General features: G+C 40.2%; 3 protein-coding genes across 3 annotated transcripts; 1 reads left to right on the top strand and 2 right to left on the bottom strand.

Annotated features, from left to right (window-relative positions):
• Positions 1-17956: 17956 nt before the first annotated feature.
• Positions 17957-79938, bottom strand: STXBP4 (syntaxin binding protein 4). The gene is made up of 21 exons (XM_041409380.1): positions 79871-79938; positions 76393-76466; positions 76105-76200; positions 75038-75107; positions 74230-74304; positions 72179-72264; positions 71429-71555; positions 70684-70816; positions 68221-68327; positions 67696-67844; positions 64865-64947; positions 64275-64371; positions 62828-62940; positions 62041-62127; positions 60919-60984; positions 55109-55285; positions 52433-52549; positions 51860-51909; positions 50611-50741; positions 33955-34012; positions 17957-21066 (listed from the first exon to the last, which is right to left on the bottom strand). The coding sequence occupies exons 1-21, from the start codon at positions 79936-79938 to the stop codon at positions 20958-20960; spliced, it is 2073 nt and encodes a 690-aa protein (XP_041265314.1). The 3' UTR covers positions 17957-20957.
• A 5352-nt stretch (positions 79939-85290) lies between these two features.
• On the top strand, positions 85291-87918 carry LOC121338360 (cytochrome c oxidase assembly protein COX11, mitochondrial). The gene is made up of 4 exons (XM_041409245.1): positions 85291-85644; positions 85711-85866; positions 86968-87093; positions 87593-87918. Exons 1-4 carry the CDS (start codon positions 85291-85293, stop codon positions 87773-87775), a joined length of 819 nt encoding a protein of 272 aa, XP_041265179.1. The 3' UTR covers positions 87776-87918.
• A 2086-nt stretch (positions 87919-90004) lies between these two features.
• TOM1L1 (target of myb1 like 1 membrane trafficking protein) lies at positions 90005-113045 on the bottom strand. The gene is made up of 15 exons (XM_041409216.1): positions 112928-113045; positions 112763-112847; positions 110536-110614; positions 104412-104561; positions 104025-104144; positions 102301-102408; positions 101608-101724; positions 98606-98739; positions 96193-96253; positions 94681-94795; positions 93848-93944; positions 93314-93392; positions 92423-92510; positions 92073-92145; positions 90005-91111 (listed from the first exon to the last, which is right to left on the bottom strand). The coding sequence occupies exons 1-15, from the start codon at positions 112983-112985 to the stop codon at positions 91051-91053; spliced, it is 1425 nt and encodes a 474-aa protein (XP_041265150.1). The 5' UTR covers positions 112986-113045; the 3' UTR covers positions 90005-91050.
• Positions 113046-135918: the final 22873 nt, after the last annotated feature.

Raw genomic sequence — 135918 nt, 5'->3', positions numbered from 1 at the left:
GCCGCCGCCGCTGACGTCACGCCCGAGAGCGGCCCCGCCATTGGCGCGCCGGCCACGCCCCTCCCCGGTATCGGTCACGCCCCCCCGCGCGCCCCGCCCCGGCACGCGCGCGGATGGTACCGGGGGGGGGCACCCCGGGACACCCGGCCCAAACCCCCCCGCGGGGCCGCAGCGCCTCCCCGGTAACCGGGAGGAATGTGTTAATGAGATGTTAATGAGCCTGAACGTTTGACCCCGCTCGGGGCATCCGAGCGCGGCCGCTCCCCAGGGCAGCGGGAGCCGGCGTTGCCGCGGTGTGAGGGGTCCAGGCTGCGGGGCACGGCGGACGGGGGATCCCACCCGTGTCTAAGGAAACCAGCCGTGGGCTCTGCGAGCGCTTCCCACCGAGCTCGCCCTGCCTCTGTGCCAGGTGTCACCCTGGGGTGACAGCACCGTTACCAGCACGAGCAGGCTCTCATCATCTCACAGAGTCCTTCGGGCTCCTCTGGAGATCACCCAGTCCCACCCCCCTGCCCAGGCAGGGTCACCCGGGGCAGGTGGCACAGGAACATGTCCAGGTGGGTTTGGAACATCTCCACAGCCTCCCTGAGCAGCTGTTCCAGGGCTCTGCCACCCTCCATGGAAAGAAGCTTTTCCTCACATTGAGGTGGAACAGTTTATGGCCATTTTTCCTCATCCTGTCACTGGACGTCACCAAGAAGAGTCTGGACCCATCCTCCTGGCACCTGCCTTAGAGATACTTACGTGCATTGATGGGATCCCCTCTCAGTCTTCTCTTCTCCAGACCAAAGAGGCCCGGCTCCCTTCAGACTCTTCTTGTAAGAGATGCTCCAGACCCCACATCATCTTTGTGGCCTCTGCTGGAGCAGCTCCTTGTCTCTCTTGTCCCGAGCAGCCCAGGATGAGACTCAATACTGCAGATGTGCCTCATCAGGTGTGAGTAGAGGGAGAGGTCACACTCTTCCTAATGCACCCCAGGATCCCACTGCCCTCCTGGCTCCCGGGGCACATTGCCAGCTCATGTTAACTTGTCATCCACTAAGACTCCCAGGCTCCATTTTTGCTCAAATGGGACTTTCCTCCCCACTCACCGTGATCCTCATTCAAGCATGGTTGACTTTCCATCTGCTCTGGCCTTCAGCCCATGCAGGCTGTGCAAGAACTGCATTAGTCCCAGAGTAACTTCACCCTTGAGGTGCCTGTGGGCATCTGTACCTCCCTTATTCTCATTTGGGTTTTCTTTTAGATTGCATTTTGCAAAGTTTTACCATCTGTGTTTATTTGTGACTTTCTTCAAAAGTCAGCTTTTAACCATCAACAAATACAAATAATCATAAATATTCACTAGAAGCAAATAAAGATATGTGCATAAACTGCCCAGTATTTAGAAATATAAGCTGCCTGAGGAACAGTTATGTTCTCCCCTTGTGTATCTACTGTATCTATTACATGTGTGACCAGGAACAGGAGTCAGGAACGGCTGGAGCTGTGTCAGGGAGGGTTAGGCTGGATATCAGGAAAAGATTCTTCCCCAGAGGGTGCTGCCCAGGGAACTGGCACGGCCCCAAGGCTGCCAGAGCTCCAGGAGCCTTTGGACAATTCTCTCAGGGAGGCACAGGGTGGGATTGTTGGGGTGTCTGTGCAGAGCCAGGGGCTGGACTCAATGATCCTTGTCAGTCCCTTCCAACTCAGGATATTCTGTAATTCTATCATCTATTATTAGGTGTCTTGTTAAATGAACTGCCTAAAACAAGCAACTGATGAAAGTCCAAAGTACACTCAAATCAATAAAACTGCACTGGCACAACCAAAAACATGAAGACTGGAGATTGTGGCCATCAGGCTCCACAGAACCAGACAAGTGACAGGAACAGACTCAGGGCATGGCTGAGCAGGGCTTGGGAGAACCTTGGGATGCCACAGATGCCACATGGTTCACAACTGGAGCAGGGGTGTGATAGCAGCAGCACAGGAGTTTTTAAGTGTCACCTAAGCAGGGAAAAAGCCGTGGATTATTAAATGACTGTACACATACCAACGTTGCCTCAGACGGCCAAATTGCTGGTTAGTGGAAACCTTTAATTACAGAGGTGCAGATGAGTGACACAAAGATTAGGGTGATTGCCAATCCATATGCAGATGTGGTACAGAATGTTTCTTCTGTGCTGTCTAAAGAAAAATAGATGCATTTAGGAGATACGATAAGCACCAAAGAAGAGTAAATAGAACAGAAGATTTAAAAGTAATGGGGATACTGGGAAACACCAGTAACAAGATTAGTTTCTGATAGAAGCTCAACTTGAGCACAACTACTTGTGTTTTTATAATTATTGACCCAACTCAACAGAAAGAAACAGCATTTTCAACACCACAGAAGCACAGGAAACCTGCACTGCTTCACTGCTTGACACAGAATGGAGTAAATTGTAGGTAGATCAGTGCAAGTGTGGAACTAAAGGAAGCCTCTCTGAGCACTGCTGTGTGTAGTTACAGACCCTGCATTCCCAACACACAGGAGCTGGGAATTTCCTGCAGGCGAAAGCCAAAATAACTCTTCCTGATTTATACACCAGCCAGCAAAGCTGAGCAGAGTACCTGAGCAGGGTGCTGGAGCTGTTATTTTCGGTCTCACACAACAGGAACAGTAATTTAACTCCAGCCATGCTACACAGGCAGATTTCATCCCAATTAACCTAAATTCCAGGCTGTCAGGACACCACGTTGTTGTCTGTACATACAAATTACTGATTTTTACTTGCTACACTTTGCCAAAGGTGGCCCCTAATTCCTTTGTGCTATTTTGACCACTGGCTGACCCCACATGGTGCACGCCAGGTAAAGCCAACCAAGACAAAACAGAGCTAATGATACACTACCTGAATTTCTCCATTTTCCAACTGCAATACAGTTTCTAGCATGTGTTCTTAGCTTAGCATTCATCCATAAAATGTCTATTTTATGGCTTATGAAAGACTATTCAGCTGCTTAGTTTTTGTATTGAAAATATCTTGATGGGTGCCCTATTAAAAAAAATTATCTCAACCAATATTTATATTTCTGCTCATGGTTGTTTCGATCACTGGGATCAGTTTATGAAAAATCCGATTCTTTTCAAACCAAGTTCTTTTAACCAGTGGTTAATGTACCATAAGAATTTTTTTTAAGATTATTTTCTTTAGCAAAGACAATCTACAAGGCCATTTTAAAGTCGAAAAAATATTTTATACTTTTCAGGGGTCCTTCTACCAAGGTGCACATGGTGATCACTGCCCTGGACCATCCCACCTGGGGTCCCCGCGCCCTCACGGACAGCGATGGCTGCTGCGGGCCGGGGTCGGGGGCTCCTCAGCCAGAGCCCCACGGACACAGGCCGGGTTTGGACCGCGTCCCGAGCACCGCGGGGCGGCCACCGGGGGGGCCCGAGCACCCCGACACCTGCAGAGCGCTGGCCGCGGTGCCGGAGCCTCGGCGGGGGAGGCACCGAGGGAAGGATAGGGAAGGGGACAGCGACAAGGACAAGGACACGACCCCGGTCCCCTCACGGCGCCCCCGGCCCCGCCCGCTTGGTCACGCGGCGCGGGGGGCAGCGCGCGGGGCCGTCACGTGAGCGCACGCGCGCGGGCCGTGACCTACTTTGGGCCAGCGGCGGGGTCGCGGGCGGGCGCGCGCACAGCGCCCTCAGCGCCCCCCCTGCCCCCCGGCCAAATAGGGGTGTCCGTGTGGGAAGAGGGGTGTCCGTGTGGGAAGAGGGGTGTCCGTGTGGGAAAAGGGGGTGTCCCGGTGGGAAAAGCGGGTGTCCGTGTGGGAAAAGGGTGTCCGTGTGGGAAAAGGGGGTGTCCCGGTGGGAAAAGGGGTGTCCCGGTGGGAAAAGGGGGTGTCCGTGTGGGAAAACGGGTGTCCTTGTGGAAAAAGGAGGTGTCCCGGTGGGAAAAGCGGGTGTCCGTGTGGGAAAAGGGGTGTCCGTGTGGGAAAAGGGGTGTCCGTGTGGGAAAAGGGGTGTCCCGGTGGGAAAAGGGGGTGTCCGTGTGGGAAAAGTGGTTTCCCGGTGGGAAAAAGGGTGTCCCGGTGGGAAAAGGGGTGTCCCGGTGGCACGGGTCCTGCTGAGGGGTGTTGTCCTGCCGAGGGATGGGGATCCGGCCGTGAGCCGTGTCCTGCAGGAGGAAGGGAATGTCCAGGCTGGAGGTTGCCCTGCCGGGGCTGCTGCCCTGCCGGGAGATGCGCTCCTGCCGCCGAGGTGAGCGGCGGCTCCGTCACCGATCCCCCTGTCCCCCACCTCCCGCCCGCCGCCTTGTCCCGTGTCCCTGTGTGCGGCCCCGGGCACCGTGCGGGACGAGCCCTGGCTGGAGCAGAAGCTCCCCTGGGCCCCCGGGAGCTCCCGCTGGAGCAGCGCACGGAGCGCTGCGGGTCATACCGGGCTCGGGTCCTGACTACGGGGACAGCGAGGACCGCGGATGTCGCGTTTGGGTAACCCTCGGCCTGGCCTGCACTCGTTCCTGCCCTTAGGTCAGAATCTGTTCGTGCCCCTTTGCTGAAGACTCAATAACCACCCCCCGCCCCATTCCAAGTTATTTTATACTCGTTTTACAAAGGAGGGACTGAAGGCTTTAGGTAAAAATCTCCAGCACGGTTCATGAAATTCATTTTCTCCACTGTTTTGCAGCAGTTCCCATTCTCTTATACATTGCCGTGGCATAGCCTGTAATGGAAATTGGGAATTCTGTTCTGAAATATCTCCTGGAAACATGACTGCAGGGTTTTTTTCGGCACAGAGAAAGCTGGAGTGAAAGTGGGTTTTTTAGGGATCCAGCTGACCAGTATGTTCCAAGGCACCCACCTGTACTTTCTCCATAAACATGGATAAAAGTGGGGCAGGAAGACAATGCAGTTATCATGGCTCAGCAGAATTATGGTCACTGATAGATGGAGAGACACCCACTCCCATGCTGGGAGACAGGTATTGCACAGTCAAGCTTGTGATCTAGAACTCTGTGTGTATTTAAATATATACTGTTCTGAAGAATCCAGGCTTTTCTCTTTCTGTCTCAGGGTTAAATGGGAACCAGTACTGTATGTGCAGTGAGAGATCTCTTAAATCTGAGATCAAAGCTTCTAGTCAGGTATCTGTATGGTCACAGCTGAACTGCTACTGTCACTTCATTCCTCTGTTAAATATGTTCTGTCTGGAGAAAAGAGTTGCAAAAGTAGGCAGGCAGAGAACAAGCTGCAAGATGGAGAGGATAAATAATGCAGAACAAGTGTTCGGGTCAAGGCACAGGACAGACTGAAAAAGCAAATGGTTTACAGTACCTTAAATACCCACTGGTTCATCCACTGAGTGGATCTCCACTTCAGCCCTTTGGGAGCCAAAACAATGGATGAAAGGATTGAGTGAGATGCTCAGGAAAAACCTCAAAACCAACAGAAAACAAACCAAACAACAACAACAGCAACAAAAAAAACCTACAAAACAAAACAAAAATTAAAAAAAACCCCAAAACAAAAAACACCCAAAACAAAACAAACAAAACCAAAAACACCCCAAAAATCAACCCCCCAAAAAACTAAACAGGAGAGAATTGGAAAAGGCTCACGGTTCAGCCTTTGTTTTAGTTCTGATTTGTCCCAAAGCAGTGCAAGTTCCCAGGCTGGCCTCACAGGGCAGTGCATTTCCAGCTGTGTGACGCAGAACATGGAGGACCATGAAAAGTCACATAAGAATGCTCAGATACCCACACCCAACTGAGCTGAAAAGCAGCAGCTTTTGAAGACACCGAGGAGCAATGCCTGCCCCCCGCCTCCCTCCCCTCCACAGAGGGTCTGGCGAGAGTCCCCACTTGGCTTTCCAAGTGAAAGCCACTACCCACAGCACTGAATTACTGAAAAATGGATATTTATTGTCCCCGTGGGGTGCAGCTGAGCGAGATGCTGGGGCTCCTCACTAGACGAAAAATGCCTGTTGAATGAACCATGTTCCCACCCTTTTTTTCATTATTTTTTAATTAATTTTTTTTAAAGTTTAATTGAATGTGGGAGAGACAGGTTTGGAACTGCTTTTGGGTGATGGCAGAGGAACTTCTCTTAAGTAATCTGGGGTGGTTCCAAAAGGCATTCCAGTTCTCAGAAAAATAGGTATTACTAGTCATTGCTTATATGCTGTGAGTTGAAAGATTAATAATTTTCTCTGCCAAAGTTTACAGGCAGCCTTTACCATGACAGGGTAGATCAAATACATGTTCTTGCCTGGGCAGCTGACCTGGTTTGAACTCAGTAAGTGTGGCTCTCAGTGGTGACTGCAGTTTTGGAACAAATACTCCGCTCTGCTTTTTAAAGCAACCTTCCCCCTGTAAAGCATTAACCAGACTCTCAAGGCCATTCCAGGCACCTCGTGCCTTTGGTGCCTCGGCGAATTATTCAGACCCAGTAGGTGTGAGCAGCCAGATGACAGGACTGGATTGAGACGAGAGATAAGGGAGTAGCTGGCCCGTTTTTCAGTCAGACCTTCCCCTCAATAAGGACAACTCCCAGCTGGTGCCAATGGGAAAAACAACTTGATCCTTTCGTTTATTCCTCTGCACTCCATTCCTCTTCCTTTTTCACTCTTGGCTTGCGTGCTGCAAAAAGAGAGTTTAGAAATAGCTGTTCTTACATGCTCAGGCTGTTTGATTTTGGAATTTGGCATTGGTTTTACTGGAGACAGAAGAGCACCCACGAACACAGAATAAAACAGCCCATCCCCAGGCAGAGCTGCAGCAGAAGGGAGGAGTGAAAGGTACAGGAGCTGAGCATCATCCCCTCCTTAATCAGAGTTTCTATTGAAGTCAATGACCCAGATTTCTCCGACTTCAAATGGCTGCTTTCAGAGAGCTTGCCGGAGGCATGGTGCTAGGGAAGGTCAGGCAGAATTTTGCCTGAAGAATTCCACATGCATAGGCTTATCAGCTCGGGATCTGTACAGCTTGAGACTGCAAACCCGTGCTCTGCAGCGAGCTGTCTCAGAGTCACTGAAGTGATTGCTGCCCTGGGCTTCAGGCTTGCTAGGCTGCCCTAAGCTTGGGATTTCTTTCTGCGATTAGTTCTGTGACATCCACCTTGCTCCCAGGTTTCCCTCTCGAAAAAGCAAAATGCAGAAAGCACAAACCAGTTCTTAATCGTATGGGTTTAAATTATTAAGAACCCAGAAATGTGATAAACCTTTCTTATCTTTGGCAGGAAAGCCTGACCTTCTGTGGAAGACTGGGAAAATTCCTACAGACAAAAATCAGGCTTCTAAACAAAGGCAATAAAAGTCATGGTATGTCTTTTAATGAAAGAATTACTGTAACAGCAGCAAATAGTGCAGAAATGCACATTATTAACTGTATGCAGTTTGTCCTGCAGGTTTATATTAATTAAATGTTGTTTCTGAGACTGGGGGTGTTCTTTTTCCCCTCTTTTTTAGTGCACTCCCCCTCTCAGTTCCATGCAGTACCTGAGCAGATTCCTGACACTGCTGCCAGCCCACAGTGCCCTTCCTGGGTACCCCAGGTACACCCAGCCAGAGCATTCTGCTAAATTACCACTTCTCTTATGGCCCATTTTGTTCTATTTAAATCTCTCATCAGGAATTTCAGCTGGTAACTAGTTGCCATATCATATCAGAATATGTTAAATATCAGCCTACCAGGCTTCCCAGGTTTTTGAAAACCTGCTTATGCAAATATCAATGCAACACAGAGACTGAGCACTGCCTTAAGAGGCAAATGCACCCTGGATTCTGTGTGTATCTCCCTACTTTGTTTGATATAGAAAGGTCTAATCAGACCTCTAAAGATTACAGTTTAAAAAGGCTTGGAAAAATAGAGTAAGTTGGACTTTTTTTAAAATTTATATTCCAACCCAGACGCAGCTTTACTGATAGAAAGCATCCCAAGGCTGGATTTCAGTGGCATGGCTGGGTGTTTATCAGGAAAAGGAAAAGGTGTCATTTTCCCATAATCATATGTTGGCTTTGTCCTAGCAGCATCCAGGGCGACGCAGGACGGAGCAGCTGCACACTGCAGGCTGTGCTCCGAGGGACAGGGACAGAGCCCAGCCCTCCTCCCTCTCCTCTGCTGGAGTAAGCAGCTCCTCTGCGAGCCCAGCCTCATTGCTTGGGTCTCCTGCAAGGACAGATGTGCACAGCGACTGCACACTGAAAGAGACACCTCGTGTTTGCCATTTCAAGTAGCACTCAGCTGTGTAAAGTTTTTCTGCATTAAAGTGAAATGTTTAAGTTAACTGAGATGAATACAATGATAGCTGGCAGCTGTATCTTAACAACCTCTCAACATACACAGGCACAAGGAAGGAGAGCAGCCCTGCTATTATTTGTTGCTTTGTTCTGCCTTCGACTTTTTTTTATGCCATGATTTCTTTTAAAGTTATCTGCTCTGATCTGCAGCAATGTGGGAGCATAATTGACTGTATTTGGACTAAAGATATTCTTGTCTGTATGTTTTCCTGGCCAGGCATTTAGACTACAAGCTGTATGGAAAGCATCAGGCAGTAAGTTATGCAGAAAACATCAGACAGAACTGTTTTAATATTAAACCAGCTTTGTAATATTTTTATTCCCATTAATTTTTAAAGCCTTTTAAAAAAGCCTTTACTTAATTGGCTTGCAGAGTAAGTTAGTTTTGAAGGCTTAAAACTGGCTTTTTCATAACAAGTTTCTTGGGTTTGGGGTTTTTTGTTTGGTTGGTTTTTTTAACTGCCAAAGGGCATAAACATATAATTTTCTATAGCCACCTGACAGCATCCATGCAGGGAGATAAAGATGTTCTCCTCCTGTGTTTTCCCTTAAATGACTTTGACCTGGAGAATACATTATGTTGATTGGCATGAGAAAGAAGGCTGTGATCTTATTTTTACTGTTTGTTATAGCAGCTTCAAACTTATCAAAGAAAGAAATAGAGGCTTTTTAGATGGCTGCTTGCCAACAGCACTAATCAGAATTTTAATGAGATTTTTTGAGGTCTAAATTAGGTCTAATTAACAATGTATAAAGCTAATGTATAATGCGATAGAAGGATGTAGCCTACTGCATATAGAATGGGTTCTGATCTCTTTACAAATAGAAATGTTGAACAAAGTGCACACTTTTATGCAGGTCTACATATATGTAGCACCCTAGTATTTCTACTGCTATGCCTTATTAACAAATTGCCTTTGGAAAATGTGGCCCTCAACTTCACAACAACTTTGTTATCCCTTCAAGGGAATATAATGCAGGTTCTTATGGCTGAACCCCCTGTGTGGTTCCCATGACTGACACAGACTCCTGGGTCCTGCAGTGCTCCCTTTGCTATCCTCCTGTCTCCCTACGGCCCAGTGTTCCCATTGTTTGTGAGAGAGAACTGGCCTGGGACTCCCATTTCCCAACCAGCATTAAAGGCAGGGTTATATTTAGTCCACACACACTGTTTTTCTCCAAGCATTTAAGACAGAAAATTATTAACAACTCCAAAACGTCATCCTCAAAGCATGGCCTTGTTTCTGCCCCCAAAGGGTATTTTGGGCAAGGAGGGATGAACTAACAGGATTTTTCTCTATACAGGAGTTTGTAGTTATTTATGGTACCACAATTCAGTTTTCTCTTTGTCTGGCTGTTACATATAAACTATTAAAAAAAATAAATCTTGTATCCCAGTTGCTCATATGAAGATTAATGCAATTAAACACCTCAAAGTATGGAATTGCTGCTTCTGCCTAAGTAAATATTTTTATTCACATACTCAGACCATTAACTGGGAACCTTCTTGTAAAGCCTCTTTCCAAATTTCATGTTTAGTAAACAAATCTCATTTCTTTATGCCAGAAAAATCAATACCTCTTCTGATTCATTTAGCTCATGACAGATGACCAGCAGCAGTAACAATGGGGGCAAAGAGCCCACTGAAACAGGCCAGAACAGAATGAATACAAACCCCAAAATAAACTCTGCCCCTCTCACAAACTCAGGCTCATCACTACTGTGCTGTTGGGCTGAAGTGTTCAGAACATTTGAATGGGACTTTAGGTGCTGCTCCAGAACAGGTTTATCTGCAAGCTGCAACCAGAGCTTACACTAATTAATAGAATCTGTTGTTAATGAGGCAGTCTGTCAACTGACCATAAACGTTGAACCAACATCAGACACACTCCAAGGAAGCTTAAATAGCCGTTTCAGATGTGTATTTCTTGAAGTGTTTAAATAAATATATTCACATCAAGTTTAAGGAAAGAGCCAAACCACAGGGCAGAGGGAGCCAGAATCGTTTTGCATCTGTTACAACACTCAGAATAATGTTTGGGTTGATTTATAGGGGAAATATTTGTTTTTGAGTTGGAATTTTGGTAACTCGGAACAGATGTTCACAGTGTTGAAATAGTGTCTGCCCATGCAGCTCTGTTAAATCAAGTGCTGTTACACATTTAAACTAATCTAGGAAAAAAATTAATATACTGTGAGATTGCTAATCCTACAAAAGGTACATACTAATAGGATTCCAATTTTATTATCTTTCCATTTTATTGGAATCTCAAGCTATACAATAACACCTGCGAAAAATTACCAGAGCAGTGAGATTTCATCTGGTTTGTGACCCTGAATGGAGAGGAAGTGCTTGTCTATCACTATTTTTTTTTTCAAACCATTTTTCAAAGTGTTGAACCAAATCAGCTTTCTGACTTTTTTCGCCGAGCCAGGGGATGTTTAAACAATGCGGAGAGAAGGTTCTTGTAATGAGAGCGTTATTTGTGCCTCCTAAAAATCATTAAGAATTCGGTAGAGTATTTTTAAAGTCCTATTTCTATCTCTTAAAGACCTCTGACGGCAGAGCAGCCGTGAACGCAGCTGTGTTTCCCAGTGTTCACTCACAGCCATCCCCACTCAGCCGGAGCAGCGAGCGGCTCTCTCCACGCTCGTTCCCTGGGCCGGGGAGGAGCGCGGTCTGAAACCCCGAGACGGCTTTGCATCCGCCCCGGGGCTCTGAGCTCCTCCGCTCCCGAGCAAATGGCACTCCTCTCACTTTGGAGAGGCTGCCTTTCTGCCTTTCCCCTTTCTTCCTAGGCAGGCAAGTTGCAGTCTCCTCTGCAAGCGCAAACATCCCGAACTATTTGCTGATGCGAATTCCAGGTTGCCAGCAGAGCTCTGCCGGATGTCTTTACGAGGGCTGCGATTCCTTCTAGGAACTTTCAAATATTCTAGTGCTGTGTTCTTCCTTCCCGGGAGAGATCCAGGTGAGGCGGTGTGCAGCTGTTTAATGGCTATCCCATTAGCAGCCACCTCTTCCTCCTGTGCCATCACTCTGTTCTTAGTGACCGATGGCACTGCCCTTGCCGGGGACTTGTTCCTGAGCGAAGCAAACATTTTGAATTACTGCAAGCTGAGCTCTTGCAGTTGTACCCAGCCACGTTCCCTCCCTGCTTTGGTGCCCTCGTGGCGTGGCATGGCACGATCCCTCCCTCAGCCCGGGATGTGCTGCCACTGCCGGCGTGCGATGAGTAGGAGGGCTGTGGGGTCTCTCCTGTTCCACACCACTATCTCGTCCTGAGGGATGCGCTGGGAGCACTGGGAGAAGTGGTGTCTCAAGCTTGTTGTGCAAACACAGTACAAATGCAGTTTTTACTCGTGTGCTCTCTGCAGGCAAGTTTGTGTTTATAGTGGTGCCATGAGTCACCTCCTCAGCTGCCATGGATACCGAGTCCCATCCGCTGGCTCCATTCAGCACATTCAGCCCCTCACAATACTCTGCATTTGTGCTTGTACAACTCGGGGATTGTTTTTCTCCTTGGGGAACTCCTTCCTCTTTGTCCTGGAGCCATCGGGCAGGGCAATCCCTCCATGGCCAAGAAGCTTCCATGCAACAGAAACAAAACGTCAGCTGCTGCAGACTTTTAGACAAGATTTTGGGAACATTTCTCTGATGCTTTGCTCAGATATCCAACATCATTATTTTGTCTTGGTCATTATCTAACTGACTTGTCAACTATTCTATTGTGTGAATTCTTTCCTGGAAAACCTGTCCTTTCTGCTAGAAGCTCATATCATCTTATTATTTTTATTTTCTTGAGCAGGAGACAAAAAAGTTATGAGAACCTTTTTTTTTTTTACTACAGTTTTTGAAGAATAAAATTTTCTTGTAATTTAAACCTTTACACTTGATCCGGAGCCTTCACTTATTGAGACAGTTCAGTGCAGGGGTGAAAGCACCAGGCTGGTGACCTTGGCTCTCCAACCCCTGCCACCACTTGCTGCATGATCTTGGAAAAGTCACTGAGTTTTCATCAGTGTTGTCTCTCTCTCTTTGTCCCTGTTTCCCATAGGATCAGGTAGGGGGATCTTAAGAGGGTAGCTCCTCTATGCCAGGTGAGTATTTGCCAGAGTTACTGTGGGATTTCTTAGATATGTAAGGTAACAAGGTCTTTTACGACACTGACAGGTTGCAAAGCTCTTGTACACAGCAACCAGGTACTTGTTTCCAGTAGGAAGTCTTAGAGCAGTACATTAGATATCTCTGAACCTCACAGAAACATCCTTTTTGGATGAAGATCCTCCATCTCTCAAGCCCCTTCACTGAGCTGCTCAGCAGTGTCTGCTCGGTAACAGTGTCAGCATCGACCTCAGTCACTGCAGATTTCTGCACAAACCCTCTTATAATGCTCCTCATAGGAAAACTGCTCAGACCCCAGTTGGATTTGGGGGTTTTGATCCTGACAGGTGCTGGGGGTTGTTGAGAGCTGAGCCACCCTCAGCCCCTCGGAGCAGCCTGGACGTGGCTGTTGGGGGTCCGGGGACACTGTGAGATGCTGTCCTGCAAGAAAACACCTTGATTGGTCTGTGTTGTGAGCAGGTGAGACGGATTTACTTAAGAGTGCACTGAGGTCCTTTGGAAGTCAGTCAAAGGCTTTGTGATGCTAAGATTAGTTGCTCTTGATCTCTACTACAACAATTCACTCTCACTGTTAAAAGGCAGCTGCTACAGCTCCTTGCCACAGCGACCGGGCTTGAAATTCAAAGAATTTGTGGACATGTCTTATTTCTGGCAAAAGGGTCAGACAAGGGTCTAAGGTGGTCCATACCACTGGCTTTTCTGTAAAGGGAATACTGGCTTTATAATAAACATAGGATTTGCTGTCGTCTGAGTGTGCTTGTAAATTTGAATAAAAAGTAAAACATGCATGAATCCATGGGAGAGGACCATGTAACTAACACCCACTGTGATTGCAGACATAAAATGCTGTGGTTTTGCTTTATTTAGAGAACAAGCTTGTCAGCAGAGACCCCTTTGTGATGCAGCAGCAGCACCAACAGCACCAACAGATGGGAGTTTGAAATCAACTGAAAAACCCATTAGGCTTTCCTAGGAGATGTGATTTCTTTTTAATATTTTTAACACTTCCCCTCAAAATTACAAAAATCGGACTGATTTTTATTCCAGTTTGCAGGTTCTCCAGGCAGAGGACTTTGTCTACAAGAATTGAGAACCACGGCAGCCTCTCCCTGGCTCACGGAGTGAGGCTGTGACAGAGGATGGCAGGAGCTATTCTGAGCTCAGAAGTCCTCCCTAATGTCACTTCCATTCAGGCACGCATTTCTCTTTTCTGTTGCACTAGCTGCTATTCCCTTTTACAAAGAAAGATCTCAGCTGGGTTTTCTGTAGCAGAGCTTGCTCTGCTCGAGCCCTGTATGCCAGGAGTCCCCTGGTTTTTAGGTGCTGTTTTACAGATGTTCAAGTGGCTGCTGTAAAGACCAGAGGGACAGCCTGGCACCGCGCTAATCCATCAAAATATGGATTTTTCCATATGGGTTTTTCAAGAGTAGTAAAATCTCACTGCATCTCTGGCTCTCACCAAAGCAGATGAGATTTACTGAATTTGTGTGCCTCAGTGTATGGATGATAAAGATAATGTTTGCCTGCCTTGAGAGCTGCAGAGGAATGATGGTGTTCCCACGAGGATCAACCTTGCTGGGAGCACAAGTGAGGCTTCCCTGGAAATGTGGTACCATTCCAAGTGGAGACTCCGGGGAGAAGTCTGCCAGCAGCCTTTTCATCTTCCCTGCACCCTGATTCATGAATAAACATAGGCAGAGAGGGAGGAGATGAAAAGCAGCCAGGACGGCGTTGCTGTGGATCTTCCCGGGCAGTGCCTATAAATGGCTCCTCTCTTTCGGGGCAGCCCGGGGCTTTAGCAGGTGTTCCCGCGTCTCCCTGAAGGGAAGCAGAGCAGCCCATGGCACCCACGTGCTAAAGCAGCTCCCACTGATTTCAGGTCACATTAACAGCAGATCTGGGGATTTGCTCTGCTCCCTCTGCTGCCGCGGCTCCAAGCGTCAGCCGCGTCTGATCTGCCTTCAAGGGAGGCTGGAATCTGTTTCAATCCCACTGTTACCTACAATTTTAACGCGTACTCCACCTCCCAGAGTTGTGCGAACCGGCACAGGGCTATTGTGTGCAATAGTCTTAAGAATTTTGGCAAGTTAACTTTGAAGAAAATCTCTGGTTAGGCAGTAGTTCCTACTAGCAATTACCAGGCTTTTATCTGTAGCTGTCAGTGCACTGTAAAAAGTGGCAGTTACTCCCATTTTACAGAAGAAGCAGATGTTCTAGGGACATCTGAATAGATTTAATGCAGAAATTGCATGCCTAAAAGGTGTTCTAGAAAATCCCATCATTATCACATGACTGATTTTATTCAATGCACCCAGGAATTCAGATCTGCTGGCTGTGCTTTGCTTATTTGTTTTAAAGCAATAGTTCTGAAGTTTGAATTTTGTTCCCCTGCTGAGGCAGAAGAAGAGCTGGAATAAGACTTTTTTTTTTTTCTCTTTTTTTTTTTTTTCTTCTTTTTAGGCAAACTTTCAGGTATGGATTTATTCAGAATTTCTTGAAGTCTAATTTGGTTTTGTGATCAAGAGGCACAGAAGTCACATTTGTGAAATCCAATTAGGCTCCAGCCCTGGCAGAGACACGACATGAGGCACGTACATCCATCCGAGTCCCTGTGCCTCCCTGCTTCTAAAGCCTTCAGCCTCCATGGCAGAGCTGTGCTTCTTATCTCAGGTATTTGGGATTACTGCAAACTCAATTTACCCACTTGGGAGCTATTAGAGCTGCAGTCCTTCCCTGGGAAACATGGTAGTGACAGGAGAGTGAGCTGAGCACTGCTCTGCTCCAGAGGAGGGATCAGATCAGAATTGGGTAGGGCAGGAGAGGTGCAGATGGATGGATCCAAGAACAATTTCTGGGTGCAGTGGGCACAGAGGGAGGAGGCTGAGCCGTGGCCTTGGCTTTGGCCAGGAATTACAGCCTGCTCTGCCCATCTCTGCTCATTCACCTCCCTGCCTGCAGCTGCAGCTTGTTGGTGCCTTTGCAGAGCACACTGGTTTTTGGATTGAGGGCTTTCCACTACAATGAGCTAAAAGTTGTCAGAGCAAGGAAGAGCTCCCCTGGTGACACTCCCTAGGATCCAGCTCCTGAGCTCAGGGAGGTGGTGGTGCTCCTGGCAGGGTGCCCTTGTCCTCACTCCAGCCCCAGAGCCCTTTCCCTTCTGGCTACAGCAAAAAAAGGAACTTACCTGGAGAGCTGTAATTTCCCTCAGCCACATCAGAAGCTGAATTGCTAATTCCCCCCATGCTCCAGGCAAGTGTCCCGGGCCCAGAACAGCTCCCTGGGAGCAGCCATTGGTGCTGTTCAAAACGTCAGTCAGGATGACTACTGAGTTTTCTTATAAATGAGAACCTGCATTCTTATGAATGTGGTGAAATTACCAGGGCCTTTTCCTCCAGTTTCCTGTAGGTAGGTTAAATTGAGTATCCAAAACACTGGGACAAGCAAGGACAACAAACCTGGTCTGAAACAGACATCGGGGTTTTGCGCCAAACAACCTCTGAGCACAGCAGTAAAACATTTTTTCTGTTATTCTCAGCCAGCCACAGGAGTTTTCCTGTTAGTGAACATTTACTATTGATTTCATTTTTGCCTTTTGTATCATTCTCTGCAGGACTCTAAGTGGAGCAGAGCCTGCAGGACTGTGCTGCTTCAGCATCTGCAGCCAGAATGGGTTAAGCACAGCAGAGTTTAGGCTCAAGGGCTGGACTGCATGCCCAAAGCTGAGCAGAGAAAGGAGTAAGATATAATTGCATTTACACATTTCAGTTAGTACCAGAATTCCTTTTGGTTGCATCTTTCAATTAGCCAAGTAACAAGACAGCCATACTTCAACAGTTAGTGCCTATTTCCTGATCCTCTGTATTTTTATTATTTACAACAGTTCTGCATTTAATTGATGGTGTAATATGGTCTGAGAGTGCCAGGCAGTTCTTAGTGGGCCCCTCTGGTCCTGCTCATGCCATGCCATCAGTGATGAGCAGCTGTCTTTAGTTTGGAACATGTAAGCCCCACAGTGACTAATTACAGCCCCACAGTGACTAATTACAGCCCCTAACGATGGGTCCCCAGTGGCTCAGTCTGGAGATTAAAATGTGCAGCTCAGCCAGGGCCTGAGATCTCCCCTGCCCCTGGAGAACTCCATGCTCCTGCTGTTGTCAGAACAGTGGGGTTGGAAAGGAACAGGGATGCATTACCAGCCTTTGGAGTGAAAATGAAAACATCAGCAGGAACCCCAATACTTTGCTTTTCTTGGATCCTTTCTCTTTCCCATATAAGTGCTGTTATTGTTACATTTCTATTTCAGGCAAGAAACATAATTTTATTTCTTTTTCCATTTCAATCATTTTTAATGAATTCTCTTCACATACAAGAGCAAGGATAGTTCTTGATGATAATAATAATTGGACCACAGGGAAATACTGCCTTGTGGGTAGGTGACAGGCAGGGTACTTGAGAGGAGATGAAGACGTTTCTGATCAGAGTGTAGCTTTTGGAGGTCAAGGTGAAATAGTGACTTATGTGAAACAGCAGCAAAACTACTGATTTTTCATGGTTTGCTTTTAGTCAAGAAGCCTAACAATAAAACCAAAATTCCCCATAGTGTCTGGCTGGAGAAATTGCATTCCTCCTCATCAGGATGAGGGGTCGTTTCAGCAACCTCCCTCATTGGAGCCCTCAGTGAATAATAAGGATTGTGTAGCTGCAGTTCAATGTCTCTATCAACATCCTTCTTAAGGAAGAACACAGCTTATGTGTGCTTTGGAAAAATGCTGGACTAAATTCTCTGGAGTCTTGAGCACTGCTGTAAACAGCATATTATTTGCAATAAAATAACTAAAATAACAGCTGTATTATCTTGTAATAAAATAACTTATCTGAGTGTTGTGAAAGTACCAACCTATAAAATCCATGCCAACATCAGCACAGTTGGTGGAAAAAAATCTAGAATGAGCAATAAATAATCAAGCCACCAGAAAATATGAGCAGAGCCTGGATGGTACAACCTGTGAGCTAGCTGGTATTTTTAGTGTTATCTGAAAAGAATCCCCAGGGAAAGGCAAAGCTGGTTACAGAGGACAAAGGTGAGGCTTTAGTCACTGGTATTTGATTTTTGGTGCACTATCACTGCAAGCAGCCAGGGGAAAGATTTACTAAGGTATTTAGGTACCTAAACATGCCTAGCAGCATTTATAGCAGCATCTAAGTAGGTTAGGTGCCTAATTCCCATTAACTCCACGAACATGTTTAAGCTGCTGAACATCTCTGCAAAGCTGGCCCCAGTGCCTGGCCTGACAGGTGCAGTCTGAACTGGTGTGACTGGGCTCACTCCCCAGGAGTGGGGAGTGCTGGTAACACACAAGGACCAGGAGCACAGAACTCAACAAAGGCTCCCGAGCTGACTTAAATTTTTGCTGCTGGCTTAAAATAGAGCCACACCAAAGTCACTCAGAGCAGCACTTGCAAAAAGGCCACTGAATTTTGGAGCTTGGTTGGGAGTCCTTGAGCTGAGGGTTAAGAATCCCATCAGTTCCCAGAAAATGGAACATTTTACAAGCCAAGCCAGAGCAGCATTTCCTGAGCTCCTGGAGAGTCTTGCCCACAGTCAGCCCTGCACAGCCCAGCCTGTTCTACAACCACAAATATTTTTCTTGAAGGATTTTCCTTTCCTTACCTCAGTGGCACCAGGTACCTCCTGAGTGTCAGAAATGAACCAAACCATTCCTAAAGCAGTCTGTTACAAGAGGCTTTTCAACAGATGGAGAATGTTATGTGGGGCAGATTCATTATAATATAAAGGTGTAGTTTTATTAACTTAAAGGCTGTCACATGCACTTTAGTATCTTTTCTACTTAATTTTTAAAATTTAGGAATAAAAATGAAAATTTGCTGTTTACAGTGCTGCATATGTTGAAAGCTGCTCTTTACAAATTCTGTTCCAAGTTATACTAGAACCATTTTCTCAAATATACACAGTTCAGCCTAAGCAAAATAATTTTCACAAAACTATTTCACATAAAGGAAGAGATAAGGGGAGATCAAGAGAAATAACCTAGGAAACAAGTATACCAGTGTACAAAAATAGATTGGAACATTTGGAGATTGTAGGTAAGAAAATGTATTCTCAACCCCAGAGAATGTGAACGGGTGGATTATCTGAGGAGAGAAACGCTCACTGGAGCAGCTGAAGAGATGCAGAGATCTATTTCTAACATCTTTAATTTCTAGGCAAGTTTATAAGAGAGAGAGAGAGGAAGAGGCTCCAGGTTTGTGTCACACTGGGGTCTGTGGGAGGTGGCAGTGAGAGGAGCAGGCAGATTGTCCCCATGCACAGCAGGCTGCACACTCTGAGGGTGTGGGTAGGGAAGGGCAGCACGTGCAGAGCTGTCCCCCAGCACAAGGACAGCTCTAAGCTGCTCCCCGTGGAGCCCCTGCTCGTGCAGAGCCTGCCTGAGCCACAGTCCCCATCCCTAAAAAGCTGCTCCCCTCTGGAGCACCCAGCTGGCTGACACAGCCACCAGGCTGCAAGAGGCAAGTGGTGGCTCAAACCTCTCCTGAGCACAACTGGGGAGTGGAATCTGTGTGCAGGCTGGATACCCCTGAAGTATGAACAGAAAGTGCTGTCACAGAGCATCCAAGTTACTACTACAGCAAATACCACAAGGAATTCAGATGACATATCTTCTGTAGGTCATGAGTCTGTGCCAATCTGAGAAAAGGGATTTAAATAAAAATGATTCTGGAGTGTCCAAGTCTGAAACTGAAGCACATGCTCTGTCCCTTTGGCCTGAGCTCTCTGGAAGCACAAAGGAGTCTGTGGAGCATGCAGGAACCACTGGAGCAAATATGGCTAAACCATTCATGTGTTATTCCTAGGAGAAGTTTTCTTAGAAATGTAAGTTACTGTGGGTCTGCTGAGCAAGCTTTTTTCCCCTAATCCACACCACCTGTGTAGATTCACAGATAATTTGGGTCTGACCTAGTTGAAAGTACAAAACAAATTTTTCCTATTTGCTTATTCAATATATTCTGACATCTACTTCCTGCAAAGCCTGTAAAGGCCTCTTTTGTGAGCTTCAGGAAGAACAGTTGGTGATGTGCTCTCCAGATCTCTGGCCAAGTGCAGGAGATTACTGGGCTGCTATTCAGAGGCCTGACTTGGATTTCAAAAAAAGGTGAATTATTTTGGTTCAAAAGGATCAACTGTTCCAGTGAGCCTGACCTGGCACAGCTCTGCACTGCTGAGGACAGAGAGCATGGTCAAGGCACCAGAACTGAGAGTGAGTCTGGTTTTGATTGTCATTCCTCAGAGGACAAGGATTCTTGACTCCAGTGCCACACCTGCTGAATGCCAATGCCAGACCTCAAAAAATGTGACTGCAGCCTGTGCCTTCCTCACACTGCCACAATCCCCTTCTCCCTCCTGGACTGAAGCAGAGATAAAGATTTCCTTTGGCATACCATCCATCAGTGCTTCTGCAGGTTCAGGTGTGTCTCATTCATCAGTAACACCCACCATTATATACACAACACACATATAAAGAGCCTCCAGAAAAATGTAGCACAGAATCATACATTTGACAAAGCTGACATGAGACATTGTGCTGTGAATAATGAGATTTAAAATATCCTGTGCTATTGAGGTACACAGAAACCTGTTCATTTAACTTGCACTAGCACCCCCCATAATTTTCTTTATCCTCTTTAAAACATCACCGATGTGTACAAAATGATTTTGTTCTACTTAAAAGACCAGTTCTGAGGAGGTGACTGACTTCTGCTGATCCTGGAGGTGGTTTCACAGGTTTCATTGTACTTGAAACTTCACAGCTTCCACTGAAGTATTTGATGTGTGTTTGTATCAGTTTAGCAGAGTACAAAAGTAGAATAATTTTCATATTGCCTCATATTTTTGTCAGACTATGATGTCCTCTATGAAAACTTTCTTTTTACTTGACAACTTATCAAAGACACATTTTCTAAAGCTCAACAACCAATCTTAGTGAGTATTTGTTTAAAAAGTCATCAGGGCTCCAATATTTGTAATAAATCACTAAATTTCCAGTAGCAAAACTTATTTGAAGATTTCTCCCACAGAAATAAGAATTTTCAGTTCAGTCATCTCCATTATTCTCACTAGCACTGGCTCAAAAACCCCACCTCACTTTGCATCTCAGTCAACCATCAGCTGGAATCTACCACCAGTGGTCCCATCTTAAATCTCATGTTGCTCAGAGCTGTGAAAATTTCAGCTGACCTGGAAAATTCAGCTTCAGGTCAGGGAAATTATGCGTCTGTAGAGAAATCATGTAAAGATGGGACTGGGCCCTGAGGTGAGATCCCTGCCACACCAAAATGGGGCAAATCAAGGACTCCTGTGGCACCTGCATCCTTTGTAGCACACATCAACAAACCCATCTCAAAACCAGCAGAACTTTGTCCAGCTTGCTGAGGAGAAATGTCACCAGGTACTACTACATCACACTAGAAAGCAGGTAGACTAAAACCTGTGCATGTGCTCACTAAGGGACTAAAACCAGACAAACTACTCTCTGTCCACAGCTGTCCTCAGCTCCTGGGCCCGGGAAGGTCTCTGATGCCATCCTCCTCCTCGGAGCACAGCAAGCTCAGAGCGCTCGTGACAGGATGGATCCAGGACGTTGTCTGCGTCACGTGGCTAAAAACCAACAAGAAATGCCATCAGCAACCCAAAAGAGGCTTACCCATCCCAAAACAAGGAATTCCAGGTGGAGTCTGGAGTTGTAACAACCATTATGACACCTTCAAACACAGAACTGTCTTTTTCTTGCTAACTGCAAGATTTTTAAAAACAAAATGTGGAGTCTTCAGAGAGCCAGAACCTGGACTGGAGGTTCCAATTCCCAATGCAATAAAGAGAATTCTTTTGTATGAGACTCCTGACACAGACTGGTGACATTTCTTGTTAATTACTGGAGCTGCAGACAATTCACACAGCAGGATATTAACATGGCCATCTCACTGGTTACAGCCTGAGGGAGGCAGGGTGGTCAAGAGGAAGTTGAGCAAAGGTGGGATCACATTGTAAAACACACTCAGCTCTTCAGAACACGAACCCTGGAAGTGTCCAGGGTCAGGCTGGCTGGGGCTTGGAGCAGTCTGGGAGAGTGGAAGGAGCCCCTGTCCATGGCAGGGGGGGGAATGAGGGGGTATTTAAGATCATTTCTACCCAAACAACTCCTTGATTACTATTCTAGCATCATTAACTAATTTCTCTTCTTGCAGAAAGAATAAAAAATAAAAAAAATGTTTTTTACATGTCCTCTAGCCTAAATTCTGGACATGCTCCCACAGTCTTTACCCACACAATAAAAGGCCACCCATGCTGATTTTTAAGGTTTAAACCCTACACTTGACATGCAGGCTAAGCTGCTTTATAGCCTCTGGAAAGCTTCTGTGTGAATGGAAAGAGCCCAAGCAGGGCTCAGTAAGGACAGACACATGGACAGGTTTGGAGTGTGTGGTGAGAACACTGCACACCTTGTGAGTGGTGTGTGCATGTGAGCCATGCTGTGCGTGGGCAGCACACTGCCTCTTCTCCCTTCTGGAATAATGTGTTCTTGGGAAAGGAAATAGCTTCTTTTCACTTGGAAAAAAAAATCTTGCTAATAAATTCACAGCTTTTATAGTAAAGTCAGTGCAAAGATTAATTTTGTAATATAAGTTCACTACAAGAACAAGCTGAAAAATATTGTAGGTATAATAAATGCCACAAAGGACAAATGGCTCTTCTCACACGTCCTAACAGTGTCCCTAAAGCCCAGGTCTGTATTCACTTTCCAGGTGCATTGGTTTAATTAAATTTGAAGGAACTACTCTGGATTTACCTTTTCAAGTGAGAACAGGTTTTGTCTTTCTCAGTGTGAGAACACTCCCTTGAATAACTGATTGCAGGAACAGATACATTGAAGTAGGAATTTGAGTCAATGTTCCACCACACTGAGTGATGGGTTTGAGATCACTGTTCTCATCACCATGGTCATACTATTCACACCTTTCAGCTGAGTGCACTGAGCTTAGAATCAGCTGGGTGTGATGAGGATGATACTGTTCACCAAGAGGTAAATATAATCCTAATGTAAATCCCTGCTCTGAACAGGTAACCCGTGCATTCAGGCACTACTTCAGCTGAGGCAACGCCTGAGCAAGGACCACACAAGGAAGACAAAGGGGAACACAAAGGCCATACCCTCTATTCTCATACATAAAATAACAAAAAACCAAAAAAAAAAAACCAAAAAAACAAAACAAAAAAAAACCAAACCAAAACAAAAAAAAAATCAAACCCCAAAGCTCAAGTTAGATGTAAAACCAATTCAGAAATGTTCTTTTGGTGGGAGCAGGACTGGATGGACTCCATTCCTTCTTTTGTTACAAAAATAGGCATTACTGGGGTTGTAGGATCAGTTTCACAGGAGTTAAAACAAAAGGAAAAATGAAAAACACGTTCCGACAGAAAATACACTGATCAGACAATGATCACTCTTAAGGACAGTAATTCTTTCATTCTAAGAAAGCAAATGTACTTTTTTTACTAGGAATAAGAGCAACTTGCCAAACATTTCCAATGTTTACCTGTAGAAAGTCAGGTGACAGCCAACATGAAGAGTTGTTTTACAATGTTTCATGAGAGACTTGGTAATAAAGTCTGTGCAACCAAGAACACTGTTCCCATTATTCCACAACATAGGGAAATGTATGCATTCATATTTATATTATGAGTACATTTACATTTGTAAATATACTCAGAAAAATATCTTTGCTGCATATTTGTGCAATGTTTTCTACAATGTCAGGAAATGCCTTGTTTCCCAATTAATTGATTCAGTCAATAAGGTTTAGTTTTGGAGATATGCTCCAAACTGAAGTCCCAGCATGTGATTTATTGGTATAAAACACAGAACTTCTTCCAATACCTGCGGAATTATGGGAGCTGAATGAACTGGATTCCATCCATTCCACCTCTGCCAATGCAAGACTTCTGCCTCCAGCACTATTTTAAGTGTTTATATTGCCTACTTTCATCAAACCATTTCTGAGCAATCCACTGCTGAATTTAAACAAGAACAAAATGATTTTAGAATATTTTTCTTTTTCCCATTTTGTTTCCTCATGTAGCATGCCCTGACCTGCTGTGTACCTGAAGCCCTGGCTCCATTTTCTCCTGAGCATGCAGCATCACCCCTGTGAAATGGGAGAGACTGCACAGGAGTAAAGAGTTACATGGAAAGGCATCCACAGATCTTTGACGTATCCAACTAAAAATTCTTTGTAAAGTGTTTCTTCTTCAGAAGATCTTTCTCCTACATTCTTCAGGGCCAGGAGGCAAATGACAGCATGCCCAACTTCCTGCTACTGCTGTAAGAACTTCAGTCTGCTCTCACACAAATTAAATGCACAAAATTCCCAGATCTTTAACACTGCAAAACTGTGGCACTGAAATCTGGGTTACCTTTCTCTGTATTTGATGGCATAAGATTGTTTCATCACTGTTAAGAAAGAAAAGAACCAGTTTTCATTTGTTTTCGAGACACGTGGGGCCAAGTTTTGCTCTGTTGTCAAGCTGCTGCTGCAAGCACTTCTGGTTTGAACCCAGCTCCTTTCAATTTGCTCTAGACTTTATCCCATGGGTGATTCTCTTAAGACAGTTTGGTTTAAACCCTTTGCCAAAATCCTTCCTAGGAAAAGAGCTCTTATAAATAAACATTAAGTCCAGATACCACGTCTCACATTGTAGACAGACACACACAATACGTGCAGATTATTTAGGTAGAGAATAAATGTATAAACCCTGCTGCTGTTTATTTTTAGCTCTCCAAAAGTGCTGTGACTAAAGAGCTTTGACATAATCAGTCCGAAGAGATAATCCCAGATTTACTGGTTTGGAGAACATTCTTGCATTAGAAATACATCCTCTCTGATTTGTGTGTTAGGGCCAGCAATAAAAAGTGAGAGGGAGTCCAAATCTACCTCTAGGTTTTGCTTAACTGATTTGAATATTAAAGGAATATTTGGAAAGCCAGCATTACAAAGTTTAAATGTACAACATTTTCCATTTGCAAATGTTCCTGTTCAAAAGTCTAATTTAACATTTTCAGAGCAATTAGCAACATTTAAAGATTTTTAGGTTTTCAAACAAATCACTGCTATCGGAGGGCAGCCAAATTTATTGCTAGAAAACAGAAACATTTGATCTGGAAATATGTCAGTAGATTAGTCTGTCTTTTTAACATTAGCAAACTGCAGGACAAATTTCAGAGCTTGGGAAAACAAAACATGAGAACAGAGGGATGTTTTGGCAAAGAAATAGTAGTGGATTATTTCAAATGCCATTATAATTACTCTCCTTATGGCTGTTCCTTCTTCACATGGAAAATTATTTCTTTTAAAACTACAACCTCAGACAATCTTTTAAGAAAAGAATAACTCAAAAATTCAGAGGTAAGCTAATGGAAAAAATATCTGCTCTTTTCTTTTTTAGATTTTAAGCATTATCAAGACACCTTTTTCACCTTAAACTGTGATCTCCAGCCAGGGCCAAAATCTGGAGCCTAACAGGGAACTGTGAAGTCTTGCAGACACCACAGGTGCTGTGGGTCTCAGTGCAGGATGTTGCCCCACAAACCTGACATGCATTACTGCAAGTTGCTTTTTCCCCCCTTTTGCCATGGAATGACGTTCACACCACCTGGCTCAATGCTCCAGGGCTCCTGGGCTTTAAAAGGAGCCACCTTGTGCAAGACCCACTTGTTTGAGATCATTTCAGGAGAGGAGATGCCGCCTCAAGCAATTACCCTGTCAAACTCTCCTAATGAACAGGCACCATTACTCATGAGGGCCCAAAAAGGATTTAGCTGTAACTGAACTTAAAATGCCAAATTCTGGCCTCAGATGAGCCCTGTTCTTCTCTACTAAACTGAGAAGTACGGAAGATGAAAGTGAAACTCTGCTCACGTAAAACAACACAAACCACACGTTTTCCTCCTTAATGAGCATACCCCATAAACTAAATCCATGTAATCCATAGTAGTAATTTCACTGAACTTTTAATCTGCCCTTACTTTTTGATTTCTCAATCTTCATTAGCCCTTTAACATACAAGAGTGCTCAGCTGAAGGACACTGATGCTTGATGAAGCTGTTCCTGATCTCTGCACAAAAGCTTGGTGGCCCCCAGTGCTGCTGAGAGCCAGGGACACTGCACTCCCTGAGAGCTTCCCCCTTTGGTGCTTTCACTGCTGCTACTGCAACAATCATTAAAAAATGCAGCAAACAGCACTGCTAGATGTAGTTGCAATGGATTTGAAGGGGACATGCTCTACACTACCCAGAAATATATTCCACATTGTGCTTTGGTAGTTTCCAGACTTGCATGCATCTCCCAGAGGGAAGGGCTGGAGTTGTTGTGAAAGGAGCGTGTGCCATCTGCCAGAGGGCAGGGAACACCAACTCCTCACTCCCTCCTTACCCACTGGCATGCAAGCACTGCTGGCTTGGAGGCTAATGAGGGCCAGAGCTACAGGAAAATAAAGAACAATGCCTCTGAATGAAGATTCTGCAGCTTAATCCTTCATGCAGAGGCTCTGCCATCCTCCCTGCCTGCTCTAGCACAGGCTCTGTGTCGCTCTGTGCTGGACTCCACATGGCTTCACAAGATTTGCTGGAATTACTGCCTTTGGATTTTCTTTTCAGGCCTTTCTGTTCCTGCTCCCCTTGTGCTTGGAACAGCGCTCCCCTTTACTCTGCAAGGATCCTTTATCCCTTTCAAACCCACTGTTCCAAATTTCACACCTCAGAGAAGGCTCTCAGCTCTTGTTCTCATGCTTCTCTAAAGCAACTCTCTTAAGCCATGATCAAACCTCCTTGGGCACATTTGGAGATGTTGTAACATTAGAAAATATACAATCAAACACAGATCCTGCACAATAGTGGAGCTGTCCCAGCTTGCAGCAGCATCTTGAGGACCTTCACATCCTGGCAGGGAAAGAGAATCACCCTTCCCTACTAGGGCAGGTCACAATGGAGCAGAGTTCCAGAAGGCAGTCCGTGGGCTCATGGCAATAGCTGGCCTTTAGTTACAGCCAGGCTCCCTCACATGGCTGTGGAGCTTAGATAAATACTGCAATATTTGGTAGGCAGGATGGCCAAAGTGCTGGAAATGGGTCAATTCTGTTGCCCTCAAACCTCACCTGCTTCTAAATCACTCTATTATTCTATTAAATACAATATGGAGCTGCTGGTTCTGCACCTTACACATTTTAGGAATGCACTCCCAACTTGAACTATTTCTCAGCTTTCCAGAGCCAGTGCTTTTAACACGTTGCTGCTGTCCCTCAGGAATTTAAACTTGGTATTCATATTTTGTTTCTTCAGCTCTTGGAGGCAGCACACAGCGGCAGAGCCAGCCAAGGTGTCTGTTGTGGCTGGAATCCCCTTTGGAAAGGCCACTGGCTGGAAAGCAGATACTAAATGCTGTCAAGCACTGGAAAACTCTTTGCTATTTTGAAGAGCAAATGCTGGGAGGATCTGCCAGGAATAACTTATTCTGAGCTGTAACTAAAGCATTTTAATTTAGCGGGTAAGCAATTAGAGCAAAATAAAACAACTGAGTGACTTTGATGCAAGTATTATCTATCTATCAGTCAATCAATCAATCAATCAATCCTGAGAGCATCTGAGGATGACAGGCACCAGACACGAATCCTAAAGGCAGCTTGAGAAGGGTTTTTGCACTGCATTTATCAAGATAGGATTATTTGAACGGAAACATTCATTTTTTTTCTTTTTCCTTTTTTGGTAAAATTTATTTAAGTCTGTACCTTCTTACAAGACATTTCAAAAGGAACATGCAACCTCTAACAGTACCCCAGGGGATGCTGGGCAGGCCCTGGAAAATGTCAGTGACCTTAATTTTACTGGTGTAATAAGATCAAGAGCACTTGTCACCTCATGGAGCTGTGTCCTGAGGCAACAAAAATGTTTCTTGTATTTCCTTCTGGGATTGCAGATTTTGCTTGAGTATTAATTAAAGATTGAGGGATATAAAGTGAAACCCCAGAAGACAGTCTTGCTATTTATTCCTTGATTAAACCAATTAAACCCTTGTCTACTCAGAAAAATCTATGAGCCATTTCAGAGGGCAGTAATCACTAGGAAGATTTATCCAGCCAAATAGTGTGTGCTGCATCATTAAAAATTGTCAACAATAAACAAATTGCCCAAACTAAAACAAAACCAGTAACAACAGCAGGATCTCAGCCAAGGCTGAATCAGAACTATGGTTTGAGTGACAGCACAGGCACTTCTCAGCTTGAAAGTACTACCTGAAATCTGTCTCCCCCAGTGTCAGCCAAGTGCAGTTCCTCTGGAAGTGCTGGTTCAACATGTGCAGTTACTCACAGTCCTGCCTCTAAGTGAGCTGCATAAAAATTCTGGTGCTGTGTATTTGCAAATGCATCAGAGCACGTTCAAGGCTTTGTTTAAGCTCCTTGCACTAAACTGATATGAACCTGGAGCAGTGACTTTGCTCCAAATGAAGCACATCCTGAAAAACCTTGCTGTGTGCTTTGATCTGGACGGCTCCAAATGAAGCACATCCTGAAAAACCTTGCTGTGTGCTTTGATCTGCTTCCGACAGCCCTCCCAAAACCCAGGGAGCAAAATAATTTCCCTTTCTTGTGTTTTCTCACAGAAGAAATTTTAACAGATGCCTTCTGTGACAGGCCAGAAGCTGGACAGAGTGTGCAGTATCTGTGGAAGCTGAAAGAATGTTTCTCCATTTTGGTTCTTGATATTAAAAAACAAACAACCTCCCAGGAAAAAAAAAGATTGCCCAACCAAAAGCAGCTTAAGGTCTTAACATTCTTGTATTACAAGCTCATGTTATCATAAAAACCAATGCCAAGTTTCCTACTTCTACATCTGAGATTATTTTCCTTATAGTCATGCAAAATTATTTCAGTGAGAATCAGAGAAACTAAATTCTAAGAATCCAAGAGAAACATGTCAGGACTACCCAGATTCACATGGCTTCTTCAGAAGGTGTGTGAACTGATGCTGAGCTGATGGTTGGAGACAGCTCTGGATCCCTGTAGTTTAAACTGCAATAACAGCAGATAGCCCTTGGTTAGTGCTCAGCTAGTTCTATTTAAATATTTGCCACTTCTTGTGACTATGTAACTATTCTTTATTTTCGTTCAGGAGAATTTGAGGATGACAGGTAAAAGGAATTATTTTCAAAAACAACCTCTTTTTTTTTTTTAATGAAATGTAAAATGGGAAAAGTCCAAATTTTAAGAGATGCAAAGTAACTGCAGCTTTCTTTGAACTCAGTGGAACCAGAACTGCATGCCTCAAATTACCCATCCCTGCCCACAAAACATCAGAGTTAAGATGGGGACACCTACAATGATGACTTGATAACTGCTAATTTTGGTGCAAGTAACTTGCCTACTGCTTTACAAGGAGCTGGGAGCAGAGCTGTCACTGGATTCAGTCCAGGGGAATTTCAATTCCATGCTGAAATCAGTATGGCAGATCATGGGTTTTCTAAGTTTGCTACTCTGAAGTGACTGAAAACTAAGTGGAACATACAGAAATTTACTTCTACATAAGGGGTGCTATGATTTGAACTTAACTGATTTCTTCTAGCAAGGGCCACAACCCTTGCTAGAGATAACCTGCAGATAAGCAGGATATTGCAATACACCAGAGTATTCAGGAATGAGCTGAACACACCTCAGGGGTTTGCATCCTTCATTTATAAAGCAGTAGAAATGTTTAGAAACAGAACAAATTTATATCTTCAAGTTACCATGCAGTAAGTAAAATCAATTGTGACTTATTTCCTTTTATGATGATACCTTTCACTCCAGTGCTGCAAAACACCAATGTTTATACTACAGAAGTTCTTCATCTATCACACATGCTCTGCTATTCTTAGCTCAGCTAAAATGATAAACAGTTTCTATGAATGCCCAGTTTTCAATAAAGTGAATGGTGTCTCTTTCCCAAGGAAGACCAAACAAAATAAAATGTTATAGTATCTAAATATAATGTGTTTGCTTTCCAAGTAGAAACCTGATTTGTTAGGCATGATTTAAAAATCCACTGGAACACATCATGTATGGTTTTTACTAATCTGTATTTTCTAAGTATTGACTTTGGCTTCTACTTAACCTGGAGCAAATTCTATCCTTCCAATGGAGAACCTGAAGTACACAATGCCTCCATGAGTAACTTCTGATTTTTACATAAATTGCTGAAAGATTACCCTAAACAAAGCATTACTGTTTCCCCTTTGTTGCAAGGTAGAAAACATCACAGGCTCTAATACACCTAAGGGGAAAGATCCCCAAAGTTTTAAAATATTTGATTTAAAATATTTGAACTTCTACTTGTCTTCTGTGAAAATTTAAGATAAGCATTCTTGAGGAAAATGCTGTTAATGTAGAATATTTGAAATCTAGTCCTATTAAAATGCTATAGAAACAGTGTTTACAGGGGCAAAATTCACAGCTGGTCCTTACAAACCACATACATATGCAAGGAGTGGGTGGGAGTAGGAGGGAGCATAGCAAGGGCCTGACTAATTTTAGGTGCCAGCCTTATGATACAGAGCTGCCATATGTTAAAGGTGAACACAGTGGGAGGATGGAAGAGATTAACTAGAATGGGTTTTCTGGCGAAAAAAAGTGTGTCCCAGCTACGGGGTTTTATGCTGTTCTTGTGTGATTTTAAACTAGCAGGATGAAACCATTAATTAGGAGATGTGGTGCCTTCCTGGGAGGGCAGTTCTGCATAGACTCTTTAATCTATTTGAAAATCAAACCCAGAAATTCCTAATTCACAAAATCAGTTCAGTGGTAGAATGAATAGACACTGTTTGCACTGCTGGATTTTAGTGCTAGAGCATACAGCAAAAGTGAGGTTTTTTTCTAGTGGTGGTCGGTCACAACACTTTGTAAACTCATTTAATGCCTGAACTAAGCCTGGGCAAAACCAGCCACATGAAAACTTTAAAAGTGAATAAGATGGCCTTTGCCCTCTTTACAAAACTTTTCCATCCTCATGCCTCCCAGCTGACTGTAAGTGCTCTCACACTCATCTGGGTGTAGGTGATACTTTATGAGGGCTCATTAGCCTCTTTGTGTTTCTGGGACTTACAGAAGAAATGCCTGTTTGGGACAGAAACAGTAACTTAAAAAATGCCTCCATTAATCACCTCATAGTAAAATTAATTAATGAACCTTTTTACCTTATTATGTGGGGTCTCTTCAATGCACTGATCCTCCAAGTTCAAAAGAGAGAATAGAAAAATGGGGGAGGATCCAGAGGAGGGTCACCAAGGTGATGAGAGGGTTGGAGAACTTGGCACATGAAGAAATGTTGAAGGAATTGGGTCTATTCAGCCCACTCTTCTCATAAAGATGTTGGGCACAGTCAAGAAGCAATGAGCACAAGTTGCTTCAGGGAAAATTTTGTCTAGGTTAACAAAATATTCTTCATTGTGAGAACAACTAAACATTGGAATGGGATACCCAGCCAGTATAAAAAGGATTGAGATTCCAAATGTAAATTGGTGAGGAAACAGGCACCAGTGCTTTGTTTCTCTTGATGGGGCATGAATCTGGTGCCATGTGTGAATGACTGGTGTACTGCTACACAAAAATACAACAGTGCTTGTCCTCTGCGTTATTTTAAAATACAACAAGTTATCTTAAAACATATCTGGGCCCAAATTCCACCTTTACTACCTGGCAGGAGGGAAGTTTTATTTTCAATGAAGCTGACTTCCTATCTACTGTTGGAATTTTTGTCCTTTGATAACTGTTAATTTATTTTATTTTAGTAAGAGACTTGAACTTGCTTTTTTCCTAGTGCACACTGAGTTGTAACTCAGAGGGGCTTCCATTCCAGTTTGCTATTCCATGGCAAAGCTATAAAAATGACCTTAATGCCCAGCCCAGGCTCAGGTCAGTTTTAGCAGTCTAAAGGGTGGTTTCTCACACTTGCAGCACTGACTACTCCTGACAGTCTGGTTGATTGGAAATAATTTACTGAGGCAAACATGATTTGCTGGATAAAAGTGGTGATTTCAAAAGTTTTTCTGAAGTCAAGATTCATGGACAAGATTCAGCTTTCCCTGGTTGGTACAGGGAGCTGCTCAGCCCGATGTAAATGTTTTATTCATGTCAATTATTCACATAAGTGGGTTTCACTTTAGTGTGTAACACAAGCCAGCTGGTTTGCTTCTTTTAAACTCTGATTTCTCATGCACCTCATATTGCTACACCCCTTCAGAGATATTTATGGAAATTTCACAGCAAGCTGTCTCAAGCTTATGTGCTATTAAGATTCCTTTCTGGGGTGTTTACTGCATTTGATTTATAATGTATAGATTTATGGACTCAGCTACTTGATGGCCCAATAAAGCATGTTGGAACTGAAGGCAACTGCTAATTAAAATAACATTTGATTGTATATTTGTATACAGGGAAGTGGGTAGTGCTGAAATACTCTTATGCCCCTCATGGCTTTGGCTGGGCTAAAAATGAATGAAAGTATTCTAAAGTAGAATAAAAGGATTGACATTCACAGCCAAAGAGAACAAGAAGGTTACAGCATTAGTACCAGGGCTGTGAACTATCAACTATTCTGATAATCCCCATTTAAACAATTAAGATTAAATCCTACTTGAAAGCATCAGCTGATAAGATGGCCCCTCAAGCTAAGTTCCTTCTAGAAAAAGGATATTTTTAGTGTTGGTTTTCACCCTGAAATCTCCACCATTGGTATTAGAAACAAGGGACTGTGCAAGCCATGCTCCTTGCTCCAAACAGTTGACAGCTGATTTCATATACATTACACAGTGTAGTAAGAGGTATGGATTGCCAGGCATGCAAACAGCCTGGCTTACACTCTGCAAAGGCATTTGGAAACAGTGATGAAAGCAAAACAAGGAAATAGTTAAAAATAATATTAATTACCGTGCTGTGTTATTGAAATGCTCAGTTAATTCCATTTTAATGAGCTGCATTAAGAACTCTAACATCACTTCAGTGTGGTGACTCCACTCAGAAGAAGTTTTTAGCCAGTGGTTATGAAAGGTGATTTCACACCCTTCTCTGCCATTAAATGGATAAATTTTCCTTGCCTTTCCTCCTCACAAAGACTGACAGCAGAATTTTTTAGGACAGATAACAGAAGGTAACAGCAATGGAAAACCTGGGCACTGTCACCAGAAGCAAATGAAGAGAGCCACTAACAGTGAGATCTACAAAAATTCCTGAAAAAGCTTTTTCATGTGAACTCCTGAGTTCCAATCTGTAGTTTCAGACTACAAGTGGGGATAAGATGCAAAACATCTGATGCTTTCTGCAAATTAGGCTTGCACCACCTAGAGTAGATGAGATTCTACTGTTGCTAATAAGCATCTGCTTGTCACATCTGCAATGGTTCAGCATCCAAGTGCAGAGCTCAGAAAGACATGTCTGCACATATCCAGCAAATCCAGCTTTCTGCTGAGCCATTGAGATACATAACTATGACAGACACAGGAACAAACCCAAAAAAATTTCGGGGGGATGCTTCAAGAATGTGTCATTTCTTCTGTTCTAATTCTAGATTTTATTTGCTATTATTGATAATATCATCTTCAAGCTCAGTTTTCAGTCACACAGGTACAAAGCCATAGTATTACCCACAAAACATCCACCATCCACCTTAAATTCCCAACTGTCCTGTCATGGCTCCCTGCATGAACAGAGAGCCCAAGGGAGCAGTGCTCTATTTTAATAGTTGCTCTTGTATTTATTTCCATTGTTATGAAATTGGCTTTTAATTCACTTTCATTTCCTAAGCTATTTTTCTACCTTTTTTTTTTTTTTTGTATAAATCTCATGTAGTAACCTACATCTGTCTGAAAATAAAAGGCACCCTTTGATTAGAACTGGAATGCAGGATCATATACAGTGTGTTTGGAAACCTCTGCAGAAAAAAACATGTCTGCTTTAATACATCTCGCTCGAGGCAGCACGGGGTGAGGCAAGGACAACGGAGCAGTGTGTTTGAAAAAAAAGGGAAAAAACTCTGCTTTTCTTGGCCAGTTAATGCATCAAGTTCAGTGTTATTTATGTGACTTTCAGAAGAGTTTGGGATAAAAGTAATTTATTTGCTGCCCTTCCTCTTTTTTAGTAGACTGCAGAATTCCACCTGCAAAACTGTGTTTCTGGCACCTGTAAGAACTCAACAGTGTGGAAATGTCAGCAGTTAGAATAACTTACTATTAACTAGATCATGATATATATAGAATGGAGGTGAATTATATTTTTCACAATTTCCTTCAGTCTTTTACAGGAATAATAAAAAACCCCTATGATATAAATTAATCTTCACTATATTCTAGAAAAAAAACAGCATACAGTGCAATGTGCAATAAATTTTTCGATTAATTCTAGGACTGAAAATGTGTTTAGTTTGATGTGCTTCTATTTCAACTCCGACCCATTTTCCCCAGAACCACTCACTTGATAAAATATTTGATTCCATCAGCTGTATAAGCTTCTTCCCATCCATAAGGCAGACCTAAGAGGAGATAAAGAAGTAAGAATTCTCTCAAAACCCAAGTGACACAGAGAACATAGTTTTGAGATACTGTAAGTTACAATACTGTCATTTCACACAATGTCATAAATAGTTAATAAATCAATTCCTACTTTTGCAACAGATAATAATATAAACAATACAATTTAACAAATACTTGCTGTGCCACAAAGCTAACTAGCTTTGATGATTTGATGATACATTTATTATTAGATGATACTTTTTGATAAGTATCATTTGATGATACTTCTATTACTAGAATGATGAGTCATACTTCTAGTAGGGTCCTATTCTATATTCCTTTAAAAATTAAATTGTCCTAGCAAATCTTTACCTTTTTAATAACAATTTGTTCAAAGCTAACTCTTTGTAGGGTTTAAAAAGTGCAGGAGAAAGAAGCACTAGTCCCTGTGTAAAAAGGCTTTTGTGATACTGTAAAGCACATAATGGCAAGTGCAAGGTCCTGAAAAACTGTGGGTTTTTTGAGACTAGAAATATACATTAAATTTAAATACACAAGAAAAATTGTTCTTGAAGTGTTTTGCCTGAAACTCATCTCAAAATGTTAGTGTCTTAGGAGTTAAACTATTTTTGTTCAAGTCCCAGTGTATCTCAAAGACCAGCTCATTAGAACCATCTGTGAGCCTGCTTTTGGTTTAAAACTTTTATTTGGAAAATGTGCTGGACTGCACGCACCATCTGAGCTTTGAAAGCTGCCTCCTCCCAAGGACTGCCCTAAGTGCACATGTTTATTTTTTTACATTTCTTTTTTAAAAGGCTGATTTTCTTCTGTTGTCACACCTTTGTCCCTAGTGTGGTTCTTCTTAAACGCCTGAGGAGGGGTAACTTCAGTTCTCCAGTACAAAGAGAGTTCATTACAGCCACAGAATCAGGACTGGGCACACTGCAGCTGGTACAAACCTCCTGGGAAGGAATTATACCTGCAGGCACCCAGCAAGGAGCAACAAGGAACCAAACCTGCAGAACTCAGGATGGGAACTTGAGAACTGGGAACTAGAACAGCACTGTGATCACTCAGTACAGCTTTCAAAAGAAAAAAACCCATTGGACTGATTTTTTTTTTTCCCTATCAGTTTTACCCCCATTAATCTCTTACCTCAGGCTCCTTACCATTTTCAGTTTAGAACAGATCTATACAATCTGTTCCTCAAAACAAACTACCCACTACCTTTCAAAGAGAATAATCCACAGCTACTACCCTTTAAACACAAAGTAGCTGCTGCACAGCAGTTCTCAGGTTCTGACTCCATTATGAAGGGAGGAAGAAAAGGATGTTTTAAGCTATAAATATGCTAGACATGCTCACTGGTTCTTCCTTCCTCTCCCATGAAAGATGGGACCTTTATTCAGCATGGATATTTTCTGTTATTTAAATGGCAATGGGATTCATCCCTCAATGGCCTCCATCTGCCCAGGCCTTTCCTTTTTCCTGCATGAAGCATGCACGTCCAAATAAACGACAATGGATTTGCTCAATTACGAGTGAAAGCCCTGCTCTGTACTCACATGGACCCCTACACCACCTTTCATTTAAACTGTTTCATTTATCAGTGCCAACTGCACTTTTTTCCACTGGTGATTTGATTAAAATTTTTATAGCCTTTTTTCCTCTCCTAAATGAAGAACTATACACAGGTAGCAATAACTGATGCTCTGTATTCTTCCCTTACCCACTGAAGACTTCGCTTTTCAAATACACTGAATACATCTGTCACCTAGAGATGAAACCCTGGAAATATTTCCAGTGCTTTATTTGCCTTTTTGACTTGGTATGCATTAGACTGTGTATCCTATCCATTCTTTGTATGCTTCCACATTCCACCTACATCTATAGGTTTTTTAAAGCTTTTATTTTCCAAATTTTTTACTTGCTCTCCAGTAGGTTTTTAGTGCTGTTCTCTTTATTAATTTCCTTCCCTTTCAGATTTGTACTTCTATTTCTTGCATTTCCCCTGGTAGCTAGGAAGCTCTCATGTTTTGCATCGTATTTCCCCAGACATCATCTCCACTTCCTCCAAGCTCATTGTCTCCATGAATCATTCATAAGTTGATCTACTTCCTCCTGCTTTATTTTTGCACACCCTCCAGGGTCAAATTTGTTGTTTGTCCCAGGACTTGTTTTGAAAGGCTGCTAATTTCTCACCTGGAGTAAATGGGAGGTAAAGGAGCTGAAAAAAAAGTCAGAAAAACAGTCTGAAATATACAGGATTTAGCCTACATAAACTCCAGCAGTCTCAAATTTCCTGCATATTTATAATTTCTAGTGTGAACTGCTACAGTCTCCTTGATGAATCTTCATAAATAATATATTTGGCTTCAGTTGTCTGCATAGATCATCTTAAGAAATCACAGATTTACAGTATTTAAAACCTAGTTCATTTTAGCAGAAAATAGACAACTTCTTGCTATACAAATACCAGTGACTATTTACCTTCTGCAAGGTAAAGAAAAGGTAAAACTGCAAAAGCAATTGTGCATGCAAAAGCAAGAGCAGTCTCCTGAGAGAGAGCATTTTAGTCAAAATACACAATAACCTACCAGCATTTTGTTCTGAGTATGTGCATTTAATTAGGGTTAATGCCAAAGAAATGTCTGTAATTCTCTGTGACAAACACAACCAAGGAACCAGTTGCTGTTGTTTGTGCCCCAGCACTGCTGCAGCCGGGCAGGGTCCCTGGGGACTGCTCCTCCTTGCCTGAGCTGCCTGCTGGGATAACCACTGCTCTGGAGTTATATAAAGCTGAGAGGAAATGAAGCCCTCGGGCAAACAGAACCTTCCTGATCCCTGGTAAGTGTGGAACTCATCGATCTTTATCACCTCCTTGACTTAACAGGACAAAAACTGCACCAGCACTGACACTGTGGACCCCAGAAAAAAAAAAAAGAGATGAGCATCAGCCCGAATTATAAACCTGTAGGAAGTGACAGACATGGAAGACTTTGCCTGCAGCTCCCAAGAGATAATGTGTGTGCTCTCCCTCAGTAACACTGCACATGGCACAATCCCTCGTGTCTCTAAAGGAAAAAGGAGGAAATACAGGTATTAGGGGAAAAGCCTCGTTTCCCTGGGCAGTTATCAAACCTAGAAACTGCAGTAATGTAGTTGGGTGATTCCCCCCCCCTAATAATCTAGTTAAAAATTATTAAAGCAAAAGATATGTGGAGATCAGCAGATGAAAAGTACTAAAGCAGATACGACAGCAGAACATTCAGTTGACTCAAAACTGCAATCCTGACATCAAAATGCTGCAGTCCATAAATGCTCTATTTTTCTTAATTTTTGACAAAATTACTCAAAGGAAATGAGAGATTTAGAGTCCATGGTAAGAATCGCTAAAAAAAAAAAAAAAGTACTGTGCACTAGGATTCTATCCAGATTTGCCCTATTTAGATGCTTCAAGATAAGTACATCTTTAAGTGCTTTCTTTTGGCCTCGGGGCCAGAGTTTAAAACCCTCCTTCCATTACAGCAGGCACCAAAGATCACTGATGAGCCTGGAAGGAGAGCTCAGGGACACCTGCCTCCCAGAGGTGCTAATCTCACCCTAAGTGCTCTTCCGTGAAACACAGACTGAATTCCAGCATTGTTCACACCTTTGTTATCCACCATTAAAAGGGTCTCTAGCTGCGATTCCCTTCCTGTTATGGGTAAACAGTCAGTATCTGGAATATTAATTCCAGATTAAGTTTAAGGGATGTAGTATCTACCTGCAATGCTAAAGCCACATTGTACACATCTTCTGTATCACAATGAACCATTCTTTGATCAACAACACAAACAAGGATGTCTTTGTTACATATCCTTTTATGACTTGTACATGTTTTTTTTTACATACTAGAGTATGGGCTGGCTCATACTCTTTATTTATCTCCTGATAACTTATTGTATTTAGTATCAGGGTCTTAAAAATGATGGGCCTTTTTAAGAAACAGGAATTACCTGCTAGAAGGGTTTCTGATACAGAAGATTTGCTAAAGGACATTAAAACCAGTTTTCTCTGTCACTTGATGTATATTTGAATTCTGATCTCTTTTCAATAGCCACCAATTTCAGCTCTTATCAACACTTAAACCTTCCTCTGGTGGTTCAGTAATAAAGGAAAAGGTGTTAATTAAGATCCCCAGTGCCTTTGGCTCTTCTCTTCTGAGCTCTTTAAGCAATGCAAAGAGGATGGAAAGCTGAAGGTCTGATTTGTTGGTCCTAAGTTTCCTGGTTTTGGACTCCTGAGTGCTACGGGAACATGGGAATATCCCAGAGATGACACCAGAAGTATCATGGTGTGAGACTAGCAGAACTCCTCCGTGACTTATGTAATTTGACACAACTAAAGCAAAAATCTGCAGAGAAGTATCCACCCTTGTTTGTCCAGAGGGTTCAGAAGGGTGCATGCACAAAATAGACTTTTAAGTTTTTTTTAAGCTCTCAATAATACGCTGTTTTTTATCAATAATATTACTGCTTTTTTGTGAATTACATTATAAACACTGAGGTTCAGGAAAACAGCTTTCAGAAGTGAATATGCACTTCTGGCATTTGCTTGTGTGTCACTTTAGATCATTTCAAGTGCTCTTCCCAAAACCAAATATGTTTCCTTTCATAAATAATACTCTGCTGAGGGGACATTCCATTCCTTTTTTTCACATATCAAATTCCAGTTTAAAGAAACTGGTTTTTTTTTCTTTTGTTTTTGGTCACTTAATAAAACAAAGAAGACTCAGTAGTCTTCTAGCAGAGACATGTGGGAAATAGTAGCAACTGAAACTTCTGCTGATTTGGACTATGGTTGGCAGATTGGCTTGTGTCCCTTCAGTCTGTTCCTAGAAACCAGGCTTCAGGACCAGTATTTGTCTCACTTTGAACATTCAGGGCATGGTGAAAGATGAGCTTGTGTTTTTCCGCTGCCTATTAATTATAACATATCTATGTTTGCAAACTCATTAATCTTGGATTAAAACAATTACAATTTAAAAATTAGGAAGAGCTATTGAATAGCTTGTGTTTCACACTGAAGGATTATATGAACAACTTTTAGATCTTTTTGGTAATTCTGAATGACATACTGTTAAAAATGTCTTTCTTCTATTCTAATATTTGTCTCTGAAAAGCTTGGTACAGTTAATTAGAAACAGTTTGAATACAAGAGCAATTGCAATTTATGAACAATGACCAGTCAACTGACTAAAATTTAAGGAAATAAGAATGACCTCAAACAGCACATGTGGTCAGACATTAGTACATTTTCCTCTCCTACCTAACAAGGAAGGAAATCCAAAGTCAGAACAAACTCTGCTCAATTTGAAGTTCTTCAGAAATAAGTGAGACCTACAGTCACGTGAGCAATGAGGTTCCTGCTGTGTCCTTCAGAAGGATAAAGAATTACCTTTTAAATTGTACAATTTCAGAAGCTGAGTATTGGAAATAAAACAGAAAAAAAACCTAAAGTACGTATTTTTCAGAGAAAGACTAATTATCTACTTTCACAAAACTCTGTAGGTTCCAAACAATTTGGACTGTTAACAAGATAAGAAGCAAACAGAGGAATCAATGCTGATTTAAATCTGTACAGGAGGTTAGTAGTAGTCAAAATAATACAAAATAATCACCTCTTGGAAAAAAAGTAATTCTTCAGCAACTTGGATCAAAAAAACCAAGCTTATTTCAATATGCTTCTAATCAACTGGCTTCCAAAGTCTTTCCACATCACACATTTAATAATCAGATGTTAAAAAAGGATTTTGTGGAGGCCAAGATACCATGAAGCTGCTTGTCCCTCAGTATTATCACACATGGGTGCAATACATGTGTTAATGCATTAGCTCAGGAGAGCATAAACCTTCAAAAGTAAGGGATAGTGGAAGCTGGGAGGGGTTTCAGACCAGCTTCTTCTGACCAAAAACTGGATTTTGCATATTCCACTGGCTTTACTATTTGCTTTTGAAAATGCATTTAACATACTGATTATCTGACGCTGATTTTTGTAATTTTCACCTACACTGCTTCTTTCTAAAATGCTACTGGTTAACCAGTGAAAATACAAAAGGATGCAATGATCAACCACTCCAAATTATTTGGCCTCCTGTGGTCAAGAATCTGTTGATAAGGTGGAGGCGACACAGAAAAATCAGAAAACCGCAGAATGCAGAAATTCACCTTTTTCACAGAAAATGCTGCAAAGAAAAAGAAATCACACCAGTGTTCCATATCCTCCAGTGGCTCCCATCTGTTTTGTTTGTTTTATTTTAGTGTTAAAGGCTTCTACAGCTGAGTCTCAATTAGTGACACAGTGAGAGAAATGCAGTACCCGAGGATCACAGGGCAGGGGCTTCTACAGCTGAGTCTCAATTAGTGACAGTGAGAGAAATGCAGTACCTGAGGATCACAGGGCAGATACTGCTCCCTGCTAAGGTTGAAAAATGCTAAACCATTCTTCTCAGCCCCTTCCAGATTTTTTTTAAAAATATTAATGTCTATGAATTAACAGCAAGCTTTTTTTTGCAGTTTCCCACTATTGACTGTTAACATGATGCTGTCCACTTGGGATGAGTCAAGAATGCACTATTGCTTCCATGCTGACTGAACACCCTGCAAGTTACAAAGTAATTTTTGAGGAGTATTTGCACAAATGAAATTGAAATTAATTTTGTTTACACCTATGAATCTTGAATTGATGAAGAGGACACAGGGAACACATAATTAATTCTTAAATTAGCAAAGCAGTCCTGCACTGGGGAATTTTACACCAATGCCATATAAGCAAAAAAAAAGTTAAATTCATGGAAGTACTCTCTGGGGAACATTCTTGTTCTGAATTGGTACAAGCCACTTTCAGATGATTAAAAAGGACCTGGAATAACCCATTCTTATTCCAGAAATTCAAGACTCTGCACACAGGGCATTCACCACCAGGACCAGCTAATTAGGAATAGCCTGGAATACCTCACTGTATGTCCCAAGAAATCATTTCTTTTTCCCCAGCTTCCCTCTTTTCTTGCTCCCTTGATTCCTCTGTTCCGGAACTCACCCATCTCCTTCCCTTCCTGGATCAAGGTCTCTTGTCAGCATCTATTGTGCCATCCACCCACTTCCATCACTGTCAGCTCCCATTGCTCACTGACGCATGTGATCGTTAAATGCAAGTATAATTAGAAAGCATTCATTGGTAACAAATTAAAATGACTGTCTAAAATTAGAATTGAGCAGAAATTGTCTGAGATTTAAAAAGCAATAGTATTACATGATATGCCTTTCTTGCTAAGTAATATCTCACTTTTTTTGCACTGATGATGAAATTAAACTGCAGAAGGGGCTGGCACGAACCACCTACAATTGAGAGACAGAACCACTCTCTGCTCAGCTCATCTCACAGCAAGGACTGACCAAAGTAATATTTATTCCTTTTGAAGGAAGAATTGTAAGAATACATCAACTCAAGACATCCTTTTAGCCTGACATAAAAAAGCCTGTAGCTACACATAGGTAAAAGAAGAGGTTTCAGAAAGCATTTTAAACATTTTAGAAATAATGTTAAAAGTTCTTAAAATCTAAGAGAGCTTTCCTTTTTTATTATAAATCCAAAGTGGGGGAAAAAAACCACCAAGTGTCTCCATTTAGCATACTGAACTTTACCTGAAGTGTAAAGACAACATCTACAGTGAAAGGAAAATTTCTGTTACCAAACACAATACCCACAGCAATCACTAACACAAGGCAAAAATGTCCCTCCTTAACTCCCAATTAATGATCCAAATGCCTCCTGCTGCGAGGTAACACATCTAGTGTGAGCCATACAAACATTCTGTACCTCCTTTAGGTCTCCTTTACAAGCACCAAGTAATTATGTTTTCCTCTAGCAAATTCTCCTTAAAACTCACTTTTAAAAAAGCTTCCTCTCTCATTCTTGGCAATCAACTTCCCTTGTGCTTCTTTCCATTTAAATGAACACACTTGTGTGCTGTATATGTCTGAGGAGCTCTGCTGGCCCTCAGCTTCTCACTCCTACCTACTAAGGAGAAGTGAAAAAATGTGACAACTGCAGGAGCTGACAGCAAAGCCTACGAGCCCTCTGAGACAAGATGAGCCCTGACAGCTTCAGCACACACTGATTCCCAACAAAGGGAATGCTGCTCATCCCCCTTCCCCTTGTCAGCACGAATCCAGATCTGGATGCTCAAAGAAAATGAACTCAGCGCTGCCTGCCAAAAGCACACACAGTGCTTTGGATCAGCTGCACTGCAATGGTCACTTTGGTTCTGCCACCTTCAATGATGACACAGGGGCTCGCTGACACCCAGAGCCACAGGGAGACACGGGGTACCCACCTCTGCCTGAATCTGAGCTGTCCCTGCCAGTCCAAACAGAAGGATGGCAGACTTGGATCTGGGACTGACCCTTCAAGGATAAATTCCTGTCTCACCAGGGTATTTTCTGGCTTTCAGACACTGATTTGGGGCCGAGACCAATTCCTGCCTCCCCTGAGTATTTTCTCCAACTTGGGAACAATTTGCATCTCTGTGCCACAGAATTTCAAAGTTTGTTTCCTCCCTTATGTCAAAACATCACGTTATAATGAAGGATTAATATATCAAAATTCTAAGCATTATGTCAACAGAAGTTAATAGAGAGACAGTTTAGGAAGTATTTACCATCCAGTAAAATTGCTGAATCTGGAGAGTTCTGACTTCAGTCTCCATAGTTACCAAGACCAAATACAACTTGTATGGAAAGAGGCACAAAGTCAACTAATTTTTTCATAGAGGGGTCACAGTCTGAATAAAACAAGTCCATAGACTTTTAATAAAGTTTTTCTTTTTTAGAGATTAAAAATGCTGAAAATTATCCTAATGAGACAGCACTAATCTTGTTAGGTCATCTGTATTTTAAGATATAATAATATCACTTGTTTTTCATTATTAAAATGTTTTGATTTGAAAGTCAGGACAGGCAGTTCCTATTCAAAAGCTGACTCATCTTTTCTCATTAAAGGTAAGTGAATGGAGAGAGAATAATTTGCTTTTCTAGCAGCAACAACAGAGTTCTGAAATCTAGGTCACTTTAAAGAACTGTCTTGAAATACAAGCTTAAGACACTGAATTGTGTTTTTCCTTGCTGTGAAATGGGGATTAACATGCATATTCAACCACCAATAAATCAGCATGCAACTTGTTCATAACTGATATTTAAATGTATTTTCTGATTTGATCAGGGTCTAAAATTATTCTGTCCTTATTAGTGTCAGCTTTTATCTGGCTTCTGTGCTTGTCCATAATTACTGTAATGTTCTGATTCTCGGACACCAAATTAAATAAGCAGGGTCTAGTTCCTGGGCCCTGTAACAACACCCCCAAGTAAGGCCAGTTAGGTGAAAAGAACGTCATTCCTCGTTCACACTCAACAAAGAGTGGGTTTAGTCTAAAGAAGGGGAGTTTGGGGATAATTCTGGATTTAAAACCCATTGGTAAAAGGACCTTTCTTTGAAACGCCATTGAAAAACAAGATTAGAATTTTTAAGGGCTTGACTAACTGGATCAAATGTCTGAAATAAAGAGGGTGCAGCTGGATAAGGACAACAACAAAGTGTTGTATTCAAGGTGTGGGTAATCAGCTGCCCAGAGGGAAGTGGGCACACCCAAATGTCTTTGGTTCTGGGAGCAGAATAAAATCCAAACTTCACAGGAACCAGTAACTGGAGTTACTGGGGAAAGGAAGCACCATTTGGGACATGGTGTGAGCTCATGTTAAAGCAAACAAGGTTATTCCATTTTTGTCTCCTGCAGGAAGCTCTCAAGTACAGAACTCATTATAACTTTGATGAACTGGAGAGAAGTCAGAGAAATACAAAGGTAAGGAAGTGGCCAGGAGAGATGTGGTGTAGAGAAAAATTCAGCAAACTGGTGTTACTCATTTGGGGGAACAGCAAACAGGGTGGAGATGCTGCATGGTCTTCAAATATTTGAAATGCTGCCACTAAGAGGAAGTAGTAGGGTCAAGCCAAGTAGTAACAGGCTTTAACCACAGTGAGGAGGATTTAAGCCAGAGGAAAAGGTATCTAGTGGCCAAGATAACTAAGGATAGCAATAGCTGGTGCACAGAAGCAGTGGGATATGCTAGACAACAAACATATGCTGTTTGTTTGAGCTAACAATAATCTGTGCTGCTGGAGGCACATGGATGCACAGTCTAACTGCTGCAGGTCCTTCCAGCTAAATCTTTTCTGATGCCTTGTTGGCAAACTACTGAGTGCTACTTTTCTACACTTTTGTGTAATTTACATTATATGCAGACATTTGTTTCTGCTTCCCATTTGCAAGGCGTTTTTATGTCTTGTGTTCATGGAAGTGATACATTTTAATTATATTATGCATCAAAAAACTCGTCTCTTGTCTCCTTTAAAGTATTTCTTGTAAACCTAAGGCAATCCTCACCAGAGAAACAGGGTTTAGGGAATGTTTTTAAGGCTTGTCAGACAGCACCTGTATTCACACCCCAACATTAACACTAAAACCAAACAAGACTACAAAACCACAGCCAAAAGTGAAACAGCAAAAGGGGTTTTTTTGGTCTTGCTTTCTATTTTTTTTTTTTTTGTTATTATTTATTGTTTTTTCTGTTATATTTTTATTAGTCTTGATGTGGCTGCATTGGCATAACTTATTTCTGTAACATTATAGGCACTGCTTTTTAAAAGATAAACTCTTAAGTATTACTATTTCATCAGTGATGATGCTTACAGCTTAGCAGCCTCACTTTTTTTTTTTTTTTTTTTTTTTTTTTTTTTGAGTCAGGGATTACTACCCAACATCAAAACCTCCCCCAGATTAGCATAATAAATTTTGCAATTGAAAAGAATATAAAAGAGTCCAGGTCCTGCAGACAAGCTGTAAATCAGTCGTGAGAGTTTTGCAGTTCAGTGGCTGATGACCCAGTACAGCCTGGAAACCACAGCTGTAAGTCTGAATCACCTAAAAATATGTGGATAACCACACATTACAAAATTAATGTGGATCCAGCACACTGCACTGAAACTTTGCATCAGACCTGCACTACTGAACTGCAGCAATAATGATAAAGAAGGCAAGAAACCCAACTCAGAAAAATGTTCTGAGAAAACTGAAAGGGAGCCTATGGCTGTCTGTGCTTCCTCATCAGCCATTCCCTTCCTAAAGAAGATTTCCAGGTAATTTCCAGTGCAAAGGTCCTCCCTGACACTGCTTCACTGTCCAGGCACTGCATAAACATCACACACAGTAATGATAAACCAGAAGCAAAGAATTTTTACAAGTCACTAATAAATCTGACAGTTACCAAAGGCTGCTGGGGAATAGCATCTCTAGTGCAATACTAAATTGTAGTTATTGTAGGATACTGCCCAGGAAGGGGAAAAAAAAAGCTGCTTTCAGGATTTCCTATCAATAATGCACTTATTCAGAAAAAAAAGTAAATATTAAATTCAGAAGACTTTTGTTAAATCCTTGAGTTTTTGTTGTTCTTACCTATGAATGAGCAAGTCAGCTGCTTCATGACTGAAATTCCTTTTTAAAATTGGGGTAATAATTTTAATCAAGGTGTAGGAATCATGTCAATTAAACAGTTTGTATCACATTTACAGACTGGAGAGAGAATGGACTTATCTCAGAGGTCTAGTGCTCCCTTTTCAAATTAATTTTTATGCACACTCAATTTCATTTATATCAGAATTATTTTCAATACTGTAAAATATTACATTTCTTAGTCACAACATTTGTTTTCTGTTGCAATGAAACATATTCAAATTCTGGAACAGATTTTCTTTTTGAAATTACAGTTCTATGAACACTGTCAGAGTTACAACTCTTCATTTTTTTTTTTTTACCAGGCAGGCAAAATTGGACATTTAAATGATTTCCAGAAAATTAAAAGTCTTACTGCAAGTAAACAGTTATGTAGAAAAAAAAGCTTTTGCATTCTTGACTGCATCCTTGTAAAATGATATTAAATATGATGGGATTTTTTTTTCCTGAGGATTACAGGAGCCATTTTCCTTGTTATGCAACTTTGAATTTTAATTTTTATGCAAGTACGTAAGTTGTTCACCTTTGGGTTTTTTACTGAGGTCTGATCTGCAATATATCTAAAGAGTTGCAGAAAAGCTATCAAATTTTTAATGAAATATTCCCAAAATAAGGCAAAAATTTAACAAGGTCTGCAATATAATGTGAAACAGATTCACTTCTCATCTTGTATATATCTGATGTTTATTGTAAAAATTAAAATAACGTAATTCTGAGATTTCTATATTTTCATTTTAATGTCAACTTAAATAAAATTCAACAGCAAAAAGTTCATTGAAAAACTTAATATTATTACTTTTGACAAACATGAAACTATCTTCCCATTAAGTATTTTTGTTTGGAGAAGAAAAAAAAAAAATCAACCCTCAGGGACTAGCAAAATTGTGAAATTTTCCTTTGAATAAAACAGTTGATAAATTCTATTTTGGGAAAACTCACTTCTTTTGTTGTTAAAAGTTTCAAAGGAATAATACATATTAATGTCACCAAATTAATATTTTCTAGTGGAAGTACTGTCTCAGCTAATGTTTAACTGACAAATATAAGCTTTTTACCTTTAAAGCACACAGCAGTGATATTAATTCTTTTGCTAGCAAAAACTATTAAAAAGGGAGCTTTACAGCTGGGTTCAGGATATACTCTGTATAATTTATCAGGTCTCTTCTATTTCTGATTTCAGTAATCCACTGAAATATTTATGGCCTTGCCAGAACAATGAACACACAGAGTTATCTCTTTAGTTGTCATTATGCTGCTCCTCCCCAGGCAGCTCTTCCAGTGAGGAAGGAAAGGTAGAGATCCAGTTCAGCAGCTGAAAGAATGTCAGAGGTATTCCCTCAATGCACACTCCTCCCACAAACTGGACCTTGAAGGAAATAACTTTGCCTAATACTAAAAATACAAGAAGACACAGCAGCTTTAATATCAGGAGCCAAAGTAACAGAAGTTAAGCAGGACATGCCTGTCCATGCCACAGTTACAGCTGGATTTTGATGTAAAGGCAAAAGGTGAAAAGGGGAGGGGGAACAGCTGATGTTCTGGCTGATGAACTACAGCCAATGCACAAAGTTACAGCACTGCTGTGTTCATAAAACACAAGATTAAAGAACAAAATAGCAAAAATGTATAAATAAATAATGTATAATAAATGTATACATAAATAGCATTTATTCTGTTGTAATAAACAAACACACCAGGCCTGCAACAAACAAAAGAAATATGAATACTTAATATTGGCCCTTTTCAAAATAGCAAAACTGTTATTTGTGAAGCCTTGCTATAGCTTAGTTATTTGTGAAGCCTTGTAACTCTATAGCTTAGTTCCACCCACAATGTCAAAAGAACAGGAAGGGATAACTGACACTTTCCTGACTATGGAATGGTTTTGACATTTGAACACAATATAGCTGAAAAATCCCTAAACTGAAGAAATGGATAGATGCAATATTTCAGCTTTTAATGTCAAAGATGTAAGGCATTGCCCAAAAATCAAAAGCAATTTAACCATCAAGAGAACAGGCACTAATGGATGCTGAGCAGCAGCAGTTCCTAGTCTCTTATCTAGTCAGCATTCAAGGAAAATGAATATAAGATCCAGGCAACTAAACTTCTGTCTGTAGGACCTTCAAAATCAAATGCTTAGTGACTGGCAAGATCAATATGAGTAAATTAAGTAGGAGTTTTGGAATCTGTATTAATTTGGATATCATTTGAGTGAACTTCAGCATGACTGCCTTGTGTCAGATCCCAGGCTGAGAGCAAATTACAGGAATATGATGCTCCAAAATAGCTCCAAATTCAGTGCTTGAGTTCCCACCAAGAGAAGAACCTGGCTTCAGAGCACTTCCTGGATGTGGATGGCTGGAATTGTGTCAATTACAGCAAGATTGTATTTTTGGACAGAAGTATCAGAGGCAGAGGGAGGAAATGGGCAGCCAAAATAACTGAAAGCTGTGTTATACGAGTGCCCATTTTGAAATGCTGATTGCCTGCTCTTTGATGAGGAGATAAGTATGTTCCAGGGTTAATCAGATTTTGGTCATTACCAGTACCCAGTGTATTCCTTTTCTAAATTTGTAATAGAAAAGAAGAAAATGCTATCACTATTCTTTTTAGCATGATCTGCACCATATGGTCTTCTAAGTGCAGGCAGCAACTACTTTTAAATGCTGCAGTTCTTTACTGAGGCATTATTATCCTGTGTATGATGGAAGGAATTTCAAGCGTTCAGGAGATGCTCACATTCTGTAATGCAGAACGGCCTCTCAAGGCTTGGTTTCTAAAAAGAGCTTAGTCTTTAAAGAAGATGAAGAATGGCTCTTTCAAGGGATGAGCTTGATTATTCTGTTTATTACTTCATTATTTGCATTTTGGGATCTGGAGGATCCTGAAGCAGTAAGCCCTGGAAAATGAGCTGTTGTTCTTTTTCCAGAGTCTTCGCTTGAAGAATCACCAAAGTGCCTCCCCAGAGCTGTCACTCAGCCTGCAGAGCTGAAAGCTGATCTGCAGCAGTATCACAAGGCAACATGTTCTTGAAGATTTTCAGGAATACACTGAACTTCTTCAAGCCTCTTCCCTCAGGCAAAATGTCAGGCTATTACAGAGGAAGGGGATAGTTTGTGAGGATAACTTATAAATATGTCATTCTGACCTGGTTGTCAAGGAAGATTTTTTTACAAAGGAAGCAGTTTTCTGTTGGAAAAACACTCTACAACCTTTTCTTGGCATCCAGACTTTGCTTCACATGTACTGTAAATGAATCAAAGAGGAATTTTGGCTGGGGCTCCTTCACTTCATATTTACAAGAATGAAGCAAATAATGAAAGAGAAGTTCTAAATAGAAGGTAAAATGTATCACAAAGGTTTCCCAGCCAGACATTCTGATCCACTGAGCAACGTCAAAAATATTAACTCCAGTTCTCTCTCTAAGAATTCAATAACAAATTATTATGCTGTGGACACCTTCCTGGGATTAGGAAACCCTTCTCTCTGCACTGTAGTCTCTATTACACTTTTCTCTTTGATGGATGATATTTATGAAATGCCACATACACAAGAGCCCCCTTTCTATGACAGTCCATCTGCAAGAAAACTTCAGATCACATGGAAAACATTTACTGAGAAGCTGGCAGAGAACACTGCAGACAGAATGCTATTACATAGTTCCTTTGCCTTAACTACTTTTTTTTGGAGGGGGAGGGAGAAAAAAGCCAGTGAGGTTTAAAGCTTTAATCTCATACCCAAGCTTGTCAGAGCCCAAATCTATCTGTAAAGCTCTCCAAATCAGAATGAACTCGGAAAGATGACGTTCAATCTTTAAATCCTTCTCTGCAGACCTATTTTTAATTCTCAGGTTCATAAAATGGATCCCTGCTGTGCCTCCAGAGCTTTCTAACATGTATTCTACCTATTATGTTTGACATAACCACATGCTAGAACTCAGCTGCATTCAGAACCAAAAGTTTTCTTTGCACAATTTCCTGTGTAGTGTGACAAGACCAATTCAGTGTGACAGATCTATGATTATCATCGGTGGAAAACCAATTATCTCCTCTCCTGGTCACTGTTATTCTTTTCACACCACCAGTAAGTCTAATATTCTGGACACTTTGGAACAAATTTTATCTTCTTATTTTGCTTTCTTTGACACAGAATGGGTAACAAATTAATGCTTTGTAAATAACATCAAAAAACTATTTTTCATATCTTATTTTCTCAACAACCATTTTTTCAATCTCTTTCTAAACTAATTCCTGAACAGTCAAAACTATTCATATATTTGATACAATAATTATGGGTAACCATAATTAACCATCTTTCCAAAATGTCCTGTGATGTACCATTTCTATTCCATTTCTGTAAATCAAAAATGGATTAGAACTGACATCCTGCTCAACTATAGGCAAATGCCATCAAAATACACAATCATTTCAATGATCTGAACCAGGAATTACATGATATTTCAAACCTGTTTCTTAGGTTTTCAACTGATGCAGTTTATTACAGTCACTCTCATGAATTACCATCATTTTCACCAATGGGAACAGATTTCTGTTCATGACCTGAGGAAATACATGGATATCTCCAAATGGAACTGCTGCCTACATTCACTCCCTACAGCAACATCATCTTCATTAAAACACTTTGATACATGTTCATGTAAATCCAGCAGAATAACATTTTGTAAATATTCCAGTATGAAAAAGAGAGAATTAAAGTAATGAAATTCTGCTAGTTTTACATGATTCTGGTAATTTTCATATTCCTCACTTTGGCATTAATTTTGTGCTTCAAGTTTTCCTGTGAAGAAATGTACTCTGGAATAACTTTATATTCTAATTATAGTTTGATGAAGATGCAGCCTGAGCTGACACTGAACCGGCTCTGTCCTTCCATGCTAGGAATGATTTATTCAGCCACTTCACATCCAATTTTAAATGAAATTATCCATCTTCTTGGCTGATGAACTGATACCAGATTTCAAAGCACACAGAGATGGACACACTCACTCACAATCTACTTCCAAAATGGCACGGACAGACTTGGCAAGGTCCCTGGCTTCTGCTGCAAGAGCTGCTGTGACAGTAGGTCCGACCCTTCCCAGCCGAGCCAGAAGTGCTTTAGTGGACAATGTTCTCCTGTCACTAAGATAATAAAAAAATAAAGTGTTTATTTGTAATATGATAAAGGAAACTGCTCCTTTCCATAAGGTAAACTTTTCTAAAGTGGTTTTGGTCTCACTGTATGAAAAGATTCACGCTCCCAAATCAGTGAGTTTGCCCCAGCAGCAGTCCTGGCTGAACAATGAAGGTATTTGAAAAGTTCAATTCAAATAACATTCAGAACTCAAAATGCAGTGTCAAGGACTCAGAGGGTGTCAGGAAAGGAACTTGAATGGAATTTTCATACCAGCATTTAAGAAGGGACACTGCTTCATGGGACCCAATTCTTATCTTCTCTGCTGTTAGCGAGTCAGTTTGTCACCTTGGCTTAGTATTTGATAATTAATCCATTCACTAAAATAAATTGTATGAACTTCACAAAACAGACAACACTGTTGTTGTGTGCAGGGCCAATGGGAACTGCATCTCACTGATTATCTATGATAGCCTAGTTGGTGTGAGCCTGCCTAGGTTTTTTGAATAAAGTTCCAGTTCACTTCACTAAAATACATTTGATTTTCTTGAGAGCTGTATTGAAAAAACTGCAGGAAAGAGACTGAACAATTTTATTGTTACATAAATATTAATGAAATGCTATCTGTGATATATAGGCACAATCATGCCAATTTTCTGAAGGACCAAAGGCTGCTTAAATCTTCTTGAATATTCTCAGCAGCTTTTCACACAAGAAAAGTAACAAAATGTAAATGGATATACATTTTATCAATTTATTTTTACACTACTGTATTCATTGTGATGCAAAATCACCTAGGAAAATCTAAAAAAAATATTAAAAAATTATAACCCATTGTTAAGGTTCCTTGCATTTTAACTAATCATTAGTACATTATAATTACTTTATGGAAACATCCAGACAATCATAGCTATGTAATTACTAACTGTTTTAATTTAATTCAGAGGTTTTTAATGAAGCTGTACTCTGAAAGCTTAATTTATAATTCATGCCATTCCCTCTCCTTCAATAAAATAACACTCAGAACTATACAGCAAAAGTATAGAGAAAACCAGCTACAAGGCAGTTCTTTGATACTTGGAAACAATAGTAGAGTTTTCCACTATTAATATTGCCATTTCATTACCTTAAAATCGTTGAGGAAGTAGAGTTATCTGAAAGTATTTCGTGCACAACCTGTTGGTCATAGTCAAGAAGTTAACAGTTTATAAATCAACACAGTCAAAAACTTAATACCTTATAGTTTGATGTTCTATTTGGGGGTGGGGGACTTGGTTTGCAGTTAAAGAGTCTAGTGTCTCCCAGCTAGAAGTGCACAAGTAAAAAATCAAAATATTATAACCCCTTTAAACAAAGTAAATATAACAACTCACTTTTTTGTTGTTATTGTTTCATAACATGCCAAAGAATTATCAACTATTAGCTTTTGTGCCTTTTTCTTCTGAGGAGTTTCACAGAAATTGATAGAGTTTAGGTGGAAAAACTTATCTGATCATTTTCATTTGTCCAGTATAGCAAAACACAAAGATTATGTAAACCTCTGGATGAATTTGCATACATACACATCATCTCTATTTCTAGGAACAAAAGGATCTCTGCAAACTGGTTTACAGCCTTTTTATTATGCTCATTCCTCACAAACATCAACAAAAAAGATATTTCCAAACAAGATATTGTTAAAAATGAAAGGCAAAGTTACCTCTACAAATTGTAGCAATTTTTCAGTGGCCACCTCAAATGTCTTCCTGGCTGACTCCGATTTCCGCAGCTGGCAGTCAAGCACTGTAACCCTCTTTCTCAAGTCATGAATGTTCTCCTGGGAAAAGTATTTTAAGGCTTTTATTCTAATAATTTTTCTCCCTTGGATCACACAGAGACATAGTGTGAACAGTGTGTTTGGAATGTTCAACACGCTCTTTTCTACATTTCTGTAAAACATAAAACTGGAATGCCTGAGCAGCTGGCAAATCAGCTCCAAACTGCAACAGATTTTGGCAAATGATAGAAAGGTAAATTAAAATTCGAAGATAACAACAGGGATAGGGATGAAAATGAAGAGAGTTTGAACTGACTGATGAATGGATGAAAAATACCAACCTGATGGTGACAGTATCTCAGCAGGGTGCATAAACAGCCAGAACAAACTGAGTCCCCTGGTTTGCATCCATACATCCGCTGGCCAACACAGTAATTATGGCACATCTTGGAGGAAATCACCCCCTAGGATGTCTCTGCATGCACTTGTATAACCTATTGATCAGTGTTATGCATCCCTTCCTCCAGTACAGAAGATGTGAGCCCTGTTAGATCCAGCTGTGGAGGCTCTGGGTTTCATTAGAGCTCCCGGCACTGTTCCTGTGACAGGACCATGGCTAAAGTCCTCACATGTACCTGGCATGTCTGTTTAGCACAGCTGTCTGCTGGACACAAGATCTAGAAAGATCTCTCCAAAATACAGAAAAAGTACTGTAGTTATAAATAAACTTTTACATCACACTGCAAGTGATCATTCTGAAAGCCCACAACTGTGGTGTTTGTGAGGGTCTCCAGGACAAGGGAAGAGATGAATTTGACTCCATGTTCTCAGAAGGTTGATTTATTATATTATCATATTATATTAAAAGAAATGCTACACTAAAACTATACTAAAAGACAGAGAAAAGGATAAATCAGAAGGCTGAACAAGAGTGAATAATAAAAACCTGTGACTGACTCCTCAGTCTGACACAGCTGATGGTGATTGGTCATTAAGTTAAAACAATTCACATGGAACCAATCAAACCATCACCTATTACATTCCAAAGCACCAAAACACAAGGAGAAGCAATCAGATTATTATTTACATTCCTCTCTCAGGCTTCTCAGCTTCCCAAGAGAAGAAATCCTGGCAAAGGGATTTTTCAGAAAATATTACAGTAACACACAACCTACTCTAAAACCCTTAAAAATAATCATCAAAATAATCACCAAAACCCACTTGCTAACTTTACTGGAAGCAAATAATATATTTGTATACACTGTACAAAGCAGCAGAACCATCACCTCCCTGAATGTCAAAGAATCTGTTGATTCAAACACCTTTTATTGGTAATTTCACTGTCTACTCTGGAGAAGAAGCTGGGGAAAGAACTCACGCTTTTACACTAAAAAAGTGAGAGGGACCAATCTGATTTTTATTTATGCATCAACATATGTTATATTCTGTTTAGTGAGTGCGTTTTAGGGGAAGATTTACTCAGGCATTAAAGAAAAAAAACCAGGTGTGACCCTGCCTGAAACTTGATACTGCTTCTTTTGGGTAAGAAATGCAGAGATTCAAATCTCCACGCAGATATCATAGTACTCAGCCAGATTTTCAGGAACTCAAGCTGGAATCTCTGGAACAAATGTCCAGGAAAGCAACCCATACTCTATGAATTTCTTAAAATTTGGCTATTTATAGAAAACAGTGATGCAAGAACACTTGACATAAAAGATGGAGCATCTCATCCAGATGTTCAGAAAGAACATCCAGGGTGTGATTCACCTTATCACTCACAATCAGATGACAGGAATTCCTCCTGGGAGCCACAGCTTCCTAAGCTGTTCTCTGCAAGCTTGTTTACCCCAGAGCTTGACTTTACCTTCCAATGTCTTGAAATATTAAATTAATTCTCAGGATGAAACTAGGCAACACTTCAGTAGGTTTTCTTCACCAGGTCATATGCACATCCATTTTTCATGAGAAAAACAAGGTAACCTCACAAATGCCAACCAGCTTGCACTTGTTCAAACTGTGTCTAAAACATAGGTCAGGAGTTATGAAAAAAAAATTTTGAAGTGCATCAAATGTTTTATTTCTTAGCCTGTTCTGAAATGCCTCGCTGGAGATGAAGTAAACTTAAAAGAAAAGGCTCAATTCAATTTTTTTTTTTTTTTTTTTGCAGGATTAGTAGCATTCAAATGATTACCTCGATTAAATTTAAATTTACTTTGGAACAGGACTGGACTTTACATGGTTGTTATTTGCCTAACAGAAACATAAACCTGAAGGCCATTTTCACATGAGTACAAAAGCATACAAATATATGCAAGGTGTAGTCTTTAAAGACAACGTATCTGCAGCCCAGAAACTATTCCATGCTCAAGGTTTGAGACGTGCCATTCTGACCTATAACCCACATATGCTGGGAGCTCCTGTTTTTCTAGCCCAAAGATGTCTGGATAAAGGAAGCCTTGTACACTTCACATTACCCTCTTCAATCCACATCATCCCAGTTATTGAATAATAAAAGACAAACAGTGACCTACTTTAGAAAAGCAGATGAAAAGAAAATGAAAACCAGATACATGACAACAGCAAGGAAACCATGGTAACTCTACAGGCTTTGCTTACTTTATTTTGGCCAGAATGCTCAGTGAGCTGAGCCTTCAGCTCTCCAATTTCAGCCTCTAAGAGGCGAATCACCTCTTCGTAGTCCATCTCCATTCCCCGGGCCTGCCTCTGAGCAGCCTCTGCAAGGTGAATTCTGCTGCGCAGGGCTCTGCTCTCCTCCACAGCTGCCTTGGCTTCCTGCAGATTGTATAATTCAGTGCAGAAGTTACAACTCCAGCTACCAAGAAAAAAACAGATTTAGCTCACAAGTATTGCAGCTGACATCACTGTTAGTGTTCACGGTTAGAGGGTTCAACTGCTGATTTTTAACATTATGATGTGCAAATGAAAATCAGGTATGTACAGAGACATAATTCTCCTAATAAATTAAACATCAAGTTCTATAATTACTGAAAATCTACTTGAATGAAAGTTTTTCTTGAAATGCACCAGATGCTGTTGATCTGCCCCACTGCTTCCACACCAAAAAAGTACCTTAATGAGATGTTACTTAATTTCATTTTTATTGCATGAATTCACACTCTAGTTACAGCTCACACATCATGTAGATGGACTTTTAATGCAAGTAATTCAGTCTACACTCTTTTCAGAATCAGTGCTTTTTTATAAAATCTATTTTTCTGCCTCATTCCTGGTCCTATTATGCTCCGAATATCCTGGATTATCACAGAAGAGTGATAGATAAAACCTACATATATATATAATGTACAGAAAACCAGAAACTGTTATTTTTAATTCAGCTAATGTAATCACTAAATGTTGCAAAATCTCCTTTAAAGAAAGGTATTACTCAGTTCACTTTAGGACTGAATATTAACTGATTAGTAAATTAGAAAGCCAAATTAAAGGTCTGTACAATGGATCAGTTTACACTCATCTAGGAATAAAACAAACAAACTGCTCCACAAAATGTACAGGCTCACTGGCACTAAAACCACTGAACCATCTTTTCCCTCAGCTATTAATTAATCTGTAAGAAAGGTTACTTTATATCAATTTTCTCAATAATTAAAGTTATCAGATTTGAATACACAAATTCACATAGGTAAAATTTTTTTGTAGAAGTTGCTCAGTTGAGGATACTTAGGTGAATATTCTGTTCCTGGTCTACCTATTGCATCTTATAATTATAATTACATCCTGGTTGGGAATGGAACTAGAGGGAAAACAGGTGGGTGTTTCTCCTCCCATAGAGGAGAAACACACGATGACTCTTTAGCATGGAGGAAATAACCTTCTATAAGCTAGGTTTGAAATTGCTGTTTCTAAAAAACCTAAGATGATCAGATCTTCCTGTTTTGTGGAAAAAACTGCATATAAAAGGTGTCATAATAGAAATGTCCAGAGAGGTCAGTTAAACTTAAAAATACTGATTTAATTCTTTCCTAATGTAGAAGCATTTGTCTGTACAATCAATACCCTTCAAGTCAGGTTTTCCTGTATTTTGTGATAATGGTCTTTCTGTAAAATGCTTTATCAATCCCAGCTTCATTAGAGCTTCATTCTCTACACTGTTAGTCTTAATAGACAACATATTCTGGGCCATAAATCAGCTAATCTCAGTGACATATAACCAGTACATCATCTTCCTCATCTTTGCAATAGAATACCAATTTGGATGATGGCCAGGGACATCCTGGTCTCTCAGAAAATAGAGCAGTGGAAGTAACCACACATGCAGAACAGTAACCCCATTAGTGAACACAGGTGACATTGGTGTTGCATAATTTAGAGGTTTCTGTTACAGGGCATAAGCACTAAGAGATCCATTTAAGTGACCTTCAATTTGACAGCAAGTAGAATGATTCTCTTTTTTCCTTTGGAAGCATTAGGTGAACTACACAAGGACCAGCTGCACCTGGAAACACAGACTCATCCCAAGCTTACTGCTCCGTGCGTGTTTTCCTCACACTGGTGTCACCGTTGTGTTTACAGCACTAAGAGCAGTGTGAGGGTCATTACAGCTCACACTCCCTGAAAGCACAGCAATCACCCCTCCTGCAAGCTGCTCCTGGCACTCCTTTTTCCTAGAAACAATTCAGGGAACACAAGGACTTCTAAGAAGTTAACCTACAGAAGCAGAGGTCAAATTACTGCCTTTGGGGAGGCACTTTCTTGCCATTATAAGAAAAAAATGAGTCAACAGCAAGAAGAGCTGGGTCCTGCTGCTACAGAGGATGAGTTGGGAGCCTTGAGAAGCAAAGGCATCCTTGGGAAACAGGCTGGAGGTGGGAAAAAAGACTCTTGGAGACAAAAGTGAAAAGATTCTCTGACGTTAAGTTTGACTAATATAAATGAACACAGAGGCCTTGAGAAAGGGTGGCATCTTAAAAACCCACACTTAGGAATTATTTAAATAAACTGACATGAGAAAAGTGAAGAGAAAATTGCTATTATGAAAAGGGAGGTCTTCATTTTGAAAGAAGACATCCTTGAGATAAAGGTTTAATCTCTTATAATCCAGAATTGCCTTTACTCCTCCATTGTTTTTTCAGAACCCCAGTTGTTGAATATTAATTTCTCCGTAATAGCAGACTAAGTATGACCAGATTTCAACAGTGAAAGACCTAAAGGAATAATTAAGGAACAATGGCTTCTTACATTACAATGAAACAATTACACACACTACAACTGAATTAGCAAAATTGTCTGACACACCAGAGCTGTTTGCTAGAGCAGAGGGGCACAAAGGGAAATGATTCCATCAGGTTTTCCCATTCTCCAGTTACTGGAATTGGTCCTGGGGGGCACAGTGGGGTCTCTCACCTGGCAGGTAAGGGGGCCCCACCAGTGAAGAACTGATGGGTCATACCCACTTCAGCAACATGAGCTCTTGTCCCACTCAAATGTATGACAAAAGTGTCCAAGGCCAGGCTGGACAGGGCTTGGAGCAACCTGGGATAGTGGAGGGCGTCCCCTTCCATGGCAGGGGGTGAAATGAGATGAGCTTTAAGCTCCTTTCCAACCCAAACCAATCAAGGATTCTAAGACATAACAGATAGGGGATCTGCAGCTGCTAATATTTAATTTATATAACACCTCATGGGACCCATTGTCCTGATCTGGTATGAAGCCACTACAACCAAAACGGAGCTAACAGCTGGAGGAGAGAAGCTGAATCCTTAAAAAAGCAATTTCAAGGTACAGATTTCTTCCTAAGCCACGTTCTACTTCTTCCTTGGATACATTTGAGTGTAAGAAGGTTTTACCCAAGTTTTATTCCAGCCACCACAAACACCAGAACTAAGATATTCTTTTAAACCACATGAAATTGTAGTTACAAATCAATCGTACTTGTTGGTTAATTCTACAAAAATTGTATATTGAAATCATCATTTAAAAGAACTTTGAATATCTTTACTATGTATTAAAATAAAAAAACCTAATTAAATAAACCAAACACTTCTTTCAGGCAGGGTGAAATAGATTAGATACTGCTTCCAAAAAATAGCAGTCATTCAAAGCCCCTCCTTTCCCCTCAGAGGAAACAACCACAGAGTAGCAAATATCTCAGCCCTATGAATCAAGTCCAGGAGTTTAGGATACCACAAACAGTGGTATCTCCCATTTTCTATGTTTAGCTGAGTGCTCCAGCTGACAGAAACTGCCCAGGAAAAGCTGTAGTACAGAAGGGATCATTCAGGCTGAAATACCCCAGGACACTCAGGCAGCACAGGATCCAGTCCAGCTCCTCCAGGAAGAGAGAAGACATCATTACAGATTTCACATTCATGCTCTTGGCAAGACTTCAGGTACTCAAAAGTGCCTTTCTGTGTTTTGTGCCAATTTCAGCTTACATATGATTTCAAGGAAGCCCCAAAGATATAGTGCTATATCACAACTTCAAAGCAAAAAAACCAGATCAATTAATGAATTTGAATTGTCTCATACCAATATTAGAAAATAATTACTATCTCACTGCAAGTTTAGCAGCATTTCTAATCTTAAGAGTTTATTCATGCTGTTTGTTACTGAGTCAAGCACTGTTTGATGAATTGGTACTAACAAAGCACGTTCATTAACCAGAATGTCTGTACCCCTGTCTTAATTAATCTGTAATCGCTGCAATTCACAATTAGCAGAAAACAGAAATACCACAAAATATACCTCAATATATGACTGATAACCTAAATCCTCACTTAAAACCTTGTTTTTTCAGGAAAGGAGTAATTTTTAAAAATTGTTTAAATTACGCTGAAGTCAGACCTTAAGCACAGCCTTAAACTGGGTTTTTTGTTTACTTTGGTTGTTCCTTTCTTTTAATCAGGCCATTAGGGTTCAATAATGTACTCATTAACTCCTCTCACTAACCAGCTGAGGCAGGGATGCACATCATAAGTTAAATGGCAACGTGTACTATAAGTAGCCTGTTTTTAAAAAACTTATCACCACGAATCTCAGTTTAAACAACAGAAATATATATATAATAATAATATATATAAAACACTTGCACATGCACCAAGTATAAACAGAACAAAATGTCCATTAAAAGCCCACTTTTATATCTTAAAATAGATCATACAATGCTATAATTATATATAATTTAGTATTTCTCTTTCACTTCACTACATGGAACCCTTTTGATGCCTACAAGAAAATCAGTATTTATCCCTGGGAGTTTTGCAGGGCAAAACTGAATTTCACCACCACATGAGAGTACCTGAGAAAAATAAAAGTGGGAGGACCTCGAGTGGTGGCAAATGGGCACTGCTGCCACCTAAAACATCTTAAACCAGCCCTGTCCAAGGCTGCCTTCCCAGGAAAAGCAGGTTTGTACTGGGGATTGTACTCTGTACCAGCTTTAGGCTGGACTAATACACTGAACAAGTGTTCTGGTCTAGAACAACACAGTCAACCCATCAGAGAATGGGAACCTCAAGTGCATTACTGGAACAATCTTCCAGTTAAATTTTATCCAGAAGGTAACTCAATTTATTTCCCACAGTGTACAGAAGGAAACAACACAATACTAATGGAAAAAGCTTTCAAGCAAGCTCTTCTATATTCAGGGAATAAAAGGTGATCATGAAGGTGTTCAAAGACTCTTTGGAGCAAAATATAAAACTAATCTTAATACAGGGCAATTTTAAACTTTATCTTGCATTTTTACACGACATCTGACATGAGAAACCTGCAAAGAATAGGTGCAGCAGTGCAGGAGGGAAGGAAAGCAGCCAGCTCATTAGAAGGAAAAGCTGACAGGGTGTTCAGGAGGAAAAGGGAACAGGAGAGTTCCCTGGCTTTGAATCCAGGCTATAAGTGACAGGAGACTAACATTTAATTGGGAATTTCCTTTAAGAGACACAAGGAAGCCAAATACTCTGATTTATTGGCTCATAATTATAGACAGATTTGGAAGCAAAAACAAGACTTTCCTCAGAAAACCCTGACTTCAACTTTTTTTCCTGGCAATTTTTTCACATTTAAGACTGGTTGACATATGAAGTAGTTAATGTTAGGACTGTAAATTAAGCAACTGTTGCCTAAGAACAGCAAAATCTCCTCAAGAACACTTAATACTAGAAAGGTTCTACTACATCATTACCCCACTTCATTGATCCAGCTGGTCTCAGGATTCCTATCTCAATTCAATAGCAGAGAAATAGATTACTGCTCTAAAAACTGAAGAATCGATTCTCCACTTTTAATCAAAAGCTCTGTAGTAACACAAGAACCACCTTTGTGCTGAAATCAGTGTGAAAGTATAGTCCATATGAGCACTAAGAGAAAAAGAAGTGCTTCTTTCTCCCTTCCACAAAAAAAAGTTAAAAATTTTTTAGTTATTATAATCTTTAAAGACTTCAACATACTTGCTTGACTACTTGTAGCTGCTCTGCTAACTGCTTCTGTAAGTTCACAGATTCAGACAATTCTTCCTATTAAAAAAAAAAAAAGAATAATAAATAAGTTTGAAAGAGAAAGAGTTTTGGTCCTAAAGCAATTAGCTCTTTCAAAACTACAGATAACAATACTTGCCTTCTATCAACAGCTTTTATAAAACCTGTGATAAAACCATCTCTAAAAGCTAACTTTTCTGTGAGTTCATTGATGCTGGTGAAGTTTCCTGAGTATTTTAGAATTATTTACTGAACATTTCTGGGATGTATGTAAAAGAGTGCAAGAAATCAGGCAATTAATTATAGATTGATCATTGTCAGTTTTCCACATCAGCAATTTAGGGACACCTTGTCAGCATTCACTGTATTTAATGTAAATGGGATTCTTTCATTTCAGTACAAAGCTCTCAGAAGAATCACTGTGCACAGAACAGAGAACTGACCTCTGGCCATTTCAACCCAATGCTTCTGTAATTTACAGCAAAAAATTTTTTGGACCAAGGGGCAATTTTTAAAATTGTCTTTATCCCTGTTCAAGGACCAGAGTTGTGTATGCTGAACACAGAACTTCCTATCATATCGTTTGCTAAACAAGAAATTCAGGACCAGAAGAATTTGGTAGCAACCTGTGGTATTAAGAAATAATATTTATTGCTTTAGGACTCAGGAATTCTGTAATGCCTGGGAAAATATGTATTAATTTTGCACACAGATTAATTTATCCTCCAGTTCTGATTAATTTCAGAAGTATCAGCACATGCTCAGACTCTGCAGTTACTAGGATCACACATTTTTAAATAAAATTGCCATGCAAATCAGTCATTTCTCCAAATTCACTTCTGTGAAATGTTTGCTTAGTCTCATTTCTCTATAGACCAGATTAAAAAATGTGTTAGCATTCAGTATAATGGCTAAAATTCACTGTCTCCACAAATATATTGTAAGCAATCTTCAAACATGATTAGGACTGTTTTCACTGCCATTTTACTTATCTATGAAAAACTGCACATGAAATTCAAAAAACCAGTAATTCCTATACACACTCAAAAAAGCCTCTAGTCTCTTGGGTAATTTAAAGAAAATAAAAAGTGTTACCTTTAATTTGCTTATTTCTTTTAAAGCCTCATTTCTTTCTTTCTTAAGTTTTTCCACATCATCCTCCAAGGAATCACAGGTTACAAACTGTGTGTATACAAATACATAAGGTTGGAATGGATTGCTAACTCTGTCTTCCATAATCTTTAACATCTTATATTAAAAGTTCTTGTTAATAAAACAAGAAAAAAAATCTTAATTTTAGGATGATTTATAGATCTGAAAATGCTAAAAAATGTTTAATAAAATTTTAAACAGCTTATCTTCCAAATGAACAATTACTTTTCCTTTTAAAATGGATTAATAAAGTGTTTTTTGAACTATCAAGAATATATCACTATTTTAATATTTTAAATAATAAGGCATTTTATTTTAGTGTTCATATGCTCTTTTTAAAATCTAAAATGCTCTTTTTTAAAATGCTAAAATGCTCTTTTTAAAAGTCACCTCTAGAATAAAATGATTTTCACTGTAGCAGTAGTTCAAATCACTGGGCCCAGTAATTGTTTCTCACTCACACAGGTTGTAGCAATCCAGATTCTATTAAGAAACCTCAGTAAATCAATGTTGTCCAGACTTACAACAAAGGACAATTTAATTACATTAATTGCTTTCTACAAATTAGGCTGCTTAAAAAACCTTCACAGAAACTAGGTTATCTTAAAGAACCCCATGCTGCACAGCTGTTTTAAACACCTGCCCAGCATTTGGAGTTTTTTTACCTACAAAAAACTCTCCAATAATCTCCTCCCAACTGTTAAAACACTGACCAGGCACATGTTTTTACCTGTGAGTCCTGTAAGCTGGTAACTTCACTGACCCCAAACGTTTCAGATTTGTGGCCATCATCAGTTGAATTTGATTGCACAGACAACAGATTCCTTGAAACTTCAACAAAATCTAGGAAAAAACCAGTTCAGATTTTGTTGCTGTAGTCTGGAAGTTCAGCTTAGTAACAGATCACTGGTGCAACACAACTGCCAATATGACCATGAACAGCCACTCTGATAAATGCAGTTTTCTAAAGGAAAAAAAGAAAATCAGAGAGGTATCTCCGAAGAGAAAGTTCTGGTAAAGCTGGTAAGAATAAAAATGCCCAAACATATCGTGGAATGAAATATCTGCAAATCAAATTGTGAAGGAGAAAAGAAAACTAAGGTGGTGTGAAGCTCACCTTCAAAGTACCCGAGAGGTTCTGCATTTGGCAGGTGTCTGTGAAGAATGAAATAAATCTGCACAACAGGTATACACACCTGCCCTTCCCAATGAATTGACCTTACCAGAGGAGACAGGAAAAAGGAAAAATTTCCTGCTAGCTCAGAGCTCAAGGCTTCCTTTTCAGACCCTTTAAACCTTTGACAGAGGCTTGGTAAAATTGATGTTGACCAAGCTGAAAGTTTTAAATACAAACAGTCTCTAATGCACAATCAACCTGACCTGGATCACCCATACATTTTGGATTTAAAAATTCTGCTACACAATTTTTAAATCCAAAATGATTTTATGACAGAAAGGTGGAAATACAAAGGTCAGTTTACTCCATATAAAATCTGATAGAACACCCAGTATTTTTCTTGCTGATCTTTTTGGATATTTAAGTACAAAATACTATTTTTCACACACTAGTGTTTTTCATAGACTTTAGGAAAAGTGAAATTTCCATCAGTTTTAGCATCAGAACCATCATGTCTCACAGTTTCTGAAAAATATTTTTAAATTGTCCGTGTCATCAATCAAAATTGTTACAACCACAAGAAGCCACTCATTCTCACCAGAATTAGGTTTAGCTGGAAGAATTGTGATGGTCTCCCTGCAAACCTGTTTCTATATGCAATAGTTGAAATGTTCTTGCTTCCCACATACTAAAACTAAGTGATCCATCCGTTTACTTCCTTCAAGAAGCCTCTTTAAACATCAAAACTCTCCCAAGTGATTTCTGGAAAAATTACAGTTCCCCTTTGTCAGAACAAAAAATTCAAGATTTTGTGAGCACAAAATAAAACTTTCCCAAGGTTGCCCTTAATAAAATAAATTTGTGATTTGCATTCCCATTACTTAGTTTCAAGTAGAACTCCAAGATTATTTTTATACAGCAAAATAAGGTTCTTGCCTCAAATTATCATTTTATTTGCAGCAGCAACCCAATACTGACAAGAATTATAGTAATCGTTATTATCTAAAATTTCTGTATTCCTACTTTTCATTATTTTCTATGGTAATTAACAAATTATTACCTCCAAAAGACACTGTTCCTTTAGAATCTTTATAAAGTTGCTGCCTTAGGGCTTGCTGCTGTTCATCTGTGAGCTGAATCCCAAGATAATTCAGTGCCTGGAAGGAAAAAACTTATTTTGGAGTGAAAAAAGAAAGGACTAAGGATAATGACTGCGGGGACATGGGGGAGTAATTAAAGAGCTACACTTCAAAGAGCCTTTGTATCCTGGTACACTCTCACTGACAACACTTTTATTCCAGAGCCACTCAGTGACTTTTCCTTCTAATTGAGAGATGTTCAGATATTATTTAACCTTGAATACAGATGAGTGTAATAAGCAAACCCCTTTGTCCTTAATAACTGCTTTAAAAATCCTGAGGGATGTTCTGATTCCCAGAAGAGTTAATCAGTAATTAGATTAACAAAAACAGTAATTTGCCCAATACATAAACTGAAATATTGGCCTGCAACATGAAAGAACTACCCAAACAGAAAATTCTGTGTGTCATTTATACTTTAAAGTTTGCCAGCCTAGCAATATTGTCCAGATGTTTTACCTGCATCATGAAGGGGGAGGAAGGAGAACTCAGAAGATTTTTAAGTATTTACCCTCTCCAGCTTTTCTGTTTTGAGATGAATACTCAAGTTCTTTCCTTGGAGCTCATAATCATCATTCTGGCTGGGGGCAAGAACTAAAAAATAAAAAAATAAAATAAAAAAAGATGTAGTTGTAACTATTGCTTTGAAAAAAAATTTGTTCCGAAGCTCTGCTCATCGAGTGGATGCCAGCTAAATACCCACTTGCCAAAAATACACGTTAATCCTCAGACTGACTTATTTTTTTAAAGGACATAATTTTAATCAACAAAAATTATGTGTATCAATCACTTCCACTGGCTTTTTCGCATAAAAAAGCGACAAGTAGGAAATTAACAGAAAATAACCAGGAATAGCTTTGAGTGATCCATCAAGCATATGGCTTCTCCCTGTGGTATTTTCTCTTCTCTCAGAGATACACGGATACCCAGGAAACAGAAGGGGAAACACACTTGTGAATTCCAAGAGAGACCTCCAAGACACACCCTTAGTGTAAGTGACAGCTGCCACTGGCACATGGAGTGATCTAGAAAACACTGGGGAAGAGAGGGAATGACCTGTTCCCAAACATGGGAGGGAGCTTAGGCTGAACTCTGCAGGCTCCTCAGTATTTTTTCCTGGGAAGGAACTCTTTTCCAAGAACTCCTGTCCATTAGGCCATCACCCATCAGCCCCTTCTACCCTTACAGTCAGAAACACAAGTTTACAGGGTTTTTTTAAATATCACATTGGATTTTAGATGTATGCAAATAAAAAAAAAATCATTGTTTGCATTCCTTGTTTTAAAATACAGGGTTTTTTTTGAAATATCACATCGGATTTTAGATGTATGCAAATAAAAAAAATTCATTGTTTGCATTCTTTGTTTTAAAAAATAATGTAGGTCTTAAGTCATCATTTAATTAACTAATTAAAAAGGTACTGGAATCAAAACCAGTGTTTGACAAGTAAAGAAAGGATCTTGCAATTTGAGATTCTCTCTAAAGGAACAGAAGGAATCACAGAGAATTCTTTTTTTCAAATTTTTTTCAGTTTCACAGCATATCTGTTTCCAAGCTCAAAGTAATTTACATTCTCGTTACATGCCAAAAGCATAAACCAAAATATCTTGAAAATCTCTGACATTAACACCTCTCACATGCTATATTAAAGTCTGAAGACAGTGGGCTAGAACCTTGGTGGAATTGGCTCAATTTCCCTTCAGCTCAGAATGAAAAAGCTTCGTGTGTGAGTTTGGGCAAAAACGTCTCAAAATTATGCTGATTTTTTCATAAAGTGTTAAAAACAAGAGTATCCCATCTAAAGAGAAGCTTTAATTTTTCAAGGTAATTTTCAAAAATTCATCCTTGAAAAAGGGCAGCATGAAAGAAGTATCAGATTTTTCAAAAGATGTTCTGTTAAATAAGAAGAAAATGAAATATGACTGCAGCTGCAAGTATTTGTGCTTTCTGCTCTACTCCCTGTTCTCTTCAGATGTGTTCAGAGACTGTGCCCTTCCTGGTGTCTTCAAAAAAAGAAGCTCCTGTGTTCTGAATTATATTAACCAAGAGTCTTGCATTCTGAATATATTAAAAAATAAGACTTTTGTCTTGTTCCTTTGATTCAGTTGTATTGTTTTTCATAGCCAATATGTAAAAATTGTATGAACATTAATCTCAATATTAATGTTCAATGTATTCAATATTAAAACTTTGCCAGTTTCAACAGCCTACATTTGGTCAGCTCACCCTCCAAGGAAGGGAACTAATTGATCAGATTTGTAATATGGGAACTGTTTCATTTTAAATTTGAGTATCTAATATGGAGCATAATAAATGCAGGTACAATTTAAATAATATCAGTGGAGAGATATCTGGAATGAATCAGATCCTGTGTATTTGTTCTTCCTCTCCTCAGTACATTAGACATGAAATTGAGAAGTTGAGCTTATGCTTAATTGCTACTGCCTGAAGAAAAAAGAATATTCAGGTCTCCACAGAGAAATACTGAACAGAGTCAGTTCTATCAGAGTGCCAATGGGGACTCCCATTATTGTGTCACACTTGCATTTTCACTGTTTCTAAATACAACTTATTTGTTTCCCACCGGAATTACAATTGTTCAGCTCAGATTTGGTTCTGACCATATTTCACAAACCCTGTTCTTCCTTAAATGTTGTTTTCAAAATAGATATTTCAAGATATGATCAAAGTGACTCTTGTCCTTGTTACAATGTCATGACTCTAAACCACAAATATACATGATATATTGTATTTGTTACTAACTGAAAAGCTGTTAAGAGGGCTGCATGTTAATTCTATCCTTTCAACATGCTGCCCTGATTTAAGCAAAAAAATCTGAGCTGTATGGATTAAAACAATTGCTGCTTAGCCAAATGAATGGGGGGAAACCCCACAAACTTCTAGGACTTTTTTTAAGCAAAAATTTCATCGTCACAGAGCAAGTGTGAGATTGTACTGTACTCACACATATGTAGTAAGCAGGGAGTGTTTTATCTCTGAAATTCATAACTATTTATATCTAATTCCAAAACTTCAGAGAAACAGTGAAGGAGAACTTGGTATCTAAGAACACAGTTAATGCTTGTTTAATTTGTTTTCTTACCCCAAGTCAACTAATTTCTCTCATCAGTGTGGTTTACTCTCCTGTTATACAACATGGTTTTTTCAAAAGTTTTGATATTCCAAAGACAATATTGTGCAGGGAAACAGACAGTCATTTTCTTAATAAAATGGAAATTTAATTACAATTAGCAGAAAAACAATCATTTGCTCAGTTTGTTATAAGAGGAGTAACAAACACACTCACAGCATCTGGAGGGAATGCTGAAACCAGTCTCCCACTAGGAGAGGGAAGAGGACCAAGTGTTGCAGCCTGTTGCTCTCCATGTGCTACAGAAGATGGTAAGAGGCTGAAAGGATGTTGCAGATTCTGTGGAAGACTAGGTATGTTTTTCTGCCTAATAAAAGCTATCTCCCAAAAATTTTCAAACCTAGAATAAAAATGTAAAAAGTTTCAACATATTGTATACTTATATTATTAATAAGATTATACTTCTGCAAAAATTACATGTTTCCAAACACCATGTGTGGGATTTATTTAATTATTTTTCTAAAAGGATGTTCTGTTACCCATCATTACAAAGACAAATACTGTAATTTTTTTAAACATTAAAGTATTGTAATTTTGCAGGTCTAAAAGATGCACTTGAATCTTTTCTACAAAATAATATTACAACAGAGTATTTAAAAAAAATTAGTATCCCTCATTTCCTCTAAGCACACAAAAACACATTTCACATTAATCTGCTCATAAATATCATCTATTAAACCATTGTGGATGGTTGGCTGTTTGACAGTAACAGATACCTCATCTTTGTTCTGTTGATTATACTTTTTGCCTCTTCATAGGAGACTCCAATCATGGACTCTTTGTTGATGGACACAAGCTGATCCCCGGGTTTCAATCGTCCATCCTAAAATAAATATAAAACCCACAAACTTTAAATTAATTGCTAACAATACAGAAAGAACTGTATCTTTGTTGATGGACACAAGCTGATCCCCGGGTTTCAATCGTCCATCCTAAAATAACAAATATAAAACCCACAAACTTTATATTAATTGCTAACAATACAGAAAGTCACAGCACTTGGACAAATTCCCCTGGTTCTATTAGGACAAAAATACCAGGAACAGCTCTGCATTCTACCTGTGCTTGACAACTCTCCAGAAATAAACAGATTAAATAATCATCCCTTACCATTAAAGCAGTCATAAAAAATCATCACAGAAAACAGACCTCAGAAATTGTATAAAGAACAACTTTGGACCCAGCTAAACATTTCCGTTTAAAAAAAAAACAAAACCAAACCAAGGAAAGAAACAACAGATTTTTCCAGCACTGACCCATCTGACTTTAGGAAGCTTCTTTACTAACTAATTCAGCTCTGAGCTGGATTAATTTGTATTTCAAAAGCAAACGTTCATGGCAATACATGGAACTCTTCAGACACTCACTGGCCATGTCAATGAGAAAACCAGATTGGTCTATTAGTACTCACCAGGCAAAACCATGACAGAAATAATATTGTCAGCTCTGTGCTTCTGTTGAATTAATTGCAAACTCTCTACCAGCACAAGAACATTTCACATTTCTGTCCCAGAGACTCTAAAACAAGACTTCAAACATGCTAGGCTAGATTTCTCACTAAGATAAGCTAAGACAGAGCTTTTATTGCTCACATTTTAACAGAGCCCTCAACAATTCAACTGGAGATTCATGTAATTCACCTATGGTTACAGAGTTATGACATTTGTCTAATGAAATACACATCATGTAACACAGAATATGTCTCTGCTCTTCAGCTCCTAAGAAATCAAACACAAAATCACTCTATGTGAAAAAAAAAATTGTGTGCAGAAGATAATACATAGGAAATAAGCAAAATACCTTCTCAAAACCAGTATAATTTTACCTGCTTAACACCCACATAGCATAATTTTAGCTGTGTCATTTCAAACCTGTGCCAGTACTTTACTACCCTTTTTTTTTTTTTTTGTCACTTAGTGTTTTGGTTTTGGTTAAAGAATAAAGCTGTAGATCTTTTATTTTGCTTTCATCCAGCACCTTCTAAGATATCCAACAGTGCCCTCACATGGCAGATGATTAAAATATGCTTCCTGTTTCACCTTCCCAAACAGGAGAACCAGAACTGGGAAATTACCTCTACTATTGCTAATATTAGAGCCTAATGGAAATTGATGTCTTAGCCTCGGTCTATTGATTATGTGTGATAGGCTTTAAATTACATATGCACAGTGAGAAAAATATTTTAGAAGCCACAACAAAATAGGAGAAAATAAAAGAGGAATGATTACCATTCATCTATTGAAAGAGGTCTTTGAGAAACATGGCATTTTTATCTTCCAGCTTGCATTTTAGAATTAAACTTAGTCTACAAAAATTCAGTAACAAACAGTTATGAACTGCCTGGGGACAAAACTCACTGCTCATGAATTGAGCTTGTCCCCTCTTGCTGGGCCAGAGGCAAAGAGTGCTTATCTACGCTTCCAAATAACCATAATTACTCAGGATTCCACCTCAGGATTCCAGAGGAGACACTTGGATAAACAGTTCTGTGTACCTGAACCAGGCAACTACATTATTTATTTACTTTTCACACTGACAAATCCCCCTGATTTACATATTGCATGCGTCACACATTAAAACAGTAATCAACATCAATTCATACATTTTATTAGTCTGCACTTCCTGAATATTTTTTTTCTAATTTGCCTACACAATGATTTCCAACTGCAAGGATCCATCTAAATTAAGTCTCAGGGAAATAAGTCACACATTAAAACAGTAATCAACACCAATTCATACATTTTATTAGTCTGCACTTTCTGATTTTTTTTTTTACTAATTTGCCTACACAATGATTTCCAGCTACAAGGATCCACCTAAATTAAGTCTCAGGGAAATAAAATTTTTTGAATGTCCAAGAAACAAAAAGAGGTGCAATCTGTAGCTCTGTCCCATCATTCCTGATTTACCTTGCACCATGCAATCTCTTATAGAAGTTGGTTTTGTACCTTCTCATACATAAACTGAGGAATAAGATCCTCATTTACCTCAAATGAACTTAGGAATAAATTTTCATTACCATGTAATTCTGTGCAGTGCAGTGAGGTAATTCTGTTAAAAGAGAAGGCAAGGAGCAACACAAACACATTTTGTATTTAAAATATGACTGCAGATGTAGCATACCAAAGCAATTCAGGCAAAAATGTCTGAAGAGGAAGGAAGGGAAAAAAGGCCTTTACCTTATGGCAATCACCACCAGGGATAATTTCTTGAATATAAACCAAAGGCCCTTCATTTCTGTTAATTCCTCCCACAATATTCAAACCTAGGCTTGTTCCTTTGCAAACAGAGATAATCTGAAATGCACTGTCACTAGAGGCACAAAGAGAAAGAAAAAACAGAATTACTTCACAGAACTAGATAATAAAGACTGAAGCAGTAACTTACATTATCTTACAGCTTTTGCAAGTATGTATTACAGTAACAAATAGAAATATAGGAAATTTAATCTCAGTGTTCAAATATTACACTATTTACAACAAAATCAGCAACCTCAGGCACTTCTGACAATTACAAAAAGAATTTATACTCTATTTTACAAGGCTAAAAACTCCTCTTTGCTATATAGAGATATATACTATATCCCAAGGCTTATGGGAGTATCTGGGTACACATAAACCAGGAACATTAATTCATTAGATGGCAGAAAAAAAATTAACCTGATTAATCTTCTGCCACATAAACAATAAATAAATAGAAAAAAACCCCAACTTATTAGTCTGCAATGTCGCATAAACAATAAATAAATAGAAAAAAAAAACTTATTAGTCTGCAATGTCAATGGTATTAGGAGCTACAGGACTAGAAGTTAAAACATATAACCAAACTTTAACACTTAGGGCTCAACCCAAATTTTCCTGACCCGCCAAACAACAGCATTTCCTGCGGCTCCCACAAGAGAGGCACAGTCACTTTGGAGATTACTTTGGAAGCTTTGGGGATGGTGGTGGGACAGAATTTCTGCTGCTGCTGGTGATGTTATCCTTCAGAGGCAACTGAGGACTCTGTGACCTTGAGGATGACCCAGAAGAAAGGCTGTCTCTAGATTTTGCTTAAAAAACAGAAATAATAATATAAGTAAGTAAATAAAAAACACATTTGGGAAAAAGCACAAAATTGCAGCTCATGTAAGGAAGTTCAGTTCAGTAAATAGAAGACTATTGTAATATTAGAAAACAGACAAACTAAGCAATCAGACAACCAAAAAAAAATGCCTGCACAGTTAAGAACTGAGAGCCACCCAGTGTTTCAGGAATAATTTTTAAAAATGTAACAAGTGATGATTTTTTTTCAGATTGGGTGCAAAGTACAAAACAGACCAATCCCTCATGCTATATAAAGGCATCTTAATTAGGCAGTGGCTTCAGAAAGATTAGAATGTCTAGAATTTCAAATTTTTATTAGCATTTTGTGGCATAGTTCAGCTACAAATACAAAAAACTTTTCACATAAATAATTAATTAAAATTGAAAGTTGATACCAGTATATTTATTTAAAGAGCTGGGGAAACTAACACATAAATTCCTCAAGGTACATGTGTGTTTTGTCTGACTTTCAGCCACTTCCTCCAATACACCTCCCCTAAAATAAGGAATTTTAAGCACAAGTTTCTACTCCATCCAAGGCTGATTTTTGTCCCCCAGGATTGTTTCAGGCTGGGAAGTGATCTCTCACCAGCAAAGTGATGTGTTGGAGAAGTTCTTGGAGACGTTGTGTCACTGTGAGAGCCATACTTATCCATTAGGTCATGAAATTCCTTCCTGTGCCAATAAAAAGATTTTCTTTGTCAGTTTGAATGGACCCTATGAAACCTGCACTGCTTGTACTAAACAGCTGGTCCTCCTCAGAGAAGGAAGCTCAACCTCCACTGACAGAGGAAAGCTCTGTCTAATGGTCAGAAAAGGCAAAAAAAAAAATAAATCATGTAATGCATGATAAAGATGGGAAAACAACAGACTATGGACAAAATGGACTGTTGGTATAAAAGCTTTATTTTTACCTCTCTTTACCCTGAATTACAAAAATTAAAAAACTTATCATATAATCAACTACAGATAATAAGAAAGTGGTACTACCAAGCTCCAGAACAATTAGAGGGAATCAGATTATACACCTATAGCATAATCATGTTTTTAAAGAATGCTTTTAGTTCAAATACACTGAACAAGAACCCAGAACAGACTGACAAAGATATGGCTCCTTAAAAACAAGAGGACAGAGAAATATTTGTTAACCACTAAAAGCCAAAAGCAGAAATTGCATGCAGACACCAATCATATTGCACCAGACGGGCAAAGACGTACATCTTGTGTGACAGGCACTGAAGAGAATACAAAAACAGCTGATTCATCTGATATTGGATCCAGCCTAATTTAAGAAAAAAAGTGTATAATCTGAGCTCTGATTACCTCAGTGATAACTGATTTAAAAGATATAGAGTGATGTAAGTCAGGAACATCACTAAATTAATATTACAGAATTAGTCAGAGAGAAAAGAAATTAACTGACTGCAAGGAAAGTAATTCCCAGGTAATTCCAGTTTGACTTCTGAAGGTTGTTCAAAAATGCTGGGTGCATTATTTCTTAAAAAAGAACAACATTTATTGTATTAATGCTGGCCCCAGGGTACAAACATAAACACAGATGAATGTAAATCAAATAATCCTTAAGCATAAAATGTACAGTTAAAAGGTGGCTGGTGAGGGACTGCATGGAGTGGCAAATTCTGCCCAGGCTACTGCACTTCCCCCCCAGAGTGGTTAAAGGACTGATGGATTTTAATTATTCAAGGAGTTTACAGGAACTAGGCCAGTATGCTTTAGATAAAAGCAGATTAAGAGTGGACCTCACATATATCTAGGCAGTCTGAAAAAAGGAGAGATCAGAGGCTACAGAGTGATTTAGATGTCTGTCAAATACAAAAAAATCAAGGAACAGAAAGAGAAAGCTTAACTTGGACAAAAAGCTAAAGGAATTTAGAGAAAAATCCTTTATGGGGAGATTACTCTGGAAGTGGAACATCTCAGGAAAGGCAAATAACAGCAGATACTCTTGCAGTGATTATAAAAAATAGTTACATAACAGCTGTTTTCTCCTGAGATTTAAGTCAAAAGGGGATACAGATCTGGTTTGTCACATTGCTCATGATTCTCTGCCAATATTGGTTTATATGCTTAACTTTCATCAGTCAGGTTAAAGCAATATGTAACATAAATGTCCTTAAAATGAATATACTTTAGACTGCCTGCTGCAGTGAATAGTTTAACCTACTCATCCAAACTATTCAAAGCACATTAGAAATTGAAAAGCAAAATTCTGAGGGGAAAAGAACAACTGAATCTGCCTTTTATCAGAAGGCAAGGCAAGTTTAAATCTTACACTTTTGTGGTAGCTCTAACGGAGTCCTCATTTTTCATTATTTTAAAATGTGCGAAGTATTAAAAAAATTATCACAGCAGATAATTTTTAATGGTATTAGCTGTAAACACAACATTACAATCCTTCTCTTTAAACTGAAGTTGGCCTGAGCTTGCTACTTGAAGTGATTGATGTAAGTGATCTCAGAATGAACTGGCACCAAATACCACACAGGAAAATGTGAGATGTGGTGCGATTCTGCAATTAAAACTAATCTGAAATAAAAATACATGCAAGCCCACCCACCCGCCCTGAGATACAGCAGTGGACTTTTATTAGTTTTGAGGTTAAAAAAATTTTTCACTTACTTTGCTTCTTCATCTCTAGCAACGAGCAGAGACATGTGATTAGAGGCTGATGCTGTTCTCAAGATGTCAACAGCTCTAGAAAGGGGCAGAAAAAGGCCAAATAAATATACCAGGGTGCTGGCAAGAAGTGAGCAGTGCTAGAAGAGCAGGAAAATGGACAAAATGCTAAGGTAGTTAATAATTTTCATGGCCAGGTACAAAGAAAAGAGCTTGGCAGCAGCAAAACTTAAGTGAGCGCCAGGGAATGGAGCAAAAGACAGGCTGTGGTGCATCTGCTGACAGCAATAAACTGGGACTGACCTCTCTTTCCCTTCCCTTCTGTCCCCATCCCTCCTTGGGCCACCCTGCTGCCTTCCTGAGCCTCCTTCAGGATTAATAGCCCATCCCAATAAAAGCTACTGCTCAGGTGTGCCTGGCTCAGAATCTCCCTCAGCAATACAAATGGCAATTTTCCTTTGCATTTTCAATCTCCATCTCCAGCACTGAAAGTTGCACTGGTCTCTATAGATCCAGCTACAGTACTGAACCAGCAGATATTTGTATTAACAGCTTCTACTGCTGTTTTCATACACATTCTGTAATCTGTGTCATTAAGAAACCAGCTGATTCTGCTGTTACAGAAGCATATAAAGTCCTTCACTTTTCTACAACAGTTTTGCTGAATTAGACTTACAGGACAAATTACTTGCGAGTTGAACTCCAAAGATCTCACGGGAGCTGTGCTCTTTCATTCACTGACAGTGTCCAAAATAATCCATGTATAACATTCCAAGCTCTAATAAACATTCAGGAATCAGTACAAACATACCTTTCATTTGTTACTCCAACCAGGTTTTCTCCATTGACATCCAGAATTAGGTCCCCAGTGAGCAAACGGCCTTTAAATGAAACCAACGGTGATTGATGAATCAACAAGAAAATGGTGAACATATTGTACAAAACCAGGTATTAACCCAGGACTTTTCCTTTCAGTTTTATGTGACTTAATGCATTAAACAACTTTATGACTCCTGGCACCTGATCTTAAGTAAGACAGATAATTGAGATACGACTAGAACCTACAATCAGTCTTACTAACAACAGAATAGCCAGTAAAAATAACTGTCATTTAGCTATTTGTGTTATTTACACACAGCATAAGTATTTTTGAGACTAGAATTTACATTTTGCAGTTATGGAACTAATTTTATTTGACTCCTGCTCTTAACATTACTGTAAGTTAGCATGTGTAGATATATTAATGTTTTAGACATCAATAAAGTCAGCTAAAAGATTTTTTAGAACCAATTCTACCTTTTAACATCCTGAAAATCTCAAGTTTAGGAAGTTGAATCAGATTATTTTAAATTATTATTTTGCACAAGACAAGTTGGAATCTCAAAAAAGCCCATACAGAGATCTAGGACAGAAGTCTGTAGCTTAATTATTGCAAATTCTACTGAGAGTAATTTCTTGTCTCCACACAGATCTTAACCACCAGCATACCACCATTAAAAAAAAAGTAATAAAAATTATCAGAACGAATTAAAAGTACTATGTTTATACAGGAAACCCTACTCTTATACCTTATAAATTAAAAGTGACTCAGCATCTCAACACTCACTTAACAGTACTGCAAATTGCCAGAAAGACTGCTAATTGCCTTCACCAGCCATATCTAGATTTCAACACATTTTCAAGACCTGAGTGTATTAAAATCATTGTCCATAAAGGGTCTAAGTTTCATTTATCTATCTTAAAGTAAGCTAAAACCTCATAGAACCTGACTAAACCATACTATTTTAAATATCCTTACCCACAAAGTAAAATAAAGACTTATTTTGACAGCTTTTTATACGCAGTGTGTTTGTAGGCAAAAAAGTTAAAATTACTTACTATCTACAGCAGCCACCCCCCCAGGCAGAATTCTCTTTATGAAAATCCCATAATCTTCTGCTGTTTGTGCCCGATAACCTCCAATAATTTTAACTCCTGAACAACAAAAAGACAAAAGTGAAAAATTGGTTATTCCAATTGGTTAGAATTGGTTATTCTATTGTGCTAAACGTATTTGCAGTCAAATCCATGAAAGCCAAATAAACTTTCCTGATGCCAGGTATGAGCTGGCAAAGGTGTTTTTAGGTTTGATTTACTCAGAATAACAGAATGTGCAATCTGAGTTACCTAATCCATTCTGGCAATCAGAGAAAGAGAGGCGGTGAACAGCTCGATTAATTCCATGAGGGCCCATAATGGTCCTAAGGAACAAAATATAAATAATCAAGTTACAGAAATGAGACAGAGCTATATTAACAGAAAATAAATTACAGTGACTGTATTTTTAACTCAAATACAAACCCAAACCTCCTTTCTCCACTGACAACTTCATATTGTTTGATATCTCTGAGCCATCATCTCCCCAGCCAAAAATCAATCTGTTCATCACAAATATCAGATGCAAAGGTACAATAAATATACAGAATTTACTTCCTTTTCCCACAAAGCACTTCAGGCTCAACTGTGAATCCCACTTTGTGTAATAAAAGGATTGTGATTAAATATAAACAAAATTCCACAAGCTGGTCCACCTTAACATTTAGGCAAGAAAAACATACTGTAAAATCAGTTTTCATTAGGTTATGAATATTTGAACAAAAGCACACCTAAGCCAGTGCATAAAATTATTTCCTAAGATATCTAAAATATAATTTTTTGTATTTATGGACATAATCTTTTCCCAAATCTCCCAATTTCTTCACCCAACATGGATTTCTTTCTCTATTGTAAAAAAGGCTTCTTTCCAAATTCTTTTGCTTGATCCTGTGTGTACCTTCCCACCCCAAGGGAAAATACCAGGATGGCACTTGGAATTGTCTAAAGGCAGAGAAATATTTTGAAGGCAGTTGATCATGAAACAGAATTTAAAAAGAATACAAAGTAAAATTAGAGCTTTGAAACCAAATTCACAGTTTCATCAGACTCATGATCAGCACACTGCTCTGAGAACGCAGAGTATTAAGAATGGAAATAAATCCAGATTACCCTTTACCAGGTTTTATTTTCATGTAGATGAATTATGGATAAAAAAAAATGTTAGTTGTATTATATGTCCTCTGTCCTTTCACTGCAACTTTTTTGGAGAAGACAGCAGATCTCTTCTAGAAAAGAGCAAAAGAACCACAGAGGTTTTTGTGCTTTGACCTACATATTGTGCTACATTAGATAGAGAGTTGTGTTTTCTAGAGGGTCCTAGTGAAATGGAACAACAAGAATTCATTAGCAGGGTGGGAAAGAAGATCAAAGTGGAGGACACAGTGACCCAAATCCTTCCACACAACCTAATCCAGCACACAGCCTGAACTCTATGCCTGAAACTGGGTACATCTGCAAAAGCCAGAGTACATCATTAAAAGGTGCTGTGCCAGAAGGAAGAGATAAATCCAAAAGGTTCAAATGTTCTAAAAATTCTAGCACTAGCCAGGAGATCCAGCTTCTAAAGAATATCTGCAGTTCTTTTGGTTTTGTAGAAGAAAACTGGATGAGATTTTTTAATTGAAGGATAAGCACTAACTCTGAAAAGCAACGATTTCCCAAAACCTCCTATATCCAAGTATTTGCAAAATTAGCCCTTGCTTTAGAAAGGCCGGCCACAAGAAGAGACCTAATAATTCTAATAACCTTTAGAAACAAAAAGTAAACCTATGCTTCAAGCACTATATAATTTTCACTGTAGTATTTCTTATTTTAGCATGTTTCACAGGCTAAAAAGAAAAAACCCAGTGTATTTGGTGTGTGTTTGACAGGACTGCACAGGACTGCACCATGATATGTCAGAGCATAAGGTACCCTTTGTAGAGCTAAAAGTGAACCAAAATGTTTTTACTTAATCACAGCCTGAAAGGAAGAACAAATCCCCAAGCTCAATATTTCTTTAAGAATATTCTTTGGACAACCTCCTACTCCTTCACAAGAACAAAGTATCTTGCATTACTACCCAGTACTGTCACTGGAATTATCCCACAAATTTGTTCTGAGGCTGAAGGACAGCATCCTAGTCATGCTTTGTCCTGACGTGTCTCAGTCTCTGAAATCTCAAACAAGGTACACTGATCTTTAAAATAGGCAACTACTCAATTTTTTTCTCTCTTGCCTTTTGAACTACTGCTGTTGGGTTTGCTCTGCCATTCCCTCTCAGCAGTTTTCACACGGCAGTTTTTTTGTTAAAATTAAAAAGCAAGAACAAAAGTTACTTCAACCTTGCACAAACCAACACAGAGGTTCTACTTTCGCAAAATCTGAAAAGATCAAATCTCAGACTTTAAGTCTGAAGTCTAGAGTTTGCCAGAAATTGTAGAACTTCTTTAAATACTACCATATAAAATAATGAAATATGATCAAATCTAAGAACAGGACCATTAATAGGAAAGTATCTACATTTTCAGAAGTAACTGGCAATACTTTCAAAAGAGAGATTCTAACGAAACTATAAAGGATTCTGACAAAGAGGACACAGAGAACACAAAACTGATTATTATTTTTAGTCAGTGGAGAGGAGTAAGATATCTCTGAAACACTGGAATTGTGATGCTGCCACCTACAATTAGAAAGAACTGACACTTTGGACAGACAACTTTTACAAGGTACTCAGGTCTGTTTATGCTCTAAAGACTAAATCCCTCCAATACATGCAGTTTAAAATTTACTCTAGCACATAAAAGTGAAGACAAAGATTTTCAAACGCCCCAAATTTGTTAAACAGATCACATCTAGTTGACTTGCAGTGTTAGGGGATTTATTTCCCATATAACACAGATCTTCAAGTCAAGCTACTTGTCATAGTCATAAAATAAACAGAGCTTTAACAATTTCACTGTAAAATGACTTGGATTCAGTAGCCATCCAACATTTATTTTATGTCATCAATTTCAGTATTTGTGAAATGTTAGAATATTTCTCCCAGAGCTTTAGAACCATGCTTAACAGTATAAATAAGGAAACAGGCTTCTAAACCAGTTGGCAGTAGTAACAAAAAATAATTTGATGGTTTTTGTAGAAAAAGATGAAAGTTAAATAATCTGATGTTGCTACTCATTTTTTGAGGTCAGGCAAAAGTACCTGTAAGGAAGGTTTTAGCACATAGAGAAGATGTGAGACAAGAGATGAAATAAACAAGTAAAACTCACCAAAATGTGCACTATAACCATCTTATACTGAAATATACTAAACTCAACACTCCAGCTGAAGTCCTGGAATGAAACAGACTAAGTGTGCAACATTTTGTGTAGATGTTACAGTAAGGACAATTAACATGAACCTGCTTCTATTACTTTTTAGCAGCATACACAAAGAAGTTCAACAACTTTGGGGTTTATTTCTTTTAGTACTTATCAGAACATACAGCTCCAGATATTCTTCTGCTCTCTATTCCTGAGAAGTTAATAATCATTTATGTGCATAAACAAAACATTTACCTATGTTTATCAACGGAAGAATAATACTTTACTCACAAAACACGTATCACTTGACACACAAAAATCTAAATTATAAACTCTGGCTGTTGATGAAAAGAAGCTGAAAATTATCAGCTTTTAAATTATCTTTCCTGTACTTTGCCCAATTACAGACTAGAGCAATGCCCTCAGAACTGAATGGTTCAGCATACCAGTATAAAAGAGAGAGACCATCAAAACGCTCTGGTTCATCTTCAGCCCCTGGAGAAAGCAAGGACATCCTTCAGCACAGCAGGAAAAACAAGGACAACGCAACCAAAACACACTGGAGGTTTCCAGTTCAGCCAGATAAAGGTTGTGAGCAGGATGATTTCTGCTAACAACTAAAAAACCCAAACACAGAGCTCCAGCTGAGCGTTCTGCCTACTTAATCTTCTCTGAAAGCCTCTGCGTCACATGCACTAATTCACCTAGAGAGGTAATGCTTACTTTTTCTCTCTTTGAAACGGCCGTTTAGAGCAACTTTAAAGACTGATAAATGCAAAGGAGAAAATTTACTCCACTGTGATTAAGCAATCTAGACACAGCAGCCAAAGGCAAATGCAATGATTAAAAGCAACTTATTTCCTCCTGTTCTTCTAATAATTTATTTACATGCTCCCTGCAAACAAGGTCAAAAGCAGTAACTCATGACCTTTCTAAAGCAATCTTCCTAACACACTGCATTATGCACAGCCACACAAAAGGGAAAGCCAACAAAGCAGACTGGGAGTATTAATGAAACAAATGCCATTATGCTATTACTTTTCATTCTCAATCATGGTACTGGCTAGATCATTGTACCATGATCTAACTTGATTTTTAGACTTTCAAGATACAGCAGTCATAAGTCAACACAGAGCTTGTGTTATTTATTTTCTCTAGAAATGCAAGCTGACATGTACTTTTCTGGGAAAGGAAACAAAACTGTCAAATTCATGTCATTACCCTGGGAATAATGTAGTTTAAGAAGTCAAATGTATCACCCTTTTCCCAGAGGTCAGATCCTGTGATAGGAGACTTGGTCTTGCAGAGAGATACACATTTTCAGAAATTCTGAGCATTGACACCAGTTTGGTTAATGAATGTTTCCTTCCAGGCTTGCCTCAGAAGTACCCCTACTACTCCCCCTCTCTCAAAAGATCATAAGAAGACTTCAGCTTGAAATGAAAGCCTACTACACTGTGTTCACTGAGGGCTTTAAGTAGAAAGGTGAATCCTCTCTAGCCAGGAGCAACCCTGTGATCAGACAGCATCTGTCAGGTCTGGAGGTGCAGCAGGACGGCTCGGCTATGCCAGGAATGCAAAAGCTTATCTCAGGCATTTTTTTTTTTTTTAAAGCTGCAGTGACTGTGGTTTCATTAGCAGATAATCCTTCTGGGGAAAGGATCCCTTTGCTGAGAGACAATATGCTGAACAGCCTGCAACGCACACAAGGAAGCCTGAAAGCCTGCAACGCACACAAGGAAGGGCAGAGTGACCCCCCACAGATTAAGGAGCAGATCAGAGATGGAAATGGGAACATAAAGCAGCCTCCCTAGTTCCCAAATGGTGAAAAGGCCCAGTGGCACAGTGACCACATCCATTCAGAGATTAAAATTTGCCCCTTTGCAGCGTTTCCTCAGTCAGCTCATTCTGCTGCTGTTACCGGTATTACAGAAAAACCATTGATATTTTAAGCCCCATATCAATTAGATTTGCTCTAGGCAAGGTTACAGAAGATAAAGTACCAATAGATTTTCTCCAATAAAACAACCTCTGTACTTAACATCGGTGGAGTTCAATTTGTGGTATCAAAATCAGGAGCATTTGTCAAAATACATCACTCAGACTAAATCCACCAATTAACAACCTGCTCAAGGCTCTCCAATTTCTTTGTTAAAAAGCAAAAAGTTATTTTGATTAAACCAGACATGGCAAACTTCTACACAATTTAAGCAGATATAAAGTAGTATTAGCCTTACTGCTCTCATCTCATTAGAGTTATTACCAGTAATACATGACTTGTTCAGAAGATTGCTCCTCCACTCCTTCTTCCGAGTAAATTGTGCTTTGTTCAGCTTCCTGAACTCATCCCCAAGGCTTCTATCCCTCTTTACCTTCAAATTCTGTTGCTGTGCTGCTTTTAATGAGTGACAGCATTATTGCTTCTCTTGCAAGTGCTCTGCCTTTCAAGAATGCGCTCAGAGGAACACAAATTACTTTTTACTTCCAGAAAGATCTAGGAAAATTGTAAGTCAAAACTCCATGAAATTTAGTATAAATAAGTAAGACTCAATTTTCAAGAGTTGTCATTTGTTGTTAAGTAAGATTCATTTTCAAGCAGCCGGGAAATTATTCCATTCTGGCAACATTTGGAATTACAACTTGTTTTTCCCAATGGAAGTTTTGCCATGCTTTAGCAACTGAGATGGATTACATTATAATTTAGCAGATGACAAAAAGATCTGCAGAATCTTTGGAAGTTCGATTCACAAGATCTTTTTTGTTATGAATAAACCAAAGGCCTTCTAAAAAATCCTATACAAATCCACTATGCAACTGTAGCTTTTCAGCTTCACTAACCCCAAGTTCAGATTCTAAGGACTGTAGGCAAAGGAATGCTGTATCATACAGCATGGATGAGCACTCAGTGTGATCCATCCAAACCCACTCATTATTCAAAATACATTCTGCTATAAAGTTTAAAAGAAAACACAGGTCATTATACAGCAACTGTTAAGCCTAAAAAAAGCTTGGGCAACATTGTAATTGTATAGAAACACGAATGGTTTGAGGCTAACCCCCTGCACAGAGAAGAAAGGTATGATTTGAAGTTCAGGTAACTTATAACCTCAGTTAACATATAACCAAGTCCATTCTGGGAAGCATCATCTCCTACAAGAAATAAAAGTACAGAAAATTACAGCCTGCCATCAGCATGCAGCTGAAGTGCAGTTTTAGGTGCCTTTCCTGTTCATCTCTAATGTGAAAAATCGCCTTTGGAATACAGTGAGCTAGGAACTACTCATGTAAACTACTCATCTTTCACATTACTCTAGCAAGCCACAGCTGTCTGAAAGATCACATACCCTGAATTTCCATCAGACAAGCAGAGTTTTGGTTTCTCCAGGTCCCAGTAAAAAGCAAGTCAGTTTTTTTAATGTTTTGTGGTTTTTCTTTTCTAACCAATCAAGTTATTTAAGAGGAGGCATAATTCTAAACCTATGTTAATTTTTTTATTATTCTTCTGAATACTCTTTGCTGGATTCTATTGCACAAGTACAACAAACATGGTAAGTCCAGCAAGAGCTGCCTGCGCCTGGTTTTAATTCTGGTTTTGATGACAGCATTGGCATGGTTATTTGGCAGTTTGGAAAGGGTCTGGAGTTACACTTTTAAATCATGACTGAATCCATGTTTGACATTTAGAATGTGATCCAACTCTTAAGTGGATAAGACTATGTTTTATAGAATGAACACAATTTTTTTACATCCTGTGACATTGGTAAAAATATGATGGTTCCAAAGTACTACACATAAAATATTAAAGGTATAGAGAGAGTATTCTGAAAAAGTAATGCACTGTAATACAAAACCCCCAGTCTTATGCTACTGCAGGTACCCCAGATGTACAAAGAAGTTATCTACTATATCCAAATACGTTTTCATAGCTCAGAAGCAATAAATTAAGAAATCTCTATGCAGGGTTTTATCTCTACAAAACTAGTCCTAACCAAGTGCAGATTAAATTAATGAAAAGCTTAAGGGATGACTCCTCCCTTAAAGTGTAAATTCACTGGTGTTGGTGTCAACTTTCCTACGGCGTTACTGCAGACTGCTTCAATATCAAATTTATTTTTCTTTAAGTCTTCATCAAGACAAGATCCTACCAATGACATGGCAAAAATTTAAACATTATGATCCATTAACTGTATTTCTGCATCTAGGGAAAAAAAGTACTTACTCCTTCTCTGTATTTGTGAGGGGATCTGTACTGGACATCTTCTTAGAAGCACTACTAAAATAAAAGTTCAAAGTAAGAGTTCTGACACATGAAGAACAGGCTCCTACCCAGGATCAAAATCTTCTAAAATAGGAAAAAAACAGATTACAATTCTAGGATTATGCAACATAACTGCTGAAGGCAAAGACAATTCCTTTTTTTTTTTTTTTCCATTTAAAGTTACTTGGAAAGGGAATGGTGTTTTGTGTGTCTTCTTTTCTCATGGTTTTTTTACTTACTCTCTGGTGTTTAGTGTCTCTGAACATGAAGTACGTGGAACAGGCCAAAACACACAAAATGGGCTTACATACCACTAATGTAGCAAAAGCCTCCAGAAATTCACATTATATTTTTATTAGTACATACAACAGGTTGACAGGAAATACAACCCTGGATGCACTGAACTACAGTCATTTCAGAAACTGCTAAAAAAGCATTAATGTAAAAAATATCCATTTGTATCAGCAGCAGCAAATCATCCTGACCTTGTGCACGGCTGAACCCTCACATGCCACAACCCAGAACAGGAATTATTTCCAAAACAAGAGGGGCAAGGAACTCTCCCAAGACGCAGGCAAAGACCATTCAGGTGCTCCTGGCACCAACGCCACTCCACAGACCCTGGCCAAGATACAGCAGAACCCCCAGGTGCAGTGTGAGCCTCCACAAAACCACTCCAATTCCTGCACGTCTGTACTTCTTGTGTGAAAAAGATGTTAAATCCACGTTGGAATGCCGCAAATGCTCCTGCAGTAAACATCTTCAGGTTTTGCTCACTAAAGAATCAAAAAGTCATCTGAAGACAGGGGAAATAACACAGTATGGCTACACTGAGCCTTTATCATTCTCTTATTCAACATGGAAAATGAAGCACCGGGAGCTGCCAGTCTTTGTGTAATTCACCTTACTGGAACCGCCACAGAAGAGGGACACAGCTCTAAAGCAGTAAATTCAAGTAATGCTACAGCAAATTTTATTACAGTGCATGGCACCAGCCGCGTGAAAAACTATTGTTTGTGAACTTGCCCGACTTTGCCCCTCCTCAGGTTACCGCTGGTTACTAACAGCGCTCGCTGCCTTTGCAGCATGTCAGTGTCTCTGCCTGAACAAAAACAAATCCCTAGAAATGAAACTAACGAGAAACAAAGCACCGGAGGAAAAAAAGGAACAAACAAACCACCGGTGTCAAGTGTGTACAAAAGGGGAGAAACTGCAGGCCCCGGAAGGACCACCCGGAGCAGCCCCGCACCCAGCGCCCGTCCTGGGCCGCCAGCGCGGAACCACCTGAGGGATAACCAGGTATCAGCGGGACCCGGGTCATCCCTGCGGTACCAGGTACCTCCGGTGCGGTGTACCTGCGGGACCACCGCCCGTCCCGGTGACCCCGCTCCTGGCCGGCCTTTCGGTGCCACTCCCGTCCGGCACAGCCCGCTCGGTGCGGGATCGGAGCCGTGGAACCCCGCCGGCCTGTGGGCTACTCCCGTTACCTCGTACACAACCTGCGCCCCAGCCGTCCCGCTGGCGGGCGAGGAGAGGGCAGCCACGGGCGGCTCCGCCGGGACTCCCTCGCTCAGCACGCTACGAGGGGGCGCAGAAGGCGATGATGCGATGGCAGCTCGGCCCACCCCCGCCCTCTACTTTCCCTCCTCCTCTCCCGCCCCCGTCCCGCCCTATTCCCCACCCCGTTCCCCGGCCGCCCGTCCCGAAAGCCCCCGCGCTGCGGCCATGGCGCTGTGCGGGCGGGGCTGGGCGCGCTGTGCCCGCGGGCTGCGGCTCGGGGCCTTGCCCCGGCCCGGGCTCTGCGGGACCCGCGGCGTGCGGGGCTCCAACCCCTTCACCCGGCAGCAGGAGGAGGAGTGGCGCCGCCGGAACCGCTCGGCCGTGGGCTACATCGCGGCGGCGGCCGTGGGCATGGTGGGGCTGTCGTACGCGGCCGTGCCGCTCTACCGCCTCTACTGCCAGGTACGGGGGGCCCGCGGCCGGCGCCGGTTCCGCGGGCGCGGGGCCCTCACTGCCCTTCCCTGACAGGCCACGGGGCTCGGCGGGACGGCGGGCACGGGGCGCGACGTGGAGCGGATCGAGCGCATGGAGCCCGTGCGGGACCGGCTCATCAGGGTCACGTTCAACGCCGACACGCACGCCAGCATCCAGTGGAACTTCAAACCGCAGCAGAGCGAGATCTACGTGAGTCAGCGCCTTCCCCCCGCGCAGAGCCGTGCTCACGCTTGGAAGAGGCCTTTAGGATCACTGTGCAGCCGGCACCGCCGCTGCAGCCACTGAACCACAGCACCACGTCCAGATCCCCTTGAGCAGCTCGAGGGATGGCGACTCCACCTCCCTGGGCAGCCCTTTCCAAAGCCTGACTACACCAACAGTGGAAAATGTTTCTAATATCTAATGGCAATCGCCTCTGTCTCATCCCAAGGCCATTTCCTCGGTGCTCTCAGTGCAGGCAGGGCACAAGGGCCCGATCCCCAGCTTCTGTTGTCAGTAGTTTCAGAGAGCAGTAGTGTTCCACTTGAGCCGCCTGTGCTTTGAGACTGAACAGCCCCAGACGCGTTCTCTAGAACTTTCATCAGCTTTGTTGCCCTTTGCTGCTCCAGCAGCAATGCTCCAGCACGGCAGTGTCCTTTTTACAGGACATTGGGTGTAGCTGGCCCTCTGCCACCCCATTAAACTATCGAAAGTTATTGAAACTATAGTTATGTATATACTTTGTGGTACGTACATCACATGCACATTGTACATACATCATAAAAGTATATACATATACATACTTAAAAATATATAGTATAACAGTATATCGAAATCTGTACTGTTTCTCCTATTGCCCTATCCTTTTGCCCCTATCCATATAGGAACTTTTTCTTAGCATTTAAAAAAATCACAAATTAACTTTTCTGTTTCAGATTAGTTCTCAAAATAAGGAGTTATGCTTCTAAATAGTTTCTGAGTTCAGTACTGAAAGAATAACCTCAGAAATTAAATGCACACCATATCTAAATCAGCATATTAAAAATGCTCTGTGTGCTGTTGAACTGCTGAGGATAGTAGAAGACTCAGGCAAAATGGGTAAGATTAAAAATACATAGAACAGTATTGAAGCTTTTAATTTTGAATTGAGATTAATTGCATGTAATCAAAATATTTGTGAAATAACCAATTTGAAACAGTAATAGAGAAAATGAATTCTAGATAAAGTCTAAAGAACTTGGTTTGAGGGGTGGAGGGCTGCAGTGAGTTAAAAAAAAAAAAAGAAAATCACTGTACAATTATGTTATACAGGTGGTACCAGGAGAGACTGCACTGGCATTTTATAAAGCAAAAAATCCTACTGACAAACCAATAATTGGAATCTCCACCTACAACGTTGTCCCATTTGAAGCAGGACAGTATTTCAATAAAATACAAGTAAGTGTGAACAAAGCAAAGATTGCATTTTCCTTTACACAAAAGAAAACGGTTACCCATAAATTGCATTTTAATCCTGGACAACATTCTTCATATGCCAACATTTTAAGAAAATACCTTTTTTTTCTTCCCGAATTATAAAGTGCATCAATTCATTCTTAGCTTTACTGCCCTCACACCAAGCCGGTCATCCCATCAGAGTGGCTCCAAAATCTGTTATTTATCACCCCTCTGAGGGCAGGCAGAACGATGTGAGCTGGCCTGGCCCCTTGACACCTTTACACACTTCATTAAAAGCTAATGTATTTTTTTCCTGTATCACCACACTAACAAAATTGCTGTCTTGGTGCTCATCTTATTGATCCTTCCCAGGATTTCAGGGGTGTAAAGGGAATGAGAGTTTATTTGAAACCATTCAGATTTCTCTCATGTTGGCAGAGATAAAATTTGTCATCACTATTGTTGTCTAACTGTGGATTTTTTTTCCTCCCGCCTGCAGTGTTTTTGTTTTGAAGAACAGAGGCTAAATCCTCAGGAGGAAGTGGACATGCCTGTCTTTTTCTACATTGACCCAGAGTTTGCAGAGGACCCCAAAATGGCTAAAGTTGATTTGATCACTCTCTCTTACACCTTCTTTGAAGCAAAGGAAGGACAGAAGTTGCCACTTCCTGGGTATCAGTAATGGGCATTCTCTACAAAATCTGACTTCTGCTACATCTGAGTGCCAGTTTTGATGTCATTTTTCCCTGGAAGAAAAAACTACAGGAATACTGTGCAGTATGAAATGATATTATTAAACCTCCATGGGCACATGCTGTTATGAAAGTATATGTACATATATTTTTTTTTTTGGAAACCAACTTAATGTATCCCTATTTCTTAGGGATAGTATTTCTTCATCAGACAGTGGAAGGGAGTACACTGTTCTTGAAGTAGAGAGGGTTTTCTCAGGCCATCTTTTTGTAAGACGTTATCTGAATACCACAAGGCAAATTTTTAAACCAACGTGTAAATTAAGATCTTTAAAACACAGAAGAAAAAATCAGTTGATAAAGCATCTAAAATTCCATTGCTGGCTCCAGAAAATAACTTCAGTGTTAAATTAATTTAGAAAAAGGTAAACCCAGATAATAAATTAAGGTAATCTCATAAGTAAACAGTTAGACTGTTATTTCTGTGTAAGGCTCCCTGGCACAGGAGGAGAAGATGATTCAGAAGGTGATGCACTCTCTCATGTTATTACTGAATCAGTAGTTCATTTGGTAAGAGCAGACTGCTCTAAAGCTGTTATCATGAGAATAGTAATTTAAGCGTAAGCATATCAGATCTGTGGGATGGTTTCCACTTGGAAACACCATCTTATTTCTGTGTTGTGTCCCACTCATTGGAAGTATCTGTGCTGCTGTTGAGTGCACTTTGCCTCTGCAGAGGGCTCTACACCTCCACAAGAGACAAGCTTGGCTTGTGTCCGACATGCTTTGAGCGTAGGGCAGGGTGTAACAACTGCTCTGAATTGCAGCTGAATGAACAGCAGGATGTCTCCTCAAAAACCAGCACCAGCCCTTTCAGAGGCTGAGCTGGCCTGAGCCTGCCCAGCAGTGCAGCAGCTCTCCAGGGGGACTCTTCCCCAGCAGAACATGCAAGTGGTGTTTATGTAACTTTTGGGCATTATCCGTGCAGGAGGTCTAATCACACTTCATCACTGCCTTGCAAACCAGGAGCAAGTTGCAGAGGGAGTTTAACTAACCTGCTCATTTTCAGACAGAAAATATCAGCCAGTATCTCTTCTGCTGGGCCACGTCTTTCTACACCTTCCAGCAGAGAAGATCTAACAAAGTAAGAGTGATGCTGGTTAGCTTGGACTCTGAAAAGGCAATGGTACTTCAGAAATAATTTCTAGTTACTTAAGTGTCAATTATATTTGCATACAGTAAATCAAAAACTGCTTTTTTGAAAATAAATGGATGCTACCTTTAAAATCCATTATTGTACCAATTACTTGTGATGGTTAAACAGATTTTGGATGACATACAGGTCTTTACTGTATATTAAAGATTGAAAACTTTTCATTCTTTCATCTCTCTAATGCATTTTAATCAGAAGAACATGTGGAGCCCACACAAGTGAAATATACCTGTATGAAGATAGCAGCAAGCTTTATAATTCCAGTACGCTTTAGAAATAAAAAAAGTAACATCAAGACAAATCTTTGAATCCAGGCTAGGGGGAAAAAAACCCCACTTCTTACCTCAGTTGTCTTTAGTCCATTGTCCTTCTGAAAGCTAAACTGATTATGGCAGTTCTCCACCCATTGCTTTATTCTGGCCACATTCTTTAGATGAAAAGGAGTATCCCCCTGGCAAGTGCCAGTTCCATAAAAATGTGGGTTCTCTGCCTGAGTTTGAAAGCCCAAATTTGCACAGATGCTGAGCACATTCCCTCTATAATCCAGGCTCTAACCTTGGTAATAAGCCAATTCCCTTCCCTCTCTGTGACCACTGTGCTTCTTTAAACATGGAGAGGTTCCGTCAGCAATCGCCCATTATGGATTACACTGCAACAGCCCAGTTTGATTTGTTACCCTTCACTGTGGGGGTTCTGCCAGTACAACCCAGCTGTAGGGGAAACATTAAATCAGTCCACCTCCAATCCTATTTTCAGGTGTTTTCTCAGGCTGCTGTTCAGACCACTGCAAATCTGCAAGAAAAATGAGAGTAAAGCAACTCACCTTTTCACCTCACCTTACAAAACTCCCACACTCCTTCAAGGTTGTGTTTTGGATAGAAGGAAGTTGTTCTAACTGTCCTGCAGTAAACTGCATCGTTTCACACTAAAATACTTCCAATGCTACCTACATTTATATTTCAGGGAATACACAAATAGAGAAAAACTTGGAAGTAATAAGAGTACTTTCTCAGTAATCATTTGCTTTTATTTGGAATTTTATGCTATAAAAATTGCAAAAGCAGCTGAGAACTTCTTAAACAGTTAACATAAGGAATGTTTAAAATGCAGTTATTTCACAAAAAATTAGCTTATCTGGTATGAACATAAACTAAGTTCTCAAATTTTGTATCAGCTATAAATTCAGAGAACTATACCTGTTAAAGTGCACAGTTTACATTCAGCATTAAAATAGATAAGGCACTTACTAAAAGATAAAACAGTTATTAACAGGATTAAACAACTTAATTAAAATAAATGGGTAACTATTGCTCATCTGCATTGTAGATGATTAATTTTTCCTTCACCAGAAGAATCTCTGCAGGGCAGGAATATTGAAAGAAACAATTGATCCCCCTCCAATATTTACTGAGTAAAGAAAAGCAACAACAGCAACAACAGAACAAGCAGGGTTTTTTCCTGTTCTGTTAATTACTGATGACAGCACTTTGTGTCCCAGCTTAGGTTCTTCCCAATACAAAAAAACAACTATTCTGTGGGTTTTTAGGAAGAAAATAATAAAGGGAAATCTGTATTAAGTATGTAGGCAAGTAACACTGCACATCTTCAGACATCTATTAAGAGGCCATTTTATGGGAAAAAAAAATTAATATCTCAAAACACCCTTATAGATTTTTAGGGAGATGAACACAGCGGTGAGGCCAAAGAGAAACTGGATTCTGCAGCTTCTGTGAATGTAATGTGTCTTTTTTTACAAGTGGCAGGTCAAGTCTTACTTCATTCACAGGTGAATTTGGAAGTCACATTTTACAGGCGCCCAAAATACTTTAAAATAACCATGCAAGTGACCTTGAAGAACACACAGCTGAACATTTAGGACAAATTGTCGTGGTGTGGAGCCAAGTAACTCTTCAACTTGCACACAGCTTAGTACTCCAACACTAATTACTGTGTCAAAATGCAAAACCTCTTCTGTTATTCACTTGTAGTTATAGGAAGCTCTGCACAGGACCAGCACTAGAGAGTGTTCAGGAAAGGATTCCACCTCCACATTCAGTCTGTGTTCTTTTTAACTTCTGTCTTCAGCACAACATCAATTTCTTCATAAATAGCTCTGAAAGAGGAGGAGTAGGGTGACTCCTACAACACATTTCATTTTGACAAATGGCACCAGGGAAATCCTGCCCGAAGTTTACAGTGTAGCCTCCCTTGCAGGATGCCCAGGTTTCCATGGAAACAAAGAGTCAACCCTGCTCTGATTATCTGATAGTACATTTAATGAGGAAACTTGGATACTGTCACTTTTGATCAAACAAGTTTGGGAACAGAACTGCAAAACACAAGTGGCAAGTGCACCACTGTGCAATTACTGCATTAATTAAAAAAAAAACCAAAACAACAAAACAATGGAAGCTTTGTTGAGATTTCTCTACCTCAAAATACAGTGGCTCCTTAGAAATAAGTTTTGTACAGATAGCTCAATTTTTTATTTTTTTATTTTTTTTGCAATTTACTGTTCAAAAGGGGAGTTCTGCAATTTTATTTTAATTTTTTTTTAGGTTTTGTATTAGTTTGCTGTCTCACTATTTTGGCCTTCTGGAGTGACACAGCACCTATTCCCTTTTGTAGTTTACATTTAAATTAAGGATTTTTTCATATGCAGTAGAAGAATACCCTTTAAAAACCACAATTGCTATGAACAGGAGTTCCTTTGGTTATCTTGTTCCAGAACTACCTGTGCTGAAGTTCAATCAGCTTCCTCCAGCAGGACCCTGACTATATTTCCTTCACCTTTCTATATCACTGGATAAGATTTTAGTAATTTTGATAGAGCATTACTCTTCCATTTTTGCAGATGCCAGTTAATGAGCACACTACAGTTTATTCATTAATTGGTTATGCCAGAATTATTTGAAGAAAACATACAAAGTGCAGCCACTGTCATTTTCATCAATGATGCAGCTGGTCAGTTAACTCAGCCTAAGTAGAGTGGTCTGGTTTTCTTCTCAGAAGAAAAAAACCATTTTGCCTTTGGTAACACAGAATTTTAAAATTCTATTTTAAAAGTTACTTACTCAGTGGGAGCCAAGGGATCGAATTCCATTATCTCATAGTAATGAGGTGACTGTGACTTGTTCTTTGATGTAGCTGAAGAATAAAGAGAAAGACATATCCAGATTTCAATGAGAATGAAAAGCATGATTACTACACGTTTTTTGTGTCTTCCTGAAAGTAGCACATTATCTGCTACAGATTCAGCTGCTTTACTAAATGCTAAAATGGAGAGATGTGTAATGGAATCCATGTGCAATATGACTTTGCCAATGCTTGTTGCTGTTCCCAGTCACTGACAGGCATTATGTAAAGGCCTTAAGTTCTAACAAGAAAAGGAAGCATGCAAGAGGTGATTTGCAGTATTTATTACCTGCTGCTGATGGTCCATTTGATGGCACAGTCTGTCCAGCCTGCAGATTTATTGGGTTCAGAGGCACTGGGCTTAAAAGAGTCGCCAGCTGAGGACATCAAGCAAAACAATGCATAAACAGATTGTTTTATGAGAACTGGTTTGACCTAACTTACATTAATTGCTGGCTTATCTTTAAACTCCCTGACTACTGCAGGTAAAATTCCAAGGCCAACAGTTAGCAACCCAATTAATCTTCATTCTCCACACAACCTTCAAAGCAACATTTAGTGTTCTATATATATGGTACATGTGTATAATTTACTTCTGTGTGACTTGTTCCACCACACAGATTCAAACACCTGCTTTTATCTGCAGTTTAAAATAAAGACTGTGCATGTTTGTTTGGTAGCTGCTTCTTTTCTATTTCATACTGCCTTCATAACATTACCTCAAAGTCCCTTCAGGCTCTTTCCATTCCTTCTGTCATGGGTGCTTCTCTGCAGCATGACATTTGTCCTGCACTGTACTTGGGGTTTAAGTGATTTTTTTGTGGGCTGTGTTTTTGTGGGGGCTTTGAGGTTTTGGGGGTTTTTGTATGTTTGTTTTTAATATCTTATTTGTGATAGAAAGTACACCAGAGTAACATCGTGGCAACAGAAGGAGAGCTCAGCTTGCTTTGCATAGAAACAAATTAAATACAAATAACAGAGCAAGGAAACAAGATTCCACATTAGGATCTGTGGCAGCAAAAGAGGAAAGTTGACCTGGTTACCAAGTAGAATATTCCCTGAGGTATGGAGAAGGGCCACAGAAGAGATCTTTGCATCTTTGCAGTGGGGGTAAATCCAGAAATTCTCATTTGACAGCTGCCAGACAAGAATGATCATCCCGAACACAAGTATTACTCACATTGCTATATGTGTTCACATTGCTATATATGTGTCCAGCTGGGCTGCTTAGACTATTGTTTTGTGCTTCAGCTGCAAATCTAGGAGAGAGCAATACATTGAATAGAAGTAAGAAATGATCAAAACTGTTTATTCTGATTGTTCCATTATTTTTCTGGCTGGTCTGTCTTTCCTGTGTGTCACAACTGAGAGCAGCATGAGCAGATGGACCAGTGTCCCATGCACACGAATTATAAAGATACCTCCCCTGCCTGGAACTCTTTTCCTGACCTGTTTCATGTTTCTCCCTTTTCCTGCCAAAAGTCAGGTACACTTATGTCCATCTATGACAAAACAGTGATGCAGGCATAAGTGTATTTTGAACCCTCTCAAACAATGTCTAGCACGGAGGGAATTTTCACTTGTTTTACTGGACTAATAGGTAAAACCAGTAAATCTGCCTCAGAGATTCCTATGTTTATTAGATGAATTACAGAGCACTAATACCCCTAAGGATCTGTTATCCATTCCCATTCCTTGATAAGGGACTACTCACGGGGACTGATGAGCTTTTATAGGAGTTGCTGCATCCAGCTGTGGGTAAATTGATGGATGAGACCTGGTTTTGTCTTCAGGGTGTGCGGATAGGCCATCTGAAATTCAAAGTGATAATTAATGGTAATTTAAACATTATTATGCAAAAGTAGCTACTTGTACTTGAACACTAAAAGAGTAATTTTTTTGTTTGGAAGGCCTATACAGTGTCTGAAAGGGATTGCTGTTTATCACATGAAAGGCAAAGTTTTAATGACTCTGAAAAGTCTTAGATCCAAGGTATTTATCTCTATATTCAGAGCATCAGCAGAGCTCTACGTGATAGATACCACTTAAAACTCTTGTTGCTATTTGTAAAGGACTGAAATGTAAATCTAGGGGTTTATTCCCAGAGGGACATTCACACCTTTAGCTTTAGTATATGGAGTTCCCTAAAGCAGGTAAAGGAGGGGCTTCTGCAAATAGTAATTCAGGGTACTTAAAGCCAACTCTAACACTCCTGAAAAAACTCCTGTTTCTTCCTGCCAAGTCTACAGAAGAAGCAGCTACCAGAGTGTTTTACAGGCCTCACTGCAGCAGAAAACAGTGCACATTCTATTGCTCAAATCTATGCATAAGGGGAGAAAGATTATTGTAAAAAAATTACAGGCAACCTCGCAATACCTTACAATTTTATTCCTATGGACACACTTCAATTCTTCTTTTAAGAAAATTTAAGGAACATCTTTAAAGTTAAGGACTATCTTTTTTTTCTTTCTTACAAGGAACTTCTGATTCCTCCACTAAGCTCTTGTGGGTTTTAGGGAATCAGAGAGGAACTTCCTTCACACTTACTTCCTGAAGGAGACACTGCAGGGTCCCTTTGCACCACTGCAGACACAGAAGATGGAGAATCTATGGAGAGGCCAAGTAGATCACTTGAGGGAGCAGATGGCTGTTTCCTGTACAGCTTAACATTTGAAAAATAATATGTTATGTGGGGCTTTTCCCAGCGTTTTCGTTTTTTTTTAAGGAACTTGCATAGTTTTAAACAAATTGCTGTTTTCACAAAACATAAACTTTTAAAATCTTAATATTAAGAATCGGTAAGTATTAAGAGAAGATCAGGACTCTGTATGTGTGAAATGTAGCTAATGAAATAAAATATGCTTTTCAGAAAAGATCAATTTCAAAAAAGAAAGAAAACCAGTTCTAAAGTAGAAAATAGAAAGGACTCAATTCTACAAAGCCATTTTGAATGTTTAGATACAGGTTTTATATTCATTTTCTGATCAATCCTGTACAATTCCTTTCATGCTACTTACTTCTGTTAATGAGATTTGATATGTACTTAGGAGACTGATTTTTTCCAGTCCCTTTTTGGACAGAAAAAAAAAATCAAAACCACAATAATGTTTCCTAGGACATAAAAAAGAGCTCCCTTCCTTTCTCCTGTGAATGTGTTGGAATTAAAAACATAGCCAGCCAAAGGCTTTATAAAACCATATGCTTGAATCATACAGGTTTTGTGACACCAGATTAAAAGTAAATAAATAAATAAAAGATGATACATTTTAATGTCAGAGTCTGCTTAATAATATAAAAATGCACAGACTGCACCATTTGGATTATTAGCCAACCCAACAGTGGATCCATCAAGCAAAACCATCCACCTACATAACCAGAATGTAGTAATAGTGGCTTTTCAAGGAAAACAAGACCATCTTCTACATTTTTAAATAATTGTTAGCAGTATTTCAGCATTCACAATGCATTTTCATGTTGAGTCCCAGATGACTGCATAATTATGGCTTAGAAGAAGGTGAAACATGTGCAAAACAACTTTGGGCAGTATAATTAACAACCATAATTATCAATCAATAAAGGACAGTCATTAAAGACTTGCTACAAGCCATTATTCACAATTCAGAAAAAGCTTTGACTCAGGAAAAAAAAATCAATGTAAGAAGTGAATTCTCAAAGTACAGCAGTATTTCAGTCTCTAGATCATTAACAGGAAACAAATGAAAAGAACCTATGGTTTCTCATTTTTTGCATGGCAGATCATTGTGCTTAGCTGGAGAGGCAATAAATCAGCATTTGAATAAATCTCTCTCAAGAGAGATTTATTCAAATGCCCAAGCTTCCCTCTTACATTTGACATTATTTGCTACTTTAGTTACATGAACTTGCATGAAATTCTGCAAGTGAGACTTTAAAAAATCAGTAAGAGTAGTGTCACTCTGCTGTCTCCTGTACCTCTCAACTAGAGAATAAAATCCTGCATCTATCAGAAGTGTGTTTTTCACGAGGAAGAGCAAAAGGAATGTTTGCAGTCCTGCAGTTCAGGAGCTCATCCTTACTTACCTCCTCCCGTTCCCGCTGTATCCTCTGGTTCTCCAGGAAACGAACTCTGTTCCGCGAGAACCTGTTGAAGGTGCAGAGTTAAATGCTCATTCTTACATTCCTGTGCTGTGCTTCAGAAGAACATGAAACCACTTATAATCAACTTTTGATTCTCAAAAGACCCCAGAAGCACCAAACAAGCACTCCAGGTGCTGTCCCTGGGGCACTTGGCTTTATGGGCAATGTGCCTCCCATTCCAGGGCTGTGGTCCTGGTATCTCCTACAACCAACACCAGCTGGTTTGTTCCTGACCCCACATTTGGAGACAGCCATCTGCTTGTTCCTCAACAAAACCAAGGCTCCTCTGAGAATGGTTTCTCTCTGTTCACACTAGGCAGGTAACTGTGAACATCCACTGTGCCAAATCCAATTCCTTCTGACCAGAACACTTCCAGCTGAGTCCCAGGAAGCCTTCTGTCCTCAGAGTTCTGGCCATTTGCTCATGCCCTTCCAGGACAAACCACACACCTGGTCTGGCACACAGCCCTTTGCAATAATTTTTTTACAAATGGAAACAAACAAGAAATTCTACCTGCACAAATATGTACGTTCCAGGAGTGGTAACAGTGCTATTGTGGGTCCAGAGCAGACCCACACGGGTGACACTGAGCACCTGGAAGGTCACTGTGTTTCAGCACCTGGAGCCCTGAGTTGCACGGACAGACGTACGGAAGTTTATCCAACTGCATTTGCTGTTCAGGGTCACTGTACTAGGGAGGACCAGGAAAAGAGTATAGAGGCATGAAGAAACTGCAGTAAAAAAACCTTTCCAGCTGTAGAGAGGAAAGTATTTATCTGAAATCCAGGAAGAACCAAGAAGCTGCAGAGACACTAGAGGGAGGCACTGTTACACACACGAGCTGTTGGTTGCACAGTTGAGATTGCTTTGGATTTAATTTGGATTCCACATTAATAATCAGAAACAGAAAATGCAGCACGACTCATCCTCCAACAACAGGCACAGTGTGAAACACATGCACATTAAAATCAGCTGGCCCTTTAGACACCTCATGGTTCAGAGGGAAATCCATGGAACAAATCTTACACAACAGAAAATTACCCAGATACGTTTTTATACTTATCCACTCTGAAGTGCAATGGATCTGCACTTGGAAGACCTATCATACAAACCATAACATTACACTACTAGAATACAGTAGTTTTCTGTCCAAATTAATCATTCTTTCCATCACCATATCTTTAGTGAGGAATCTGTTGAATTATATCCACAAATTCCTATTCACAGTTTGACGTTCCCAGCCTCAACAGTATTCATCACTTGTAACAAAAATGTAAGCCCACATCTGACTTCAGTGGATTTATACAAAAGCTGAATAAAATTCCTTTTTCTGCTTATTAAAAGGAAAAACCTCCTAAAGGAAGAAGGGAGCACACAGTTCTTTCAGATAGCTGCTGTAAAATCCATCAACACTACAGTAGACAAGATATAAGAGTAAATGAAAACTTAACATCATCATGATTATGCCCAACGTTTATGTCTGACACTTAGAAGAATCAGTGATATTTTCAGATGACTAAATTCTATAAATTTGCTAAATTTAATACAGAACAATTGAACTTGATGCATAATGATTCCTAGAACACTTTTTAGCCATGGAAGAGATCGGCTTCTTAATAAGGAAGGGTGTCTCCTATTAAATCAGAACATTCTCCATAAGTATACTCATGTGATATTTTGGGGAACAACACTGGAATTTTAAGTTGAAAATTAATTTCAGTTTTGCCAGCATCCAGTCATGCTACCAGTGCCATAACAGACAAACACCCAGGATGTCAACAGGAGTACTGCTGTGCTTTCATGTGTGAAAGAAAGAAATATTTTCTGCTGTGAGACAAGCAGAACACTATGTTTCAACCCAGCTGAGAACAGCAAGCAACTCCCCTAAGCATGCAATGAGGCAGAAGGCTGCTCTATGGCCAATTCCTGCAGTAAAGCTGTCAAAATTGTTTAGGAAGGAGGACAAGTATTCTTTTCTGGAAGCACAGACACTTAACAGAGATAAGCACCAGCACCAAAGGATTTGTAGCATCTGTTGACAAATTCACTGGACTGTGCCAAAAAGGGATGTCAAATCCCAAATTATTTTTGTGTGCCTCCATCTGATTTCCTGCCTATCTGTTAACTCACTTTATACCACTCTAACACTTCCTAACTACTTTCCAGAACCATTTCTGAGGTGTTTAGGAGGCAGCAAATAGATAATTTTCTCTTTTTGCAATCATATTTATTTTCTGAATTTTAGGATAAAATCTGTCTCTATGAGAGGATCAACAATAGGCATAGGGAGCATCTCTCCAATAAGTGTATTTATTCAGGTAGGATTCCAAATGTGAGGAGAGGCCCTGCACGTACCTTTCATGTCCCAGGAGGACATTATTCAGATCTTCATTTACTTGTATTAGCTCAACAATCACATCTTCATTCTCCACTGTCACCAACAATTCCATGATCCTCTCCTGCATCATCCGACAGGTCTTGTACAGTTTCTGCCCAAGGCAAGGGGAGGAAAAAAATTAGAAATCGTGACTGTGGTCTCTCAGTGTGTCCATTCTGGAGATGAATGATAAGACACTCAAGCACTGCAGAATCACAGGTAACATTCCTTAATTTACACAAACCACACAGGTACCAACCACTGCAAATAGAACAATGTCCCTGTCCTTGATCTCTGCAATGCAAGGTCACAACTCCCACCACCACATCACTCCTACACAATCCTTACCTCTCGACCCACCTTCATTTCTAAAGATATATATGTGTCTCTAGAGTGTAAATTAAAAATTGCAAAATAACAGAAACCCCTCTGGGTGATGTAAAGCCAATGTGATTTGCTCCTGCTTGAAGCTGATTAAACTCAGCAGGATACTTGGACATAATCCTGTTCAATGTCTGCTTTAATAAAAGAAAATATTAGTCTAAAGGTCAGAAGTGCTCTGTGACAGTCTCAAGCTCCAACAATTCGTTTAAGTCGGAAGTCTGGATAAACTTAATCTATAGATTTTTGAGAAAGTAACACAAATCTTAGAGAATCATCAGATAGGAGAACTATGAGAGTTTATTGAGCAGAATTTTGCATTATTGCCCAGTGAAATGGAAGACAGTCTGTTTATATTACTCCCCTCTGCAGATTTTGCATGTTCAAAGAAACAAATTCTTTAGCAACAGGAATTTTAACTCAGCCAACATTTTTTCTCTTCCACACTACATTTGCAAATGCAAGCTGACTCTGCTTAAAGAAACAAAAAAAAAAAAAAAAAGGAGGGGGGAAATGACTATTTGCACAATACTGCTCAGAAATTGCTTTGATATTCTAAGTGATCTTTCCTCAAAAACATATAATACTTCATGTAAATCAATTATTTATTTTAAAAGAAATTTGCACCCCTTTGGTAAATCTGTGTCAGGATTGCAGAGTGCTGTACTTTTCAGTACTGTAGCTTCACAACCCAGGATAAAACACAAAAAACTAATGTCTGTATTGTCACCCTAATGTCTGTAATTACATTTAAAATCTCCCCAACTGCACACTTTAGTACATGATCCACATTTAAAAAATGTGTATTTCTAAAGACTCCGTTACACAAGCAGACTGGCAATACTCAACAGAGAAGGAAATTGAGATACTAATTTCAGGCATGGATTTGCCTGAAAACTGGAGTTTTACAATGATGGAGTAGCAGCTGGAATAACAGTCATCAGTGATTCCAATACATTTGTGCTAATTCTTACCAGCTGCTGATCTGGACCCAAATTCCTGAATATCCATCCACTATTTGTTCATTATGTCTATTCACCACCCAGTACAAAAGTTTGTTACTCTTTGGCTGACCCTGAACTATTTTTTAACTACAGTGGCCAGCACACAATTTCCAGTGAAATGTGATATCTTAAGTCTTGTCCTAAACAGGGTGGGGAAAAAGAAGAGCCTGGCCACTAATGAATAAAAAGAACTGTAAACACTGACTAAGTTCACCTTGCTACAGTTTTTATTGAGGGACTCCAGATAATCTGAAGTACTAAAATCAATGCCTCCAACTCACTCAAAGTCTAAACAAGCAGCTCTTTTAATAAAGAATTTTATTCTGTGACAACAGAAGTCCAATCCAAGCTATACTAGGTAGTGCCACAAACAAAAAGAGAACATTAAGCATTGTTCAAGGATTAAGTTGGCTGTGCCTGATGTTTTACACCACTCTGTGCATGGGGGAAAAAGAACAGAAAGAAAAACAGTGAAAGGAATGAGTTTTCATTCACTCTCCTACATATGGGAACTCCACACCCTGTCCTCAACCTTTTGCCAACAATTTTATTACTGGGAGTGTCAGTAAGAATCCAGTGGTTTAATGTGGGCAGGTGAATCTGTGCACCCACATACAGAAGTGCCATGGCAGGAGGCAGGAAATAAAAGACAAACTTTTTCTACTTCCCAACCTTGTCAGGGACTGGACACAGCTGGTCAAGAATAATCAACCAGTGTATTCTCAACAGCACCCAGTAAGAGTTAATTGCACAGGAAAATTTCTACACTGGGGAGGAGAAGCACACTCAAGGCTTGTAAAAATTAGATCAGTTCTTCAAAACACTTAATGCTGCAAAACTGTCAAAAATGCTTCCTCATTGTAGGAGTTTGGAGGTAAGGCTGGAAACAGAAGGATGCAGCAAAAGCTTTTTAAGTTCTCAGAGACAACATGAAAGTGAAAAGCTTCCATTAACACAGGTCACTATTGCAATGCTGAAGTAATACTACACTTTTAATTTCTAAACTGGAAAATACAGCATAAGCACATAATATCACAGAAGGAGCATGTACAGGTTCACTGTCCCATCACTGGACTATTGCAATACACTTCCTTCAGGCTACACTTAAAGAGCACATGAATTCCTCTGCAGCACAGCAAGCTCCCAATCTTTGAGGTCACACACATAAAGCCAATGCTTCATATTCTTCACTGGCCCCCAGTCTGCCCCTAAGGGACTGGTGATAATAAAGAGAGCTCTGCAAACTCCAGGATGGATATGAGTGACACTGTGTCACCATCTATTCTCCAGCTGGAATGTTCTCGGGGCTGTTTGGCAGAACATGCTCAACAGAGAACGTTCCATTATGAAATTCCTTTGCCATTGGAATTCCCTAGAGCTTAAATTTGCATTGCAAGCTGTATCGTCCTTTCCTGACCATTGAGATGTCAAAGGGAAGGTGAAATAGATGAAAGAAAGCTGCGCAAAACGAGAGACAGAAACCTGTTGTGGGGTTCCATTTGTCAATCTGAATCCAGCTGTTAAAAAACAAGATATAACTCTTTAAAAAGCAATGACAACCAAACCAATAGCCCCATCAATGAATTATCATGTACCTGTAAAAGATTCATATCATCCGGATTTTCAGAGCCAGGAACGTTTTCTTTCAATATTGATGACATGACTCTCACGTTCATTTTTGCCATATCCAGTTCACTGTACAGTTTCCCAATCTGTTGGAATTCAATAGGAGAATATTGTGTAGGTGAACAGAGCATGCAGAAAAATTTTTACCTCTAATACACCTTCTTTCCCATTAGGTATAATATGCATTATTATTACTATTACTAAGCAATATTTTACTCTGGTAACACAACATGGAAATGAATAGAATTAGTTCAGCTTTTAAATGTGCACTCAAACTAAGACCCAACCCTGACTTGTTTTCCTTACAGTAAATCCTTCTCACTGATGTTACTGTTACTCCTTTTAGTTACACAGGACACGAAGGAATGCAAGAGAACTGTCCTTTCCTTCCTGCTTTTCATAATAACCTCTTCACCAAGCCTTATGGGAAATAAGTTTGGCTTTCTCGCTGATCTCTGAACAAGCTTTTACCAATTTCATGAGAGCACCGCAAGATGTGACTGGATATCCCCACACTCGAGCAGCACCTGCACAAAGCCAGCAGGAACCCAGAGCTACACCCAGTGCGGAGGGTCCCTCCAGGGGCACCCAGGCTGCTCCAGCCACAAACTCACAGCACATTTCAGGAGAACCCACCCTCCCCTAAAGCTGCAGTGTCGCACCTGCTCCGGAGTCAGGAGCAACGTTGGGCCTGTGGGAAGAGGCAGGAAGGAACGTTTGGCAGGGCTGGCAGAGGATGGGGATGACTTCGCACAAGGCTGGGGTGAAATCTGTGAAAACAAAAAAAAACCAAAAAACACAGCTTGGGTTGAACAAAATTGCAGCAGGCATCCTGCTGAGAGAGGAACATCACTCAGACTACACAACCGGGCAGGAGCTTCCTCATCATCAGTGCTCCCAGGGAATTTGTTGGGTAAGTCCTATTAAAAAAATAAATCTATGGCTATTTTGTAATGAAATGAGGCTTGGAAATCAAATATTTTTAGAAAGGGTTTGCAAATAAGTTCCATCACAGAATGAAGTGGGAATGGCTTAAGAACAGGTTAGCAGGGAATAATTAAGGCATCTAAGAGCAAAGAGTCCTTCCCAGAGTGCCACTGCAATTTTGCAGTGAAGGACAATTTGGAAGGTGATCACACTGGGAAGGAGTAGAAAGGCTGGAGCGTTGAGTCTGGGTCTCTGCAGAAGGTAAAATACAGAAGTCTCCTGGACTGAAAAGCAGAAACAGTCTGAGAGAGCTTCACATGCATTGCATCTGAACTGACAGCTAAAAAAATTCAAATGTAAACCCCAGCCTGCACTATACACGACAAACCCTTTGCTTCCTGGAGACTTAAGGTAAAAACTGTGTTCAGGTCTGCTAAGACAAACAGAAGGTTTGCCACTGATTTTTACTGGCAAGTACAAATCATGAGGTAGACAAAATAACCTCTAATGCACTAGATGAAGGAAAAAATTGTAAGACAAACAGAAGGTTTGCCACTGATTTTTACTGGCAAGTACATGAAGTAGACAAAATAACCTCTAATGCACCAGATGAAGGAAAAAATGAGTATCTATTGAGAGCATTCTTCACACAGCTTGTTCAAACAACTTTTAAATACATAAGCTTTTGCACACTCCACTATTCAACCAGAAGATCAAACTCAGGATAAATCTGAATTATTCCTGTCTGCACTGATTACAGACATCAAACTCTGTAAATGCAAGATTCCACACAGTGGTGGATGGCTTTCACACTGCCCAAAGCTCTTGTGAAAATTCATCTAAAAAAAAAAGAAATCTAGAACGAATGGCATTAAACCATGTACTGTATTTCCAGCTGCTGCACAATGTTCAAACCATACTTATATTTAATGTCCTAAATTCCACACAATACTACCTAAGACATAGGCTTAAACAACACTTACTGTGCAAAGCTGGAGAGATATGCAGACAATAATATTTTCTTATAGATTTCTACATCTCTCCATTTAATCTTAAAGACAGATGATGCTTATAATCTCAACAGTATGTGTTTTTGTGAAAATCTTACTAATTTTTGTTGAGGCTTTCAGAAGCTGACAAGTTTGGAGCACTAAGCACTCATTTATTTTGAAGTAAACAGTATGCACAGATCTTTTAAAGTCTCAAGACAGAGATGCTTCATTTCTGAGAACATATCCATGAATCTGTACTTGAAAATGAAATAAACTACTATATAGGTCAGGTTTCTTCATTGTTATCTTAGCTGTTACAACTGAAACTGATTCCTGCTCACATGCTTAATTAATTTGGTCATATTCTGCCCTGAAGCATTTAAATAAAAAAAAAACAGATCAAACACACCTTCTGTGTCCCATAAATTAACACATCCCATTTCTCAAGTGTCCTTGTGTATCCTCACCTTAGATCCACCACTGCTAGTGTCAGAGGATGGAAACTCCACTCCTTTCTTCAGCAATTCTAGGTAAACTTCTTTTACTTCGCTCACATCCACCATCCCTTGAAAACCTCGTGCCCAAACCTGGTTTTGAAACATCAGGGTCAGTAACAGTCACAGAAATGGCCAGTCAGTGGGTCAGACAAATGCTTTTAAAACATATGGTCCTAAAGACAGGTCATTCCCTTCTTCCACTTTGGATACCTCCATTCAGTACAACAGGAACCACAACAGCTCCAGAGTTAAGGTCTGCTTTCAGAAGAGGTTCCAAGAATTTAAACAGCTTGCACAATTAAACATTTACCCCACGGCAAAGACACCGTGAACACTCACAGTTTACTCCAGACTCACCATGATAAAGGTCAGGATTTTCTCCTGCATATCAATGGGCAGGTTGTATCTTGGGTTCAGCAGTTTCACCAGCTTGTCTTTGCAGAAATCCTTCTTCACAACTAAAGACTGGAATCTTGGGCCGCAGTTCTCCATACACATCTCAAGCAGCTGCACACACAAAAACCCTTTGATTACAAAAAGAATGAGGGGGAAAGCCCCACAGCTTGACAGCTTTTTTTTTTGGGTTTTTTTGTTTGTTTGTTTGTTTGTTTGAAGGAGTTATAGGGAAGAGTAGGAATGGATATGAACAGATAGCTGCTCACTAGAATGCCTGATGAGGTCACTTGAGGGAAACAGCAGCTCCCTGTGTGCTCTGTTATACCTGCACAGTCCAAAGGAGCTGTGCCAGCCACAGTGACACTACTTTTAACACTTGTGTCTATGTCACAGCACTTACTGAACACACAGTACCTTAACAGCAGGAAATCTGCCCATATCTTAAAAAAATTACTTGTAGAGGTTCAGCAATAGAATCAGTTCACTGCCTAGCACATAGGTACCCTGGTCTGACAGATTCTGAAGAGTTCTGCAAGAGAAGACAATCAAATTACTAAATGCTTGTCCTCTAATCTGCCCTGTAAGTGAGAGACTAATGATAAAAATAGGAAAGAACAGATTCACCAACTTGGAACACAATTTCTCCACGTTTCAAAGGTCACATTTATTTGAAACAGATGAGCTGAAATGTTCCAATTCTCAGATTCATCCTCATGAGGGAAGTCTACTTCAAAACCATGGTTCAAATGCTTAGAGCAGGATCCCTGCAAGCACTGTGCCTGCCCCATCAAACACAGCAGGATGTGGTAATGACATAATACTTCTCCCTTGTACATCTGGAGGTGGCTGATTACAATTCTCATTTTGCAGAAGAGATGTCAAAAACTGCCATCACATCCCAGTCACCTGGGACTTGACAGGAAACTGGGATCAATCAGATCAGGAGCAGAAACAGGAACAGAACTCATCTTGCCTGGCCCAAATCTGAAGATGGATGATGACCCACACAGGGTAAGATTGTCACTCTTGTGATTCTTTCTCTTCAATTGTAGCTTCATTTTCCCTCCCAGCGTAAGAGGGAAGATGGAAAGGTGAAAGCAAAGGGATGACATTAACAGAAGGCTGCAAAATTTAATGGGTTTGGAGACAAAACTTCCCCTGAATCATGTCACAGACAGAACATGTTCTCAAAAGGATGCATGTATTTAAAGGGATGATATTGTGATCTTGATAAAAGTAGGTTAAGCATACTTTCCTATTCAGAGCAGACTACATTTGACTAAGTGAAATAATTTTAGTAACTCATTTTTTGGCCCCAATACTCAGGGATTTTTCTCCCAGTGTGATCAGGAACTTACAGGACAACACGCTGAACACCAGAAGAAAATATACTGCCAAAATGAAAACAGGGTAGAACAAAGAGACACTGACAGACTGCTGTGCAAAAAGCTAACTGAAAGATAATTACAAAAACATCTTGGCTCAAAACATTACTTTTCACAGAGAGTACATGAAACATATGCTAATAAGTCAAGTAATTTGCCTGTGCAGTACTTCAAAGATGCTTTGTGTAAAATATTTTCAACCCAGTGCATGGGAAACTTGTTATACTACGCCCTATTATTAATTCCCTACTTAGGGGACTGAGTATTTACCCACTAAATGAAAGTACTGAACTAATGGTCTGGATCCTCCACTCAATTATGCCAGCCCAGCCCACTCACTCAGGGAAAAACCTAAGCTTGTATAAGAAAAAGAAGAATTTGACTCAATTATTTTTAACTGGACTATCCATGAACAAGCCACTTTCATGCTAATAACACCTTTCATTAGAATTTCCCTATGGGTATTTATTGTGCAAATAAGACTCCAGTGCAAATAGGACTTCACAGTCCCAAGCACTTCCACTGGAAGGAACAGATCCAAGCTGGCCAAGCCAACCACTGCTCCACACAGCACAATGAAAACTCAACAGAAACATGTTTTAATAACAAAACTGGCAAATTAACTTCAAACAAACCATTAAACTTCCTGTCAATGGCAAACAGGATGTGAGAAGTGCTGGAATTGACAGAGCTGCTGTGTTCCAGGATAACTGATCCCAGAGATCTGCACTCAGCAAAAGATGCAGACTGTGTAATCCAAGGCTTCTGGTTTACAGCACTGAATCACAAAACTCAAATGATAAAAGGCATCTACAGAGAGGTGAGCTAAGCTGTGAAGCAGAAACAAAAAACAGGAGAAGTTGGTGAGTACAGCAGAAAGTCAGGTATGTTCCTTATCAAGAGACCTCACTCAGGTTTCAGGACTCACTGCACACCTAAAGCAGCCAGGTTTGGTGCATAAAGCTGAGCAATGGGTGCAGCTTGTGAGGGACACTTCTCAGACCCAAGGTGGCTGCAAGAAAACCCAGATGAACAGCCTGCTTCTTCACATTTCTGACTCAAGGGGAACAAGCCATTAATCCATCTCCAGGATTACACTCCATTGAACACATCCTGATGCCTTCCCAGCTGAGGTTTGGAACTGCAATGTGCTCTTTCCAAGGCCAGCACTTAAACCAAACCGGTATGAGCAGCTCTTTCAGCTGCCACTCACCAATTACACTCAGGGGCTGGGTACACTTGATCAAGGTTCAGCATTTCAAAAACTGAATTTTCAGAAGTCTTGAATTTTTCAGATTTCACATTTCAAACACTGAGATTTGGATTTCTTTTGCTCCTACTTGATGCCCTCTTCTTTTCTTCTTTGTAAGCATATACCATAAAGTATAATAAAATAGAGCAGTACTCTTTTAACTGAGGAGCTGGAGGACTCTCTCATGCTTTTGTTTTTAGATCCTCTGCTTTGTAAAATGTTAATTTAACAAACTAAATCTGAAGACCACATGTGCCATGCTAAATTTTTTCTGCATCAGAAAAATTACGCATGATTAAAGGGAAAAGTAGAAATATTCTTAGGAAAAAATACCTATCAAAATTTAATTCTAGGCAATTACAGAATGGCTTATGTTGGAAGGGACCTTGAAGATCATCTAGTTCAAATTCCCCTGCCATTCACTAGAGCAGGTTGCTAAAAGCCCCATCCAAGCTGCACTTGAACATTTCAAGGGATGGGGCATCCACAATTTCTCTGGGAAAATGACTTCCTTTAAAATATTTTCCAACAATATAATACAGAGGTGAAACAGTAATTTAATCATAAATTTCTGCCCACTGCTTTGAATGCAGGAGTGAGAGGGACACATTCAATAAATAATTTCCCCATGTGCTGTTCAGCTCCTGAGGTCTCGCAGGGATCAGATCTGGGGCACTGCAGCAAACGCTTCACAAAACCAAGGGAGCTCTGTGCAGGTGACTGAACAGCTGTCTCAGTACTCATTACATAAACAGGATTTATGTATCTAAAGTCTACCAGCAATAAAAAGCCAAGTAAGACACACACAGTCTGCTGGATTCCTGCCTGAAAGTTCTAATCCTCTTCACCCTGATTGCACAACCTGCAGTGCCAGCCCAGATCTCTCCGTGTTATCAAAGACCGGGCATGAGGCAACTCCATGGCCTGACACAAACACCTCCATCCATGTGACTTCACAGGAACTTCAGCAGCTCAGAGAACCTGAAGCCAAGCCACAGCCAGCACATTATCCAGCTGGCACTCAGCCTTCTTCCTCCAAGTAAACAAAGCATCATCCAGGAGCGAGGAGGAGGAACACACCGTTGAGACTCAGCACATCCCAGTAACAGAATCAGGGCTAACGTGTGCAGTTGAGCTGCCTCCATGAAGATTTTCCACTCAGTGTGCATCCTCTGGGAATAAGCTCCTTAAGCATCTTCATTAGAAATATTAAATTCAAGGATGTCAAGGTTGAATAGATAGAAGTGGATCAAAGCGCACTTCTCTAAGAAATGTGATTTGTAGATACTTCTTACTTTTATCTAATGTAGGGAGGAAAGACAATCTGATGTAGAGTCTCAAAAGCTAGAGGACCACACTTACTGTAAGAAACACAGGCACTAACAGTTCATCCAAAAAGAACCCTTATTTTTGCAAAACTCTAAAATTTTTAAGAGATGAGAGTTGCACAGGGAGGGAAGGGCTTGCGTTTCAGGGATTGAAAATTATTTCTTTTTTTCCATTTGCAATTAATTGCTATTGTCATCAAAGCATTTCAAAATGGAAAACAGGAACAATTTCATTAAGGCAATTAAGAAGATAAAACCAGAAGATATAGCACATAGGAAGAATGATGTGGGAAAGGTAAAAGCCACACATGGCCAGCAATGAGGTCATCAAAGGAAAGATTTTATACATGCTAAAATTATGGCAGTACTGGTTAAAAAAAAAAAAAAAGAAAAAAGAAAAAAAAAAAAGAAAAAAAAGCCAGAGGCAGAGGGACAGAGGGAGAGGCAAAGTATAAAAGATCTTATTTGAGAACTAAAACTAGACAGAGAAAGAGTTAGATGAAAGGCTGGAACTGAATTAAATTAATTAAAAAAAAAAAAAGGAGAAAAGATTAAGGAATACAGGGATAAGAACTCTGCAAACAGAAAACAGCAGCTGGGCCAAGAGGATGTGACTGCCTGGCAGGCAAGTTACAGGTGTGCATGGGAGTGGGTGAGGACAGAGAAAGGGGCTGGAACAGAACAGGAATTGCACTCCCAGCTGAACCTCCTGCATGCTCCATCTGCAATACAGCGAGCTCCCAGGTCAGCGTGATAAAGTTCTTCCTGGGATAGACCTGGACCAAGATCCTTCTCCCACTTTTACATACTCAAAAGCTAAGCTATAGTGTCACCTTGGGTATATCTGAACTGTAAATACTCAAGGAACAGCTCCCAAACCTGAACCCTGGGTTATCAGCAGAGACTGTGTCAGATAATCACAACCTCGCTGCACAAGGGCTGCAGAGACAGACCTGGTACAGGGATTGCAGGTACAATGGAAAGCCAGTGTTCCCATTATGCAAACACACAGAACACACAAAAATGTGACTCATGAGACAGTGGAGGAGGAAGCCAGGGAAGAAGTGCGGAAATGGAGTGAGCTCAATGTCTATATTGGCATGCTTAAAAATTATCTGCATCTCCAACTTGTTAGGAGACACTTGGGCAATTGCTAAGCAACCTACAATTTGGCACTATCCATCACCCATCTTCTTTAATCACTTCTCAGCATATCATGATATAGATTATGATTTTGCACAACAAATACCAAACTCATGAGTAACAGTACTCCAAGTGATGCAGATAGGCCTTTAAAACCTCAACAAAGGAAATGGTGAAGAAAATACTTTTAGCCAATTAATAAAAAAAACCTAAAATCCTCAGATTTTAGATGTGACTCTTGTCACAGTAGCATCACTGGTAGTCAAGAGTAATTTAAGCCAGGAACTCAGGACTTAGGACAGTATTAGAACTTTCTGCATTAACATAATCAAGTAAATCTTAAATTGTTTGCAATCACAACAGCTCCCCAAACCCTGGGGCAGTTCAGGAACACACTCAGATTCTAAATGTCAAGCGAAGATATTCCCAACACCCCAACCTTTAGCCATAACATCTGAATTTCACACAGCTCACTCTGCCTCTTGCTCCCTTACTTAACTCACCATGGTTACCTTTTCCTTCAAGTTTATCATTTATAAGTGATAACATTTCCTTTTACCAAGCACGTATCAGACATTCCACCAATGCTGCACACTGTGCTTAGTCTGACTAAGATCAGCACCACAAGGTGAGTAATAGAAAGGTCAAATGTAGCTTTTATGTAATATCCTAACCTCTGTGTCTTTCACAAACAGGTGGAGCTCTCACAGGACAGTCACTGGAGCAAATAAGAACTATCCTACTTTTACACAGAAGAAGTTGGCTTCCTCCACCCCCCCCAAACGATTTTGCATCATCCAGGAGTCCATGGAATGCCAACAAACCATCTGATCTGCACTGTGGCAGTGCTGTACACACAAACAACAAAGACTGAAAACATCCTGGAGAGTTGTGTCAGGGATAATTTGCATGCCACCTTATCGTTTAGACTGTTTGCCTTCTTAGTGTCTAATTAATATAAATATAGCTGTACTTACAGACAAGGTAAGCTTGATCTCCTTGTGGTTACAGTTTTTTGAAAGCTTCTTCTTCAGTGCTTTAACTGCATCTTTAGGTCTGTGACAAGAAATTAATGAGGAAAAGTTACCAGTGAAGTTTTCTAGTTCATAACTTCATCCAAGAACCAAAAATACCAGCCTGAGATACAGGACCAAATCCATCCCTGTACTTACACCCACATAAAACCAGAGCAATTGCCCCATTGATTTCAACAAAATCTCTTCTGCACTGAAGTAGAGCAACAAAGCAGTGAATCAGGTTTGTTACTGCAGACTGTGCATTACTCCAGAGACTTGTGCAGAGAGATAAAGTTCTTCTCCTCTGCAACATCTGCTTCAAAATGATATTTTTCCACTGTGGTAGAATAGAAATACTTATCTAGATTTTAGTGCCACAAAAGGAAATATCAACTTCCAGATGTATCAAGAGTTGACTGGCAGTTTTCATGTATGATGCAATTAGAAAATATTCTCCTAGGAGTTCTGTCAGGAGTAGGGGTGTCATGGATAACTTCCAATCTTATAATTGCAGGATGCACTTAACTCATCTGAGTAACTACCATGGATGCATGGACAGAGATAGGGGCATTTCTAACCCAGCCATTTTCATTTCTATATATACACCCCGTATCTTTTAACTATCTGTGTAGGAGGAAAAGGGTGGAAGATGGTATCGAGGTTATCACATGTGGGAAGCAGTTTTGCCTCATTAATATGGACTACTTATAGTGTACAATTATTAGGGCCAGCCCAACACTCATGATCAACATAAACAAGATGTCCTAATGTCTCTTTAGGATCTCTCTAGAATCTAAGATGGAGCAATAGGCCTAAATACAATGTTTCACTTAAAAAAAAAAAAAAAGAAATCTTTGTTGAAAACATTTCAAAGTCAATGAAATTAAGTGGGTGTTTACCATTACTGCATTTCTTTGTTTGAAGTGCTATACTTCACATGAAAAAAAAAGAAAAAAATAGGAGATGTTTCTCTATTTTTCTTAATCATATGTCATACCTAGGCACATCCACAGAGCAAGTGACAGGAGCGGAGAAGTTTGCCTTGCAGAGAGCTGTACTACAATCCCACTCCTGCTTGCTTCCCCCACTGAAGCATCTGGAAATGCTCTGGTCAGGAGCTGGATATTACATTAAAATAACCATTTGCCTAATTAGATGCAGCAGTTCTGCTGCTCCTACTATCCTGTTACAGACTGTGACTAGTAGTAGCTGCCTAGGAGGAAGTTACAAGGAGCTCCTCTGCAAGCCTAAGCTGAGCACAAAAGGAAACAGTTTATTAAAAAAAAGGCTCTGTTGCATGGAAACTTCACATAAAAACTAACACTGAGGGTCAAAGCGTGCTGTTGCTTATGGCAATAACCAGAAGGAAGTCATTATTACTGACATTCCAAGCACTAAGAACCACGGGTGAGAGCGTGGAATCCAAAACAAGGAGAGGAGAGAAAAGCTGATACAGAAAAAAAAGACACCTGTGCAGAAAGTAAGCCACACCTCATTGTTCTGGAGAAAACTCTTTAGCCAGTGTTAAGATATGCCACTGCTAGAATGAGTTCTCACAATGCAATGCTGAAGCAGATCCTACATGAGAACAAGTTTCCGCTTTTCCCTTTTTACAGGTGGAAACAAAGAAGTTCAGAGCAGCAAGTGGCTGAGCAACCCTGGATGTGGCTGTCCGGTGCAGGAGATCAGCTCAGCGCTGGGAGCACAGCAGGACGGGATGGATCCTCTGCACAGGATCCCAGCCCGCATTCACCCCGGCCAGGCACAGCCGGGCACAGACACTGCACGGCGGGCAGCTCGAAGGCAAAAGCCAAGAGTATTAAATAGTGCTGTGAGCACCCAAGTTCTCAAAGCCTTTTTCCAGGTGGGTTTGCAGAGCATACCTTCAGCCTGACGAGCAGTACAGGTTGTACAAAACACAACTCATACTCAGAAAAGAAACCTTTGTCACCACCTTTCTCTACCGTGTGTCCATGGGGAAGAACCTCCGAGCCTAACCCGTAAAAGCCCCGATGGCTTTGAGACAGGCAAAGCTTTTCCTTGGGAACCAAAGCCACCTGCTCCCTGCGCTATTTCCTTTGGGGTCACTTCACACCAGCGTCCTACGCCGGCTGCTCGATGTCGCCCTGCCCTCGAGCGACGCCGATGCCGCCTCCGCGCCCCGCAGCCCCCCGGCCCGCTCGCTCACCCCTCCTCCGTGGCGTTGATCACGTCGCAGATGTGCATGAACTGTCCCCACTCCTCCGTCTGCAGCGAGCCGAGCGTCGCCCGCTCTGAAAGGCCAAGGGGAGCCGCGGGTCAGCCCCGGCGGGGCAGAGGGGGCGGCGCGGGGGCACCGCTGGAGGCTACTCACCGACCAGGCTGCCCACGGCGGTGCCGAACGGGTCCCTCGGAGCCTTCCCGAAAGCCATGGCCGCTGCCGGCAGCGTCCCGCGGGCTCTGCGGGGCGGCAGCCCCGGCCCCGCCGCCGGATCCGGCCGCTCCCTCCCGCCCCGCCGGGCGCTCCCTTCCTGCGCTCGGGCGGGGCCGCCTCCAGGTGCTGCCGCGGCCCCCCCAGCCCGCTCCCGGCACCGCCCCGCCGCGGGTCGGGTCCCGCCGGGCCTGCCCTGGGATAGGGCTCCCCGGACACCCACCGGGGCTGCGCTTCCCCCCGGGCATCCCCTGGCATAGGGCTCTGCCCGACACCCGCCAGGCAAAGCTTTTCCTTGGGAACCGAAGCTGTCTTTCGGGTCACTTCACATCAGCACCTTACACCGGCTGCTCGATGTCGCCCTGCCCTGAGGCGACGCCGGTGCCACCTCCGCGCCCCTCACCCCGGCCCGGACCTAGAGCACCCCTGAGCTCACAGAGCCACGGGCTCGCTTCCCCCATGGACCTGCGAGCCCCCGCTCAGCCGGCTCCCAGATGAGATTTCACAACCGCATCCACGAGGAACTCGGTGTTTCGAGAGGCGAAGCTCAGGAACACCTTCAGAGCCCCTTCTGCTGCTGGTGTGCAGACAGAGTTTGAACCTCTGCACCCACCGGTGCATGGCCCCCGGGGCTGCCCCTGCTCCTGACGCCTCCCTGCTGGTGCTTTCAAACCCCCACGTTCTTTTCTGATCCGCACATTTAAAAAGAACACAAGCAAAGGTCTCAAAGAAACGGGAAAAATTCCCAATGGTGCATCCAAGTTACATTCATAAATTCAAGCTCTCTGTGTTCTGCAGGAACCACTAACACGTTCCTCCTGCCACACACACACCTTTCCGCATGTGGGACTTCCTTGCTGCAATTACCGTCAATGACTTCCACTGTGTCGCTTCATCACAAGCCTATCTCACACCTGTACAATACTTGGGAACGAACGATGAATGAAAATTAAGATCTCAGCTGTAATTTTTGTTGGCTGAGAGTTGTAATTATTTCAGTATCAAACACACACGGAATCATATTAACTAGCCTTTGAGTAGAGCTTAATGAGTCATACAGTCAAGACACGATATAAGCAAATAAATTATTTGCCTGACATTAGAATTTAATGGATTAACAAAGCTCTATTTGCACTACGAGTTTTTCTTAAGAGGAACTAATCTTTCTTTTGTGTTCTGTACAACTCTGTGGCCCCATCTACTGGATGGTTTCAATGCGAATGCAGGAGAAAGTCACATTTTTTGGTGTACCTGCAAGTGTCTCTATGAAAAACAAGTTAAAGAACTCTTAGGCAAATTGATAATGAGTGTAGGAGTCTTTTTCTTACTTAGTCTGTAGTAAATGGGTGGAATCCACCATGCAGCCCGAGGAGGCTCCATTTGAGACTGTTCTAATGAACTCATCTCAATTTTCCACACTTCTGTTATCCTGTTATTTGGCAAAAAGCCAGACACAGCTGTCAAAACAGAAGTCTGTTTATTTATTTTATTTCACAGAATTCTGAAAGATATCCTCTAAACTTAGGTGCTTAATTCATTTGCTCTTTAACACTGGAACTGTAATGATGGCCTATTTAAATTAGCCCTTGTTAAACCTGCAACACAAGTCAGATCTTGTTTCAAAGAGCATATTTTATTGAGATAATCACAGGAAAAATTGCAGTAAAGCATTTTTTCATTGGAATTTACTGATTAAAGTTACTCATTGAAATCAGCTTTCGGTATAGATCTGTGAACTCCTAGTGGGCTTCGGCTTCTGCTTGAAAAAAAATTTCTCTGGCTTTTCAGCCTTCTCAGGGTTATGAATCCTCAGAATTCATAAGTCAGTGGTCAAAGAGTCCCAGGAGAGCCCTAGTGCACTTCTTTCAATTTTACTTTTATTGAAGAGATACTATTACATTTAATTATTTATATTAATGGATATTTTCTACCTCTTGCAAGCACATAGTGTTATAAGAAGGAAAGAAGAGGTTAAATAATTTCTCTTTGCAAAATGTTTTGAAACAAAAGTGTTGAGCAGCATAGCTTCTGTCTGCCTCAACTCAGCTAACATGTATTACACCAATATAAGCAGGATTGTCAATGTGATCTCATTTTTACCAGAGATTTTGATAATGTTATGTCAATTACAAATAAAAAAATTCCCAAATTGCTATAGCTATGCAGAGATTCTTTTTTTAAATTTAGTTTTGCTAGCTTTACATTTCAGAGTTATAGCTCATAAATTATTTTAAAAATCTCACCTTTACCTTATTTAGGTTTCAGTCCTATTTTCAAAGAATCACATACGTGCACAGAGGGCATTGAGTGAAATACTTAAACAGCTGTCATTCATAAATGGATTTATGGTATGGACCTGTACCTTTATTTGTTATATGAAAATTCAAAGCCATTGCGACGATTTTTTGGTTTATTTAAAAATGAGAGATTCTTAAAAGGTTCTTATTCATTAGACATTAAGTGAGGAGCTGCAAAGTATTCTCTCCTCGATCTCCCAAGGGCTGAATTTACTCTCACCTCCTTCCCCAGAAGCCCACTCTAGTGTGACTCCTCCTTGTTATCCAGTATAGGAGATGCAGTCGGTGGGATTCTCACTGTGGCTCATTAAACCAGATGCTGGTTATGGCCTGTGCTGGGAGCTTCACTTGAACAAACAGCTCCAGGGTTAAATCAAATCCCTTCTGCATCATCTCCATCAGCTCACTGCTTCAGATAACAGCTAACCTAATCAGGAGCTATTTGGGCAAAATAAATTAATGTTTGGGACACAGTTGCACTAAGAATACAGAGCTGTACCCAAATATCTATTTAAGTAATCACTATTTTATTTAAAAAAAAAAAAGGAATGTCCAAGTGCTGTTATGTCAGCAGCACATTTGTCTGTTTAGAAAAAGGAACAAATCTGGCAGTGCCAGAAAAAGGTAGAAGCCTGCAGAGGGCAAGCTTGGTCAAGGAATCTCCTCATTTTTCATGCAGCAGCTGCTTGAAGGATGGCTTAGGAAAATTCCCTCTCAGCCATATTGGTTTTTCTTTTTTACTGAGCTTCAGATACAGCTCCTCAGCATTGCAATGCTCTCTTGCAATTTGAAATAATTTTAAAAAATCTCAGTAAATTCAATGCCAAGAAATCAAAAGGTAGGAAAGGGTCAGAGAGATGGCATTTTTGTGGATGAGAGTCAGATTTTCTCACATGTAACTCTGCTGCATTTCCTGGATCACATGCCCTAAGCAGCTCTCACTGCCCTGGGACTTTCAGGTGAAGTTAGACAAATCTGTATTTCTCCTGCTTTTAAAACACTGAGAACTTCCAATGATTTTTTTTTCCCTTATAATAATACACTACAGGAGTTTCAGCTAATTTGAAACTAAAATCATGTCTACCTTGTTTTATATCAGGCTGAGGCTAGAATCTTGCAGAAAATAAGTATTTTACATCTATTCAAGGGTTTATTTTTCTGGTTTTTGTTTGTTTGTTGTTGCAGGGTTGTGTTTTTTGGGGTTGTGTTTTTTTTTGTTGGTTTTTTTTGTTGTTGTTCAGTTGGTTTTGTATTTTTTTTAATTTTTTTTTCTCCCCAAGATGATATACAATATCTCCCTCTGGGGTTTTACCTCACCATATAGTGTTAAGCCAAAAACTTTCCTCTCCTCCCTTTCAGGAAACAACTCTCCTTTTTCCCTGGATCAAAGCTGGAGATAAATATTCTGTTGTATATTCAGGAAACTTACCTAAGCCTTTTCTGAAGTTCACCTTCTCAGAGACAAAGATGCATCATCCAGTTCTCTGAGCTTCTTTCCAGAGGTGTATCTTCCTCTAATGGATTCTAGATTTATAAAGAAATTATGAAATTATTATACTGCAGAATATGGTGAGTCTTGACTTAAGTTTTCTGCAGTAGGATAAATATTAAATATATCTTATCCACTGGAAGGTAGAATCCTCAGCTTTACTATCACAGGAAAACTCACAAAGAAATAAAGACTCCCTTAAATTACAGCAATTGCAGATAGTTTTCTCATTAAAAGGTGTATATATATCTGTGTATGTATATATATATATACACAAAATACTGCATAAAAACAAGCTCAAAATTGAAAATTAGGTATGAACTCGATAATTCAGATTTTTTGCAAACTAACATATGAGAAGTTGGGAACTTTTCTATCATCAAAGGAAAGTGGCAAACAAGTGGTTCTCATTTAAGATAACAATAATGAATGTATGAATTAGCCAAACATTTCTTTGAATTAGAGGCTACCTGAAAAAGTTTATTTTGTGGGAGGTCCTTCAGGAATTGGGACAGTTGTAAAACACACTTGCCCAATTAAATCAGGAATGCTTTTTGAGTTACATGGTACTGGTGCATAGCAGGACACTGAGGTTACACATAGTACACATTGCTGTTTGCTACAAGTTTACTTTAGTTTTCTTTTCAAATTATTTAAGTCCATGATAAGAATTTCTTATATCTCACTCTGAGGTGCAATATAAATTTCTCTGCCTTCAACAAGCAAGCTTGAAAAAGCTTAATTTGAACACTTCTTAAAATAAAAAAAAATTACTTGATGAGGTCTTCAGATTGATGTTTTCATCTCTAAGTGTGCTGAAATGCAAGAAAACTAGAAATAATTTTGTCTGTTGTTCCAAAACAAAACAAATCAGCCAATCTCCAAATCCTCACATCTCGAAAGTGTGGTATAAGAACTTGAGCTACAGGAATCAACAAGCATCAAACCTGAGTCAATCTGATATTTTCAGTACCAGGAACAAGCTTGATTAGTTGGGCACCATTGCAATTATCAGTGTGGAAATCAATCCTGGAAGAAACTCACATCCTCAATCTCTGCCCATTAGCAGCAGGTATGGCCTTCACCAAGGAGTTAATTTTTCCCTTTGTGACACTCCCACTGCCACCTGAAGTGCAAAACATCTCTCAGAAAGTGCTTAATTCAGCACTGCTGCTTCTCATTTTCTAAGAGCTTAGAGAGAAACAATAACTAAACACAGATCCTTTAAAAATACACATACGGAAAATAATTTTTTGGGCATTGCATCCAAATTAAATAATTTCAGCAATATTTGATTGCCCACAAATAATTGTGCTGGCTGCTGGAACAAACATCCAAAAGCTTCACGGACTGGTAGAAACTCATCACCCACAGAGCCCTGGTTCCAGTCCAAGCCAGGCAGTGCCACGCTGCTCACACAGCCCCTCCTGCCCTAATTAACCACGAGTCTCAGCTGAGTTCTCTGCTGGATTTTAATTACACCATTATTAGTTCATGTGGGGTGGGGGGGCGAAAAATTGACAGATGTTTCAGGTTGGTTGTAGCAAATTAAAAGGCAGGTGCTTGGTAGAAAAACTCAGGAATGATTTAAAAAGTGAGTGGTGGAGGTTTAGCTGCTTTTCAGTGAGCAGTGTTCATAGTACCAGTTACTTTTCTGCACTGCAAGGGGACTTCTCAGCATAAAAATAACAATTGCAATAGGTTTGCATCGGGTTTTTAAAAAAGGTTATAAACATGTGTTCTTAGTTTGGTTTTTAGCTTTTGCTGGGGCCGTTTTGATCCTTTCCTCTAAAAATAAAACCAACTATTTTTTTAGGTTTCTAATTTAAGAAAAAATTGTGTGATACCAAGGTAAACAATAGAACTAGTTGACTACTCAACAATTATTGTTACACTGCACATCTCTCATAAAGAAGACTGTTAATTTTCATCTCTTATAAGGAATAACAAATGTCATAACTTTACCAATTGCCTGACAAAGCAGTTTTGAAACAAGTTTGAACTAAATAAACGCATTAGAGCAAACACAGGCTGGGCCTGACAAGATGCCAAGGTCAGGATTTTAAGAAAAACAAGAAGAAACTAGTGCCATGATTCTGGGCTCTCCATCAATTATTCTATTCCATGGTCTCAGTGAGTCTCATCCATTGGGGTGACATGGAGAGTGTCAGGTGAACTGAAGGAAGAGGCTTTCAGCACACAGTGAGGTCACTTGGATGCAGGTTCTGTCTGCTGGGGTGGTTTTCTGCCCGAGATGAAAAAGTTACAGGGTTTGTATACTTTGTGTTTTATTTTTTGTTTTATTCTGTTTTTTAAACTAACATACATATGCAATTTATGGCTCCATCCTCTTCAGAAATCCATTTTGGTTTTTTGTCATGTGTAAGTTCCATATAAAAATGAGAAAGTGTTGGGATTTCCCTAATGGTTTCATTTTTTCTTTAACAAAACAACAGTTTAAACTATTCTTCTCACCCAAATGTATCCAAAAACTATTCAAAGACAAAAAAAGCATTAGGTTTCATTTTGAGCATGCAGAACAGTTTTGATTTCGACAAGTCAGTATTTGCTCATCAGGGGTGTTTTGTTGGAAAAATTTCCCATCAGCTGCAGGTTTTATTACACATTAATTACCTCACAGCTAGGAAGTGAAAAACCCAACCCAAAACCTCTTTCCACTAGTGGTGACAGTTATGGGGACTTGCCAAAAGACCCCACTTGAAAGGCAGTGATTTTCCTACTATTGGAGTGCAGGATGTAGAGAAAATTTTGCAACTTGTTTAATGGAAAGAATCAGCCATATATCTGCCAGTTAATAGACAAATAAATGCAGATTTTAATGCTGTAACTCGGTGAAAGCTGAAGAACATCTTTCCCTGTTTCTAAGGGAGGCAAATGTTCACGTGGGCTCTTAATCTGGACATAGAAACAAAGGCTGCTTGTGGCTGGACTGAACCTTCTGAGTACAAAGGATTCAGATTTCTTTAATTTACCCCACACCTGGGCATGGCCAGTGCAGGTGGCTCTGACCTGTGAGGCTGCTGCGTGCCCCAGCTGTTAGTCTGGGGCTCACACATTAACACATGTGGCTTAAGCAGAGATTTGTGGCACTGCCACCTCTGTGCCATCCTGAGCCTCCAGTCTGTGCAGCAGAGGAGCACACACCTTTCTCAGAGAGCTCCTTTGCACTGCAGATTGGTAGAAGCTGTTGGATGGTGACCTGGCACAGACCTGAGCTCACTGAAGTTAGATTCAGTAGGGACAGAAATTGCAGAAGGTACATTCTCTGTACCAGGGTGGAATTAGTGCTGGTTGCTGCTCTGAAACTTAAGGTCAAAATCTCTGAATCTCTGTTCAGAACAGCTGTAAACCTCAGAACACACTCCCTGCTTTGGCTGCACCTCCACACTGATGTTTTTGGCAAACAGAGCAGTATATTTTACCCAGGGAGCTGGAGCCCTGGCATTTGCAAGACCATGCAGATACAAGTAATTTAATGTTGTGTGAAACACTTATCATTATGTCTAAAAGGCACAGTTCATACACTGCAGGAATCCCACTGCTATTTCCAAAAGCAGAGGATGGTTTGGGATGCACTGTGCATACTCACTCTAAGAGACAGCACAAATCCTGTAGACAAACTGGAAATTTCTGCTTGTCTGTACTTCATCTTTCACCACAGCTTTCTCTGGGTAATGATGCAGTATTGTCAGTAGTGGAGGGTTTTTTTACTGAAATATTTAATACAGAAGAGTATCAAAATCATTTGATGATTTGCTTTTTCCACCATGATCAATATGTCAGAGGTCTTCCCATACTAGACCATCACAGTAAGTCTGCTGCTGCTTGCTATTGTGGTCACTCCTGAAAACAGGCAGTTCTTCCATCTTTTGTACTAATTCAGTATGCTCGTTTTTCCTTGCAACAACACTCATTTATATACATTCCCTACTTCTGATCTTGTGAGCAGAAAGACTCCTAAATGGTACACACAGCTCTGCTCAAAAAGAAACGCAGAGCTGAACTGTACTTTTGGCCTCTCAGCTTAAGAGAATCACATGCCTTGGCTTTACACTGATGCTTTTTAAGCACCACTGCTGAATTTTGGTAGGGATTTACACATCCAGTACATAAGGAAAGATGGCTGGTGCTCTCCCTGCATGTTTGGTTCCATACAAAGCCCAAAGCCAGGAGCTGTCCATGGTTTGGTGCAGGCTGTTCTCATCACTAAGGACAGCCCTGGGCTCCCACTGACACACTTGGCAGCCCTGCTTTAAGGAGCTTTTGAGATCCAGCAATAAGTAACTCTACTATAAATTACCACACTTCTCTCAAACTGAGATTTTTGTGTGAGAAAATGCTCCTGAATAGACAAAGTAGATATTAATACCTGTCATGGGTCAAATGGGAAGAAGGGGAGAAGATGAGAATGAAGAAAATGCTATCAAGTGTAACAGGAAGCAAATAACTTTTTAGCTCATGGTGAGATGTCATCTGACAAGGCAGCATGCTGCAGGAGAAATGCATGAAACTTGTTTCCTGATGCACTGCATGCATGCCCACACACTCACCTTCCTCAGATACTTGTCCCCGTGTATTCTGTGGAATTTGCCCCAAAACATTTCTCTCATTTCACAGAAGGTCCACCACACATTCCTTATTTGATTTAATATTTCCTTGCCTTGTTTCTCAGTTACTTTTGGCCTCTAGAATCTTTGCCAGGCCCACTTCTCCAACCTTTCTTCTGGCGGAATAGTCCCCTAAAGTGTTTTTCATTCACTTATTCCTGGAACTATGTCCACAATAAAGATTTCTTCTGTAATGAACTGAAACGCCAAAGCTAGCAAAAGGCACTGACACCATTGCTTTTTTGACCAGTTGCTTACAGAGCACTTACACGCAGGCTTTGCATCGCTGCTGTGGAAGTGCTTGTTCTGCAGTCTTGTCTGCAGGGCAGACCTTTCCAGGCTGGTGTATCTGCACACAATTGCCCCCAGATTTTACAGCTGCACCTGTACGGATCAGAGATCAGACCATCGCCCCTGAGGAGCTCAAACCTTCCCTCTGCACTCACTTGTAACGCACTCTGGTGCTCAAGTTCTCAGCAATTATAAATGACAGTACCCATCAATTTTAGCTGCTTGAATGTTCCCCATTGCTACAATAATGAATGCTTCACACTCCTTAATCCACTTACCTTTCAATCCCACACTGAAGTTCTGAAGCAACAATAGGAAGATTAAATGTTGGAGTTGTTAATTTCTCCAAAATCCTTCTTCTGATGCTTAGTTCCAGAGAACTGATGCTTGAAATGTGCTCACAGCTGTGCCTTGACCAGAGACTGGAAAATTTTGCTTCCATGCCTGCCCACAAAGCCTTTTGTTGTGACTGAACTGAATTGCTTGGCCCCTAATTTCCACCTGCCAGTAAGGAACTGGTGCCCTGCTGTTACTGTAAACAGCAACAGAGGATTCTCACTGGAAATATGGAGGTTTATGCCTTCTTTCATAGAACTGGCTTCCTAAAGCACACAGAAATTACGTGAGGGTGCTGAGGGTATCTCCTTATTATGCAGCCACTGTGTTTTTAATTTTGCACTCCATCCATTGAGCCTTTCTCTCTTAAGCATTGTGTAGGAAGTCTGAGCATCATTGAGATTTGAACTTTGTTCGCTACCTGTAAACCCCTATTTTTATCTAGATAGAAGGAATTTGGCCAAAGTTACACAGGAGACCTGTTATAAATTAGAGAATTGAGCCTAAGCCTCTTATATCTTGGAGGAGCAGCCTGACTGCTGGTTTCAGAAGAGCTTCAGTATATTACACCAGCTAAGTGTCTGGCTCAATCACTGTTCTGTGGATTACCAGAGGGCAGATTAACTGGAGTCTACTGAATTTTTAAAACATAAAAGAAATACCTCCTATAAGCTCTTAACAGGTTTCTCCTAGCAAGGTTTTGAGGAATTTCCACCTTACTAATTCTGCATGTGTATAAATGCACAGAAATTGATAGTACATGAACTTACCTAGCGGTAGAGCAGAACCTCATAACATTATTTATGGCTAATGAAAGACAATGTCATTCCTGACATCCCAGATAAATCATGTTTTCCATTGCTATACACACATGGACTAGAATATAGTTAGCATTGAGTCTGCTAGGCAAGAATAACCTCAGCCCCCTCAAATTGGAATTCTCTAACCACCCATGAACGATAACATGTTGTGCATTTACCATCAATTTTCTGACTTTGTGGGGAACAGGGACTGAAAGCAAGGCACATAGGGCATTTCACACAGTGCCTTGTTACTTATAATTTCTTTACTGTGAGTCAGTACCCCTCAGCTGATCCAAATCCCTTTCAGCTGCAGCTGATAATGCAACACCCACAGCTCAAGGTCACCACGTGGAAATTGGTGCTTGCTTTTAACTGGACTCACTTCAATGGTATTAAGCTTCAAGTGCTGCTTAGTCTTATAGTCTTAGCTTAGATTTGGTTAATGCACCATCCTCTTGTGAACGGGGCACTTGAGCTGCAGTTGGACCCTCATTGTTCCCGTTGCTCAAATCAGTTGCAGAAAATGTGCAATATTGTCAGCAGACTTTTGAATACCGATGTGTTTACCTGCACACCAGCAAGGTGATCACTGGTTTCTCAGTGTTTTACATCTAATTTTTTTAAGTAACTCCTGTGGCAATGGAATACAGATGTAATAAAGGAAATTAAATCTACTGCAACAACCTGAAATAGCAGTGCAATGGTGAGAGGTGCAATGGCACAGATGCAGCACACAGCATGCTGGCAGTGCTGAGACTGCTCCATGGAAGACCGAGAAAAAGGAATCTTTCCACTGCTCTTCTTCTAATCCTTTTATTTCTGAGGCCTATAGGCAAGCCCAGTAGAGCTTAGCTAATTACACCTCTGATCTTTAACCACTGTAGGGCTGGTGGAGCCCTCACATACACCGATGTGAAGCTGCTGCAAGTAACACCCCAATACCTGCACACCTGTGTGAGGAATTTCCTTTCAAAGCCTTTCTGTTTAGTAGAGACCAAGACCTTTATGTCTGCACACTAAAACTGTATTTAAAACCCCAGCTCAATTGCAAAGCGAAAGAGACAAACCATTGGAGGGAACAGTAATGACCTTTGCTGGTGCATAGTTTGCTTTGCCCAAGGATGTTCAACTTCTTGATTTAGTCAGTCAGTTTGGACAACTCAGTTTGCCAAGGCCTTTGTAATTTCCCTTCTCCTTATGAAGATGGTTAATATTTAGCTATTTTTATTTTTATTCCCCTGTATTTTTTTTTCAGTTCTTTTTATATTTCTAATGACTGGTTGTAAACGTACATTCCACAGAATGATTTTATATTTTTAACCAGGAAATCTTAGTGCTTAGCCCTTTTCCTTTTTAAAAAGAAACTTATTAGAGGTTTCATTTTGATTAGGAGCATCATGCAACAAACCTCCATAAATAGTCACTCATTCAGTATATCCCCTACATTCCCAAATAAAAATGTTTTGCTTAATGTATGCTTTATCTAATGTAAAATGCATTTTTTCTAGTCAATGCACATTTCTGTAGCTGGGGGAAGCACTGCTGTGCCACTTAGGTGTTACATTTCAGATATTCACAAGTTCCCACTTAGAGGATTGAGGAGCCTTTGGACTTTCTTCATGAATGAAGCATCACCATATGAAACTGTGGGATATCCATGAGCTTGGTAATATGGAAAACTCTTTAACCTTTCAGCACTACCAATGATTTTCCAAATATTTCTCTACATTCCTGACATCAAGGTAAGAACAGCAACACAACTGCTGAGGAGTATTTTTGGCTGATTGGCAAAACACTGGCAAAACAAGTCCTGTTGTGCAGCACCTCCTCTTCCTCTTTTAATGCACTGGGACTACCTCCAAATATAGACACATCCAAATTCCAATCAGAAATGGTATTTAATGCCCCAAAATGACTTACCAGGACTCTGTTAGATCAGTGATAGTGCAGTGCAGGTTATAAAAGCAGGATGCAGGAGCCAGGACTCTTGGGATCTTCCTTTAAAGCTGGCTTGCTGTGGTCTCAGGGAAAGCAGAAAAAAATAATCACTCACTTCTATGATGCAATTTACTCATCTGAAAAAATGAGATAACTTCAGTGATCTACTTCACAGGCACTGTGTGAGTCCTCAATAATACTTGTGAAACTATGCAGTGATCTCTTGGCAAGAAGTGCTCTGATGGAGCCCAAATGTCAAAAGTTGCTTTCAAATCAGGGAGTGAAAAGTGTGCACCAGACAGACATGGATGGTGCTGTAGTAATTTTCACTATGATGCCTCTTTTACTGTTTCATCTCCTTTATTACCTACTTCAAGCCTATTTTGATGAGTTAGCATTGCCTAGTACTTTCTTCCCCCCTCCAAAATTTCACATGTCCTCCTTAGCCCTGCTCCCTTTTAATATTTTTTTTCCCTCACAAACTGCTCACGAATTGCCTTGGCAGTAAGTAAAGTGTAAGTACTTTCAGAATATGGTTTATGGTTCAGTGGCCATCAGCAAATGCTGTCAGAGCTGATACCCTTCAGCTGGGAGGAAACAGCAGCTTCACTCACGCCATCCCTCACCTGCTGTGGGGCTGGAAGGGAGCCAGGATGGAGCATTCCCAGGCCACGCCACTGCCACGAAATTTTATTCATAAGGGTTTCCACTGGCCATGAAATTCAAATTTCAAATAACTGTGATATCACACACTGAGGAAAATAATCAGCTTTTGAAGCAGCTCTGTGTGGGACTGGAAGAGTTGTGGTTGTCCAGGTATACCCCCAGGGCTGCCAGAGAGGATGGGGCAGACTTTAGGTGAGGACAGGAAAATGAAGGGTCATTACTGCTGGAAAAAACATGGACAGTATCACCTCCCTCTCTCTCTCTCTCTCTCTGTTTTTCTATAGCATGCTAAAGAAGTAACTAGATTAATCTCAGAAGTTTAATACTGTACTTGAATGTTGAACTAGAGTCTCCTAAACACAGAAAAAAATGATGTGAAAAATTGATTTCTAAAGAATTTTTAAAACTTGATGGAAAATCTAAATAGTCTTATATATTTATATGTAAACACTGAGATAAGATGTGTTGACTTAGGAAGGTTATGGAATAGAGATGACATTGTTGAGAGAGAGATTGAATTAGAAGTAAGTTTTCAAAAGTCTTAAAATATGATTTTGTAAGAAGATTAGATATTTTAGAGAATTAGAACTGTGAAAGATGTATTATAGAACTGTGAAAGATGTATTATTCCCCTACGTGGGGAAAATATATAGGTGATTGGTATTAGAAGGAATAGTATTGTGTGGTGAAAGTTAATAGGTTGAAAAACATTTATAAGGTATTGGAACTAGGAAATAGATTGGTTTTTGGTGGAATGGTGTTGAGTTTTACATCTCTTGTGTCTCACTATGCATCAAGACTGATAATAAAATCTTTTAAAACACCTCTCAGTTGCCCTGTCTCTGCAAAAACTGAGAAAACCAACACCTAAATACAGAAAAAATGTCCTGTTACATCATTGGGTGCTTTCCTTAGATAATCTCTTTTTTTTTCAAAAGGCATTAAGAACTTACCTTTAGTATGTGGTTTAAGCCTATTAAAATTCACTGAGTTTAGGCATATAATTTAGTAACTTAAGATTCTTAAACCAAAAAAAAAAAAACCCCTTAAATTCTTAAATCAAAAATCCCAACTGCAAAACTTTTTGTTCTCTTGCTTTATCCATATCCTTATGCAAGGTCTGCATGGTAAAAGAACAACTGCCCCATAAACAGAAACATCAAAAGGAACTAAAATTCTTTTAGGTTGGTCTAAATCTGCATTTGTTTAGAACTTCCTGCTGCACTTGGCAAAAGAAATTAAACTACTACATGTTCTAAATAGTGCATGAGTGAAGTGATTCTATTCCAAGGTTTTGGCACAAAACCTGGTTGTGTGTCAGGTAAGCTGAAAACCTAGTACATCTCAATTTTCTGAAAAAGTTTTAAATGACTAATTGAGAATTCAGCCTTCAGTCTTAGAAAAGTCAAAACTGCTATGTTAAATTATCCATTATACCCAGGATGTGCTGAATTACTTTCATATTAGAACAGAAGCTCCATTATTGACGGGGCTACAGACGCTCAGGCTGACCCTTTTCCTTACTCCAAAATCTAATTCAGTTTGCCCTGTGAGAGGGACCAATCTGATTTTTATTTATGCCTCAACATATGCTACATATGAAGTGAAGAATTCCTGTAAGGGGCTGTACATGCGCTGTTAGCCCTGTCCCTGGGGAAGGTTCTCCTGGCAGCCAGTCCAGGCAGGGGAAGATTCCACGATGGGGCTGTGAGTGACCCCCACACTGGCTGGTGGGACAGTGTTACGAAGCAAAAAGAATCCTTCCCAGCTCCCCTTTTTACAGCAGGATGGGACACCCTGAAATTTAACTTTCCACATGGAGGAAGTGGATAAAAATAAGTATTCCAAATTTGGGCTAATATATTTTAAGGGTCCTGGTATTTCCTCTCCATGATCCTGAGAGAAGCACAAATCAAAATATAACACTGAAAAAAATCCAATGCTAACATTGACAACAAAGTTACCAATCTTTTCAGGACAATTTACTTGGGGTTTTCATTAGACCTGAAACCCATTTCACATGCATCCCCAGACCAGGAGTCTTTTGCAAGGTGTCACCTTCAAATACAACTAGCCAAAAGTAAAAAAAAAAAAAATTGGAACATCAGATTCTAGATTCTTTTCTCTAAGCTGTGTGTTTTGTGTTGCAGGAAAGAAGATTTAGTCACATTTCTACAAACCTTTCTTCCCACAGATCATCAGTGCAGTTGATGAAATTTGTCACAGGCATTTCTTCTATAGATAAACCAGAGTGGAATGCAGGGTTAATTATATCGCCTTAAACCACAGGATTTCTCTTTTCAATAACATTGTAGTTGTCTTGGGCTATTAAACACTCCTTACAGCTGCTCTCATGCTGATTCTTTGGGAAGTGATGCTGGAGATACTTTGCTGGAGCCCTGCAGCCACGTGGATGTTTGCAGGCAGGCAGAGTTGGCCCTTCCAACCTCTGCTTCAGCCTGGTGACGGTGGTGGAATGTGGATCACTATTAGACAGAAAATGTGTATATATCCCTCATTAACTCTTTTTCTAATTGTGATAAATCCTCTTTAAATTAGCTTTAAAATGCCAGTGCTGTAAACATTCCCTGTTCCTGTTTTGTCTCATGGGAGGATGATGTTTTTCCAGTACCAGGAATTACTATTTAATTACTTCACTATTTAACCAAGATTAAAGTGCAGACTTGTAGGGATCATTTGCACACAAATATTATTATAAACAGATCCTTTTCCAGAAATACTCTGAAATTTGCAGAGGAGCACTGTGTCAACAGTCACAGCAGAAACATGGAGGGGAATCTTTAGTGGTGCTGCGTGTAAGGAAGGTGTTTTGGCTTCAATATTTTGTTATTTAAATAAAAGGATTATAAGTCCAAGCAGCAGTAGTGCCAAGCAAGTAATGAAATTACTCTTTGGGGAGGGCTCAGTGTACATTCTTAAATAGGTTGAAAATTAGCAACAACTCCTTAAGAAGTCTGCTTGGAATAAAAGCCAAATTTAAATTCTGAAGTTAATTAAATAATGTGGAATACATCTTAAGACTGCTGGTCCACAAGTTCCCTCAACTCATTTGGTTTAGGCCTTTTTTTTAGTATATAAAGTTGTCATTTTACCTTGTACACCTTTCTTTATTTCATTCAGTTTAACATTTTTATTCCTGTTTCAAATGTAACGCATTTATATATCCCAATCTCCCTGGATGATGGCAGATTAAACAAAAGCTGCACACAACACAAAGTCTGCTTCAGAGCTGCCAGGCACAGTCTCCTATTGCTGCAAGCAGCAGCAGCCCTGTCACCAGCTGATTCCTTTGCTGAGGAAGGCTGGAGGCTTTTTTGGGTTTTTTGGGAAGAGCTGTTCTGCAGCATCCCTCTAAACTGCTTGAGCAGGATTTACAGCAGGAGAACAGACACATATCCAGCCATGTTATTCTGAGCCAAATTCAAGAGCTATCATTTGGAATTTGTGGTGCTTCCTGACCTTTTGAAAGTGTTCCCCAAGCAGCTGGAGGAGGATTTAACAGGCAGATCCAAGAAATGTCCAGTCAGCACAGGACCTCGTCTGCCTCTCAGGAGCTGGGGGTTCTCCTGCTGCATCCAGGAGCATGCCACAAAAAACTCGCTCAAAAATCTTTAAAGAAGGACACTTTTGAGAAAAGCAGCATTCTTCATGGCCTGTCCTTCTTCTGTACGTCTCATGATGTCCCAGCTACAACAGACTGGCTACTTTCCATTAAAATGCTTCATAAAAATGTGTCTCTGTGCTTCATTAACATCTGTCAGACACGGTTTATTATTTTTTTCTTTCATCCTCTCTCTGGAGAGCACCATGTGAGGCATGGAGTGCTCTGCTTTATTTTCATGGGGTGCATGTGTTTCTAGGTTTTTTAATCCACTGTATTGAGTGAGGAAAAGATATTCAGAGATGCCTGGTGGGTTTCGACAGGGAAGATGGAAAGGGCTGATGGAATCATTTACTCTCAGTGCATTGCTTTGCAGCCTCAGACCAGCAGCCAAAAAAGCTCTGCTTCCTGCACCAAAGAGGGGACATTGCCTTGTACCACAGAGGGATTTGTGTCAGGAGGACAAATCCACTCAGACCAAATTCTCAGGCCCAGAAGCTCAGGATATTTTGTAAGTCATAGCAATGTCTTGCAGCAGTAAAACTAAATATTTTCATGGCTCCTGGGAAAACCTGAGTATATTGACGTGACATTGTAAAGGTAAATAACACAGCAGTGCACAGCAAATTTCAGATAGAGAATCGGACCCTGTCTACACCAATATTCTTCACTTTAATAGCAGCATTTTGTTTGTTTCAAATGCTACTGACTGAACTTCGGCTCATTTGTAAAAGAAATGGGAGTGAGGAAAGAGAGAACATTTTGCCTAACATTGGATGCTCACTCATATGCCAAGGGCCAAACACCTTTCCAAAACAAATCAAACAGCAGTTGTATTTATTAAGAGCCTAATTTGCCAGACACTGAACTTTATATTTCATTTGTATAATTTTGAGTATTGCTTTTATGTAGCATCTCCATGTGACAAAGCTGATGAATGTCAGACTGTCTGCAAACAAGAAATTGGTGTCACAGGCCACAAGAACATGTGAATTCCTTTAACTACGCTGGAAATGGCAGCCCTGTGTTTAGGAAATACCCTGCCTTGACTGAGGAGTGAAAAGAGAAGAGCTTTAGAATTGGGAAGCAAGGCTGGAAGGAAATAGATACAATTAATTGGGCACTGATAAAATAAATGCCTGGAAAGACGTGCTGCCCACATGTGGCTGTGTGAGATCCACAGTTGGCTGGGAAAGGCAGCTCTGCTTGGACTTTAGGAAGTGTGTGCTCTCTCAAAGGAAAGTCACCACACAGGCTCTGGTGGATTTTGCCACAAAGAAAAAAATAGAAAAAATACATAAAAAGCAGCAAACCCTTATTGATTTTTATCTTTCCTTGACTAAGAGCTGTGTCAGATCCAAGTAGTCTTTTTTTTCCCAATACCATCTCAAATCCCAAGAAGGCCAGACACCTGCACTATTGGTGTAGGTGGTGAGCTCTGTACCAGAAGCTGCTTCACTGTGTAAACCAGGGTGAAATGATCTTGCAGTATTTCAGACTGTGACCTTTCAAGTAGACAGACCCAATGATTTTCAGTCAATGCTCCCTCTTCTTGATTTAGAAGCCCATTCAGAATGTAAAAAGGCCAGTTCATTGTGGCAACTCATTATTCCACTGTGCTGTACATCCTGATAGAGAACAAATGTGACCTTTGCTACAGAAATAGGTTGTTGTGGGCAATAAAAGTTCACTTTGAGTGACACCATGAATGCTAACTCTTCTGCAGACAAAGATGGCATGGGGGCAGAATTTGCAAACAATGCCCAACTTCACAAGCCCACTGAAAACCTGTGTGAGAAAACCTCTGCTGTCTTCCTATTCCATCAGCCAGGACTGAGCACGGAAGCCTTAGGCCTTAGTTTAGTGTCCTCTAAGCCCAGAAAATACCGCACAAGTTACTTAATTTTTGTTTAATGAGGTGAGGATCAGTTGAAATAAAAAAAAAACAAAAAACAAACACAGTGAACTCATTCTAGATCTAGAAATGCATTGGCCAATTTCTTGGTGTCAACATTGAAATTGTGTCCTCAGAATTCTGGCTGCAGCAGATGATGGTGAGCACTTAAAAGTGGAAATGCAACTCCATGGGAAGTTCAGCCCTGAAAACAATGTGCTAATAGTTTCTAAGGAATGCACTAATTATGGCAATGTTCACTGGCTCCCTATTAAGAAAATTAGTTCCAGGCATAAAAATTGATTCTTGCTATTCTTCATCACATCAGTTTTATTATAATATTATCTGTCTTGGTATAATGAGATATTCTTTACTCTCAGGACTTTTTTCCAACCAGGCAATTAAACAAAATTTTGGATAATCCATTTCATGAAGTCTCACAGAAGAAAGAATAATGCTATCCAGTACCTATCAGGGTCCAGGACATATAAGCTCACAAAAATTGCTTCATTGTTCCTCATTTCCCTATGAAATCCAGGTACTTCTGTTCCCGGCCTTCTAAGAGAAAACAAACAAATCCCCTGACAAAGCCATGGGTGACGTGTGACCATAAATTCACCTGCAAGGACTGATGTGCCAGAGAAGACTGTCCACCTGAAGAACACACTGGCCAGCACTCTCCAAAGAAACCAGTGTACAAACTCATCAGCAAATTAACCATTCTCCCTAAGAGGAAGGTCTTTGGCATTCTGGAAATCATTACTGGTGTTTGCTCTTTAAGGCTCGTGTGGTTACTAGAAAATATTTTGGCAGCAATTCCACTTCATATTGAGCTAATATTTTAATTGACACACATGAATGGTCTCTGTCTTCTTAGCCCAGCTCTAGAGCTGGTCAAATCATGTTCTTGTTCCACCATTTAGGCAGCTTTTTATTTTTGATTGAAAAATCCATAGCTTTGTGGAAAGCTGAAACCCTGAAGTTTGATTCTAGGGATGTGTGCCTTGAAGTTTGGCTCCTGTTTGGATCCTCCAAGGGTTAATGAGGATGGTCCTCCTGTGGCAGCGTTGGTGGGATGCAAGTCCCAGTGAAAGGCTGAAGTACTGAAACCCTAAAATGACTTAAAAACGACATCCTTAATAACCACAAGACTCAGTTATCCTTCCTGACATGGTGTCGAGTTGCTCATTAAGCACTGGTCATTACAGTAACCTGGCTGCCTTGCTATAGTACTGCTAAAAAGGACTGTTAACTTGACTTCCTCCCAGAATAGCTTATTCCAGGGAAGTTCCTTCTGTAAGATTTCTTGTTGTGAACAATCCCTTTTAATCTGCTGATTTGGATGTGCTCTAAGGCCAGTATTTTTGGGGAATTAAAAAAAAAAAAAGGTGAGAAGATGGAAATTTTAGCACTTATATTTCCCTTGCTGACAGCCAGATGTGCTGTGTGAATAGACCCACAGAGGTCTGGCAGGATTTTCAGATATGTAGAAGTGATTTAGGAGCTCCAATCCTCTCAATGCTCAATGAGTCTCTGTTCCTATCAGACCCTTGCAAACCCAGCCTCACTCACTGCCCTGGTACACTTGCCCAAACTCCTCTGGGAAGCAAGATTTACATCAATTTTGTAGGTTAGTGCTGCAGAATGACAGCTACTGTGAGCTTGGAGCCTGATTACAAGAGGAATCTTTATTCCAAAATACTCTTTCATAATTTAATACTAAATTAAGTAAGAAGGTGCATAATCCTTTTATGCTTTTGCTTTGTTGAAACCAGAGGAATGAATACTTGCAAACAAATGATCAGAGGGGTAATATCCTATTTGAAATACCACCTCTCTAGCAGGAATCACACTGAATCTGGCTTGGGCTGTGTCTCACTACTTGAATTTCAAACCTCCTTTATTTACTTCAAAAAGCTCATCAAATCCCAGAACTTCTACATTGCAAAACACTTCTAAACACCTATTAATCTATGTTGAAACAAAAACACAAGAAAAACACCCAAATGTCCCAGAAATAAAAGAAATTGGGTATGAAAATTGCTGTTTGGTATATCATTTAACACTTTTATTGTCTTGCATTTTTTATATTATTTCATGGCAGGCTGGTAGCAGTGATTCATTACATGAAATCAGAACATTACAGGTTCAATCCAGAAGCATTTGTCTTGCTGACAGGGAAGGATCCTTCAGGTCACTGAGCCACTTCCCTGGAACTGCAGGAAACTGCATCAAACACATAAGCTGGAAATATCCTCAGCAGCTTAACTCCATTCAGCTCTGTAGCACCAGATTTATCAAACTCTGACTATCCCACAATAAAATAAAACCTTCCAGAGGTAAAGAAAAGCCTCAAAAGTTAATCTATGCTGCAAATCCATGTTATAAAACACAGCCCAGAAGTACTGACACTGTACCAGCTCCTGGCACTGACACAGATTTTTTTGGGGTTCCACAGAATCAAATATTCAAACCAGAAATGTCTGGTTAGTATAAAACCCCGAGCTTATAGGCAAGACACTAATATCCACACGTGTTGTCTTCTCTGCAGAGTCACTGAAAAAATGAAAATCCCTTGCAGCCTTTTTCATCCAAGCTTCAGGGACCTCAGTGCTCCTAAGAACAGCCCTGTTGCTGTGTGACACACTGTGAACTTGAAAATGTTGCTTCATGTCTCCATGAGTGATACCTTATCATGTTCATGTAATCTCCAATGAAGGAAAACCCAACACCTTTCAAGAGTCCAGAACTGTTAGATGATTTTGAGATGGTGGTGATGAGGATGACTTGAACAACTTTAAACTCAGCATCATCTCAACATCGAGAATTTGTTAAGAGTCCTTCAAAGAAGAGCAGATGGCCTGGCAGAGAAACACTGATCACCTGAAAGTGCCCTCTTAAGCTCTAAGAGCATCAGCTGCACTTCACTGGTACAGAAGACGTCCTTGTACAAAACTCATATTCAATTCTATTTGTACCAGTCTCTTTCCTGAGCTGTGTTCTTCATTTCTTGGTCAAGTGAAAAAAAACCACAACAGAATTTGTGAAATGAGCAAAGGGAAGCACTCAGCTGGATCTACTGTCTCACCAACAATGAAACTGAATTATGTACCCAGCTCCAAAGACTCTTTTGAAGAAGGTATGTAAATATAAAGAGAATTATATCCTATAGCCACCTTTCAGAGAAATCTGTGCAAGGGCGAGTGTAATCAAAATAAATTACTATTCATTTGAGCTGCTTGGAGTTCTCTGGACCTTTGCACTGCTTTTTGTAAAGCAGAGAGAAAACTTTGACTTGATTTTGATGACCATGATCTGACACAGGTGAGTTGTTGGTAAAGCCACCTCCTGAAACAGGACAAAAGACCCACTCTAAACTCAAAGAACCTCTCCCAGACCTCATTCAGAATAACACTCAGTAAATTCATCTGTGATGTGCCATGTGCTTGCTCATTGCAATCTCTAAGTATTTCTAATACTGTAAAGAATTGTGAAGTGTTTGCTATAATTTTAGAGACTGCTATCATTTAACTACTCAGACTCTGGTGAGTAACTAGAATTTCTGGGTGACCAGTAAAAAGAGCCAAGGTGTTACCTGGTTTGTCTGTGGACTCATTCATTGAGGAATGGATGAGAAGAGAACCAGGAAATCCTGGTTTACAGGCAGGTGCTCCACACCACCAGACACAGTTTTTTTTTCCCTTCAGAGGCTGCCAACCAAATGCATGTGCAGAAATAGTTATAAACATATCTGCCGTGCATTCTCTTGGGTTGTCTCTCTTTTTCTCTCTGAAACTCTAAAAGGAAAAATGCATTTGTAAGTGTGATGTGATTATGAAACATGAATTTCTGATTAGAAGGGTAATTACATTCCCTTTTGATGGCAGCCAGTGGTGTTCACACAGGTCAGATCATAACATGTGCACTTGGCAACCTTAAACCTCACCAATTTCTCTACTGCCATTTGAAGGTAATAAAGGAGATCCATGTTTTAATTTTTAATATTTTCAATGCCTGTCCTTACAGCCATTATATACTTTGGGAATGATCAGCTGAATCCATCATCCTGTCTCCAACTCCATCTCCAGGTTCATTTTACCTGAACCTTGATGCTTTTTTCTCCCTCCAACATAGACTTGCTCTATTTTTGCTTTTTATAACCACACTGTATATTACCTTTGTATTACCAATAAGGACATTAACTCATAAAAACATTAACTCATTGGGGGAAAATTATACCATAAGAGTGCATCCAACTCCCTGTGTATTTTGACATTCCATTTAGCAAATTGTGTTATCATTTTAAGATTGAGTCATCTCAGCTCTGAGCCACTGCAAGGGAAGTAGAAGGCTTGTGAAGAAGAAAATGTGAAGACAGACACATGCATTAATTCTCTTTTACATTGTGTTAAACAGAGTGTCAAAAAACAGAGCTTCATCTCCCACATAATGGACCCGGATGCTGAAATACCAAGGGGCAACTCTCATTGCAGGGCATTTGGTTGAACAGCAGCTGGTGGAGTGGATGCCTGCACTAGAAATGCCTCAAGAAATGCCAAACTGAAACCAAGGAGATGTGAACTAGAATATTTTTTTAATGAAGAAATATAACAGCAGAAACTAGTAGAAGTTTTGATGTTTCTTCTCAAATCCCATATTAGCATTAGCACTAAAGAGATGTCCCATGTTCCACAGAAATGGCAGGTTTGGCACCTCTTCATGGTTAGCAAATTAAATTATGGCTTCAAATGCAATAATGGAGCAACTTTGTTTTGGCTACAACTGGTTCTGCAATTGGCACCAGCTTTCCTTCCCTCACTGCCATAAGGGGAGCTGCAGAACAAGGTGCTGCACAAGCTCCTGCTGAATTACACTGAGTCACATTGGGGTCAGATTAAAATAGTATAGATAGGAGGGGAGGCAAAATAAGAAGTTAGGAGTAGGGAGAAACTCAGTGTTTTCCTGAGTTC

The sequence above is a fragment of the Onychostruthus taczanowskii genome, unplaced genomic scaffold (assembly GCF_017590055.1).
Source record: "Onychostruthus taczanowskii isolate IOZ18803 unplaced genomic scaffold, ASM1759005v1 scaffold30, whole genome shotgun sequence".
Lineage (NCBI taxonomy): Eukaryota > Metazoa > Chordata > Aves > Passeriformes > Passeridae > Onychostruthus > Onychostruthus taczanowskii.
The sequence above is the reverse complement of the archived record's forward strand: the minus strand, read 5'-3'. Positions and strand labels throughout refer to the sequence as shown.

Bases quoted from the DNA above. Each gene is read 5' to 3' on its own strand.
- STXBP4 (XM_041409380.1), bottom strand. From the start codon at position 79,938: ATGTCCTTGCTTTCTCCAGGGGCTGAAGATGAACCAGAGCGTTTTGAT. The intron at 70,817-71,428 runs GTAATCTCCAAA...TTGTGCCTCTAG, and splicing joins CCATCCCCAAAGCTTCCAAA to TGACAGTGCATTTCAGATTA. The intron at 55,286-60,918 runs GTATGTTGAAGT...TACAATCTGCAG, and splicing joins AGCTACAAGTAGTCAAGCAA to GAAGCCAAGGCAGCTGTGGA.
- TOM1L1 (XM_041409216.1), bottom strand. From the start codon at position 112,985: ATGGCTTTCGGGAAGGCTCCGAGGGACCCGTTCGGCACCGCCGTGGGC. The intron at 104,562-110,535 runs GTAAGTACAGCT...TTGTGTGTGCAG, and splicing joins AGATCAAGCTTACCTTGTCT to CTGCTTGAGATGTGTATGGA. The intron at 104,145-104,411 runs GTGAGTCTGGAG...TTTCAAAACCAG, and splicing joins AAATCCTGACCTTTATCATG to GTTTGGGCACGAGGTTTTCA.
- LOC121338360 (XM_041409245.1), top strand. From the start codon at position 85,291: ATGGCAGCTCGGCCCACCCCCGCCCTCTACTTTCCCTCCTCCTCTCCC. The intron at 85,645-85,710 runs GTACGGGGGGCC...CTTCCCTGACAG, and splicing joins TCTACCGCCTCTACTGCCAG to GCCACGGGGCTCGGCGGGAC. The intron at 87,094-87,592 runs GTAAGTGTGAAC...TCCCGCCTGCAG, and splicing joins AGTATTTCAATAAAATACAA to TGTTTTTGTTTTGAAGAACA.